This window comes from Stenella coeruleoalba (assembly GCF_951394435.1).
Source record: "Stenella coeruleoalba genome assembly, chromosome: 7".
Taxonomy (NCBI): domain Eukaryota; kingdom Metazoa; phylum Chordata; class Mammalia; order Artiodactyla; family Delphinidae; genus Stenella; species Stenella coeruleoalba.
In genome coordinates this window covers 109,465,735-109,609,913 of record NC_137153.1, presented here as the reverse complement: position 1 = coordinate 109,609,913, position 144,179 = coordinate 109,465,735, and the positions used below count along the sequence as shown (strand labels likewise).

The 144,179-nt window shown below is 39.7% G+C and overlaps 2 protein-coding genes across 12 annotated transcripts; one reads left to right on the top strand and one right to left on the bottom strand.

Annotated features, from left to right (window-relative positions):
- The first annotated feature begins 30,775 nt into the window (after positions 1-30,775).
- RAB14 (RAB14, member RAS oncogene family) lies at positions 30,776-56,031 on the top strand. Of its 3 annotated transcripts, XM_079928049.1 has the most exons (9): positions 30,776-31,177; positions 33,607-33,701; positions 40,280-40,338; positions 41,450-41,503; positions 43,006-43,183; positions 48,325-48,391; positions 51,803-51,890; positions 52,240-52,270; positions 53,269-56,031. In XM_079928049.1, the coding sequence occupies exons 3-9, from the start codon at positions 40,287-40,289 to the stop codon at positions 53,444-53,446; spliced, it is 648 nt and encodes a 215-aa protein (XP_079784175.1). In that variant the 5' UTR covers positions 30,776-31,177; positions 33,607-33,701; positions 40,280-40,286; the 3' UTR covers positions 53,447-56,031. The 3 variants fall into 3 exon arrangements, with proteins under 3 accessions (XP_079784175.1, XP_079784173.1, XP_079784174.1); XM_079928047.1 differs by lacking the exon at positions 33,607-33,701; XM_079928048.1 differs by lacking the exon at positions 30,776-31,177 and having other exon boundaries at positions 31,196-33,701.
- Positions 56,032-56,149: 118 nt separating this feature from the next.
- CNTRL (centriolin) lies at positions 56,150-142,265 on the bottom strand. 9 transcript variants are annotated; one of them, XM_079928038.1, is made up of 44 exons: positions 142,156-142,265; positions 135,223-135,470; positions 131,853-131,983; positions 128,295-128,425; positions 126,776-126,917; positions 124,632-124,818; positions 119,899-120,095; positions 113,716-113,835; positions 112,521-112,749; positions 111,071-111,180; positions 108,823-109,017; positions 103,868-104,021; positions 102,443-102,663; positions 99,226-99,402; positions 95,977-96,111; positions 92,482-92,627; positions 91,667-91,874; positions 90,738-90,917; positions 88,987-89,166; positions 88,098-88,214; positions 87,660-87,804; positions 87,046-87,194; positions 85,223-85,403; positions 83,491-83,804; positions 81,786-81,991; positions 79,662-79,875; positions 76,940-77,070; positions 76,663-76,803; positions 76,433-76,559; positions 75,505-75,669; positions 74,575-74,734; positions 73,056-73,171; positions 72,760-72,977; positions 70,206-70,363; positions 68,983-69,056; positions 66,708-66,896; positions 66,043-66,268; positions 64,514-64,719; positions 63,405-63,545; positions 61,495-61,767; positions 61,256-61,318; positions 59,907-60,113; positions 58,190-58,273; positions 56,150-57,923 (listed from the first exon to the last, which is right to left on the bottom strand). In XM_079928038.1, the coding sequence occupies exons 2-43, from the start codon at positions 135,437-135,439 to the stop codon at positions 58,217-58,219; spliced, it is 7,038 nt and encodes a 2,345-aa protein (XP_079784164.1). In that variant the 5' UTR covers positions 135,440-135,470; positions 142,156-142,265; the 3' UTR covers positions 56,150-57,923; positions 58,190-58,216. The 9 variants fall into 9 exon arrangements, with proteins under 9 accessions (XP_079784164.1, XP_079784170.1, XP_079784167.1 ...); XM_079928044.1 differs by having other exon boundaries at positions 66,762-66,896; XM_079928041.1 differs by having other exon boundaries at positions 79,683-79,875.
- Between the last annotated feature and the right edge of the window lie 1,914 nt (positions 142,266-144,179).

The window sequence follows — 144,179 nt, the reverse complement described above, 5'->3', positions numbered from 1 at the left end:
GCCCAAGAGTTGATTGCAGACAATACATCTTGTTATGGATTGCATTGTGTCTCCCCCCAAAAAAGAGATGTTGAAGTCCTAACCCCTAATACTTCTGAATGTGACCTTATTTGTAAATAGGATCTTCACAAAGATAATCAAGTTAAAAGGAGGTCATTAGGGTGAACCCTAATCCAATATGATTAGTGTCCTTAAAAAGAAGAAATTTGGACACAGAGACAGATATATACAAAGGGAGGACAATGTGGAGACACACAGGGAGAAGGCCATATTAAGATGGAGAATTGGAATCACACATCTACAAACCTGGAATGCAAGACATGTCTGGAACAACCAAAAGCTAGAAAAGAAACATGGAGAACAGTTCATTCCCTAGAGAGTTCAGAGAGACCATGGCCCTGATGACACCTTAATTTCAGTTCTTGCTGCCAGAATGTGAGACAATAAAGTTCTGCTGTGTTAAGCCACGCAGTGTGTGGTACTTTGTTATGGCAGCCCTAGGAAGCTAATACAGACCCTCAAGGAAATGTGGGCCGTTGGAATGATGTATGGAAGAGATTGCTAGATGTTCACCAAAACCCCTCTCCCCTTTTTTGCCTATGAGTGAACTTGTAGCCAGTGATGAAACAAAATTTGTATTTTATGGCAAGACAAGAAAAAATTAAACACAAAATTTTTCTCTGCTTGTTTGGGCCTTGTCCCTCCCCTTTAGAGTGTATTGCATCTGCATTAACCAGACCTACTTAGGAAATAATCTTCTTTCTTAATTTTGTAAGGGGTTGTGATGACCCACTACTCATTTTGTACATGCAGATCTGGATTGTGTAAACTGTTAATACATCATTTGACATATGACACTTTGTCTCAAAATCTTAAATAACTGCGCTTTGACCTCTAACATGTGGAACAGTCCTCAGCACTTTCTGAAAGACTGTCTCCCAGGTTATAATCCTCAGGTTGGCTCGAATACAACTTTCCATTTCTTTCTTAGATAAACTATTGATTAATTTTTTCATCAACATACGAATGGTGTAGTCAGCAGGATATCAGAGATACCCACCAGAGGGCACCTGGAGTCTACCCTGAACCAGCACTTGGTACCAGCAGAGGCCCACTGAGCCCCACCAGCTTCTCGGTACTCCTCAGGTATTCCAGTGAGTTCTCCTGATATCTGGATTTCATTGCTTTTAAGTGATGATCCTAAAAATTTTATTTTTAAAAAAATATTTATTTATTTATTTATTTTGGCTGCACCAGGTCTTAGTTGTAGCATCTGGGATCTTTGTTGCAGCTTGTGGGATCTTTCATTGTGGCATGGAGACTCCTTAGTTGCAGCATGCATGCAGGATCTAGCTCCCCGATCAAACCTGGGCCCCCTGCATTGGGGTCGCAGAGTCTTACTCACTGGACCACCAGGGAAGTCCCTGATGATCCTAAAAATTTTATTTGAGCTGTTTTTACTTAAGACTCACAGTCTTAAAGGGCACCAGTGCATTTCCTAGGCAGAGACCTGGGGGCATATGGGCAGGAGGCCCAGGGAAACATGGGTGGCTGGGTTTTTGTTAAATTTGGTTTAAATGGAAAAAAACAAGTTGATATATGGTCTGAATAAAACTTTTGCTAGTGAATGACAGTTTGAATTATTCAACTCCACAAAACAAGGGACATTTGCTCCTTCTGGCCACAAGGTGTCCTCAGGCAACTGAGGACCTAGTGGAAGTATCTGAGGATTAATCCTTGTGATGTGTAGCGGTTCTACAGGGAAACCCCACTACAGCCATTAAGTAAATAGTGCTCTTCTGGGGATGCACGAGATAAGGACTGATCATCCAGTGCTCTGAGTACCCATGGTGGCTTTACACTGTCAGAGGGAGAAATCGAGATATGTAAAGGAGTTGAATGTACTCAAGGGTAACGCCTTGGGGAGCTAGATCCAGAAGCAGTACATATTCGATCCACCACACTGTCCTCAGAAAGTTGTTCATGGGTTCAATCCCTGGTCGGGGAACTAAGATCCCACAGGCTGTGCGGCGGGGCAAAAAAAAAAAAAAATTGTTCAGATCATATCTCATATCTGAATTAGACTACCAAATTAATAATGGGAAATTGTGCCTCAGAGGCCAAACAGCCCCCCAGTGGAGAGTCACCTATGGGAATACCAGCAGGGCTTATGTATGCTTGCAAGTGCTTACTTAATTGGAAATTAAAGGAAATCCTGCCCTGAAATGGCAAGGATGATGGGACTCTTTTCTGACATTGCATTTTGAAGCCCCAGAAGGCTTCAAAATTCCAAAACAGCTTCATTGAAGGATTGGTTGTAGAAGGCTAATGAAAGATTAATGATATAAAAGGTACTAAAACAAACAAACAGACAAATAAACAACAACAACAACAAAAACCCCTTAAGACTGATGTAATTACTGCTTCCCTCTATCTTCCTTTATTTGAGTACTCACTGTAGTAATCCTCTGTCTGAATTGCCTTTCCACTCTGAAGAGATTATTAAGTGGTTACTTTTAGAAATGGGACTGCATGAGGCTCTAAGCGAGCCTCTTCAGATCAAAGGCTGAACTGAGGGCCACAGTTAAAGAATTTCTTAAGCCCAGGGGGGATCCTTAAAATTTTTTGTAAATGAATAATCAAGATGGCAGGCCACCTGTCTGACTAAACTGACCATAACTGATATTCAGAGCCTGATAGGAATTTTTTTTTTTTTTGCCTTCTTCTTTAAGCTGAATGAGGGAAAGGAAAACATTCCAACATAGGTGTATGGGTATGTCACTCCTTTGATATCATTGAGGTGGCCATCCAATTCTTTGAGGAATTAAAAATAGTTGTCCTTGTTTTACAAATCTAGTCTTAACAGGACCAGAGGTGTGGCTCCAGAAACAATTCAAAGCCAATAATAGGTTTTATACTCTCCAAACTTCCCCTATTCATCTTAAAAGACTTGTAAGTAAAACATTCTGGCCTTAAGGGAACAAAGTCCTCCTAGGAGGAACTGGCATTTCTCCTCTTATGCCTTTGAGGTATAAATGTTCTACCTGGTCTTCTCCAGAAACTCTCATCTAGGCCGTCTTTCTAAAATGCAAATTTCAGGAAGGTAACTTTTATCTAAAGAAAAAACAAAAGGGGGTAGGTAATTTGGAACTTGACTTGTCAAGGTCAAATACAAATCTTAAGTGTCTTCTCCATAAATAATAATAAAGAGTTTAGTTGTGTAACCAGGTGACCTCGATTTGTTCCATCTGCCAGAAACACAACTTGAATCCAACTTCCTTTGTAACAGATGGGTTTTGCATTATTGTACCTGATTCGTGGCTAAAATTTGAGAATGGGCACTATGGAGTCTCTGTATGTGTTTGCATGTTTGTATGTATCTATATACGTGTGTTCTAGAATTGTTGTATTGCTGAAATCAATTGTAAAAGAACTCTAATTGACTTAAAGGAAATTAAGCACTTATATAAATATTTAGAAATATAAAAGAAACTAACACGAATGAATTTCAGGATCACATGATATAGGATTAATTTTTAATGAATTAAAACAAGTTTAAGTTTATTGGTTTAATGATTACAGTCATATCTTTTAGGTCATCAACATTAAATATATTTTTATTGTACCTAGGTTTACTAGAAGTCAAATACAATCTTATTATTCCTGTTATAAAATCTGTCAGCATGAAAAGAACTTGATATGGTCAAACTTAAAAAAAAATTTATTTTATGTTGGAGTATAGTTGATTTACAATGTTGTGTTCATTTCAGGTGTACAGCAAAGTGATTTAGTGATATGGTCAAACTTTTAAGTAAATTAAATGTAAATGAGTTAAGAATTTTTAGGTGAACTCTTTAGAAATAATTATGTTTTAGGACTTTTTACTTTAAAATAGTTTCTCCATATTTTGGTAACTTGAAACTGCTAAATTAAGTTAAATGACAGGAATTGACTGAATATCCTGATCATTTCCAAATAAGATACTGGAAAATTAATTGCTAAACAAGTCTAAGTTTACCTACTTTTGCCTTTTTATTAGAGAAAAACTAAAGATGTTTGGGTATATTGTTCATGTCTTAAAACTGAGGTTTTAAGGTTATGAATTCTGATTAAATATGTAATTAAAATATATAAAAATATGTACTAAATATTAATAAGGAAAACCTCTTGGTATGCAAGGAAAAAGAAGATATAAAGGATGGAAGTGTGTTTTGTTAAGGGAAAAGGAAGTAATTTTGTCCAAAAGCTGTTTATTTCTAAATGGCAAAGAAAATAAAAGACAAATTAACTTGGATATAGGAAGTTATAGAAGGTTTGTGAGGGGAAAAAAAGAATCTTTAGAAAAGAATTCTATGTGTGGTCAGGACTAAGAGTAGAATAAATTTAACTGAATAAATAAATTTTAATATTAAAGGCAAAGTGGTGCAAAACCTGAATTTGGTTTTCTCTCTGTTAAGAGAACAAAGTTTTCTTAGAATATTACTGCTTTTGATAACAGATTGTAAAGTTTCTTTACCTTTTAAGTAATCTGTTGTTACTTTCTGTATTTGCTTTTGAACTCTTTTTATCGCCACTTTAATTAAATGAGTAAGTATTATTTCCAAGTGCCATATGATTCTATTTGACCTCAAGTGTTTAAAACTTTTTTGATAGTTTTGACAAACTTAACCAAATATCAAATTCTAATTGAAGTTCTTTTGACCTCTAGCTAACTGTGGGATGCTTCAGAGAGGGCCCTGGAAGCACCTCAGAGAAAGAAATATTAAACTAATTAGGTTTATTTGGTATGTTTTTTTTTTTTTAACATCTTTATTGGGGTATAATTGCTTTACAATGGTGTGTTAGTTTCTGCTTTATAACAAAGTGAATCAGTTATACATATACATATGTTCCCATATGTCTTCCCTCTTGCGTCTCCCTCCCTCCCACCCTCCCTATCCCACCCCTCCAGGCTGTCACAAAGCACCAAGCCAATATCGGTTTATTTGGTATGTTAAATTACATGGAAAGCATTCTCAAATGAGTGGTAATAAGCCTTCTTAGGTTATATTGTATGAGTAAATGTCATTAATATTAATGTCTAGAAATTATTTAAAATTTCTAAAAGTTGAATATGTCCTGATAAAACGTTATCAGTCATAATTCTTGTTATTATCTTAAAATGTTGTATGTCACAGCAGTAACCACATTTCTTTGTCAACTGCATTGTAATCAGATCTTTGACCATGATTTTAAGTCTTTTGTCATCTATAAACAGTTACTGTTTGATGCTTTTGCAAAAAATGCTTCATCTTCAAGAAGATTCACAAAAAGGACTTTTTGACAAGTACAGATGTCTGATACCTTTCAGATAATACCGCTGGATTGGGTAATAAATTAAAGAATTCTAATGGAAACCCTGATGGCTTCATAAAACTATTAACAGAAGATTAAAATCAAGGATTGGTGACATAGGACTGAGTGGTGAACTAGTGAATATGGTTATACTTTTTATGTTTTTTGTCTGAAATATTATTGGCTTTTCATTCCTTTTTTTTGGCTGTGCCACACCGGCTTGCAGTATCTTAGTTCCCTGACCAGGGACAGAACGTGGGCCAGGGCAGTGAAAGCAAGGAGTCCTAACCACTGGACCACCAGGGAATTCCCATTACTGGCTTTTAATCTGTTTTCCAAGTAATTCTCTGCAACACCAGCTGAGTGTTCTACAATTTAACTCCATTCCGACACTATCTACCTGGAGATAATGTCAGATACCACAGGTTAAGGGCTCAGTCCCACAAGACTGCTTTCACCCTACTTCAGATGCCAATCACAATTACTAGGTCTCCAGGTTTCCCACAGTCCTGTCCGACTTTGGCTACAAATCAGAGGTTCCCATGACCCCCTCCTAGGGTTTGAGTAATTTGCTAGAGGGGCTCACAGTACTCAGGGAAACACATTTACCACTCTATTAAAGGATAGATAAAGAATACCACTGAACAGCCAGATGAAGAGATATATAGGGTGAGGTCTGGGAGGGTCCTGAGCCCAGGAACTTCTGTCCACGTGGAGTTGGGGTATGCCACCTTTCCGGTAGATGTGTTCACCTGTCCAGAATTTTCCCAAGTTCTGGAGATTTTATGGAGGCTTCACCCTGTAGGCATGATTGATCATTAACTCCATTTTTAGCCCTTCTCCCTACTCAAGAGAATGAGAGGCAGGGCTGAAAATTCCAATCTTCTAATCTTTGTATTGACCAACCCTCAACCAGGAGCCACCCAGGAGCCCACCCAGAGTTGCCTTGTTAGAACAAAACATTCCTAACACCCACAAAATTACCTGCCTCTCTCATATTCATACTGGTTTCCCGAGAACTGCACTGGTGCCCAGCATGCATAAATGCAAAATAAACATTGTTGAATGAATTAATTGGAGAGTCCAAGAAATCTGTGAGTTCTCAGAGAAAAGAATGGAAAGAAAACACACATTTAAAAAATTGGCTAATGGGACTTCCCTGGTGATCCAGTGGTTAAGACTCTGTGCTCTCAGTGCAGGGGGCCCGTGGTTCAGTCTCTGGTCAGGAAACTTAAGATCCCACATGCCGATCGGCACGGTCAAAAAAAAAAAATTGGCTAATAAAATTGGCTAATAAGTGTCAGGCAGACCACATACATCATCTTGTTAATTCCTCAAAGACATTCTAAGCTGTGGGTATCATTAGCCCCATTTTATAAATGAGGAGATAAGGATTTGAGCGTTACACAGCTTGTCAACGGACTGGCAAATGCCAGCAGATCCAGGATTCAAATCCGGTGTGGTTAGCTTCAAAGGCTGGGCACTGAGGAAAAGTGACTGATTACTGCCCCCGCGGCCCCCTTCATACCTGCACCTGTGTCTGAGATTTTCCACACAGATTTTGGCTGCATCACTGGAAATCAGAAGGATCATGATAACAGCCATGACAGCCAACAACCATGCCTACATTAATGAAAAATGCTTTTGAGTAAGCCACATTCACAGGCATTATCTTTTTTTTTTTTTTTTAAGCATTATCTTTTTTAATCCAGTAATTGATCTAACAATTGGGGAATGCCTAAGTAATTTTTTTTTTTTTTTTTTTTTTTTTTGCGGTACGGCGGCCTCTCACTGCTGTGGCCTCTCCCGTCGCGGAGCACAGGCTCCGGACGTGCAGGCTCAGCGGCCATGGCTCCGCGGCATGTAGGATCCTCCCGGACCGGGGCACGAACCCGCGTCCCCCGCATCGGCAGGCGGACTCCCAACCACTGCGCCACCAGGGAAGCCCCCTAAGTAATTTGTGATATGTGTTTTTGTTTGTTTGTTTAAAAGAGTTAGATCTTCTGTAAATTCTCCTTTTGTCTTTTAAACTCATTTGTAGTAGTTTGTTGTTGTTGCCAGTAGATGGTTTAGCCAAATTTGTCAAACTTGTTAAACTCATCTTTATGATTTGTCTTATAAATTGCAGAACTAATTTACTCATATTTTTCTTATAATCTATTTTTTAACATCAATTTCTTTACATTTAAGTGTTTGGTACATTGGTGATGAGGTGGGAATTCAATTTTTTTTTTTAATGGCCTAGCTAATTATCTATTCATCTCCATTGATTGACTAATCCAAAGAAAACTTACTTCTGATGGGTCCCCATCACCCCACTGGTATTCAGACTAAAAGCAACACTAGTGGCAGGGTCATTGGAAAGACTCTATTCCAGAAAGAAGTCAGAACTTTGAGGAGAGTCCCAGGTCTACCCTTAGCTCACAGGATGGCCTTAGACAGGTCCCTTTCCCTCTAGGCACCTTCTTCTAAGTTTACAGCTCTACCATGGTGGGGGGGTGGACAGCAGGGGGTAAGTGAGGCAAGGTGATCTCTGGCAATTGTCCTTCTAAAAGCGTTCTGAAGAATTCTTGAAATAAAAAGAAATGTAAATTTAAATAACACCAAGAGGGAACCTGTTGTTTGTTCTTGCTCCCCCCTACTTCAGCAGGGGCCCCAATAAAGCCTTGCCTGGAAAAAAAAAACCACACCAAGAGGGGCTTCCCTGGTGGTCCAGTGGTTAAGAATCCACCTTCCAATGCAGGGGACGTGGGTTTGATCCCTGGTCGGGGAGCTAAGGTCCCACATGCCATGGGACAACTTAGTACGCGCGCCACAACTACTGAGCTCGCGAGCCTCAACGAGAGAGCCCACATGCCGCAAACTACAGAGCCCAGGCACCCTGGAGCCCACGTGCCACAACTAGAGAGAAAACCCGCATGCCACAGCTAGAGAGAAGCCTGGGTGCCACAAGGAAAGATCCCACATGCCTCAACGAAGATCCCGTGTGCCACAACTGAGACCCGATGCAGCCAAAAAAATAAATAAATAAATAAATGACACCAAGAAACTTTTTTCCACCTGTCAGGCTGGCAAATATTGAAAAGGTTGATAATACTTATTGTTGGCAAAAATGTAGGGAAATAAATTCTCTTAAGCTCGCTGCTGATGGGAATATCAATTGATTCTGCTTTTTGAAGGGCAATTTGGTCACAACCATCAAATGTAAAATGCATACATTTTTGGACCCAGCCATTCCACTCTGAGGAATTCTGAGATGTGAAGAATGATATAATATCTTTGATATAATGATAAAATAATATTGACTGTAACGTTTATCGTAGAAAAAACTGGAAACAACCCAAATGTCCACCAATCAAAAGTTGGATATACAATGTACTAGTCAGGGGTTTGAATTCCTAGCTTCCCACCTCCTATGTGACATCGGGCAAGTTACTTAACCGCTTTGTATCTGAGTTTTCTCATCGGTAAAAATGGAATGATAACAGGGTCTACCTCACAGGCTTGCTGTGAGGATTAAATAAGATAATACTCATAAAGTATTGTACCTACAACAGTTCCTGGCACACAGTAACCACCCTCATAATATTAGCTGTCATAACCACAGTATACGTTCAGATGAAAAACTGTGAAAGTTTATGGACTGTCCTTTCTATGGAGTGTTGGGTGTTATTGCTGGGAGTTCCCTGATTCTATAGGGGCCTGAGTCTTTCACTGTCTATTTCACAACCCTGTAAATTATAGAAAAATGATAAGAATGCAAATTATTCTTGCTCATAGAAATGCAAATTGATTTTGCCCTGTAAATGTATAAATTAAGAGATAATGCAAAACATCACTCTATGCGCTAAAAATAATATAACCAACTTTGCATCATTAGCAAATTTATTTCTACATTACTGATTGCCTATATACACATTAGCTATATCCTATATATAATACTATACTATATAATATATGGTATATATACTATGTATTAATACATATACTAATTAATATATATTTAATCTATATATTAAAACCACTTCAAAGGAGAATCTGATTAGCATATATATGTGTGTGTGTATATATATGTATGTTCCTTCATTAATTACTGAGTTAAATAAAAATCTTTGACAAGTGTTCATTTTATATTTACATGAGAGTCACAATTTTACCTTTAAAAAATTATAACAGTATTTCTAGTATGATCTTATTTTCATTATAAAGATATATATATATGTTAGAGAAAGCCGAGAAGGATGAACACAAAAATGTTTTTGAAGGATGTCTCAGGCAGGGTTAGGTAGAGAACATTTCAGCTGACTTTTACTCTCTTCTTTATATATTACTATATTGTCCAAACATTTTTATGCTGAACATCTGTTTTATGGAAAGTTAAAAAAACAAAAAACAACCACAACCTATTTTCCTTTTTAAAAGACAAAACTGAAAACTCTCCTGCTGGAACCAGTCATTTGGGATGGGAGGAGAGAGTGCTTATGAGGGGTCAAGTGTAAACAGCTTCCTTACTCTACAGGGCTTTGAGATTGGGTATTTAGGTAAGGAGACCCCAGGAACGGGGAGGCCAGCTTAATTCCCAGAAGACCTATTCTTGCTGACATAGGGCACTAAGGCATAAAATGATCCAAAGTGGTCAAGTGGCTGATCTGGGGGTGGTCAAAGCTGAGAGTTGGGGACTTCTCTGGTGGCACAGTGGTTAAGAATCCTCCTGCCAATGCAGCGACACGGGTTTGAGCCCTGGTCCGGGAAGATCCTACATGCCATGGAGCAACTAAGCCCGTGCGCCACAACTACTGAGCCTGCGTTCTAGAGCCCGCGAGCCACAACTACTGAGTCCACATGCCACAACTACTGAAGCCTGCGCACCTAGAGCCCGTGCTCCGCAACGAGAAGCCACCGCAATGAGAAGCCCGCGCACTGCGACGAAGACCCAGTGCAGCCATAAATAAATAAATGTATTTTTTTAAAAAGCTGAGAGTTGGACCTGAGCTCTGGCTCTTTCAGCCTCTTTGATCTTGAGCTGGTCAACTAATTCAGCCTCAGGCCATCACCCATAGAAGGTCAGCTCAGGAAAAGACTCACCTAATCCAATCCCTTCTTTCTATCCATGGGAAAACTGAGGCCTGGAGATGGGAGGGAACCCACAGAGGTCACCCAGCAAATTAGGGGTCACCCTAGCACTAGAACCCAGATATCCAGAGTCCTGGCCCAAAGCACTTTTACCAGTAATATTGGGCTGTGTGAAGGGCTTCAAGCGGCAAGTCAAAAAGATTGGCCCGAGAGAAAAAGGCATGTTTGAACGGAACACGCCAGGGCCAAGGTCAGAGCTGTGTTTAGGAAGAATTTTCACTCAGAGTGGAGAGGAGCAAAACCACCCCCCGGTCTGGGAACTGGGCCGGGAAAGGGGTCTATTTCAGGACCTAACGCTCTACCAGGCCTTTAACAGACTGCCACTGCCATTTAATTGCTTTGGAGGGGAAAACTGGCTGCTCTCTTTTGTTTGAGGAAAAACAGTGTCAGGGGACTTTTGTTATGCAAACAGAGCTGGAAATCCCCCTCAAAATGGAGCAGATACTAAGGCAGAATAAAGGGAAGGCTGAACTTCAGGTGTGTCTGGGGGTATTATGATGTTAACTGGCTTTTCTTGGGGCTGGAGCTGGGCTGGGTAGAGGGTCCTCTTCTCGGGGGTCCCTGCCAGAAACGGAAGAGAAAGGTGGCCCCTTGGGACTGAAAAGGGCAGGCCGGTCTTAAGTTCCTCCTTATTAAGTGCGCTGTTCCCCAGCCTTGAGGCCGCAAATCTCACAATTTTTGCCGTTTCCATGAACTAACCACACTATGGTTAACTTAATATTTTTCTGTAAATCTACTCACTTTTAATCATTTAAATATATACTTAAAGAGCATTTATATCCCTACCTCAGTGAGAAATCAGTATTATTTTCCTAAAAATAAATATAAGGAAAGCAAAACAGTGTCATAAAATTCCAGCTAGATACTGTTGCCCAAGCTCTGTTATAAAGGGAGATTGGCACGTGTTAGAGAACTTTTGAAAGGATATTAGAAGCAACCCGAGGCTTTCCTCGATTTAATCAGAAGGAATGAAAGGTAAGTGAAAATAGAATAACTATCTCACTACGAGGTTCATTTACTCAATGTCTTTGTGCGAAACGGTGCAAATGTGCTATGGTTCTACCAGTGATCCCTGCCAAACTTTGGAGAATGCTTTGGGCCCTGCTCCCCCACCCATTAGCTGAATAACCTTGGGAAAGTTCCTCAACCTCTCTGAACCTCGGAGTCCTCACTTACAAACGGAACCTACCCTTAGGCTCCTCTGAGAGGTAATAATGGTGATAAAGATGAGGATGATAGTGATGCTATTAGGAAGGCTTTGGTCGAAGTCTTTAAGCTGAACCTTCAGGTATTAGGTGTACTATGGGGAACTGAATGAAGAGTCTCGGTCTTGAGTTAAGAGGGGGAGAGAGACGAGCAGAAGGCTGCATGGTCAACAGAAGTTAGCGTTCACCAGGGTGGATTTGTGGAAAGCGGAAGCATTCCCTGGAAGGAAGTGAAACTGAATAAAGATATAGAACTTCCACGGTCATGCAAAATGGATGCTCAGATAGGACTGGTTGAGCATTAAAGTGAAAGGTGACCTCTAAATGACAGACCGGGTGTGCAACAAACAACCTGCCTCATCCAGCAGTACTGCCACGAAGCAATAGAGATCCATAAACTTCTACCATCCCCACAAAGAGATGCCCTCACACAACTTTCAGAAATTGTGCTCACAAGAGATAAATGACAACTCTTTCTGTTATTTCTGGCAGCCGTCTTATCAGACTGTGCCTAAAGAATTTTGTGGAATATACTTTGCTTCATGGGCAGATAACCAAAAGTTATTTTAAAAAATCGTTTCAATCTTATTAGTGGGGAATTTTTTTTGTTGGAAAAGTTTTTCAGAAAACTTTAAAAAGTGTAAGTGAGTGATCTGAACCTGTCATTCTAGTCCTATAAACTCTAACCGAGGTATCTTGCTGGTTATACGTGGTATTGTGGGCCTGAGGAAATGAGTATTATAATTACTGTTTTCCATTTTATATGCAAGGAAAATGAGACTATAATATCAGATACCTGCCAGAACACTCAAAGCAGACCTATTCTCCATGGCTTCATTCTTTCCAGTATTTCAACAAATGTTCCAAACATGCTTAACCATAGCTAAGCTCTGGGTCTGGGTGGGTGCGGGGTAGCTATGTACATTTAAAAAAATAAGATGAAGCTTTGCAAAACAATGTGGACAATATGATCTTATTTACGTGAAAGAAAAAAACAGCAAAGCTATATCTTTATGTACGTGCACCATATTTATTAAAGCTTACAAACAGATCTGGTAGCCGTGTTCACAGTTGCGTGGAGTGGGTAGGGAGGGGAGGACTTTAACTTTACCTGTATTGTTTGAGAGAATAATAATAAATTTCTATATTCTTTAGGTTTTTAAAATTTTAAATAAATGATTGTTACAGGCTGAACTGTATCTCCCACAAATTCATATGTTGAAGTCCTAACCCCCAGTATCTCAGAGAGTGACCATATTTGGAAATAGAGTCTTTAAAGAAGTAATTAAATTAAAATGAGGTCATGAGGGTGGGCCTTAATCCAACATGACTGGTGTCATTATAGGAAGAGGAAACTGAGGACACAGACAGACACTGAGAGAAGACCATGTGAAGACATACATCTACAAGCCAAGGGGAGAGTCCTCAGAAGAAATCAACCCTTGATTTCAGACTTCTAGCCTCTAGAATTTTGAGGAAATTAATTTCTGTTGTTTAAGCTACCAAGTCTGTGATATTTGTTGTGAAAGATGTTAAAGAAAAAAAAATCCAATGATACTTGTTGAAGATAGAAAGGCAGACTTTATTCAGGACCACGCTGATAGGTATAGGGACTGCAAAGGGATTTTCCAATGTGGGAGAGAGATGGGGCTAAGCTCCAAATACAGCATGGGCAAGTGGGAATTTGTAGCCAGGGAGGAGGGTGGGGTCAGTGGATGGAAAATTACTGGGAGGAAACGTCAGGGGTAAGAAGAATTCTGGCTAAATCAACCTAATAGGATTTTTGCTGAAGGCAGGCCAGGATAATCAGACATCATTGGGGAGATGGTAGAGGGGATAAGGAACCTGATCAGATATCGAGGGTCAGGGGTTTGGGTTAAACTGACTTAGCAGGGTTCTTGCTAAAACTAGATGTTACAAGGAAGTGCAGAGATGTGCCTAGGAGAAGGCTCATCAGGCTGACTACAGTGTGCTCAAGCAAAGAACCTTTGACACAGCCCTGGTAAACTAATACAACGACCAAGGTGATGTTTCTGACTTCTGGGAGCTCTTAACTTAGTGGGAGAAGCAGTTAATAGTACAACCTCACTATGATACCAGGAAAAGTGGGAGAAGTGCTGCAAAATGCAGAAGCAAGATACTATGGAACTGGGGGTGGGAGACACTGTTGTGCCTGGCAGCTTTCATGGAGGAAGTGGCCTTTGAGCTGGGCCTTGACTGTTGAGTAGCAGAGAAAATGGGGGGGGTTGGGGGTAGGGGGGTGCATGGGGGGAGGGGAGTGGAGGAGACGGGGACTGTTCCTGGAAGAAACACAGAAGCTGGCAGTGAAGGTCTGTTTTCAGCCAGACTGGGGAGCTACACGTGAGCACAGGCTTCACCAGGGGATGCAGGGGAGATGTACCTAAAAGTGTTTGTTGAAGTATCCATTTGTCAGCTATTGCTGACAGCTATCGGCCATCATGGAAAGAGTAACATCATCGTATTTGCTTAGTAGGAAGACCACCCTGAAGTCCATGAGGCCAGGGTTGAACAGTGATGGCCCAAGGGACTTTCATGTCCACAGAAATATTTTATTTGACTCATCTAGCTATTTTTAAAAAATTAACTGTCCTAACATTTCATAAATTATAAATAATTTAGATACATAATTTATTTAAGAATTTACTGATATAATTTGAATCTAGGTAATATTGTTTATAATATATTTTTACATCAATTTTACATAAATTAATAAAATAAAACCAATATATTATAATTATGTTGATGTACTTTATATATAAATAAAAATTTTTTTTCCTTGATCACATTTTTGTTTTCTTTTTTATAACATCTTTATTGGAGTATAATTGCTTTACAATGGTGTGTTAGTTTCTGCTTTATAACAAAGTGAATCAGCTATACATATACATATATCCCCATATCTCCTCCCTCTTGCATCTCCCTCCCACGCTCCCTATCCCACCCCTCTAGGTGGTCACAAAGCACGGAGCTGATCTCCCTGTGCTATGCAGCTGCTTCCCACTAGCTATCTATTTTCCATTTGGTAGTGTATATACGTCCATGTCACTCTCTCACTTCGTCCCAGCTTACCCTTCCCCCTCCCTGTGTCCTCAAGTCCATTCTCTATGTCTGCATCTTTATTCCTATCCTGCCCCTAGGTTTTTTATAACCTTTTTTTTTTTTTTTAGATTCCATATATATGTGTTAGCATACGGTATTTGTTTTGCTCTGATTTACTTCACTCTGTATGACAGACTCTAGGTCAATCCACCTCACTACAAATAACTCAGTTTCGTTTCTTTTTATGGCTGAGTAATGTTTCATTGTATATATGTACCACATCTTCTTTATCCATTCAACTGTTGATGGACACTTAGGTTGCTTCCATGTCCTGGCTATTGTAAATAGAGCTGCAATGAACACTGTGGTACATGACTCTTTTTTTTTTTTTTTTTACATGACTCTTTTTGAATTATGGTTTTCTCAGGGTATATGCCCAGTAGTGGGATTGCTGGGTCATATGGTAGTTCTATTTTTAGTTTTTAAGGAACCTCCATACTGTTCTCCATAGTGGCTGTATCAATTTACATTCCCACCAACAGTGCAAGAGGGTTCCCTTTTCTCCACACCCTCTCCAGCATTTATTGTTTGTAGATTTTTTGATGATGGCCATTCTGACTGGTGAGGTGATACCTCATTGTAGTTTCGATTTGCATTTCTCTAATGATTAATGATGCTGAACATTCTTTCATGTGTTTGTTGGCAATCCGTGTATCTTCTTTGGAGAAATGTCTATTTAGGTCTTCTGCCCATTGTTGCATTGGGTTGTTTGTTTTTTTAATATTGAGCTTCATGAGCTGCTTGTAAATTTTGGAGATTAATTCTTTGTCAGTTGCTTCATTTGCAAATATTTTCTCCCATTCTGAGGGTTGTCTTTTCGTCTTTTTTATGGTTTTCTTTGCTGTGCAAAAGCTTTTAAGTTTCATTAGGCCCCATTTGTTTATTTTTGTTTTTATTTCCATTTCTCTAGGAGGTGGGTTGAAAAGGATCTTGCTGTGATTTATGTCATAGAGTGTTCTGCCTATGTTTTCCTCTAAGAGTTTGATAGTGTCTGGCCTTACATTTAGGTCTTTAATCCATTTTGAGCTTATTTTTGTGTACGGTGTTAGGGAATGTTCTAATTTCATTCTTTTACATGTAGCTGTCCAGTTTTCCCAGCACCACTTATTGAAGAGGCTGTCTTTTCTCCATTGTATATTCTTGCCTCCTTTATCAAGGATAAGGTGACCATATGTGCATGGGTTTATCTCTGGGCTTTCTATCCTGTTCCATTGATCTATAGTTCTGTTTTTGTGCCAGTACCATGCTGTATTGATTACTGTAGCTTTGTAGTATAGTCTGAAGTCCAGGCGTCTGATTCCTCCAGCTCCGTTTTTCTTTCTCAAGATTGCTTTGGCTATTCGGGGTCTTTTGTGTTTCCATACAAATTGTGAACTTTTTGGTTCTAGTTCTGTGAAAAATGCCATTGGTAGTTTGATAGGGATTGCATTGAATCTGTAATAAGTCAGAAGAGCTCATAAAATTTCAAATTTTTTGAAAAATCTTTTAACAAGTGCTGTGGGCTGAATTGCACCCCCCTGCAAGATATGTTGAAGTCCTAACCCTTGGTGCCTGTGACTTCTACTTATTTGGAAATAGGGTCTTCATGGACGCAATTAAGATGTAAATTAAGATGAGGTCTTAGTGGAATAGGATGGACCCTTAGTCAAATATGACTGGTGTCCTTCTCTAGAAGGGACGCAGATACACAAGAGGGAGAATGCCATGTGGCTGGTAATGGAGGCAGAGATTGGGGTGATGCAGCTGTCAGCCAAAGGATCAGCAAGGATTGACTGCCAGAAGCCAGAGAGGCAGGGAAGGATTCGATCCAACCTCAGCCCCTTGATCTCAGATTTCTAACTTCCAACACTGTGGGAGAATACAATGGTTTTAACTACCAGCAGGTGGTACTTTGTTACAGCAGCTGTAGGAAACTAATACGACAAGGAACCTATATATTCTCCCAGCAACATTTGGCTGGAGCTAAGGAAGGGAGCCCCCTAGAGGTGAGCCACCAGCCAGGTAGCATCACTCATTCCTCCCAAGGTGCAGGCTCTGTAGCAATAGTCCAGGGGAGAAAAGAGGTCTCAACTAAGGCAGTAACAAGGGTGTGTGTGTGTGTGTGTGTGTGTGTGTGTAAAGCTTTGTTCTTAGAAACAATCATTCTTTACTTCACGGACAGGGATAAAGTAATACTTATCATTATAAACTGTATTTTATATCACTACCATGAGCCAGGTCCTATGTTGTGAGTTTTTTTGTGTTGTGCCATTTAATCCTCCCTACAACGCTATGTAAAATCCCCACTCTATAGATGAGAACACTGAGGCTCGGAAAGGTTACATGACCTAGACCTAGATTATAAATAAGATACGATATCTACTAGGTGCCAAGCACCTAGCTGAGCACTTTATGTCTGAGCTCATTGAATTCTCACAACACCCTATGAAGTAGGTACCATTATTATCCCTGAGTATATTTCCCCTCCCCCACTGAGACGAGGAAACTGAGGCACAAGAGGTCAAGCAACTTGATCGTTAGACACCAGCAAAGCTGGATGATGAATACAAGAGTTTGTGTTTTTGTCTGGATCCAAAGTCCTTGCTGGCTTATCTTTTCATTCATTTGTTCATTGATGAATGCTCTTACGTCTTATGCATTTTTAAAATTATTTATTTATTTATTTGGCTGCGTTGGGTCTTAGCTGAGGCGTGCGGGATCTTTCATTGTGGAGCACAGGCTCTTCACTGCGGCGCATGGGCTCTTCATTGCAGCACGCAGGCTTCTCTCTAGTTGTGGCGTGCAGGATCTAGAGTGCGTGGGCTCAGTAGTCATGGCACACAGGCTTCAGAGCACGTGGGCTCGGTAGTTGTGCTGCACAGGCTTAGTTACCCCGTGGCATGTGGGATCTTAGTTCCCTGACCAGGGATCAAACCTGCGTCCCCTGCGTTGGAAGGCAGACTCTTAACCACTGGACCACCAGAGAAGTCCCTGTCTTACGTATTTTTGAAGGAGGCAGCTGGGTTTTGGTGTAGCCTGGGCCTCAGTGTCCCCATCTGTGAAACGTGGTGGGTCTGCTGGCCAATCTTGAAGGTCTCTTCTTGCTCTATAAATCAGTGATTCCCTGGCCTTGGGAATTTAGCAATTATTAATAATACAACAGCTCAGAATATTAACTCATTTGCCAACGTCTCACCAAATGACAGAGCCAGGATTTTAATTCAAGTCCACCTGACTCCAAAAGCTTCTCCACTTCCTCCTGGGCCAGGAAAAGAGAAGAACCAAAAAAGAGACTGAGGAAGTACTGCCGAACCAGATTTGTGTGAGCTACACAAGTGGGACCAAAGGCCAGGAGTTCCAACCATGGAGCTGGCCTGGCACGGGCCTGTGACACCCTCTTGTGGACCGCATCTGAAATGCTCTGCTTTGCCATCTTTTTCATTTTGATACCAGAATAGACGTAGGGCTTGGGGGAAGCAGGATGTGGTTTTCCCAGTAGTTTTTGAAAACCAGTGACCCCAGCTACTGTCCTAAAACGGAGACTGCTTGAAGGCATGGGTCACTTAGACAAGCCCAGCTGCCCTGCGTTCATTTACTGATGAAACAAGTTACTTTTTGTTTCTGTCTTCACATCTTGTACATGCTTGTACCAGGTATAAAGCAGTGAACCCAGTAAAAATGGCCCCTTTCCTCCTTTGCGCTCAGAGTGGGGGAGGTCAGACATTAAGCCTGTAAAACCCAGAATAAATATATAGGCAGGAAAGAATTCTTCCTTCACGCTCCCTTTCCTCCTTAGCTTTCTCTCCAGAATCTGGAGGGGAAAAGTGTAAGGTCCATTGGCCCGGGTGAAAGGAGGCCCGGGGGGTAAGAGAAAACATCGGCCAGTATGAGGTAGGAGAGGCATTGGGACATAACGACCTCACCTGTTCAACAAGAGACTCTAACTTCCTGCCCAGAAAACAATGGGGCTGACGGGAAGGGAAAATGGGCTTACGCCCCACAACACACCAACCAACACCTGGTCTTGCTGTATTCTCACCAAATAAGGAATTACCCTGTATAGCAAACCACCCCCTCCCCTTGCAAACCGCCTTCTGCTTTTACCCCAATAAAAATTCCCCTCATCCAGTACTGGACGCGACTTCTCTGGCCCCTTTCTCTCGGACCAGTGAACCTCGCCCGGAGCGCTCCCTAATAAAGCTCACTTGAAGCTTTCCTTTGTTTCGCGGTGTCGTTTTGTTAAGATCCCACCTTACATTTGGTGCCGAAACCCGGGAGGGGTACCAAGCCCCGCGGGCAGCCGCACGGGCCGCTCCTCCCCTCCCCCAGGAGACAACCAGGGAACCTCTGCTCAGACACCCGATCCGGCAGAAAACGGGGTAAGTCCCTCTCCGTTGTTCCCTCCGACCCTCAGAGTCCCTGCCCTCCGGACTCCCTGTCCTTAAGCGCGGCCGCGTCAGGGATTCCTCCGTCCTCCCTCCGGTCCTCGGGCAACTGTGGAGACGTCCCAATCGCCTGACCGCCCTCCGACCTGCCGTGAATTGGAGAATGAGACCAGGGACGCCTCTCTCCCTCTCCATTCACTCAGGGACAGACTGGGGTCATGGGAACCTCACAATCGAAACCAGATCCTAAGACGCCCCTGGGGTGTCTCTTAGCCAATTTTACAGCCCTCGATTTCTCCCAAGATCACCGCTGTCAGACGGCTTATTTTCTCTTCCACTGTGGCCTGGCCACAATATCCTCTGGACAATCAATTCTGAAGGGACTTTCGATTTTAACATCCTCCGTGATTTAAATAATTACTGCCACAGGACGGGCAAATGGTCCGAGGTGCCCTATGTTCAGGCCTTCTGGTATTTGCGCTCCCGCCCCTATTGCTCTACCTCCCAGATTCTCCTCGCAAAACAAACTTCTCCAACTCCCTCCGACGAAAACTCCTCTCCTTTAACCGACCCCCCCGAATCTCTTGCTGCCCCCCTTTCACACCTCCCCCACCCTACCCCGAAGCGGTTCCCCCTTCCCCTGAAGCCGCTCCTCCCGCTGCTCCCCCGCCACCGCCGTCAGCTCCTTTGCCCACATCCCTCCCCCCACCAATCAGCGCACACACGCGTTCGCATGATTCTCAGGATCCTAACCTCCTCTGTCCACTGAGGGAGGTAGCAGGGGCAGAAGGACTGGTCCGAGTCCACGTCCCCTTCTCCCTCCAAGATCTCTCTCAAATAGAAAAACGACTGGGTTCCTCCTCTGCTGACTCTTCCCGCTACATTAAGGAGTTCCGCTCTCTCTCTCAAGCTTATGATTTAACCTGGCATGATATCTTCGTGGTTCTGTCCTCTACCTTAACCCCAGACGAAAGGGAAAGAATTCAAACTGCTGCCCGAAACCATGCAGATCAGGTCCACCTTACTGATAATTCTATGTCAGTCGGCGTAACCGCTGTACCGGGCACCGACCCAGGCTGGTATCAGGACAGCCAAGATGGTCGCCGTAAACGTGATCTCATGATTCAATGCCTCCTAGCTGGCATGCAGGCTGCTGCCCATAAGGTGGTCAATTTTGAAAAACTAAAAGAGATAACCCAAGAACCTAACGAAAATCCAGCTGTGTTTCTCAATCGCCTTACAGAGGCCTTAACTCTCTACACCCGGCTGGATCCCGACACACCGGCAGGGGCAGCGGTCCTAGCCACCCATTTTATTACCCAATCAGCCCCAGACATTCGGAAAAAATTAAAACGGGCAGAGGACGGCCCTCAAACCCCTATTCGAGACCTGGTAAAAATGGCCTTTAAAGTCTATAATGGCCGTGAGGATTTGGCAGAATCCAGCCGACAGGCTCGGATGCACCAGAAGGTGGCCCTCCAAACCCAAGCTCTTGTGGCCGCCCTAAGGCCGGCCATCTCCCATGGATCACAGCATCCACGGGGTCTGCAGAAGGCAACCCCGCCAGGGGCCTGCTTCAAATGTGGAAAAGAAGGCCACTGGGCTCGCCAATGTCCCAATCCCCAACCTCCTTCTAAGCCCTGTCCCAGCTGCGGGCTAACGGGCCACTGGAAGAGTGACTGCCCTACGACTGGCCCTCCCTCAGCGTCTCCACGCGGGGGTTAGGCCAACCCTGCGGCATTGCCACTCGAACTGCTGGGATTGGCTGACGACTGACGGCGCCCGGACTCGAAGAACCCCATCACCCTCGCCGAGCCCAGGGTAACGCTACAGGTGGCGGGTAAGTCCATCTCATTTTTGGTGGACACGGGGGCCACCTAATCGGTTCTGCCTACCTATTCCAGGCCAGTTTCTCCTTCCCAGATCTCGGTTATGGGTATTGACGGCAAATCCTTCTCCCCATTTCAAACCGGTTTACTCCCATGTAATCTTGACGGGATGCCATTTACTCATTCCTTTTTAATCATGCCATTCTGCCCGGTTCCCCTCTTAGGCCGAGATATCCTCTCTTACTTAGGGGCCTCCCTCCAGCTGGTCAGACTTGACCCTAAAGTCCCCTCCTCCCAGCTTCTGCTTCCTCTTCTCGGTCTATCTCTAGAACCCTCTCCCTCCTGCCCTCCTCTTTTAACCACACCATACCCAATCAATCCCCAAGTTTGGGATACTTCTAAGCCCATAATAGCAACACACCATTCCCCTGTTCTCATCCGCCTAAAGGACCCCTCCAAGTTTCCGTCAAGGCCCCAATTTCCCATCTCTGAGACTCACCTTAGGGGCCTACAACCTATTATCACCAGACTCCTAAATCAGGGACTTCTTATCCCCACTGACTCTCCCTGCAACACCCCCATCCTGCCTGTCCGCAAAGCCTCTGGAGATTATCGCCTGGTCCAGGATCTCCGAATAATCAATGAGGCCATAATTCCTCTCCACCTGGTAATACCGAACCCAAACACCTTGCTCTCCCATATTCCCCCATCCACAACCCACTTTACGGTTTTGGATCTCAAGGATGCCTTCTTCATTATCCCCCTACATCCCGACTCCTATTTCCTCTTTGCCTTTACCCGGACGAATCCGGACACTCATACTTCTAGCCAGCTCACCTGGACAGTTCTTCCCCAGGGCTTCCGCGATAGCCCTCATCTCTTTGGTCAGGCGCTGGCACGGGACCTCACTTCCTGCTCCCTTACCCGCAGCATACTCCTCCAATATGTAGATGACCTCCTCCTTTGCAGCCCATCTCTTAACCTCTCTAGACAACATACCACAGATCTCCTTAATTACCTTGGCTCTCGCGGTTATCGGGTCTCCCCAGCCAAGGCTCAGTTATCTGTATCTTCTGTAACCTACCTGGGGCTCCACCTTACCCCTACCACAAAAAGTCTAACAACCGACCGCACCCGGATTATCCGTGAACTCCAACGCAAACACCAACAGTCCACCTCCCCAATTCCCGATTGGTGGCAATCCACCCTTTTTACCTGGCTAACACCAATCTTGGGCCCGCTACTTCTTATTTGTATCCTGTTTATGTTTGCTCCCTGTTTTCTTAGGTTCCTTCGCAGGTGCATGGAAGAAGTCTCTCGAGTAGCCACAAACCAGATGCTTCTCGGCCCTTACACCCTGTTTCCTACAGAACCCCCCACTGGCTCTCCTTAAATCCAGGCCCCCGACCGCCCGACCCCAACGACGCCCCCACTCATGCAGGAAGTAGCCAGAGACAAAACGTCGCCCCAATCCATCAAAGATGTTGGGATGTAAGGTCCATTGGCCCGGGTGAAAGGAGGCCCGGGGTGGGTAAGAGAAAACATCGACCAGTATGAGGTAGGAGAGGCATTGGGACATAACAACCTCACCTGTTCTGGGAATCAACAAGAGACTCTAACTTCCTGCCCACAAAACAATGCGGCTGACGGGGAGGGAAAATGGGCTTACGCCCCACAACAGACCAACCAACACCTGGCCCTGCTGTATTCTCACCAAATAAGGAATTACCCTGTATAGCAAACCACCCCCTCCCCTTGCAAGCCGCCTCTGCTTTTACCCCAATAAAAATTCCCCTCATCCAGTACTGGACGCGACTTCTCTGGTCCCCTTTCTCTCGGACCAGTGAACCTCGCCCGGGAGCGCTCCCTAATAAAGCTCACTTGAAGCTTTCCTCTGTTTCGCGGTGCCGTTTTGTTAAGATCCGACCTTACAAAAAGGATCTTTGGCAAGACCAAAGAAGAGAGAGAAAGACGTTTTTTTAAGAATAATGATTCATTAAAATGTCTATCTGCTCTTGAAACTTTCATCTGTTTCACAGATACTGTGCTCTGGGAATTCTAAAATAACTAAATCCTCATAGGTACTGAGGCACCACGGGGAAGGGAATACCCCCCTTACCCCCAGTGAAGCCCAGGAGCAGTACTCAGAACCAACCTTGAAGGCTGCAGGGGCCTCTTCCAGGAGGGAGCTGACACCTGGCAGGGAGAGCAGAGGGGTGTAAATGGGGGGTGGGGTTGGGGGTTTTGGTGAAGAAGAATTTTATATGAATGTCTAACCTTCATAACAATCCAATAAAGTCAGGGCCACCATACCTATTTTACAGATGAGGAAACTGAGGTTCAGAGAGCTTAATAAGCTTGCCCAAATCTCAGCATTAACGGCTGTAGTGTTGGAATCTAAGTTTTAGAAAAGCAATAGATTAGGAATCCAAAGTCTGATTTCTAGTCCTAGCTCTGAACACACTTGCTGAGTTGGGCAGGTCAGTTAACATCTTGGATCTCTATTATCTCTTCTGCATAATAGGGGCTTGGTTAGAAAGGCATCCATTTTCTGCCTGAGCAGAAAAATAGGAAGGGGGCACTGAGGAGCTCCAGTGGTCAGAAGGAGACAGGAGCCCAAGTCCAAGCAAAAACATCAGTTACTGATGAGTGAATCACTGATGCATGAATGCCGGGTTGCCTGTGATGTGTGGTCACCTGGCAGCCTCTCCTGAGTGGATCCCACAGCTTTCTCAGTAAGAGAACACTGAATATCAGAGACCTCAGAGATCCCCTTATCCAGTTGGTTTTTAAAAAGCTTTATTATCTCTCCTGTTAGACTCATACTAGTAATAAAACCCTCTCATGGGAGTGCAGGACTTTACAGTTTACAAATCACATTCATATCTGTGGTCTCATTTGAATTCTTACCCCTTTTCTGTGAGGTTGACAGGACAAGTGTTGCTATCTCCATTTCACAGAGGATAAAATGGAGGCCCAGAGAAGGTCCAGGGTCAGCTAATAAACAGCTGTCAGTGGCTGTCTGTCCCTCTGACACTTGAGTATGTTTGGATGGGGAGGTAGTCCACTGTGGAAGAGTGGATTACGCTTCCCCTCTATAACCTCCCTGGAGCAGAATTATGTGCCCCAACTCTGTCATCATGAAGCCATAAGACTTGCTCTGGCCAATGAAATGTGAGAAGAAGTGATGTATGTCACTTTGGAACAGAAGGCTGAAGACCCAGCATGTTGTTCACCATGTCTCTTTTCCTTCTGCCATGAAATCTGGCAATGTTCCAGAGAGAGAGAGAGAGGAGCTCCCTCAGCCTGGGTCCTGGAGTAAAGATAACATGGAACAGGGAAGTAGTTGACCCATCATGGACATAGGGGTGAGCAAGATATAAACCTTTGGGGTTGTACACCACTGAGATTTGGGGGTTATTTGTTACACAGCAAAACCTAGCTAATATATCTATAAAGACAGTACCCTCTCCTGGGAATAGTGATGTCAGACCCTGGATAAGTATCAGCTGGTCTATGATTGTGTGTGTGTGTGTGTGTGTGTGTGTGTGTGTGTGTGTGTCTGGGGTGGCAAAGTGGGTACAGGGAAGGGAAGGCTTAGCGGAGTTTGCCCTGTATCCTATTCCAGTCAGTCTTTCAAACCAGCTACACATACAGGGGCCTGCTTCCCATCCTTCTCCTCTCTTCTCTCTGTCCCTATTTTTATTATTTGGCACAGAACTTCGGATCTCTGTTGAATTCCATGATAGCAGATAAAGTTTTTTTTCTTTCCCAAATTATATGGAGAAACTGCTTCAGGAGCTATTGATTGACTCTCAGAAATGATAATTGTAGCTACTGTTTCCTGAGGATTTGCTGACGATCAGGCACTCGTTAAGAGCTTTTCATGCTTTACCTCATTTTCTCTTCACAACTACCTGAGGAATTTGATCCTACTATTTCCTCATGTTAGAGGCAAGAAAATGAAGCCTTAGAGACGTTAAGAAACTTTTTTTTTTTTTGGCTGCGTTGGGTCTCCATTGCTGCGCAAGGGCTTTTCTCTAGTTCTGGCAAGTGGGGATTACTCTTCATTGCAGTGCACGGGCTTCTCATTGCGGTGGCTTCTCTTGCTGCAGAGCACGGGCTCTACGAACGTGGACTTCAGTAGTTATGGCACGCGGGCTCTAGAGCACAGGCTCAGTAGTTGTGGCACAAAGTTGTTCCAGTCTTTGTGGCTTCAGTGTGTAAATCCAGCTTCCCTAGGCCTTTGAGCTCTAATGCTTGCCCCCTCCTAAGCAAAGGAGGGTGGTGTGGCAGAAATGGCCAGTTGCTGCTCAATTTGGGGGAGGGATTTAGGGCTCTGGCAGAGGCCTAATTGTGCATCCGATTCACACAAATGAGGAAATCAGTGAATGAGGGAAGGATAGAAGGATTGGGCATCTGTTGAATGCTTAGAATATTCTAGATACTGTGAATGATCCTTTCTATTACACTTTCTTAGTTGATCTAAACAACCATTCTATGGGAGAAGATCTATTACCCCATTATGTCACTGAGGCTCAGAGAAGTTAACCGCTTTGACTAAGGTCATTTAGCTTATAAAAACTTATGCTAGAAATGGAGCTAGGGTCAGTGTGACTGTGAAAACCATATTCTTTCCTCCATAGCAAACCATTTACTCACTGTGCCCTTCCACCAAATATAATACAACATAATAAAATCTTGTCCTCTTGTGTTTCTGCACATCTTGTGAGCAGAGGCACTATCATTTGTCCCAGACCATCTTCACAAGGATGTTTGTAGAGCAAACGGCCTTCAAAGATAGAGTATTTCCCTCCAGAGCAAAAGACAGAAATGCTTGCTTCCCACTATAAAAGATTTGGTTTCCCTAAGCTCAGGGTTCCTGACATCCAGGAACTGATGTAAACATGCCAATGCTCATGCTGCATGTGGTGCTGTGGATAATAAAGTTCTTTGTCTCTGACCCGGAAGTCTCATGTCCTCCGCTCATATCCATGAAACCACGTTACACTAAGTTGTTGGCTTACAACTAGGGTGAGATCTTAGTTCCTGACAGCACCTGCCATATTTGGGCCATGGAAAGAGTTACCATGTTTAATCCAGTTGTGTCACATCACCCATGCTCTTCACTTACATTATTTCAACTAAATGTATAAGGTCAACAAAGCAATAAAGAAAATTTAAATACCACTCTGCCTTCCCTTTTTCTAAATAAGTGCATGCCATGGAGGAAGCATGTGACAAAAGAGTTAAATCTGCTATTTTCTCAGTAGATCTTAGTTTTCATGTGGCTTTCATGGCATGGTCATTTTGCCACACTGAGTGTGATTCAAAGATGCACGTTTTTTCATGTAGCATTGCCTCTAAATCTAAACCACCCACTTTGGATGGTCAGCCAAAGAGAAGGCTATCAGATCAAATGCTGGAGGAAAATTCAGAGATGATAAATCAGTCTCCAGTTCGAAGCTCTCCTAAGAAATTTTCAAGTACATCTTCTTTTGTTTGTTTTGGCTGCACCATGTGGCTTGTGGGATCTTAGTTCCCCGACCAGGGATTGAATCCAGGGAGGAATGAAATCACAGAGTCCTAACCACTGGATCGCCAGGAAATTCCCTCAAGTACATCTTTCACCTCATGTGATTTTTGTTGTTCTTACAGATCAACTTTAGAATGTTCCACCCTCATAAGCTATGACTCCAGACGATTATATAAGGTGGAGGGGGGATATGCTAATGGTCACAAAATTTCTTTTACAATTGAATATAGCATGTACTTATCCTTACATTTATATATCACTTTCTTCTTTAGTACCATAAATTTGAATCTAATCCTTTTCCATCTCCAGAGACAAAAGAGTCCCATGGACTTAATTTTGACTTCTTAGTCTGCTAAATTTTGAAGTACAGTATATCAATTGCCATTTCTTTTTTGATTAAACTAGTATTATTTATTTATAATTTATTTTTTTTCTTATTAGTTATCTATTTTATACGCATCAGTGTATATATGTCAATCCCAATCTCCCAATTCATCACACCACCACCCTCAACCCCCGCCGCTTTCCCCCCTTGGTGTCCATATGTTTTTCCTCTACTTCTGTGTCTCAATTTCTGCTCAGCTGAAACAATCTCTAAACTAGTATTTTTTATTACTGTTTGTTTTTCCTCAATTGAATTATGTATCACTGGAAGTTAATCAACTACATTTGAACATATATTAGTTTTTAAAATTAGGTAGTAGTACATGGTAATAAATACCAGAGTACAAATTGTATTAGTTCTGCTATATCTTCAATATTACCTCAGGGATTGGGACATCAATATTTTAATGTCTGGTTCTGGATTGATGGCAACTCCAAAACTACTACATAAAAAAAGGGTGAGCATAGAGAGAGATAGAGGAAAAAGAATGTACAGTCCAAGATAAGTCTATGAACCAAAATTCTAAAACATATGAGTAAACTTAACAAATTTAAGCCTATAAAACCAATAAGGAGATGAATCATTTTGGTTTAAATAAACACAATAGAGAGATCTGAAAATGAATTTCAAGTTTGGGCTCTGGAAAAAGATAAAGAATAGAATAACATCTATTTTTACAAAAGAAATTATAAAAATATAAACAGGTGTAAATGAAACAAGAACAAGTAGATATGAAAAAGAATCAGTACTGGAGTGATCAATCTCATGAATCTCCTCTAGGAATGGGTGACCCCTCATACATTTGCTGTATCTTCCAGCTGAGTGCCAGCTTGTGTTATTCAATCTAAGACTGCGAAGTTAAGCTGTGTGTGAGCATGGTGGGGGCAGTTCCAGTCCCCTTCCATCTAAAGCCCTCTACCATGCCATCCAAAGTCCCCTTCCATGTGGTCTTTCTCCATTTGTGTTTTCCTTTGCTGAAGAAGCAACGGGCAGAACAGATTAGTAAGTAACAGATATCCGGGGGTTGCCAGTGTCCTCTTCCTGCAGGCACGCCCAGTCTTCACTAGTGATTCTCTGGGAGCCCTTCTCCCTTGCCTCTAAGAGGGACTACAACCCCCCATGGAGGGAGAGGAAGGGATGGGTCTCTTTTCAGAAAACTGCATTTGTCCTCAAGGCTGGCTTCCCTCCCTTCTCTCCATTCTTTCTTTGCACTGATTAGTGGTGATGGTTTGTCTGTGGGAGAAGGGTGGGAATGGGGAATAGGTGGAGTAGTGGAGTAGGAACTGATGGAAGGGCTGGTAGAATAACAATAATGGCTCTTCAAATGCCCTGCTGGAAGGTAGCTGGTTCCAACCACTGGCAGTTCTTTAAATATAGAATGTGGGCTCCTTATGGACTTTTTGGTTCGGATTTGGGTTTCAGCAGCAGTTTCAGGACAATAGGAAAAAGCTCTCTTAATGTCCAATTACACAAGAATATATGTCTATTATCCTTTCCTTTTATAATTTAATAAATGTTGGCATACTATTTACTTTTCCATATCTTGTTTTTTTCACTTGAAGTATTTCCTAGAGATTGTTCCATATCAGGATATGTACATGTGCCTCATTCTTTTTTATTGCTTCATATATTCCACAATATGGATGTACTAAAATTTATTACAACAGGTCTCTAGTGAGTTAGTCTCTAGTCTTTTGCTATTACAAACAGTGCTACAATGAACATTTTGCATATACTCTTTTCATGTAAATAGCTTTTTTTAAAAAAAAAAACAACTAGAAACCCTGACGGATGTTTGTCATCCAAAGGACAGTCCAGTTTAAGTATGCTGCAGTTAGTGTCACACAACCTCTTCCTACTTTGAAAATTCTGTGAATTATTATAAGAATTGCCAATTTCTACTCTTTAATTGCACTGCTTAGCATGTGATAGGCATTCTGCATTCACAACGTTTCTTTTCAATGCAGCTTCAAAGTGTAATGACTTTGACACAGATTTAAGCAAATTTAGAGATCTACATTTAAGCTGCTAAATGCAAATAAAGCATGAACTACAAAGTAATGCTTAGGATGGGAGATCTGAAGTTATATGTGTTTGAATTCAAATCCCAGTACCAGTTTTTACCTATATGACTTTAGCCCTGTATGACACTCAGTTTTCTCATTCATAAAATGGGGTGAATAGAGTAGTGACTTCATGGGGATGTTGTAGGGATTAAATAAGAAAATATGCATGATTCTTAGGACATTTCCTGGAACACAATAAGTGTTCAGTAAGCATTAGCTATACATAAAGGTTTCAGTTCAGGTGACAATTGTATATATACAAACTTTCTAGCCAGACATAAGTTCATAGCTGGACCAGTAGTGTCAGTTGGTTCATAGCTTTCTCCTTTATTTGGTACAGGCAAACTTCCTGATTTCAGAGATGTTAAATTGTGAAACAAACAAACTATACTTATTGGAGTTAAAGAATATAGAAATAGGGGCTTCCCTGGTGGCGCAGTGGTTGAGAGTCCGCCTGCCAATGCAGGGGACGCGGGTTCGTGCCCGGGTCCGGGAGGATCCCACATGCCACAGAACGGCTGGGCCCGTGAGCCATGGCCGCTGAGCCTGCGTGTCTGGAGCCTGATGGATTACCTTATAGATTAGTATTACCTTATATTAGGTTATCATGTAATAACCATCCCATGTATTAAATTCTCATATGCCAAGCATTTTGCATATATTATCTCATTTAATTTTCACAAGGACTCATGTGAGATAGATATTATTATTCTTATTCTGAAGAGACTGAAGATCTGACAAATCAAGTGACATGCCCAAAGATATCATTAGTAAGTTGTAGAGCAGGGATTCATTCTCAGATTGTTCTGAAAAAAAGATATTTGTAAATTCCCATACATTTTTCCAATGAAATTTCACTTACGCATGGCAGAACCAGCTTATGAAAGGTCTTGAATGCTAAAAGCAGGCTTGAACTTCATTTTGGTGGATTGAGGCAGGGCTGTCTTATCCATTAGGTACAGCAGGCACAGTGCCTAGGGTCCACAATACTTTTAGGGGTCTATAAAAATGTTTAAGTTCAAAATCAGAAGAGAAAAATGGACTTTTAGATTGAAGAAAATGACTTGCTATATAACATTAATATATTTATCTGTATATTAATGCATTTGTAAAATATGAAATATATATTAAATAAATATTATCTACTACATAAATATATATATTATATATCCACAAGCGCAAAGCAAAAGTGCCCGGGGCCATGAAAGTCAGAATGCGGCCTTGTACCGGGGTGCGCTAAACTTTCTGGGGAGGTGATATAGCAGACTAAGTTGGAAGAGGGTGGTAGGTGGTGGCCAGATTCTGAAAAATGTCACAATTTCTCTCCTCCCATCAAAGTGACCCCCCCAAAGGGAGGTTGTAAGGGACAGAGGTGAAACATAGGGCAGAAAGTGCCACTTCCTAGCTGCATGATTTTGGACAAGTGACTTGATCAATCTGAGCCTCAGTTTCACCATCAATAAAATGGAGATATGTATCTCCTGAGGTTGTTGGACAGGGACCTAGGTGCCGTGTTCACCGTTAGGTACGAATCGCTTGATACATACATGTTGAATGAATTCAGTAAATGTGTGCTTTGCACAGTGGTCGGTGTAAGGTAAGCCTCCAGTAAGTGGTAGCTGCTAGCATTAAAAATAGTAAAAAGTCCCCATAGTTACAACCCTAGCGCTGCAGAACCCAGACGTACCTCAGCAGGTCCTACGGAAACCTGCGCAGTAACTTCCCACAGGAGGCGAAGACGCGCGACTGCGCTTGCGCACAAGCGCTTTCCTCCGCCCCTTCGGGCGCGAGGACCAGAGGGGCGGGTTCGGCAGCGTTGCGACGAGTCCAGAGGGGAGGACTGAGGAAGGGGCGTGGTCAGCAGGCCGGGCCACGGCCACACTCTTCCGGGCTTCTCCAGCTGCGTGCGCATCCTCCTCCCCCCTTCTTTTGTGGTCCGGCCCATTGCGAGGGTGACAGGAAACCCTGTGCAGGGAGCGCCGCCATCTTGGACGTGCCCGAGGAAGACCCTGAGGGAGCTGCAGGAACGTCGCCGCTGCCACCGCCACTGCTGCCAGTGCGTCTGCAGCTTCTCGGCCTGCCCGCTGCTTGCCGGCGCCTCGGCCGACCGCCCCCGCCCCTCTCCTGCTGCGCCCGCCCGCCTCTTCCTCGTCCTGACGCCCCCCTCACTCCCGGAAAGCTGCCCAGCCACCAGCAACCCCCCAGGTAACCCAGGCCTTCCGCAGTGTCCGGGGGCCCGGGGCTTCCTCGCCGGGCTCTCCCCGGGCCGGGGGTGGGGACGACGGCGGGCCCGGGGCGCGGGCGAGGGGCGTTGCAGGGTGGGCCGTGTCAGGCCGCGGCGAGCCCGGGGTCGGCGGTGGGCGCCGCGGCGGCCTGACAGGAGTCCATGCGGGGGCGAGGGTGTCCCCACGCGGCGCCCGCCGAAGCTCCGGTCCTCCCCGCCCAGTCGAGGGCTCCGGGGCGCGGCGTGGGCAAGGGTGTGTTCGGCCTCGTCTTCCCCGCCTCCTCAGCCGGCCTGGGCCGACTCGCACCTCCCGCGGGCCCCGTCTCCTTGCCGCCACTCTCGGCGGCCGCCGACCTCCCCCGCCGGGTTTGTCCACGCGGGCCGCGCCGCTCTGCAGCTCACGAGCCCCGGACGTGGCGTTCCCCGGCCCATAGGCCGCGTCCGGCCCCGAGCACAAAAGGCAGCAGCCCGCAGCCCCGCTGGCCTCTTGGACCGTCTGCGACGTCCTTGTCGATGTGGGTAGGCTCTCTTGGACTCGGGCTGGGCAGGGGTCTGGGCGTCCGAGGTTCTGGTTTGGGTGAAGCCCTGTAAGGTCTGTGACATCCTCTAAGACCCCGATGCTAGCTAGCATCTAGAAATAACGAAGACAAAAAGTTTTGGCTTTTCTAGAATTTAAGAAAAGAAGGCGGAAGAAGCGTGTTTTGGTGGTTTGCACTTTACCGTGTGCCAGACCCGGATTTAGGTGTCTTCCAACAGGTTTATCTTGCTTCACGGGGCCCTGGGGGGTAAGTGTCTCCATCTCCCAAGTGAGGAAACTGAGGCGTGAAGGTGTGATGTGGCTGGTTAATGATGGTATAGGCAAACTCAGGTTAGGCCAGGGTTACACACAGGACCATTTAAAATGTAGCTACGGCTTAATTCCTTTTTTGCTATGTTTGCATTTGGGTAACAGCTGATTACTCCTTTAGAACCCAGAGTCTGTCGTGTGGGCCACTACACTGCCAGTCCTCATTTTCACCACCCCAGAGGAGAGATGGCAAGATTTCCATTTTATATTTGAAGGAGAAGCTGGGTTTCGCAGAGAGCAAATGCTTTCCTGGTGGTCCCACAGCAAGTGTCAGTGTCCAGATTTGGACTCTTGCAAAGTTTACTGCTCGGTTCCATTACTGTCACAACTGCCTTTTATTTAGGGGTGGTTATTGAGGACAAATGTGACCTTGCGATAACCCAGCTCCCACTCGCCCACCCCCCAAGAGTTCCCCAAATGTTTCTTCAGATTTCTGCTTACACCCATTTACTTGGTCATGCCTTTGAGACATGTAGTTGTTAGGAATTTGGAGGGTTCCCACGCCCGTATTGCCACTTCCTAGTTAAGTGACGTTAAGCAAGTCACTTAACTTCTCAGACTAAGTGTCCTTATCTGTTCACGGGATAACTGTACGTACAATTTAGAGTTGTTGTGAAGATTAAATGGGGTTTAAAACCCTTAGCACATTGCTTGGAATATGGTAAGTGCCCCGTTGTCTCTTAACAGTGCCAAGCATGTAGTGGGTGTTTAGTATTTGTTGATTGAGAGGAGCATGGCTTTAGAGAGCTGTAGAGTTAGACCTGGGCCTTAATCTTAGCTTTCCCTTTAGTAGTATATGACCATTGGTATATCTCCTCTCTGAGCTGGTTTCCTTATCTGTAAAATGAGTTAGTTTTTAGAATTAGAGATTGCTTATAAAGTAGCTGGCATATAATAGTCACTCAGTAAATGGCCGTTATTGTAAAGAAGTAAAACCTTTAGATATTAATAACCTAAAAAATTCCTTGGAATTAAAGCTACATTTTAAAAAGATTTTGTTTTTTATATTTCATGTTACACTTTATAGTTGTTGCATACCTCAGCTATGCAACAGAATGTGGAGTGTTTTTACAACTGATTATTAGTCTTAAATATCTTTGCATAATCTCAGTAAGATATTGTACAATTAGAGGAAACTTTGGGTTAAGGCAAATAAGATATTTTAAAACTAGAGCTATTGAGAGATGTTTCATTTTTTAAAAAAAGCTTGAAACATTTTTATGTGATTAAAAATGCTGGGCATGCCGGGAGTCAGCAATGCACATATAGAGGTATCAAAGATACTATTATTTTAAGAAACTATTGTTTCTAGACAATTTTAAACATATACAAAGTAGAGTAGTATGTTGAGCCTTCATATATCCATCAGCCAGTGTCATCAGTGATCAGTGTCCTTTCATCTATATACACCTGTACCTCTCCACCAAATTACATTTTTTGTTGTTGTTTTTTCTTGTTGTTTTGATTTTTATTGGGGTATAGTTGATTTACAGTGTTGTGTTAGTTTTCTCTGTACAGCGAAGTGAATCATTTATACATATACATATATCCACTCTTTTTTAGATTCTTTTCCATCTACCAAATTATTTTGAAGGAAATCTCAGACACCATTTCATCAGTAAATTTTTCACTTATTGCTAATCCTTTTAACTCTAACGGTAAGTGCAGGGTTTTAGTTTTGTTTTGTTTTCCTCCTAAGTACTTTCCTTCTGTGGACAGAGGTACAACAGTAAAGTACTTTATTTCCTATTCACAGCGTGCTGTCATAATTAGGTGGAAACTTTTGTCTGTCTCGTGATACAAGAGAAATCTGTTTTTTTCTTATCACATTATTAATTTATATAAAAGTGTGACTTTAAATATCTTGTCAAAAGTCAGGTGATTTTTAAAGTGCGTCTCAGAAATGAGCGGGTTATTTTCAGAGGTTGCATTAGTGTTGAGGAAAGGAAATTGAGCATACATTTTGATTAGATTAGTTTAGTAGATTAACTCCCAAAGTTCTGTGTCCACTTAACTGACAAATCAAGTAGCATTCGACTTTAGTGGGCTTGTAAGCACACCAAAATGCTTCTCTTCTTGAGTTCCCTGAAGGGAGGGACCCCTTTATTTCATTACTATGTTGTAATGTATTTCATTACTGTATTGTATAATTTCATTACTGTATTGTCAAAGCCTAGCATAAGGCTTTGTTCCTAGTAGATAATTTAAAAATTTTTTTATATTGGAATCACAAATGCAGTTTATCCTGGCTCAGGTGTTTTTAACAGTGTTCTTCATGTAAAAAAAAAAACCACTTAATTCTAACAATAAGGATAAGAATTTAAATCACCTGGAATATTTTTATTCGGGGGTAGCTTTTTTCCTGTGTTGTCTTGAATCAGTTACGTAAAAATTACACAGTAACATCTTATGTTCTAAGAGTGGAATAAAATAGCTGTGTAACAGTTGTGAAAGGATTAGTCAGACAAATGCATAAGGTAACACAGCAAGGAGTCAAACCATAAGAAAATGAAAAAATGCCCTCCATTATTGGGGTGTTTTCTGTTTGTGTGTTTGTTTTTTTTTGTTTGTTTGTTTATTTTTTTTTGTCTGCGCCCCAGAGCTTGTGGGATCTTAGTACCTGAACTAGGGATTGAACCTGGACTCTCGGCTGTGAAAGCACAGAGTCCTAACCACTAGACTGCCAGGGAATTATCCTGTTTGTTTTTTGAGTCTAATCACGAGTCACTTCATATGATGTTCCCCATATTATTGGTAAATGTGGAAGTAATGTTGGAAGTATTATGACTGGGATTTTTTGTTTGTTTGTTCTTGTTTTGTATTAGAATTATATATAAAAATGCTTAAAAAATATTTGTCTTTTTTTCCTCTACTTTTAATATTTTAGAATATTACTAATGAATATAGTACATGCTTATAGTGTCCTCACAGGGATATATAAAGAAAGTTAATAATTTTCCCCCTTTTTTCTCTCAATCTGTGTATTAATTTTTCACAGCTTGGTGTGTATCCTTCCATAGTATATGCATATAGGATTGAGTGTGTATGTGTTCAAAAATGGGATGTGCTATCATAAAACTCTGCAGCATGCTCTTTTTCACTTAAAATCATGGATATATTTCCAGGTTAATACTTACATCTAAATGGTTTTTAAACTAGATTTATATTATTTCATAGTACAGATGTACTTTAGTCATTTCCCTGTTGACGTGTAGATTGTTTCCAATTTTTTGCTGTAAAAATGCTGCATTAAATGCACTTGCACCTGTAAATTATGGACTGATGCTTTTGTTTCTGTAGACTACTTTTTAAAAAATAAATTTATTTATTTATTTTTATTTTTGGCTGTGTTGGGTCTTCGTTGCTGTGCGCGGGCTTTCTCTAGTTGCGGTGAGCGGGGGCTACTCTTTGTTGCAATGCTCAGGCTTCTCATTGTCGTGGCTCCTCTTGTGGAGCACGGACTCTAGGCGAGCAAGCTTCAGTAGTTGTGGCATGTGGGCTCAGTAGCTGTGGCCTGTAGGCTCTAGAGCTCAGGCTCAGTAGTTGTGGCACATGGGCTTAGTTGTTCCGCGGCATGTCTGATCTTCCTGAGCCAGGGCTCGAACCTGTGTTCCTTGCATTGGCAGGCAGATTCTTAACCACTGCACCAACAGGGAAGCTCTGTAGACTACTTCTAAGTGGGTTTCTTGGCCAAAGGGTGATTTGGGTTGTTTTTAAGATATTAAAATATACTGATTACTTCCCCAAAATATTGTGACACTTCAGATTCCCACAAGCAGAGTAAATGAAAGTGCCTACCTTCACATCTGTATCTGCACATTTCAAAACTAGTCGTTTATATGTATAGTTTTATTTGGAAAGGTGTCTGATTCAGTATATGGAGACTATGTGATACTATTTTGGCCCAACAATGATTAGTGTTTAATGTGCATTTAGTAACCATTTAGATCTATATGTATTGGCCTGGAAATAGATCCATGATACTGTTAAGTGAAAAAAAGCACGCTGCAGTTTCATTCAATAGCATACCCCATTTTAAATATATTTCTCACCTTAACAGTGGTATGTGTTTCATGTTCACGAGATGAGGTTGAGAAATCCTTTGTTACAGCATCATTAGGCAAAGTTAATATTTAAATGGGGCCACAGAATAATTATTAGTGTTTAATATGCATTTAGTAAACATTCTTCTTGACAACCAAGAAGTTTAGGACTAAATTTTACATGGACTGATAGTAAAACTATTACCTTAACTTTGAGTATTAATTAACCTCCATCTTTCTCTGATTTTGATTTTTTGCTTTTATTTTATCAACCTACATATATATGTTTTTAATGAGCTACTTTAGATAGAGAAAATCATGTTCTTTGGAGTCAGGTTTGGGTTCAGGTTCCAACTCTGCTATTTGCTAACTTTGTAAACCAAGCAAATCAGTGAATTTCCCCAAACCTCAGTTCCTTCAGTTTTTACGCGGACATAATGGTAATGACTCTGCAGAGTTGTAAGACTTGAGTAAGAATTATACAAGACAACATAGGGAAAAGTAGTGCACATCCTCACATGGTTTACTCTCAACAAATGTTAGTTCCCTTCAGAAACTTTTTTGTAAATAGATATAATATGAATCGTTGTTACTAGTATTATCACTTATCCATATCTACAAATCCTGATCATAGTGCATCCTCTGAATGTAGTTATTTAATAACGCCTATTCAGAATATTAAGTTAGAACCAAGTGAGTGAACTGAGAAAGATTTGTGTCCCAAAGTACCACTGTCGGGTTTTGTGGTGCATCTCAACTGTGGAGGAGGCCAAATAATATAGTGATTAAGAGAGGGTTTTCTGCAGTCAGAACAATTGTAGGTTCAGTATAGACTTGACCACTTAGCTCTATGACGTGAGCATATTACTTACCTGTTGAGTCTTACCTGTGAAATGAGGATAATAGTCACCATTTTATATAAAGGTAGTAGTGAGGATTAAATGAAATAGCAGCATGTAAAGTATTCAGCACATTGCCTGGCATATGTTAAATGCCCAATAAATGGTAACTATAACAATTGTGTTTGTTATTAGTTTACAGATTGTTCATCACATGTTTAATGACTTCTCTGCTTCTTGTCTTTAAGAAAAAGGTGTTAAAGGAGATCTTATTTATATGTGAATTTTATTCAAATGATTTTTGTAGAACATGTAAGAAGGTGCATTTTAACCACACCAATCACACATTTGCTGTGCACAAATTACAGGATATTACCAAGATTTTAAAATTAGTGGATATTGTAGTGTTGAGTGGACTCATGTTTTCAGAGTGTTTGAACTCGACCAATATTTCTTGCTCTCCCAATACCACTTTTTTTTTTTTTTTTCACTTTTTGAGTTCTCAAAGTAAGTAAAGCAGAAGCACACTTAAGTAATAGGGGAAAAACTTTTTTCTCCCTTCCAAAGCTAGTTAAAAATATATTCCTCACCTTAACATTGGTATGTTTCATGTTCAAGAAATGAGGTTGAGAAATCCTTAAAGCAGTATTAAGCATAATTAATAGTTAAAAGGTGCCACTTGAACATGGTTCTACTGCAAATACGTAGTTTTGAGTGAATGCTATCAATAAACTATGGGAGTCTATTTAAACCTAACTAGTATCTTACCTTAGAATAATAAAAAGAGGACTTGTGTTAGTGGCTACAGTGCTAGATATTTTTGCTTTCCTATCTACTGAAATTAGTAAATTTTAGTAGTTCTCCTTTAACTCTGCTTTTAGGATTTTTATTGTAATTTTTAAGAAACTTGACCAGAAAATTGTGTACTGAGGTGGAGACAGGGTGCTGGTATTCAGTCTGAAATAGGGATCATTCTCTTCTATTTGGAAATAGTTTATACTAATTAATGCTTGGAAATTAAAAAAAATTCAAAATTAGTCGTCTCAGTAGATATTTAATTAATTAATGCTTGTGTGATAATTAGCAAGTACACAAATTAGTACAACTAGAATTGGTTTATAATTTCATGATTAACCTTTAGAGCATTTCAAGTAGAAACTGGGATTGTTAGAGGCCATAGTTTTAACATAAAATGAAGGGAAGCAAAGTATGTACAGCTACAATGTTCAGTTAGAAGAGAGAAAAGAAATAGGAAAATCAGAAGAGGGAGAGCTTGAGAGTAACAGTAATTTAAAGGTGACTAATTACCTTCCCCCAAGTTTGAATAGGGAAAAAGAAGTTAAAAGAGGAGTTAAAAATGAATTGGATGAGAAGAACCTGAGAGAAATGCAGCCCAAGAAGAAATTAATAACCTTTAAATATCATTTTTATTGTGAGAGATTATTTTTTTCCTTGTCTTTAGGATCTGGTTCAGAGATGTAGTAAATAATACAGACCAGTTTGAGCCTCAGGACCAAGTTCATTCTTGTTTCTGGAAAAAGGGAATCAAATTAGTATGATGTTCAGAATCAGAGTTACTTTAACTAGAAACTCTTTCCTGAAGGAACTGGTTAAGGGAGTTTTCTGTGATGTGACTGATTATAAATGTGTTACATCATGTCCCACTTTTGTTGAATGTAGTTCATACAGCTAAGTGGGAAGACTATACTGTGTGAAATTATCTAATAATTTACTGTAATTGACAACTTCCTCTTCCCTGGTAACAATAATTCACTTATTCTAAATATATACTTTTTCTACAGGTTAAATTTTATTAGTTACTTAGAAATTTTATTTGAAATATGACTTACAGTAAGGTGTTAATTTCAGTAAATGAGTTTCCCCAATCATACTAAATGTCTGGCTTGTGTATGCGACAGTTGGCCAAAACAGTAAAATCCAGGTTAAAATAATACTGGAAATAAATTTTTTAAAAAATAGGGTTAAACCTTCATATTTATAAAGAATTTTTATCTTAAGCTTTTTGGCTACACCGTGTGGCTTGTGGGATCTAAGTTCCCCAACCACGGATCGAATCCCGACCCTTGGCAGTGAAAGCGTGCAGTCCTAACCACTGGACCACCAGGGAATTCCCTGAAAACTGCTTTGAGAATAAATTTTTTTCTTTCAATTTTATTGGGGAATAAAATTTATTGTAAGTTATTACCAGCATTAAAATTCACCTCTTATTTCTCTAGCACCTAGCACAGTGTCTGACATATTCAAGGCATTTGTTTGAATAAATTGGAGAGGTTTTTTTTAAGTTATTAAAAGTAGAAGAGGGGCTTCCCTGGCGGCACAGTGGTTTGGAGTCCGCCTTCCGATGCAGGGGACACAGGTTCGTGCCCCTGTCAGGGAGGATCCCACATGCCACGGGGTGGCTGGGCCCGTGGGCCATGGCCGCTGGCCCTGCGCGTCCGGAGCCTGTGCTCTGTGATGGGGGGGGGCCCATTGGTGAGAGGCCCGCGTGTCGCAAAAAAAAAAAAAAAGAGAAATTAGAATTCTTTAGGTTAAGTCTTCTCTGAGGGTAAGAAATGGGCTGTGATCTTTAAGAATACCTTCTAATAAACAAACTTTCAAATTTTAGAACCACAATATGCTATTATTTCTCTTAGCTCCTAGAATAATATATAGCAGGCATTTGGTATAATTGTTAATCTTCAAATCCTATATTAGGTTGAGCTATATGAAATTGTCAATAATTGACTTTTTTTAAAAAATCTATAAGAACAGATTCATGTGGTTCTAATTCTGACATTTATTTGGTTTAGAAATAATATGATTACTCTTTCTTTGGATGCTATGCTAATTGATAATTTCAGGTAGAGTAAAAAGGTTATTTTGTGTTTATAAGTTGGTGGTTACTTTTTATAACATTCTGTTGTAAAATCAAAGAGTTCCAAACAAATAGGTCATCAGTATTCACTTGATCAGTTAACAGGGATGGGGACCTTAATAGGGGAGGAGGATTATTTATAATGATGATACTGTTTAACTTAAATTTATAAAGATTTTCTTGTTTGAAAATTTTCAGAGTAGCATTTCTTATTGGGTATTTCCTAAAGTGAAATATTGGAATTGTTTTTATATATGTTCTTATATTTCTGGGGATAATACATGAGAATGTTAAAGCGTGTTCATCTAAGTGAGTTTGTGCATTTGATCATTTTGGAAAATGCAGTTTTGCTCTGATATTGTAACCAACATTTTGTTTATAATCACTGTGCTTTATTTTATATATCTTTAAAGGATACACAGCTTGGGTGACTTGTGTATACTTTTTTTCTGAAGTAACACAGTTTTCTTTGTTTTTAGTGCCACAATGGCAACTGCACCATACAACTACTCTTACATCTTTAAATATATTATTATTGGTAAGTTTATTTAACTTATACTGTTGTTCTCCAAAGAAGGTTAAAATGCAAAATATTTATATGCTAATACTTAATGTAGTACTCCAGAAGAAGTGAAGGATTTTCTTTCTCACTGCAAAATTAAAGCTCCTTTGATAAGGTTTATTTTTGTACCAGTGATGTACCTTTTGCTTTGTGACCCTGGGTACTTCTGTAGTACAAAGCTGGGTACATTTGAAGTGATGTTGGTTTTTCTTGAGGGCTACCTGAAAGTTTGTTAATACTGGGAATGAGATTAACTTCGTAGGAGTGCTGATACATCCAGAAATATCATGAAAGCCCTCAGAGCTCCCTGGATTCCAACAGTTGATAAAGATTCAGAGTAATTGTGTAAGATACATAAAATATAATGATGGTTTTTCTCTTAATAAGTTTTGAGATTTAGCTCAAATTAAGACAATGCTGTTTATCCAGATACAGTTTTAAGAGCACAGTTGAAAGTATACATATTATTCTGTTAATTCATATTAGAACAGTTTGGTTTAATGTTGAGCTTATGTGACTGTATTGTAATGCTTCCTTCATCAAAGGTTAAATTGCTGTTAGTACAGTTAGAGATGATATCTCTTCTGTTATGATTTTCATGTGATGTACATTCTTTTGTGGAATTCTACAAGAAATACGAGATAAGATGGGATCTAGTGAATCAAGCTTCCCAAACTTATTATTTCTACTTGTTATATGCTGCCCTTTTGGTCACTCCTAGGAGTTTCTGACTTTTTTGCATGGGTTAAGGGAAAAGAACAAAAAAAGTTGAAATAGTTCAAAGTAAAAAATACTATGTTTCTCTGTTAAAAAGCTTTTGCCAGCTGGTGTCTATTTATTAACATAATTCATAACCAAATTCTGTCACTGGTGAAGGTTGGGAATATTCAATTTATATATCACAGTGAAAACTGACCTTTAGGATCTTTTGAACTCGTTATAAATTATGGAAATAAAACTTTTTTAAGTGCCCCAGAAGTTTGTGATGTGATATGGTAGAAGGGGTATAGCAATCATTGAAGAGTATAAAATTATAAGTATAAAATTGAGAAATATAATTACCACTTGAAACTTTTTTTTTAAACAGGGGACATGGGAGTAGGAAAATCTTGCTTGCTTCATCAATTTACAGAAAAAAAGTGTAAGTTCAATATATAAGATAAAACATTAGTAAATTCTTTATTGTCACATGACACTTATTTTCAGTGTATTCTATGCAGTTAAATATAACCTTTCCCTATATATGCACTTTTGTCTTTAGAAAGTGATTTTTTTTTTTAATAGGTGCAGACAAAATGAAATATACCTGTATGTATAGAGTGTTGGCTTTTTATGCCATAAATAACTTGATTGACTTGTTTAGATTTCTTTGATGATATAAACTTAAATTTTAAAAATGTATACTATAAAAAATTTTTAAAAATTACAGTGTCAAACTTAAGTAATCTTTCTCTTGTTCTCTGACTTTCCATTATAGAAATTATCTTATTGGGGGAAATTTGCTCATATATCATTTGCTAATAACTAAATAATAATAGATTGGAAATATTTGAGGTGGAATTCTTTCTACATTCATGACTGGTTGATTAAGATTCAAAGTGTACTACTCTATCTTGGGTGGTAGGGGAAGGGGGCATTGTATTTTATGTAACCGATAGGCTAAATATAGTTGAAATTGTTTCCAGTAGTTGAAATCATTTCTATGGCATTTTTTTTTCCTATGGCATTTTTTGGCTTAATGTAACATTTTATGAAGTGTCCAGCAGTCTGTGTGTACTATAGAAGAGAATAATAGTGGGTTCGGGTTTTCAGTGGCCTATTTATAAGGAAAGGACTAATAAAATTGTTCTGTTGGATTAGACGTATATAACTTGACAATACATAATTATAAATATATATTAAACATGGTGACTTTGAGATATTGATAACATTTTGCAAGATAAATATTTGTTTGACCAAAAACTAGAGTCCTAAAACCATTGATTGATTTGTTATATGTAAGAATTGTCAGAAGGCTAAATAGTATAATGTTGGTATTATGAAGAGTTTATGAAAATCTTTATTTTTCATTAGCAGATTCTTTTAGTCCAAAGGTCAGCAAACAGTAACCTGTGGGCCAAATCCAGTCACTGGCTGTTTTTAGAAATAAAGATTTTTGGAATGCAACCATGCCCATTTTTTACGTATTGTCTATGGCTGCTCTTGTGCTTCAGCAGAATGCGGTCTTGTGACAGAGATTTTTTGGTCTACAGAACTTAAAATATTTATTATTTGGTTCTTTTTTTTTTTTTGGCCGCACAGCGCGGCATGCGGATCTTCCCTGGCATGTAGGATCTTCTCCGACCAGGGATCGAACCCTCACCCCCTGCGGTGGAAGCACGGAGTCTTAACCAGTGGACTTCCAGGAAAGTCTTATTATTTGGTTCTTTACAGAAGTTTGCTGACCCTTGTTCCAGTCACATCTCTGTGACTCACTTCTGGGTTTTTGCTAATTTTTTTTTTTTTTTTAGTGCAAGCTTTAGTCTGTTTATAGCCTACAAGCATTAGTAAGTCATTTGATTTACTAGTGGATTATTTTCCCACTGGTCTTAATTTGAAGATTTCTGCAAGTTGGAATGTTATATTTCTTTTCCTCCCTAACAGTTATGGCTGACTGTCCTCATACAATTGGTGTTGAATTTGGTACAAGAATAATTGAAGTTAGTGGCCAAAAAATCAAACTGCAGATTTGGGATACAGCAGGACAGGAGAGGTTTAGGGCTGTCACACGAAGCTACTACAGAGGAGCTGCGGGAGCACTTATGGTGTATGATATCACTAGGTAAGCGATTAATAATTTTCAACCTTCATCCTTGAAAAAAGAAATCTATTTTAGGAGTGTGGTTTCTTTTTTTATTGATTTAGGCATTCTATAGTTTGTAATTGCGTGTCTGTAAATGAGCTTATTTGGGTTTTATGGATTTTTCTCTAAATTGCTGTGTGTAATACTTGATATAACATGTTGATTTCCCTTTCTGAAAGTGAGTATGACTGAAGGAAAACTTCAGGAGATGCCGGTGGAGCGAGTGAAAGGATACTGTTCTGAAAAGCAGTATCAGTTGAATTATTTGAGGTGAAATAATATTTTACACCACATATTTTCACTTCAGTAGAAAGCAAGCAGATCTTGAGGAGTTCCTCTGTTCAGCCTCTAGTTATTTATTTTTGGCTGCATTGGGTCTTTGTTGCTGCACACGGGCTTCCTCTAGTTGCGGCGAGCAGGGGCTACTCTTCGTTGCATTGCGCGGGCTTCTCATTGCAGAGGCTTATCTTCTTGTGGAGCATGGGCTCTAGGCGTGCGGGCTTCAGTAGTTGTGGCTTGCAGGCTCTAGAGTGCAGGCTCAGTAGTTGTGGCGCACAGGCTTAGTTGCTCTGCGGCATGTGGGTCTTCCCGGACCAGGGCGAATCCATGTCCCCTGCATTGGCAGGCGGATTCTTAACCACTGTACCACCAGGGAAGTCCCCACACCTTTTCAAAATAAGGTCAAGCAAGGAATTAAGTAGTTTTGCTAACCCACCATGGTAGATTATAAAAAGTTCTCATACTTGCATCTGAAGTATTTTATTGTTTATTTACTTAAATTCTTTTTTGTCCTAAAATGGATTGAAGTAGCTCATGATACTTCATGTAGCAAGATTAAATTTATTTCAACTGTTTCTGGAAACTCAAAGCAATTGATAGAAACTAACGAAACTGGATCCTAAATGTTTGACTTTGGAATACTGTGCCACTTCATTAAACTCTGTACTGTTTATCTACTACTGTAAGCTAGAAAATGAACTGGATCACCTTTCATGTTAATGCAAAGTGCCAGTCTAAATCAGTGTGACTCTTGTCTCACTTTTTGAGGGGGTAGGAATTGGTGAGTGGGACCAAGTGATAGACTTTCAACCTTATTTCCTTTTGGGAAATGATTTATACTGTTTCCTCTTGAAGAGTCACATTAGCATATTATAGGACCTTGAGAAGTTCTGTAGTAAAGGAACTCTTTAAGTTTGTTTAATTTGGTGTTTTCTAAGGTTATTTTATTGAGGAACACCCTTTGGAAAATGCTGCCTTAGAATAAAAATAGTGGATGATTATAATTATAGTGCTTGAAGTCTTACTAAATTCTAGAATTTGGTGGTGTCGGGGCAAAACAGAGTGAAACAGCCTTAATGCTCTTCACTAGAGCCAGACAGTTGGTAAATAGTTTTGTGAGAAGACTGTTAAAGAACCTGGCCATCTGTACAGACATCCTTTTATGAGGGATGCATTCCTGAAGACTTCGCATAATTGAAAGCTGCATTCATTATTATAATTTTTAAAAATTTATTTATTTATTTATTTTTGGCTGCATTGGGTCTTCGTTGCTGCACGTGGACTTTCTCTAGTTGGGGCGAGCAGGGGCTACTCTTCATTGCGGTGTGCAGGCTTCTGTTCGTGGTGGCTTCTCTTTTTGCAGAGCATGGGCTCTAGGCACATGGGCTTCAGTAATTGTGGTGCACGGGGGATCTTCCTGGACCAGGGCTCTAACCTGTGTCCCCTGTGTTGGCAGGAGGATTCTTAACCACTGTGCCACCAGGGAAGCCCTGCGTTCATTATTAATAAAATTTAAATATGGTGATGTGTGCTTAAGTGTATCTATCTATAGTGTTGTAGTTTGTTTTGCTTTCTCTATGTGCTCTTTTTTTAATTCCAGCCTATTGAGATACAGTCAACGTAGAAGATTGTATAAGTTTAAGATCATTTGATACGTGTATATATTTTGCTTTTAAACATAACTTTTAAGCATAGTAACTACTTTTGAGAAAATTTGTGTCTATTCAAGTCATTAAAAGTACTTTGCTGGAAACAGCCCAGATGCCCATCATCTGACAAATGGATAAACAAATGTGGTATATCCATATAGTGGAATATAATTCAGCCATTAAAAGGAAGGAAACACTGATACATACTATAAAGTGGATGAACCTAGAAAACATTTTACTAAGTGAAAGAAGCCAGACACATACAGTCACATGTTGTATGATTCCATTTATATGAAATACCTGGAATAGGCCATTTCATAAAGACAGAAAGTGGATTGCCAGGGGATGAGGAGTAAGTGCCAGTGGGTACAGAGTTTCTTTTTAGGAGTGATGAAATGTTATAGAATTAGAGTGATGATCATGCCACAAATTTGTGAATATATTAAAAACCACTACATTGTATACTTTAACAGGATGAGCTTTGTGATGTTTGTTATATCCCAATAAAACTGTTACTGAAAAAAAACAGTACTTCAGGTTTTAGATGGGTACTTTTTCTTGGTAAAGTGATACTTCATAGCAACATTGATGTGGCAGCTATGACACTGATTTTTTTCCCTTTTTTTTTCTATTATTAATCATTGACATTTTGCAAACTTAAAAGTCTCTGCTTTAGAGTAATACTTTTTATTCTTAGCATTAACACTTTTTAAAAAATTTATTTATTTATTTTTGGCTGCGTTGGGTGTTCGTTGCTGCACGGGGGCTTTCTCTAGTTGCGGCGAGCAGGGGCTACTCTTCGTTGCAGTGCACGGGCGTCTCATTGTGGTGGCTTCTCGTTGTAGAGCACGGGCTCTAGGCGCGTGGGTTTCAGTAGTTGCAGCACATGGGCTCAGTAGTTGTGGCTCACGGGCTCTAGAGCACAGGCCCAGAAGTTGTGGCGCACGGGCTTAGTTGCTCCGCGGCTTGTGGGATCTTCCCAGACCAGGGCTCGAACCCATGTCCCCTGCATTGGCAGTCACATTCTTAACCACTGCACCACCAGGCAAGTCCACTAGCATTAACTCTTTTTTTTTTTTTGCGGTACGTGGGCCTCTCACTGTTGTGGCCTCTCCCGTTGCGGAGCACAGGCTCCGGACGTGCAGGCTCAGTGGCCATGGCTCACGGGCCTAGCTGCTCCGCGGCATGTGGGATCTTCCTGGACCGAGGCACGAACCCGTGTCCCCTGCATTGGCAGGCGGACTCTCAACCACTGCGCCACCAGGGAAGCCCAGCATTAACTTGATTGTCACAGGGTACTTGCCTAAATTGACATCATAGTTTATCATGGTAGTTTGTTTGATATATCACATCTAACATCACACCAAATTTAGGGATCTTTTTGCACCTTTTTGTTTTTTTAGCAGTAGTAACACCAGTTAATGCATATTTGGGTCAATATATAGAGAGATATTATATCTATAGATTTGAAAGTATGTTGGTGAATTTTAAATTAGTAATGAGACAGTTACCAAAAGCATTAGCAGAAGTTATGTACATGTAAATAATTCAGTATACATGATCTTGATACTACTTACAAAGGATGTGTAGATTTTTCTGTTTACCAAAGTGTTGGCAGTTTGTAATTCACTCTTGCTGCCAGCTTTGACGTTTTAAAATTGATCTAAATCAGTATAAATATTTTTGGACTTGTGTTGTATCAGGTTTTGTGCACAAAGCAAGATTGCTGTGTTGGGTAAAAGCAAGGTATGCTAGTACTACAAGTATTAAAGAGTGATAAGGCTTGTGCTTTTTAAAAGAAAATTTATTTATTTATTTATTTTTGGCTGCGTTGGGTGTTCGTTGCTGCACACGGGCTTTCTCTAGTTGCAGCAAGCAGGGGCTACTCTTAGTTGCGGCACGCAGGATTCTCACTGCGGTGGCTTCTGTTGTTGTGGAGCACAGGCTCTAGGCACATGGGCTTCAATAGTTGTGGCATGTGGGCTCAGTAGTTGTGGCCCACGGGCTTAGTTGCTCTGCGGCATGTGGGATCTTCCCGGACCAGGGCTCGAACCCGTGTCCCCTGCATTGGCAGGCAGATTCTTAAAACCGCTGCACCACCAGGGAAGTCCCAAGCCTTGTGCTTTTTAAGAATTATATTTGACCATTGTTTGCTTAGAAAATTTTAAAGCATTGGGAAAAAAGTTTTTATGTGACTTTTTTTTGACATTTATGTGGTGATTTGTGTATAATGTAATACAGCACAGAAAAAAGAGAGTCTGAGTAAGAAATTCTTTTCACTTCTCACTGGGAAAGGATTAAATGTTTGGAATATCACATTTTATATGAGCACTGGCAGCTGGAGATCGTGCAGTATATTCACAAGGCTGAACTCGAAACACTTCAAGGACACAGTGTGTGTACAGGGTTCTACACCCGGCTCTGAAATCATTAAAATCTTTATGGGCTTCTGTTTCCTCACCTGATAAATGAGTAAGATAGATTAATGTTCTGTGAGTCTGTAGAAGTCAGAAATATTTTTAAGCTACAAAATTTTTTAAAATTTTGACCTTTTTGGTAAAGTCTAATTAATAGTAATAGTATATACTCTGTATATTATTGTAAATTATTTGGATTTGTTTGTTATCTTAGATCCTACTTGGCTAGTGCAAAGGAGCCTATGAGTTTTTAAACTCTTGGGTTAGAGAAAATGGAGAAATAAGGCAGTCTGTATCCCCAAATGAATTAGCTGCTGGTTAATAAGAGTACAGAGTTAGGATAAACTCACTGTCTGATATACCTGGGGATTTCAGTTTCCAGTCAAATGTATTAAATGTCTTTTTAAAGCCAATTTTTAAAACTCTGAGTTTAGAATTGTTTTCCATCAGTTTTTTTAAGTTGTTCCTTGCTTGCTTATTGGTCTGTTTATGGATGTTCTTTTAAATGTAAAAAATTTACTCCTGACGTGTAAGTAATTAGCAAAGTTGCTGGCTATTGAGTTATTTATTTAAAAATAATAAGTTTTCCTAGATTTTTGAAAAGTATATGTTTGCATTCCACAGTTGTACTTTAGTGTAACAATCTAGTCAAATCAAAAATACTTCTTTAGGATCTGTTGATTAAAGTGTATATTTAAAATATTTGTTGAAGTTTCTTTTTTTCTGTTGAAATGGCATCTGTGGCAGTCACAAATGTAAACTTTAATTTTTGCAGAAGAAGTACATATAATCACTTAAGCAGCTGGTTGACAGATGCAAGGAATCTCACCAATCCAAATACTGTAAGTTAAATGACATCTATTATACAGAAAACTTAAGATCTAAGTTGACTCAGAAAGGAAAGCCATTTGCTAAGTGGGCTTTTTTTGTATTTGGGTACTAAGAATGAGAGAATCTTTATTCTGAAATTAATTGAAGAAAAACGTTCTTTTCAAATATGGATTATGCCAGGTTTTGCGTCTTATACTTGGGTTTTGTTCATGTTAGTGGTTAAAAGAAAAAGTTAGTTATGAGTGGGGTAGTCTCATGTCAAGTGGAGACTCTGAAATCTGAAACTATCACTTTAATCTGCATTAGTTTCATAAAATGTTACCATTAGAGGAAGCTAGGCAAAATGTACTAGGGAATCTCTGTATTTCTTACAACTGCATGTAAGTCTCAATAAAATTTCAATTAAAAATAAAAAGAGTTCTGCATGCGTTAAAAAATTAGCCAGTCTGAGAAGATATTTATTTATGGAGATTTTCATAGCCACCATGCTAGACTCTGCAATATACAAAAATCAATGTGGGTCCTTAGCCCATAAAAGGTTATAGTCTAGCAGGGAGATTACCTGTGGGTATACAGATAGCTATACTGAAAAGCAGAGTGGAATATGGGTTAGAAATAGAGTTACTGGTGTAGTGCTTGGTGGTGGTGGTGAGGACCCAGTATGAGCAGTGCCATCTGGAGAAACCAGCTTTATAGAGGAGGTGTTGTTTGAGCTGGGACTTGAAGGGTAAAAAGGTTTCAGTAGATTCTGTTGAGGGTATTCCAGGAACAAGTGAGGAAAAGCACAGATCTGTGACAGACTCTGAGCTTTTTGAGAGTAAGGCCTGTGTCTCACTTAGCTTTGTACCCCAGCACCTGGCAGTGGCCTGGTTTAGTAAATATGTAATCAGTGGTAAGATTGGCTTTCATCAGGGAACAGCAATTTAATTATATTGATAGTCAGTTAATATGGTTTGCCTGTTATGCCAGGGACTGTGTCTGGAACTTTCCATTATCACATTAAACCCTCTGTAGGTATACATACAAATCTATAGATGAATGTTCATCAGCAGCTTTATTTGCAATAACCAAAACTGGAAAACAACCTAGATGGCCATCAGCATGTAAATGGTGAAACAATCTGGTACGTCCATACTATGGAACACTCCCCAGCCATACAAAGGAATGAACTGTAGATAAATGCAACACATTAGATAGATCTCGGGCATTGTGCTGAATGAAAAAAAGTCAGTCTCAAAAGATGACATACTGTATGATTCCATTTATATAAAACATTCTCAAAAAGACAAAATTATTGAGATGGAGAACAGATTTGTGGTTGTCAGGGGTTAGCGATGGGGGTGAAAGGTGTTAGTGTGAGTTGACTATAAAGAGGGCAGCACAAAGCAGTTTCTTTGAAGTGATGGAACAGGTCTGTATCCTGATGGTGATGACACAAATCTATACCTGCAATAAAATTGCATAGAACTATACACACTCCAGAACCTGTAAAACTGGTGAAATCTGAATAAGGACTCTAGATTATACCAATGTCAGTTTTCCTCGTTTTGAGAGTGTACCGTAAGTATGTAAGATGCTACTATTGGGGAAGCTTGGTGAAGGGTATATAGGACCCCTCTACTCTTGTGTAAGCTTTTGTGGTTCTATAGTTACGTTCAGGTATTGGTAAAATATTAAAAACAGCAAGGAAACAACTTATTGTACAGGGTCCTTAGAGGAGTGTAATAAAAAAATTAGCCGTGTCCTTCCTGCCTCATTTATGCCTCTTAAAATCTTTAGAAAAAAGAAAATCTCTTTAAGGTCCAGTGCAAATGTTACATTTTCGGTAACGCTGCCTTTGATTTCTGTGTGGAAGTTAAATACTTCCTCATTTTGTTGGTGGTATATTTTGTACCTCTGTCTTGTTAGCATGCCACTTTATGCCTCCCCTTTCATGATGATGAGAAGCATTTTGGAAATTCTTAAGGAATGGAGAGCAGGCAGTGTTTCCATTAAGCAAACATTTCTTGCTTTGAGCACCTGTGTTGTAACGGCCCTGTACTACTAAGCCATCGTGACTTGACCAACTTTGATATTTTTTGAAAAATTGATTTCCTTTAAGTGTTATTGCCTTATTCTTTAGAAGACTAGTGGACTATATATGAAAACTTCTTTCTCTCCTCAGTGGGCGCTTGTCCACACTGACTGAAGAATGCTCACTTGCTGAAGGTTTACATTCGGGTTAAAATGGCTATACTTCATGGACAGCATTTTTTGAAAGTAGGACAGCCAGGGCCTGAAATTTCACGTGAAAAAAAGTTAATGGTGGAAATCCCTTTTAGTTGAAACCGTCCATTTCTGAAGTATCTGTATCTGGATTACCACATCTGTTCTGAAGGGGAAAAGCGAGGATGGGGGGAGTTGCCAGTTGGTGTCAAAAAATACATTGGTAGAGACAGTTTATCCCCCAGCTCATTCCAGTAAAGGCTGAAGCCCTGTTTCCCAAGGCTGCACACGTTTTTCTTAGAGCTTTTCAGAGCAGCCTTTAACTTCAGCCTAACTTCACTGGTATAAATGACTCCAGAGTGGGTATAGGTGTATATAATATTTTGCCTTGAATTTGAAGCCACTGCATATACGTCCTCCCACCCCCAATGTCCTCTATCATGGATACACAGTCATTTGTTATCAGTTGCTACAAACTTAGTCCAGCCTAGGGATAGTGTAGGGGAGGACAGTATTTGATGGTCACAGTTTGCGTTTTCTACCTGACTTCTAATGTCCGCCTACCACTGACTGAGTGACCTTTGACAAGTCCTTATTTGAGTATTAATTTCCTTACTTGTAGCCTGAGAAGTTGAACTGGTAGTTGTAAAGTTTTTTGAGGGTCCCAGGAACTTTTGAAAATCTGATGAAAGCCACAAACCTTCTCTTCCAGGGAATGTCCTTGTTTACAGCATTTTGTGCTTAATTTCAGTATATTCACAGATACCCTGGAGCTTGTCCATGGACCCTTAGTAGTCTTACTCAAATAAATCATAATCTTTGGCCTAGACCAGATGTGTTTCAGGCACACAAAAACAAAACAGGACTGTTTTGTTTTTAAATGGCTTGAGAGCTGAGACTGGTTTTTACGTGTTTATAGGGTTGTTTTTAAAAAAGTCAAGAAAGAAGTATATGCAAAGCGACCACAAACCTGAAATACATACTTTTTGCCCTTCACAGAAAGTTTGTCAACCCCTGGCCTAGGTAATTGCTGACATCCCTCTTCATACTAATACCTTCATGATTCTGTAGTTCTGTCTGATGGATAATTGCTAGTATTTCGTTTCCTTTTTAGACCCACTTGTTTTTTCTTCAAGATTTTTAGATTTCAGAATTTTCATGTTTGATTTAAATGGTTTCTTTTGTTTTAAGATGTTTTTCTTTTGGTCACAAACTAGGTAATAATTCTCATAGGAAATAAAGCAGATTTGGAGGCACAGAGAGATGTTACATATGAAGAAGCCAAACAGTTTGCTGAAGAAAATGGTGGGTTTCTTTTAAGACTTTTAATGGCTTTTTTGGGTCACACATGGGAGAATTTCTAGGGATAGGTGGGATTTTGACAATGCAGATTATTTGACAGTTTTTTAAAAATGCAAACTGCTCAAATCTAAGAATGAGGAAATAACAAAATGTGTTTCTATTTGAGGGCAGTAGAGTTATTTAATGACAAATGTAAAGATTCCCTCCATCTCAAACTCATATAGTCTTTCATAAAATACTATAGAAGGAGTACTGAAAGCTGTTGGGAAACTTTTATTCAGATGTTACTGAAGAGAGTGTCCTTGTGAAAGTTAATTCGAAATATCCTTCATAGTCTGAATTTTATTTTTAGGCTTATTGTTCCTTGAAGCAAGTGCAAAAACGTAAGTATGGCTAAAGTTAGTAGATCATTTTTAATTACATTCAAATTTCTCAAAGTAGAACCATATGTTTAAAAATGTATAATGTATATACATGTAATGTATAATATATAAATGTGTAATGCTTATGGCAGGGAAAACAGTCAGCAAACATCCCTTTGCTTCCTGTTTCACTTTTCAAAATAATGTTTTTTGTTACTTTCCCTAACATATTATACCTTGCTTATACCCGTTGGTAAGCCAGGTTAATAAATGAAATTGTGTTAACATTTCAGAAGTGTTTGACTTTTACAACCAAGGTTGAATTTGGCATCTTGGACTCAAGGTTGGTCAACCTGTTGATTTAATGCTGCTGCTTATAGTAAAAAGCATGACTTAAGGAAATATTCAATGTCTAAGAATAATTAGAAGCATAATTAACATTTTCTAATTGTTATTCCATGTTCATTATTGAACCCCAGGACTGCTGTCATAGTTCTTCATTTATTAAGCCAAAAATTCCTTGCAGTGGTGAGAAGCTAGCTCCTTTTTGTTTAGCCTCATCTGTACTGTTAGTCCTAAGGGAGATGAACTCAAGTGTGAACATGGCTAAGCATGATAAGAACAGTACAGTTCATGCTTGGCTAATCAGACCATACAAATCCTGGAATACTGTTCTGCATGTGTTTGGAGATGACTTCATTTCTATTTGAAATACCCACTGTAATGGCCTGTCTTAATTATTGTTATATATTAATATACAGCATTTTAATGATTAGAGCACATAGTTTCAAATAGGGTTTGTAGAAAGAGCTGTTAGTATTGTTTATATGCTTTCCACAGAAAATACCTTCCCATGTTGTTCTCTTAGCTCAGTCTTCTGGTAGTCCCTTATTAGATGATACTGGCTGAGTTGAAGACATCATGCCAGTTGACTAAAGGTTAGCAAAAGGTCAGTGTATAATGTCCTGTCTGTCGTAGAAAGCTGTGGTTCGCCAATAAAGTTGTCGATTGCCTCTTAGGGGAGAGAACGTAGAAGATGCTTTCCTTGAGGCTGCCAAGAAAATCTATCAGAACATTCAGGATGGAAGCTTGGATCTGAATGCTGCCGAGTCTGGTGTACAACACAAACCTTCAGCCCCACAGGGAGGCCGGCTAACCAGTGAACCCCAACCCCAGAGAGAAGGCTGTGGCTGCTAGTGACCTCTTTGCCGTGGCTCTCATTTGACCTTTCACCTCTGTCTGTTGGAAGCAGTACTTTTTACTTGCTGCCTCATTGTCTTCTGTACATCTTACTGGGTTTAATTAAAAAGAAAAAACAACTCTGTTGTAAAAACAGTTTAACACAATACTAAACTGCTAAACAACTAGATGTAATCAGGTTATCAAAGGCAAGTAGAGTAATAAATCTCTTCTGCATGGTAAATCTAGACTTTTTTTCCCCCTTGATTGTCCTCGTGATAGGTATGTCACCAATACATGATTTAAACTGAGCACTGATGCTGGACTTGAGTTTTACCCCTCCCTCTTTTTGGCAAGGCTTTGTCTCATTGTACGGTTTAATTTCATGATATCTTAAGTCTTTCTTCCCATTTTTAACTGTTCAGGTATGTCTGTTATAACCCATAAGTTTATTGCTGTGAAATGACTTCTGATGATAGAGAAGGGGTCCTTTAAAGCCTTTTGTTTTTGTTGGATAAATTCCCTGTTGTGTGGGTGGCATTTTTCTTGAGGCGGTTTGCTTCTGTCTTAGCCTTGCACAGGGAAAATATCCATTTATCTTTTCTCTTGTGCTTAATTAATAGCTTTATCCTTTTTTTTTTTACACCATTTTATCTTTTTCTCTTTAGCAGAAAGTAAATATGTATAAAATTTGAAGGAACCGAACTAACAATACATTCTGTGTATATTATTTTAATGAAGAAAATAAATTGATTACTGGCATTGGAACAGTATAAAATACCAGTTTGTACAGTATGACCTATATGTGACTATGTTACTCCCTTCCATTTCACATAAGGAAATAGACACAACTGCAGTTCACAGAATGTACTGGCTCCACCCTTTGGTGCTGGCAGTGTTTGGGGACATTATGCTGGAAGGAGCTCCTGGCATGAGAGGATTAACACTAGTAGATTCTGTTCCATCTTTGCACTGTGGCTTACCTGCTGATTTTCTTAACTGTTCTTGTGCAATCAATAATGTGCTAACCTGCTTTTCTCTTTTTGTAACGTTTTGCATTACAGGCTGCATTTCTTGCCTTACTATATAGAAAAAGAAAAAAGGCTGGGTTTATTATTGCACATTTTAAGCTTTTATACCTGTATCTTCTTGGAATGGTGAGATTCTAAACGAGACAGCCAGAACTGCAGGTCTGCTGTTAAGGGATTTTAAATTGTGCATTTTTAACACTACAGTGAAATAATCTAAGATATCCCATGTTCTTAGTATGAGGGGCTATTTTATGTCATGTTGGCATAAATTGTTTTGTAAAGGGGAAAGTGTTTCTAACGGTGTTCCAGTATTTGTGCTGATACAAAGTAAGTTATTGCTTTGCACTAGGTGGTTTGGCCACTGACAGAATACTGTATTGCAAGGGAAATAATCTTTTATTTCTTTAGAAAGCAAACTTACATTTTACCAAGTTCTTTACTTCTGTTGATTGATTTCTAATTGAGTTTATGGTTCAGGCTGGGAACTGAGAAGTTATTTGAAGTAGGATAGGCAAACCTCAGTATATTATATACAACGCACTCTCAGCTCAACTGTTGTGTTTAAAATACACATTCTAAATCCCTATTTACAGACACTAACGTAAAAAATACAGCTTTCTGGGTTGTAAACATGTGGTAGTACCAGAGTATTGTATAGTCAGTGTTAAATAAAAGCCAAAACTGGAATGTGCAGAAAATAGGATTTGGTTAATTTGTGGACTCACCTTTCTGTCTTTGTTTAACTTTTTAAAAAGATACCTGGAGTAGATCAGTGTATTCTGTTAAAGACTTAACAGTGATCCATTTTGCTTACACTGTTGCATCACAAGGGACTTGCCCAGGGACCATGACCTGCTGGTGTGTGTATATATTTACAAAAACAAAACAAACCAACCACCCATTGGGATATAAGGTAGCAATCACAAATGAAAGACTGCGGCTTGTTTAGGTGCAGTACCCTGATTTCCCAAAGTTAGTTACAGTGGGTCTTAATTGTTTTTGTGACAGGAGTTATTCAGACTGCTGTACTCTTCATTTGATGTAACAAAATGCTATTAATCTAAATATTTGTAAATAAAGTACCTGTATCTAGATTAAATTAAAATTGTTTGCATTATTTTCTGAATTATAACAGGATTTCATATTTTCTTCAGGCAGTTATTTGGCATAAGTCGCCAGTGTTTATTTCAGAATTGTCCTTTTTGTTTAAAAAGAAAAGTCTACATAAGTAGCATATAAATCCACATCACCCAGTAATTGAGCTAGTCTTATCCTTGTGTTCAGATCACACTTGCAGTGTTTTTCAACCTTTTTCAGTGTGAGATCAGCACATTTGGTGGCTGATAGTGTTCTCCCTTGACTGTACTTGGGGCCAAATTCTGTTATTTGCATGTGTAATCCCCTATAATAAACTTGGGTGCTCAAAAATAGAGAAGCAAATTGTCATATTGTAATATCTGTGTGCCAGACACTGGGCAAGTACACTTTGGAGAGAATGTGAAATTCTTTTAATTTTTAATCCATGGAGAGCTTACTACGTGTGTGGTCACCTGCTTTTCTGGGTTACTCGTTGCCCTTTTGCACCTACGAGGCCCTCCTGATTAGTAATTGGTGCTCAGTACTCTACGCGTTAGACATTCCAGTATGATGTTCAAGTATTTTTCATGGACAAAGTGTTTGATGCGGTAACTTTGATTTTTTTTTTTTTTTTTTTTGGTGGGGGTGGGGGTTGGTGGTGTTTTCATAATACTAGTTAGAGGTAGCAAAGTTTCTTTGGCAAGATGTCTTTTGGAACCGGGTGTTTGTTTGGCGTTACACGTTAATTACCTCACCTCTAATTCCAGAAGACTATAGTTTTGGGAACTTTTTTGCCCGCTTTTTTTTTTTTGTGGTATGCAGGCCTCTCACTATTGTGGCCTCTCCCATTGCGGAGCACAGGCTCCGGACGCGCAGGCTCAGCGGCCATGGCTCACGGGCCCAGCCGCTCCACGGCACGTGGGATCCTCCCAGACCGGGGCACGAACCTGTGTCCCCTGCATCGGCAGGCGGACTCTCAACCACTGTGCCACCAGGGAAGCCCCGCCTACACATGTTTTAAGTGTTCTCTTTTCTTATAAACGTGTGGCTCAATTCACTCCCCTTAACAGAAGACCAAATGATTCCTGTTCATGTGGGAATATAGAGAGGGTTCATGTGGCAGTTTAGAAAGAAAATATTTTACCCTCATTCAGCACATGGACAGACCAGGAAACTGCGTCCTTGAAGGATTTCAGTAATTGTGGATAGGCCAGGATTTTAAGCATTTTGCTAAGACTTGTGGAAATGAAACAAAGAATATAACTACCAAATCAGTTTTATTTTGGAAGTAGATGTTTTCTGGAACTTAATGTGTTAATAAATTTTATGCCATTTTCATTGTCTTTAATCGTATTTATCCCGTATCTGTTTTTTTTTTCTTTTGGCTGTGCCACGTGGCATGAGGGATCTTAGTTCCCCCACCAGTGATCGAACCTGTGCGACCCCTACAGTGGAAGCGTGGAGTCTTAACCACTGGACCACCAGGGAAGTCCCTATCCCATATCTCCATATCTTAATGGTCCAGCTCTAGCCAAACAACTTATTAGGAATATAAACCTCAGTAGGTGGTGAGAGATTACTCACTGTGCTATACTGTGTATAGTAACATGGTATATAATACCCGTTATGGTTCAAAAGCTGTATAGGGGCCTAGAAGAGTCCTTGGGGATATTTTAAAACAAGTCTGACTGAACACAATTTGAATTTACCACTGGGTCAGATTCTCCAAAGTCCAAAGTTCTAATTTTCTACCACAGAATATTTTTGGTTAAGGAAAAGCACCTGAAGTATATATATAATAGTTTTATAACAGATATTTTCAAGTGATAAAATATATTCATTGATAGGTACAACATATTTCAACCTGCAGGCAGAGATGGAAAATCACTTGAAAGACTGAAATTTAGGTAAAAATTTTATGGTTTAACTGTAGATATGTGAAGTGTAAAGTCAGAATCTGTCAGACCCAAATTTACTTTATCTTTTATTTTTATATGAATACAGATTTTAAACAAAATCCAAAAATAACTTGGCACTGTTAATGAAGAGGGGCTTAAGTACATTTTTTTTAACCTTCCTAACTATGGATTTTACCAGTTTATAGATTCAAATCAGTATTGGTTTTATAATAATGCATTTCAAAGTGAAAAAACCCTTAGCCATCTAGGACCCTGGTTTAAATTGTATACAGTTGTTCCCATATGTACAGGTGACTTACAAAAACCCTGACGGTAATTGTCCAAGTGGAGTTTCAGCATTTGAATTCACTGGTTCATGGTAAAAAGCAAGTGGCATTCTAATTATGAAGTTGGTGAGGTAGTGGAAAAGGTATTTCCTCATATTTTCTGCAAGACAGTTTTCCTCCATCTGGCTGAGCCACTCTTTTCCTACAACAAGATGAGAAAGTCAGGATGAACTCTTGCAACAGTAAAAACAGGTTTTAACTAGGTTAACAATTAAATGATAGCATCATGGCTAACAGGTAAAATATATACTGAGTACCTCTTCGGAAAAATGTTTTAAGATGAACCACCATACGATATTATCCAAGAGAAAAGTCAGAAAGTTACTTTTCTTAAGACTGTATGATAAACTAGAATTCAAGATCTTGCAATTGAAAGTGCAGGTTAAAAGAACTCTTTGTAACATGTACCCTGTGAGCAGGAGGCTGGGAATGGCATCAGTGTCGGTAACCGTCTAGTGATTGTGACGGACCTTGTAGAACTTGGAAGGAGCTCTGAAATGAAGGAAGAGAAAACATTAGGCTCAGAAGGCAGTCTCTTAATTCCAACCTAGTTCAGACTTTTATCCCACGTAGACCTAGATTATGACTCCAGAGTCCAAAATAATTCTAACAAACTCACCTCTACTCCTTGTGCCTCAAACATTCCTCTGTTACTCCTGGATTTAGAGCACCTGAACTCTTCTGGCTGCCACCATGAGCTAAGAGTTTAACCTGGCCCTCAAACCCCTGTCTACTCATCTCCCACTATTCTGGGCTCTCTTACCTCCAGAGTCATCTACTCTTCAATGCTCTGTGCCTCTGACACACTGTTCCTCAAGGCCTGCCCTGAGGCCCATGATGGTTTTGGCCTGTATCTGACTTGGATCCTACCATGGAAGGTTTTAAGGTAATCATTCAAATCTTGGCGCTGCTGCTAATGAGCGAGCTGTGTGTCTATTAAAGATGCAACTGGCCTTGAATGTTCTCATGGCTCAACCATACAATATACCACTCTGGTAAAGAAAGATGAGCCTCTAAGTCCTGGTTTTGTCTTTTGCTGTGACCTTGACATTTTTCATTTTATACAATTTCCTTATCTATATAGAGGGATAAATCCTATTTCCCAGGATGTAAATGCGATAATATATGTAAAGTGTTTAGTACACACACACAGTAGGCACACAAGATGGTAGCTATTATCCATCTCTGACAGTAATACTGTGTTACTGATTCCATGAGTATATTTTATGTTCCTCTAAATAATTATTAACCTTACGTAAGTCATAGAAAACTTGTGAAATCCAGGGTTTCCTAGTAGACTCTCAGTTAAGAGTTCACACTCTGTTCAAACTTTGCTGAGGATTAATAGTTGGCACAGTCATCTTCCCAAATGGACAGACTAAACTGGGACCCAAGTTGGTTTCAGAGGTCTAAACTTTTTTTTTGGCTGTGCCGCACAGCTTATGGGATTTTATAACTTTGTTGTTGTTGTTGTTAATTTATTTTATTTTTGGCTGCGTTGGGTCTTTGTTGCGGTATGCGGGCTTCTCTTGCTGTGGAGCACGGGCTCTAGGCGCGCAGGCTTTAGTAGTTGTGGCACGTGGGCTCAGTAGTTGTGGTGCACGGGCTTAGTTGCTTCGCGGCATGTGGGGTCTTCCCAGACCAGGGCTCGAACCCGTGTCCCCTGCAGGCGGATTCTTAACCACTGCACCACCAGGGAAGTCCCAGCTTATGGGATTTTAGTTCCCCAACCAGGGATCGAACCGGGCCCGCAGCACTGAGAGTACAGAGTCCTCACCACTGGACCACCAGGGAATTCCCTAAACTCTTTATATTGACCAAGTAGACGATAAGGACATCCAGAAATGGAAGGCATTTATAGAAGAATTAACTATATCCCTGACAGGTCACCCAGTTTCCTAGGCTATTTCCTAAATCATCAGCTTATCCTTTTTATTCATCTACCAACCAGTTGATTCCAGTCTCCCCAGGGACCATGAAAAAGCAAGTCTTTCCTAAGACAAGTTTTTCAGAGATTTGAAGGTGGCATTCATATCCTTCTGAGTCTCCTCAAGATTATGGACCCCAAAGCTTTCAGGTACTTTCCATGTATAAGTCAGACCCCTTGTGAAGAACTTCCTCCTACCTGGCTTGGTCCAAGATGGGAGTCCTCTGCAAGGGAAGACTCCAGCTGAGACACACTGGGTGATGACGTGGAATCTACAGATGTGCTGGTGACCAATTCCCCTAAGGCATCCACTTGTCTCCTCAAGCTGTGTAAAGTGCCCTCTGTCTGCCGCTTCCCTTTGCTTAACACTTCTGCCTGCTTGGACATACAGCGTCGAAGCTGGGCCTGAAAGTGTTATGGTAGAACATATTAGAACTAACACTGGGTACCTTCCTCATGTTTAACTTTTTTTTTTTTTTTTGCGGTACGCGGGCCTCTCACTGTTGTGGCCTCTCCCGTTGCGGAGATGCGCAGGCTCAGCGGCCATGGCTCACGGGCCCAGCCGCTCCGCGGCATGTGGGATCTTCCCGGACCGGGGCACGAACCCATGTCCCCTGCATTGGCAGGCGGACTCTCAACCACTGCGCCACCAGGAAAGCCCATGTTTAATATTTGATAGGCAAACCTGACTATAATAAAATAGGAATGGCTGCTGAAAATCCTCTTCTTGTCCTTTAAAAAAAAAAAAAAGGAGGTGCCAGATGGCTACTCTCTGTGTTGTCATTAACTGGGCCTTCAACTCAGCCTGTTCTCTCTGCTGTCACAACACTTAGGATTTCAGCATCCCTGGCCTCCCCATTAAATGACTGCCTCATCTCTCTCTCCTTACTGCCCAGACTTAGAAGATTGGTTTATACTGGATATCTTCAGAGTCTCTCACAATGTATGTAATCCTCAACCCCATACTACGTTCTGGCTTCCCCACCGTACCTCTGAAATGATTCTCTTATTAAAGTCAACAGCAAGCGCTGTCCCATAGAACTTTCTGTGATGACGGGAATGTTCTATATCTGTGCTGCCCACTGTAGTAGCCACTGGTCATGTGTGGCCTTTGAGCACGTGAAATGTGGTAACTGAAGAACTGAATTTTTAACCTGATTTAATTAAAGTGAATTTACATTTAAACAGTCACATGTGGCTGGAGGCTATTTGATGTCAAGGGCCTCCACTCACTTGGTACCGCCCATGGCTCCTTCTCAGCCCTCGCTGTAAGTGGCCGTTCTCCAAAGATGCATTCTGTCCTCTCTTGTTCTATCTAACTCACTCTCATTTTCCAACTCCCACCTAAACTCTTAACCCCCAGATTTTTAGGTCAACAATGACCTATTCTAGACACCTGTTTTCAGCTGCCTATAGAAAGAGATCCTTCTCTGAGCTTCGAACGTGTAATCTATAAAACTGCCGTGAGAGCTGCAACAGAGCAATTCCCCCCACTCTCCTCAATATGCCAAGTATCTTATACTGTATTTTTCTTTTAAAAGGGCAACCTTGAGTCGATCTTCACGGTGACGCAGTTTCTCTCGGAGTGCTTCTCCACGCCAGTGTTCATCCTTTTTCAGAGGGAAAGGGAAACAGAGAGTCTCTAAGCACCACCATCAGTAACCGACCCACCTTTCCCCCCTCTAACCCTCTTCCATCCTCAACTCTGTGTTTGAGCTTATCTAGGGTAGGTGGGAACCAAATTATCTTTTGATGAAGTCCACAGAATAGCAGGATAAACCCTTACCATTATGTGAACATGAGAAAAATTCAGTTTTTCTTCAAAAGGTGATGGTCTGTCACTCACGGGGAATGGAAAGTTCTCTTTCAAGCTTTCCAGCCCTCCTTCTAGGTTTTTGTTCCTTTCCAAAACAGCTTCCAGATCTGCTGGTTGTTCTGGAAGAAACTGGTTAAGATTCTTCAGGCTGGTTCGGATTTCATCTTTCACTTCAGACTTAAGTGTCCTCATTGCTTCACTGATTTCCATTTGTCTTCTTTCCAAATCTTTTTGGTTTTCCATCTAAGGAGTGAGTGAGAGTCAAATAACTACTAGGTAAAGTTTGGGACTTACCTGGAATTGAACTGTTATTGTTAATGATTTAAATTTAATGTTTTAAATACATGTGTCATGTATTTACAGACCTACAAATGTTAATTACTATGATTAGAATGGTAAAAACTTGTGATTTTTCAGCTATTCCAAGTATCTACAAGCTACCAAGTAAACGATTTTACTGACATTTGACTGAAGCAACTTCCATTTAGAAAAGCATGGGTGCCATGTTCCTTGAAGGTGCATTACTCTATAGAAGTCGGTCTCTCTGGAGCTAGACAGAGCTGGATTCCAATCTCGTTTCCAGTAAACATTACCAGTATGACTTAGGGCAAGTTAGCTAACTTCTGAACCTGTCTTACCTCATTTAACATGAAGATAATACCTTGCATCCCGAAATGCAAGAACTAGGTGAGAATTTATACAAAGCACCTTAGTGGTACCCAAATGAGAAAAGGGCCATTTACCTAAACAAGCCGTAAGTGATCTAGATTATAAATGTTAATGCTGGAAGGGGCCTTAGAAAAGATCTGGTCCAACGTTTTCATTTTATGGGTGAAGAATCTGGTGGTTTCGGCAGTCTGGAGGTTTCCTCAGGTTTTACAGTTTGTGTTTAAGACCTGAGACTACCCTATGTGGCTCTCTCCATAATAGAGAGCTTAGTGAAGATATTACAGTCATACCCACTTCTAACTGCCCTTCCAAGTTTGCAGAGGCTGGGGGGGCCTTTAAATAAAAGTTATTTGTGTGTGTGTGTGTGTGTGTGTGTCAGGGCTGGGGGTGGGTGGCTATAGGCACAGATGAAACTGAATGGCCACATAGGGTTATCCAAAGGACAAGGTGTAGCAGGGTCAACCGAGTGGCCCCAGCAGCCTGACTAGACTAGAGCTCTGGGGTGGCCCAGCTGCTGCCAATGGCTGAGGGACACCAGGGGGGGTCTAGGGTTAGACTCTCCATCTAGCGTGAACTGCTTTCCCACCCTCAGCTTGGCAACGTTACAGGTTATCAAAGGTTTTCCCGGGGGTCATTTTTTCCTTCCCCAGGGATTTGGCTCTTATAGACTTGTTTCTGACATAAAATCTAACATTTCAATACAGCGCTTTGGGACATGATAAAATTTTATGCTGAAGAGCTGCTATTTTTCTTTCAAAAACTAACATAAAAAAAAAAACTAACATAAAAACCTTGTTGAACTTAAGGGCATTTTAAAAGTATATTTTGACACTATTGATACTATGTATATAATAGATAACTAATGAGAACCTACTGTATAGCACAGCGAACTCTAATGCACTGTGGTGACCTAAATGGGAAGGAAATCCAAAAAAGAGGGGATATATGTATATGTATGGCTGATTCACTTTGCTGTACAGTAGAAACTAACACAACATTGTAAAGCAACTCTACTCCAATAAAAATTAATTTTAAAAAAGTATATTTTGAACAAATACTTTTTTGCTTGTGGAGGTACATTTCTACATTTCAAAACTAGAAAAACAGATTTGATTAATTAGCTTTTCACGACTTTCCCAAAGAAATACTCCTTTTAAAAGAGCTACTGAAGAAATATAGCTCTGCCTGAGTCCCGTGGGGTGTGGGCGCACCTGCTTCTTGAGCTCTGCGTACTCCTGCTGCATCTGGCTGAGCTCCTTCATCAGGCGCCTGGCCCGCTCGTGGTTGTCCTGGGCCACCTGCTCGATGGTTGCCATTTCCTTCTGCATGCAGCTGTTCTCCTGCTTTTGCTCCTAGCACCAGAGGAGGAGGATGGCTCTGGAGGTGTGCGTTGCTGGCTTACGCACTCACTAGCTCTGTGACTTCATTTCTCGTCTAGGCTTCAGCTATAAAATGGGGATAATCTACCTGCCTTCTTTAGCAGCTGTGGTAGAGCTGGGAGTAAACATGTGGTCGGTCAGTCTGTCAGCCCAGAGTCTGAATCCTAGATCTGCAACATTACCATTGATACTAGGTTACTTTCCCTTGTCTGTAAGATGTTAACTATAGCCACCATCATAGGGTTCCTGGGAGGATTAAAATCTAGACATCTACATACTATCTTTACAATCATGTTGCCCATCACTGGTTGTAAGTGTGTCACCCTTAGGGAAACACACCTGGTTGGAAAGTACCATTCAACAGGGCTACATTAATTCCTCCAAAGGGTGTTAGAAAAATCCATTCCTGTGACAGCCCCCGTTGCTGCCCACTGGCCTCCACCCACCATACGCTGTTTTGAACTCATCTGAGTGTCACCTCCCACAGTTTATCTCCAGGGATAAAACCATGGTAGGTTGAGCTTCCCGGTTTCAGGATAATGATTAATTAAAGCTAACGTTGACCGAAAAGGGCGTGACGAGAAAAACGTGTGAGCACAGACTGCAGCTGGGTAAGAATGTCTTTAGAGGCTTTCCTTCCCCAGCTCCCTCCTCGACCCTGCTGGGGAGGCTGGACCGCTGAGCTCTGCTCAGTGCTGACATTGTCTGTGCACACGACCATCGTTCCAGCCAGCCAGACAGCTCCTCTAGGGCTGAGCCCAGACTCTGGCAAAATCTACCATCAGCTTCAGGAACAAATTACACGTAAATGCACCACAAATCACAGTTGGGTTAGGGACTTGGTTGACAGGTAATTTATTTTCTCTACCTTGAAGAAGTATTTTAGTTAAAAACGTAAAGGCGTCATCTCCTCATAAACTGCCTGGGCAGCGGATACTCACGAGAAGGTTCTTCTCCAGCTGACTCCGCTGGATCTTAAGTGCTTCCTTGAGGCCGGCGACCTGCTTCTCGGCTTGCTTTCTCTCTGTCAGGAACTGGTTCCGCAAGAGGCTGAAGTCCGCCCTCACAGAGTCCGTCTCCTTCTGCAGAGCCAGAAGCTCGCCTGACTTCTCCAGTAACTGCTGTTCCCGTTCTGAAAGCTGTCGTTCTGAAATGAGCATTTTAGGTAGTTTAGCCCGAGGCTCTGGGCTGGCCGTGGGCAGACTCCACAACGACATGCCACCCACTCAGGCACTTTGCTCTGTCACTCAGTCGTCCAGATCTCCCCTGACCCACACCAGAGGCCCAGAAAAAGGCCCAGAGAAGGGTGCCTCTTGATGTAATTTGTTCCCAGAGGCCTGATCCCAAAGTGACAGACAGCAACTGTCTTCCCTTTTGAGTCTTTGAGACCAGAGAGCACCAACCCTGAGGTGCAGGGAACATGGAACAGACTACTGAAATGTTTTTTATAAACCTAATTTTAATAAAGGGGGGCACACAGTATTTCTTCCTTCATGGGAGGCAGCGCAGAGGAAAGAACACAGGATTTGGAATGGCACACATCTTATTTTCTACAGAAGAAACGTATTTCCTGGTGTTTAATGGGAATCGTGTATGCAAACACCTAGTACACAGTGAGTACTCAATAAATAACGCTTATGCACAACAGTGATACTTAACACAGATTTTTCTAATCACCCTCTGTAAAGCAACACGCCGCCCAGATTTCACTTCTCACACCTCTGGCATGGTCAGACTCGGCATATTTGTTAGGTTTCAGTTTCCTAATGAAATGGTTGGGTCTGGATGCATCAAGAGTTCCCAGGGAAAAAAGGAATAATAACCCTTTCAGGTCCCAAGTCCACTGAGTTCACTCAAGGTAGAACAACATTTTCTGAGCATTATTAAAACCTAAAGCCTAAGAAAAAGAAAACTCATTTATTGATGTGAGAACGATCATTTACCCTGGATTCCCATGTCAACTTCATTTATGTATGGCTCGAGAGAGTAAACAAACCCAAAGGCCAACATCTGTATCTTGGTACCATTCGCTATGTCAAATTTAGACAGAAGTAGAATTGTTAATATTGTGGGTTTTTTACTAGATTGAGATGAAATGGATCATTGTTCCAAAGCTCAGAAGTAATGTCCTTTACAGAAAGCCTCTAGAGCACCTTTTGGCACTTCTCTGCCTTAATGTTCCACTCCCTTGAGACAGCACTCTCGAAGAAAGCAATACAGTAAAAGTAAAAAGACCTGACAGTCTTGGAACCAAATCCTATCTCCATAAAGACAAATTCCCTCTGTCCCTCTGAGCCTGTTTCCTCTTCTCTCACAGGGCTGGGAGGATCAAATGAGGGACCATTCTTCCTACTGTGCTTGTCCTGTGCCTCCCATCTGGGCTATAGCTGGGGCCTGGGACTCCTTCACACATTTTACTCGACAATCAGCAGATTTCCCCGCCCTCAGTGCAATGTTCCAGAATACATACGGGTTTGGGAGAGCGTCTTCTCCAGGGTCTCACCCCACCTTTCCTCTTCCTGCAGAGTCCTGATGCGCTCTTCAGCCACCAACACCTTGGTCAGCACCTGCTCCAGTCTGCTTTGCTGGTCTGCTATCTCCTTTTCCAGCTGGTGCCGCTGCTCCTTCAGTGTCACTCTACTGGCTTCTAATTTTTCTTCTTCACTTTCTCTCTCTTTCTGGAGTCTCTGAAACATCTTAATAGAGAACAACCTTAGTTAGTTATAAAATAACAAATACCCAGTGCCCTGAGGGAATCTTCATGGACACTAGATAGATTCCAGTTCAACAGAAAGTAGAAAACAGCCCATGGGGACAGAGAGTGAGTTCTCTTTACAAAGGTGATCAAGTAGGGACTGGAAAACTGTTTGGCCAGCATGTGAGGAGGGGATTCAAGCAGGAACTGGCACGTGGCCTTCAAGATTCCTTACCGGGCCTGTTCTATGGTCTTAATGGCCCGTAATATTAATACCAAGGGAGTTAAAGAGTTGGTGTAAACTCCCCTCTGGTCACACAGGGCAGGTAAGGGAAGCTAGTCCCAAGGGGGATACTTCTCAGCAGCTTTGTGCCAGGGGAAAAAAGCTCACACAAGTGATAAAATGTTTCCTCTTATATAACGTCATAGATGTGCGGTACCATTTCCTGTTGGGCTAGTTTGGCCTTGTTTTCTTCAACTTCATTCTGAAACACCTGCAGTTGTTGTTGTTTTGTTTCCTCTTCTTTTCGGCAGACTTCCAACTTCTTTACTTGTTCTCTGATGTCCTCCTGGAGCCTGGTCTGCTCACTGAGCAGTACATCCTGACGCTTGGTGGTGTGGAGCAGGTCCTTCAGGTGAAAGAACAAATTGAAACTACGGACAAAGCCACCTTCATTACAGGTGGCTAGTGTCACAGCTACATCTATCTACTAAGTCTGACAAAATTAAAGCGTAAAAGTTCCATATCCTTTATTATTTCAACAAACATACAAAGGTACCTGGAACTCAACTTAATCACTGGCTTCCCTCTTTTTAGTACCTAGGATGACAGAGATGTCAGAACCTCAGCAAGAGACTCAGTTCCTCCGAGCTTTAGCTGCCTTGTCACTGAGATGGGAGTAAACAACACCCACCTCACAGGATTGCTAAGATTAAGAAAAGCTGTGAATAAGGCTTAACTCTGAAAATGAACCTAAAGTCATGGTTTTGTTACTATTTGAAATATTTATACAGGTTAAAAAACTCAGACAACAGGACTTCCCTGGTGGTGCAGTGGTTAAGAATCTGCCTGCCAATGCAGGGGACACGGGTTTGAGCCCTGGTCCGGGAAGATCCCACATGCCGTGGAGCGACTAAGCCCCTGCGCCACAACTACTAAGCCTGTGCTCTAGAGCCTGCAAGCCACAACTACTGAGCCCACACAACACAACTACTGAAGCCCGAGCGTGCCTAGAGCCCATGTTCCACAACAAGAGAAGCCACCACAATGAGAAGCCCACGCACCGCAGCGAAGAGTAGCCCCCGCTCGCCACAACTAGAGAAAGCCCACGCGCAGCAACAAAGACCCAACACAGCCAAAAAAAAAACCTCAGACAACAATAAATACTTCTTTCTTCAAGGAACCCAAATTAAGCACTTTAGAAAAAGTTACCATATTTCTAACAACACAGAAAATATTCCTACGAACCTGTATAAGACTTCTTAAAAAAAATAGAATAATTTAAGTTTTTTTTTTTTTTTTTTGCGGTACGCGGGCCTCTCACTGTTGTGGCCTCTCCTGTTGCGGAGCACAGGCTCTGGACGCGCAGGCCCAGTGGCCATGGCTCACGGGCCTAGCCGCTCCGTGGCATGTGGGATCTTCCCGGACCAGGGCACAAACCCGTGTTCCCTGCATCAGCAGGTGGACTCTCAACCACTGTGCCACCAGGGAAGCCCTAATTTCAGTTTTATATATCTTAGAAACACAGAATCTTAAAGGTAGAAGGAGGAGAATTTAGATGTCTAATCTAACCTGTAATTTACAGAGTGGAAACTGAGGCGCAAAACTTGCTTGAGTTTCTCTGAAATTCAAATTTTGGCAATACTCTCACAGGACAACACTGAATTACCTCAAGAAGATGATCAGAAGTACAAGGGTAAAAAGAATCTGCTCTAGGGGCTTCCCTGGTGGTGCAGTGGTTGAGAATCTGCCTGCCAATGCAGGGGACAAGGGTTCGAGCCCTGCTCTGGGAAGATCCCACACGCCGCGGAGCAACTAAGCCTGTGTGCTGCAACTACTGAGCCTGCGCTGTAGAGCCCACGAGCCACAACTACTGAGCCCGTGTGCCACAACTACTGAAGCCCGTGCGCCTAGAGCCCATGCTCCGCAACAAGGGAAGCCACCACAATGAGAAGCCCGTGCACCACAATGAAGAGCAGCCCCTGCTCACCGCAACTAGAGAAAGCCCGTGCTCAGCAACAAAGATCCAATGCAGCCAAATAAATAAATAATTAAAAAAAAAAAAAAAAAGAATCTGCTCTATTCAACACCTGACAAGATGAAGGCCCAGATTTGGCCATGATTCTGCAGCTCAACGAGTGATCAAATCTAAGCCCAGCCTTTGCAGGCCTCATCTGTGCCATGGGTAAGAGATGATCCATCTGGTCCCTGAAGCCCCCAGAGTGGCTGCTGAGGGACTGTTGGGCTCTTTTAGCCATGACCTTACTTATTAGCTTCGAGTAAAACGTTGTTTGAATAAAGAATTCTAGGGATAAAATAAACTGGAAAATCACTGCTCTGCATCAAAATTTTTGTATATCTTATACTTGTGTTTGATAAATGGTTCTAAGGGACCTGCTCATGTGAAAAGGAACCAGCCTACTTGATTTGTTATTTCAACCAATTATCTGCATGCCTTCAGGACACTACTAGAAGATTACCTTTGTGAGGCTTACCTGTTTTGCTAGGTTCAAGTGGTCTTGGACATCAGCTAGTTCCTCCTGTAATGAGTTTACTGCTTCCCGTTTCTCTACAGAAATAACATTTACATAAAATAAGAAATACTTATGTATACATGTTCCAGATTCCTATCAGTCCACTCAGAGAAGTAGAGTAGAAGTGAATTTATACTTTCTTCTGTTAAATGTATGACTATGCCACCCTATCTTATTAAAGGCCAAAAGAGAGGTACATGATGCGCAATCCAGATCTGGACTTGGAGCCCACGTTTTTAAAGACTTGCATGTTCAAAAAAAAAAAAAAAAAAGACATGTTACATGTTCAAAACCTCACGATGAAAATTTACACATAATAATACCTCATGTTGATGAGGTGCATGGTTTAAAAACAGGTATCTTCCACATTGCTGATAAAAATATAAATTTGGTACAACCTTTCAGGAAGACAGTTTGGGAATAAATTTTATATCTGTACTGGTTTTGTCACTTACTAGCTGTGTAAGCTTGAGCAAGTCACTTCTCGCTTAGGCAAGTCGCAAGGAAACTAGGCTTAAGTTGCTTTATCTGTAAATGGGTGAAATAATAGTTTCTACCTCATAAAAATGTTATAAGGATTAAGTGATAAAATGCATATGAAACACCTGCATCATGTCCAGGACACAGTAAGTGCTCAACAGTATACTGCTGGCTAGGATTACTTAGTAACTTATAAATAAACAATCATGAGGCTTTATAAAGAGTTGGTAATTAAGATGTTATTTGCATCTTTGTTTTTAAATCTACACACACACACACACACACACACACACACACACACACACGCCCCAAGGAAAAATCTGGAGGGATATTTACTAAATTGATAATAGAAATTATCTCTGAGGAGTGAGGTGAATAGTAATTTTTATTTTGTCATTTTGCTATGTTTTTAAATTGTTCTCTAAAGAATATGAATTAGTTTTTTTAAAAAATAGCTTTACTGAGATGTAATTCTCATACCATGCATTTTCCACCCATTTAAAGTATACAATTTCATGGCTTTCCGTAAGTTCACAGAGTTGTACAACCACCACCATACCTAATTTTAGAACATTTTTCTCACTTCTAAAAGAAGCCCCATGCCCTGTAGCATGAATTATTTCTGTAATACGACAGCAAACAATTAAATAAAGAATCTAGCAAAAGGAAGAAAGTCCCATCTCTCCTGTTGTGCTGCCTCATACCCTGGAGCTGCTGCTGCATGGCTGCGACGTCTTTCTGCAGTGAGAGTTTGTTTCTGTTTAGTTGGTCTAGCTCCTGCTGCAGTTTTCTGACATCCACTTCCAACTTTTCTAAGTCTGATTGCTTTGTTCTGCTATTCTCCTCTGTAGCTGCTAAAACCCTACAATACAAATGGAGAATAAGTTAGACTGTCAAATACAAAATGTCTAAGCACACACAAGCGACAACTAAGGAATAGTGTTATATTTCACAATGTAGTTGTGGAGTCTGGATGATATTAATAAATAAATATTAATAATTTACCAAATTATTAAATGTTATTAAATATTAACAAAATGTAAGGCTCTTCAACTCATTTTCAAAAGAAATCTTATTTTCAGCTTTCCAAATAGAACATTTGGAAATGTTTATCATTTCAAAAAGTGACTTGCTAAACCGAGGTTTTATAAAAATCAGGGATAACATGGATAGCACTTGTAATTCCAAAAATGTGATTAAGGACTTCCCTGGTGGCACAGTGGTTAAGAATCCACCTGCCAATGCAGGGGACACGGGTTCGAGCCCTGGTCTGGGAAGATCCCACATGCTGCGGAGCAGCTAAGCCCGTGCGCCACAACTACCGAGCCTGTGCTCTACAGCCCTTGAGCCACAGCTACTGAGCCCATGTGGCTAAAGCCCGTGCTCTGCAACAAGAGGAGTAACTGCAATGAGAAGCCCGTGCACCACAACGAAGAGTAGCCCCCACTTGCCACAACTAGAGAAAGCCTGCGTGCAGCAATGAAGACCCAACGCAGCCAAAAAATAAATTAATTAAAAAAAACGTGATTAAAATGGATCACTAACTTCTGACAAGTGAAAATGCAGGAAACACACTGTATGTATAATAGGATTTACCCAAAAAAGATATGTATGAGCATGCATTCCTTTACACGAATGGAATCATATACTATGGACTGGTTTTTGTCTGGCTTCTTTCAGTAAGCATAGTTACTTTGAGATTCATCCTTGAATTTGTCTGTATCAATCCTCCATTGCTTTTTATTGCTGAGTAGTATTCTGTGGTATGGCTATACTATAATTTGCTAATCCATTCACCAGCTGATGGGCATTTAGGTTGTTTCCAGTTTTGGCTACTGCAAATAAAGCCGCTATGAACATCAGTGTACAGTTTTGGTATGGACACATGCTTTCACCTCTAGGTGTGAGAAAGCTAGATCTTCTGCTAGGTGTATGCTTGCATTTTTAAGTAACTGCCAAACTATTTTCCAAAGAGGTCTTACTAACATTTTATACTCCCATCAATTGTGTATGAAAGTTCCTCGCTAGCATTTGATATGGTCAGTGTTTAATCTTAGCTATTCTATTAGGTGTGTAATGATATCTAATTGTGGTTTTAATTTGCATTTCCCTAATGGTTAATGATACCAAGCATCTTTTCATGTGCTTATCTGCCATCCATATATTTTCTTAAATAAAATTTCAAATCTCTTGCCCATTTGAAAAATTGGGTTCTTCATTTTCTAATTACTGAGTTTTGAGAGTTCATTATATCCTGGGTACACGTCCTTTATCGGATACATGGTTGCCAGGATTTCTCTCGCAGTCTGTGACATGTCTGTTCATTATCTCAACAGTGTCTTTTGAGAAACAGAAGTTTTAAATTTTGATGAGGTCCAATTTTATCAACTTACTCTTTTATGGATCATGCTTTCAGCGTCTTATCTAAGGAATTTTTGCCTAACCCACGGCCACAAAGATTTTTTTCCCCCTATGTTTTCTCTACAAGTTTTATATTTTGGTTTACATTTATGTTTGTTAATTTTTATATGTAGTGTGAGGTATAGATCAAGGTTCATTTATTTGGTTTTGGATACGTAGTGCTTTTAGCAACAGTTTTGAAAACACCATCTTTTCTCTACTTTGCATCTTTGTCAAAATCAGTTGTGCATATATTTGTGAGTTTACTTGCAGACTTCTGTTCTGTTCCTTTGACCTTTTTGTCTATCTTTATACCAACACCACAGTGTTTTGATTACCATAGCTGTATACTGTCTTGAAATCACATAGTATTAGCCCTAAACTTTTGTTCTTCTTTTTCAAAGTTGTTTTGGTGTCATATCTAAAAAGTTTTAGATTCTATTCTAGGTCCTCTGCATTTCAGTATGAATTTTAGAATCAGATGGCCAATTTCTATTTAAAAAACCTGTTGGGATTTTGACTGTGATTGTTTTGAATCTATAGATGAAATTTGAGGAGAACTGAATCTTAACAATGGGTTAAGATTGGGTCTGCCTACACACGAACAAGCATATATTCTTTTATTAAAAAAAGAAATCACAACAATTTATTTTAAAAAATGCTTTTGGGGAAAAAAAAAAAACCTAAAAGGAGAATTCACCCAAAAATGCTATTGGTGTATTGCATTGTGATACTGAGTTTGTGGCGTATTTTGTATTTTTTTGCCTTTTCTCAATTTTCCAATTTTTTGAATAGTGTGTTAATAATGCTTTAGCCTTCCAGATGGGATCTTACAAGCTTACTTGTTCCTGCTCTCACCGTTTGGTTTGTGCCAACTTCTTCTCCCAGCCATCACATTTCTCTTCGAGATCTTCCTTTTGTTTGCACAAAGACTCAACACACAACTGCAGTGCTCGGGTCTCAGCAGTTATTCGCTCAATTTCTCGTTTGTCCCTCTCCAAGAGCTGCTTCTGCCACTCCATTTCCCCTTTCTGTCGCAGGGCTGTCTGCTGCAAACTGTCCAACTCCAGTTTCTCCTAAAGCAGATAAAAGAGAAGTCAGCCATGCAAACTGAGAAAGACCGCGGTTCACTACTGGTAAAACAGCTTTATTACCTCTAGCACTTCAACCTGAGCCTTCTCTAACTCAGACACCTTTTGGTCATGTTGTAGCTTCAAACCTTGCAGCTCATTGTTTTCAAGTTGCAACATGTCCAGAATATTCTTTAGTTCTAACAGAAACAAAGCATGGTCCAGGCTATTAAATGAATGTGGAAACATTTACAAAATGAAACAGAAAATAATGTTACTGGCTGATACAAGAAACAAAAGATAATAAAAATATATTTGTTGTGCTGAATTAATGGAGCTAATTAATTATATTCTGAATGTAAAAAGCCTTTAAAAGTATTGCTAAACACTAATTTGTTATAAACATTTAAACAAAAACATTCAACAGAGACCTAGTTCTAAAAAGTACTTACCCTACCTAAAAGAATTTAAATCAAAATAGGAAAAACTTTAAAATATATCAGCTGACATTTATATAACAATTCTTTTGTCCTTTGAAATATAGACTTTTAAATATTAACTACTTTTATCTGATTATAAAAATATTTGTTCATTATAGAAAATTTGAAAAAAGTATAAAAGAAAAAAATGAAAACCCATCATTATCCTACCATCCAAAGACAATCACTACTGCAATAGCATTTTGATGTATTCCCTACCAGGACTGCACGCACACGAATAGACACACACACATATATATATTTTAAAATAAATTGGGACTACAATCAATATTCAGTTTTTATCTATTTTTTCACTCTTCTTTCATCAGCATTTTTACATGTCATTAAATGTTAAAATATGTTTTTAAAACAAATTTATTTATTTTATTTATTTATTTTTGGCTGCATTGGGTCTTTGTTGCTGTGCGTGGGCTTTCACTAGTTGCAGTGAGCGGGGGCTACTCTTGGTTGCGGTGTGCGGGCTTCTCATTGCGGTGGCTTCTCTTGCTGCAGAGCACGGGCTCTAGGCACCCGGGCTTCAGGAGTTGTGGCTCGCGGGCTCTGGAGTGCAGGCCCAGTAGTTGTGGCGCACGGGCTTAGTTGCTGCGCGGCATGGGGGATCTTCCTGGACCAGGGCTCGAACCCGTGTCCCCTGCATTGGCAGGTGCATTCTTAACTACTATGCCACCAGGGAAGCCCAAAATATGGTTTTTAAATTAGTCATTTGTTTCCAAATTTTGTCATTACAATTTCTGTTGCAAGTAACTGACTCAGTCAACTTAATTTGTAAAACTAGGAAATAAAGGCTTACTTCTTAAAAAAAAAAAAAAGAGAGAGAAATAAAATAAATATTGCTGCGATGTACATAAACGCTTGCCCTCTCTAGATAACTGGAAATGGGCTACCCGGTTTAACAGGTGTGAGTTTAATAGTCTTAAGACACTGGGAGGTTGTTCCATTTTATACTTCAATCAACAGCCTGTAAGTGCTCTTCTTTCATCACACCCTGGTCAGCAATGAAGATGATTATTTTGCTTTTAGTCAATTTGAGTGGCAGAAAATATCATATTCCTTTTATAATCTGCTTTTCTTTGATTAGAAATAAGGTTAAACTTTAAACTTACCAGTTTTATGTTTAGACATTTGCCCTAAAACTACCTGGAGATTTTCTTCCTCTTTTTCAATTTCCTGCTTTATAAGTGAAAGTTGATCTTTTTTCTCACTAATCTGGACATTCAGTTCTCCCTTCTGAAAACTCAGTTCTTCCAGAAGAGATTTTAGTTCCTGTGCAAAGAAAAAGAAAAGAAAAGAAAAGAAAAAAGTCAACCCACCTTCACCAAGTTATGAATAGAAATTACTTTAAAATCAGTTCTGTTATTAACTGTCTCATTTCATAGAAATTCTCATTTGGAAACAAGCTCATGTCTGAGTTTTACGTCAAGAACAGCACTATATTTTATACTAACATATTTTAGTATAATAGAAGTAAAAAAGTAACACGTTATCTTCATTTAAAATTTATATGCACTATTTACTATGAGCAAAGCAATGTGTTGCAGAGAAAAAAGGCTGACTCGGACACATCTCCTGCCCTCAAGGGGTTTAGCACCTGGTGGGGAAATAAGGCAGGGAACAGAAACATGATCACGAAAGGCTACGGTGCCCTAGGAAATGTGCAGAGTGCTACCAAACTCAGAATCGAGAGAAACTGCTTCCAGGGTAAAGGAAAAGTTGGGGACGTCTTCTTAGTGGCATGAAGCTGGACCATGGAAGCTGGGTCAGATCTGGACATTCCCAGAAAGGGAATTCCTAGAGAAGAAATAGAATGAGAAAGGCACAGAGGCATAAAACCTTGGGCATGTCCAGAAAACAACACAGGGGGAGAGCTATGCACGGCAGCCGCAGCATGGATAGATAGCACAACACCAAGCTCGTTACAGAGGCAAGATGCAGGAATTTAAATTTGCATTTTAGGGGGAAACCAATGAAAATATCTCAAAATAAATCTACAGGACTATACTAGGACTCTTAAGAAAAACTATTGAAAAATGTACCCTGATGTGACTGCACTTCTCAGCTACTTCAGTTTCTCCCAGTCTCAGCGCTTCCTGGAGGTCAGCTCTGGCCTGGACCATGCTTCCCTGGAGTAGATGCAGCTCCTCCTTTTTATGCCCCAACTGTCTGTCCAAGACAGCCATCTCCTGCTGCTGACCTGTTACCTGCATTAAAGAAAAGTAAAGAATGCAAAGCCTGACAAAGTGCTGAGATGGAGAATATTTAGTCCAGCTAAAGGTTGTGTGGGGAAATAAGGAGGTAGTCTAATTCTCACAATCCTAGCTGCAAGAGTCAGGAAGGCCAGGCTGGGGGGCTGCAGGCATAAAATGCCTAATAAAGGCCTTGAGCTCACATAGGTAAAAACACTTAAATCACAGCAAAAACAACAATATGATAATAATGATTGTCCTTCAGGATATGGTTTTCAAAGAACTTTCATATCTATATTTTATTCCAATTGGCAACCACCTTGGCAATGGAAGTTAGGCAAGGATTTAAAAAATTTATTCATTTTGTAAATTTAAAACTTATAATTTTAAGGGCAATACATATTTAGTTACAGAAAAGCAGAAAATGCAGACATGCAAAAGGAATAGAAAATATTCACAATCCCCCCCTTATCAGATGACCATGTTTGTACTTTGGTATAGACTAAAAATTCAAACACAAGTATACATAAACACATTTAACATAAATGTTCTCAGAGCATATTGTGTTTTGAGACTCACTTATTCAATAATATATCGTACTGAGTTGAGATTCAAATTTGGGTTGGACTCTATTCTTAAGCACTAAGATATATAGCCTCATTTATGCTTTATACTTTATTATGTATTTTCCAGTCTTTTCTACAATCAAACATGTATTACTTTTTATAATAGGTTTCCAAGCAGCATGAACTGGTTTTCGAGGTGTCTGCTGCCCTACCTGGCTTCTCAGCTTTTCCAGCTCTGCTCTGCGGGCCTGCAGGAGGGTCTCCGACTCTTTAAGCACCTGCAGGTGATGATCCTCAGTGCGTTCTGCGGTCTCGATGTCTTTTTGCAGCTTCTGCAGCCTACAAAGCACCAGCAGTACTGGAGCAAATTGGAAGGGAGACAGAGCCCCAAGAGCCGCCTTCCAGCACAAGCCCCTTGCAGGCCTGCAGAGGCCGTACTTACTCTTCAGTCAGTTTTTCCTTCTTCTTGTTTAGACACTGGAAGTCTGAGTCTTTTGCTGCAACAACTTTGTTTATCTCTTTCAAGATTTCTTCTTGCTGAATTTTGCGCTGCTCCAAATCCTTTGTGTCAGCCTGGAGCAATCTAAAACACACCTCTTTATTTCCCCCAGACTCCTTAGGCTTGACGTGCATTTATCATAGAGCAATTATTGTCCACTTAGAATCAAACTTCTCATTCATCTCACCGAGTACATCAGTGGCTGAGGGAGTCCACCTACCTGAGCTGCTGATCGGCTTTGACAAGGTTAACAGCAGTTTCCTGAGCTCTCCTTTCTAACTCCTCAGCATCTTTCTCAGTTTGCAATAAATTTCTTTTGGCATCAGTGAACTTTTCAACAGCATCTTTTGTCTAGAAAAGAAACTGTCATTAAAACCAATTCAGTTACAATACTCTCTCACGGCTACTGGTATCGTAAATTGGCTCAGCTCTTGGAAAACAAGACAATACAGAAAGACTGATAAAAATGTTCACTCACTTAGACTCTCCAATTCTCAAAAAAGAATTCAGAAGAACTATTACACAAAAATGCTCATTGTATACTGAAATAATATAAGACTTGACAAACAATCGATTCAGTAAGTGATAATGCATCAGCACAATGGAATACTGTGCAGTCTTTAAAATAATGACAATGTGGTAACATAGAAGACTGTTAATGATAAAATGTTGGCTGAAAATAAAATTTTAAATGGTTTAAGCACTGTAAGAGCAACTATAGAAAACTATCTTGTCAACAAAGACAGAAAGGCTATGCAAAAACAAAAATAGTCATCTGAGGGTGGTGAGATGGTGGATGATATTTTATTTAAAAATAATCTGTAATATTATTATATGCTATTTTTTTCACTTAAAAATATCTACCCCAAAACAACCACCAAAAAAACAGGAAAAGAAGAAATTAGGGCTTCCCTGGTGGCGCAGTGGTTGAGAGTCCGCCTGCCGATGCAGGGGACATGGGTTCGTGCCCCGGTCCGAGAAGATCCCACATGCCGTGGAGTGGCTGGGCCCGTGTGCATGGCCGCTAGGCCTGCGCGTCCAGAGCCTGTGCTCCGCAACGGGAGAGGCCACAACAGTGAGAGGCCCACGTACCGCCAAAAAAAAAAAAGAAATTAAAGGAAAACAAGAAATTTAAAAAAGAGAAGAAAAAAGTGAAAAAACAAATATCTACCCAATTAAGTGGCAAGGAAGTGATGCTACCAATAATCCCTCCACATAAAGATTCTTCCTTTACTCTAGATATTATCTTGTTAAGTAAAACCCCATTAATCTAAGGATGATTTAATTATGGCTAAGAAACACAAATATTTAATACTTTTGAAGTATTTCAAAATCTTCCTATATATGATTTGGCAAAAACATCATTTTTTTTTTTTGTCACCTTGGTTTCTTTTTCTGTCTCAAATAAGAGGCTTAACATAATGTCACGAGAGGTCCAAAAACAGAGTATGGTTTGTACTTGGTTGAGCAGTGACTCACTCTTCTGCCAAAACACTCCGTGTTGCAGTTGCACTCAAGTCAGAGGCATCTGTATGTGAAGCTCGTCTAGTAAATACCCCGTGTGGATGCAAGAGGGTTTGGCCAGTTCCCAGAGAGCAAGATATTTCACCACACTTCTTTCCACTTCGGATAGCTGGTTTCTACTAGATTCATCAGCAAAGCATTGGACAGAACTCACTATACACTACAGAAAGCCAGCCACGTCTCTAAGTAGTTTTTTATCCCTTGTATGTCAGGTTTTAACAAGTCTGGCACATTCCTTACAAAATGTAGCACTTTCTCCTTTCCTCTTCCCTTTTAGCAAGCTGCTTCCCTGAGTCATTTTGGGAGGATGAAGGAGGAAGAGCTTATTAGTCTCGGTTCACTTACTATCTCTGCCAACTACTAGTCTCAGCAATTTTCTTTTATACACCAGTGATACATTTTTCTCTGGTCCTGCTCACACCTATTCTCTCACAGTAATCTAACATGTGACAGAAGAGGGAACTGATCACCTGGAAAGAGATAAGGAAACTTTTCCATTCTTATCAAAGCCATCACTCACAGAATTTCTTTAATAAATCCTTCATTTCAGTCCCTGGGTAATAGATTTCTATTCATTTAAATTGATCCATGTTGAAATAACAATATAAAAATAGTAGTTCCTGATGTGCCCCATATGGATTCGGGACCTTTGATTTTAATCCTGGAATTCCCATCTAAAGCTCTCTTGGTGAGTCAGAACTTTAGCTGTATGACCCTGGGCTAGACCAGCCTCTGAGCTACATGTGCGAACTGGGCTAATGACCATCTTACAACGCTGCCAGGAAGGTTAAATGAAGTGGTATTTATAAAATAGCCAATGTGTGGCCATAGCAGGGGCTCATAAAAGGCAGTTCCTTTTCTTCCCCAACTTTCTCTGTGTTTCAGTCTTAAGAATACTACCTCAGGCCCAAAAATATTTGATTTTATATTACTATCAACTTGGAGAACAAAGTAAGAATAAGAGTCTTGTGAGGTCCATTGTTATAAGAATATAAGATTGGGCTATTTAATAAACACAGATATCACAGCCCGAATAATTTTCAAAAGACACAGATAGGATACGGAGGTGGGGTGTGATAGGAACTAAATGACTTTCAGGAGCTTTAAATATGCTATTGCATTTAATTCATACTGAATTATACTAGGTTAATTCTAGCATAATTAGTATAGTCTAGGTTAATTAGTACAATCTAGGTTAATTATACTTCATTTAATTCATACCGAACAGCCTAGGTTTTCTTAGCCTGAATTTACACAGGAGGAAAGCAAAGCTCGGGGACTTAAGCAACTTGCCCAAATCCTCACAGCTCCTTAACTAGCAGAGCACAGACTGGCTTGGACCACTGTGCTCTTCACGTTTTCTTTCTAACCCTTCCTGCCGCCGCCGCCGCCGCCAGCAAGCCAGCAAGCCGTCTCACCCCAAGCACAGCAGCACATACTTTCTCGGTTGTGTGTGAAAGTTCACTCTCAGCTTCCGCCAGCAGTCGGTCAGCCTCCCTGAGCTCTGCTCGACGTTTCAGGAGGGTCTTCTCGATGCACTCAATTTCATCTACAATATCTTCATGGTGCCTGAGTGATTTTTCTATTTCTAGTTCATTCATAAGACTCTCAACATTTCCATCAATGAAGTCTCTAAAAAAATCATATATACACACTCATCAAGAGATTTTAAATGTGACAATATAGATACTTGTAGCCTAATGATAAAAAGATGCACAATGATTTTCTAATTTTATATGAGAAGGAACTGGACAGACAGCTACATCTGATTAAGTTCAATATCTATGCTTACCTTTTTACTCAACATGGCATACTGTTGACAATAAGTGGATAATATGTAAAATATATGAGGCAGTTGTTTTGTCCTTTTAAATATAAAGATTATTTTTTCATCAGCACTTGGTCAAGACAATGCTGATACTTCAATTCTTCTGTGGTATAAAAATAAAACAAACCACTGCCTCAATAATCATCCATTCCCTCAAAACTATCCTAAGTTTCTACTAGAGTAAAATTATGGTGACGATATTTGACAAATCAGAAAGCGTAACACAGGACTTGGTAACTCAAGGTTAAAGTCAAAATTATTTGAAAACGGGACTATCATTGACAGAAAAACATGAAAATAAATTCAACCACATATTAACAGATTAATTCTTCTTTGGACATTTTTGTGTTATCCAAATTCCCTAGAATGATCATTTATTATACATTTATAACTAGGAAAAGAAGTGGTTCTCCCACTGCACTACACCCCCCTCAAAAAAACTTCACCTCCCCCATATACACCTACAAAAATGAAATAACCATCCCCCAAGCCTTCAAACATCTAGTCCCAACCTTCTCTCGGTATGACCCTTGGTTTTCCCTGCCAGGTCTATCAGTCACTCTTGCGTTTGCTCCTAGAAGGCAGAGACCATATCTCACTCACCTCTATGTACTCCACAGGTCTCCCCGCAACCCTGGTACCTGGGCCAGTCTGGCTTAAGGGACAAAAACTGGGGAACTGTCATAATTCATGGTCTAGTGCAGAAGATGGGCTTCTACATAACTGACCCATGCAGCAGATACAAGCATTAGCTAACGGACCCTATGCCAGATGCTGGGGCACAGAGAGGGAGGCCCCGCTACTGCCCTTCTGGGTATCTTACAACATGGTCTGAACAACACTACGCCCAAGGTTGCCAACTCCAAACTGTGGGAGCCTGAGATGAGAAAGCTTTTCTGTCAGAGGGGATCCCTAACCTTCATCTGGAAAGACACTGGAGTTAGGTGGAGGGCAGGTCGGGAAGCCATTTCAGGCAAAGGACAGCATGTGCAGAGGTGGGGAGGCAGGAGAAAATGTGGTGCTCGGGGAAACCACAGCAAAGTGTAGGGCCAGAGTAAGTACCGTGTGGGAGAGAAGGATAAAAAAGAGAGGTAGGGTTCAGATTTGCAGGGCAGTATGTATGCTGGTGGGAACGAGAGACACAGGGCAGCGTGCACAGTTAGGTCTGCAGCCATGTCGAGGGTGGGATGGAGAGAAAGACACTAGACCTGGAAGGCCTGACCTAGGATGAGGATGACTAAAGGCCAGGGCAGTGGAGACGAAAGAAGGGGACCAGTTTGAGAGCTCTTTGTGTACAGAGTCAGTAGGACTTGGAGAGCAGCTGGATCCCTGGGGGAGTGAGGGAAAGGCAGGTGTTGAGGACACCCAGCATGTTTTCAGCCAGGGTAACTGGGGAGGGGTGGTGGTTGTGCCATTCTCCAAGAGGGACTACAAGAGGAGCTGATATGGATTACTGGCCAAAAGAACTTAGACTTCTACTGTCCCATATGCTAATCTCCACGTGGCTATTAAATTAACTCTGTTCCTCAGTTCTATTAGCTACATTTCAAGTACTCAATAGCCACATGTGGCTAAGGCTACTGTTTTGGATAATACTGATCTAGAACATTCCCAAGATCACAGAAAGTTCTACTGGACAACACTGATTTAGGTTACCTTAATGAACTAATATCATATTCATCTGAGTTATAAAGATAAAATGGCTAATAATTACTTTCGCTGTTGATGTTTCTGAATGGTTCTATGCAATTCTTCTACTTCGTGCTCTAAGTCTCTCTTCTCTTGCAAAAGATCATCAATATTATGATGCAGTTCTTCTATTTCTTTCTCACACTGCCGCTTGGATACTCTCATCCACTGTTCCTGTTTCTTTGATTTTAAATGCTGTATTATGTCTTCCAATCTGGAAACTTCATTCTCCTGAGCAAAGAAAGAAATGCAATACTGAAATATCACATGATGTTTCCCCTTCCTCCTGCCCAAAACTGAAATTAACAGTGATTAAAGTGGTATCTTTTTTTTTTTTTTTTTAAAGTGGTATCTTTGACCTGATAATAGTGGTAGCTTCTAAGACTTCAGTATGAAAAGAAAAATTAAGTCAAGCCAATTTCTTCACGTGCCATAGATGAAATTGATGGACCAACAGATCTTATGACTCTTCCATCAGTCCAGCTATGGCTGATAAATAGTCACCAAGCACCTCCTGTGGATAATGTCTGGCTCCAGAGTTCAGCATCTAGCAGAAGACACAGACAGAGGTCTCTCCCTCCTCTGCGCACATGGGAGAGGAGTTGGCTGAGAAGGATGCCTAGAGGAAGTGGTGTTCTGCCTGGTTTTGAAGAATAAATGAAATAGGAAACGACTACGCTGAAGAAATAATGTGCAAATGTAGGGAGGTATAAAGGCACACCCGGGAAACTACAGGAACAGCCGGGTACTGGTGGAGGGTAAAAGAACCAACAGAATTGCTATAAAAACAGTGTGCACTGAAAAAACTGCAGAATGACACGAGTAACTACCATTTTTAACCATGTAAACATCCACAGTCCCTCTGAAACTAGTCTGACCTACTAAAATGGGGCTGGTGGCTTGGCACCCAGGTATCCTAGTCCTTTATCTTCCTCTCAATCCGCTGAGAGGAAAAGGAAAAAATAAAGAGCTCCAGGTGCCTTAAGTTTGAAGGAGGCCCTTGTAATGCATTTTATTTCTTTAAAACAGAAAAGTTATAAAGGAAGCTAGTGATTAGGAAGTAATCATTTCTTAGAATTTAGCCTAGAGGAAAATATGAAATACAGTAAAAATTTATACACAGTTAAATGAACTACACAGCCTACAAATAAAGAAATGTTATGCAGTCATTAAAATACTGCTTAAAAACGCTTGTAAAACCATGGGGAAAATGCTTGTAACATTAAGTGGGAAAAACAGGACACAAAATTATGCACACAATAAGAACTATGAAAAGAAAGAAAGAATAATCATTAATTTCACCACCCAGAGATAACCCCCACCAAAACCTTACTGTACGCTGCTCTTACATGTGTTTGTACACAAGCACACATAATATGTGTATGCACAGGTACCGGCACTAGTATGTGAATATGCCTATACATACACATTAACATAGTACTGGTCAACAGAAAAATATATAAAAAGCTTGCTAAAAATGGCTATTTTCTGTACTGAAAGCATTTTTGTTATAAAATGGTTAAACGAGGTTCGTAGAATGGCCTGGTACCCTAACTCCTGTCCAGAACAGTGTTTTAATAAGAGGATGCTTGCTCAGTTCTAAACATCAGCCTTACAAACACACTTTTGGGGTATAATCCATGCATAAGTAGGTCGACTCATTAAGTATATAACCTACTCAGTCTCCCATGGAAGCAGTGTGGACAGGGGTCTTGTGTCTTTCCACTTACTAAGTTATGGTGCTCCGGGACATTGCAGTGCAGCACGCCCACTGGGATGAGGGGGATGGAGAAGTTGGGGGGTGGAGGCCCATATACGATGGGGGCCCCAGCGGGAGGCGGGCCATAAACAACAGTGCCAGGGGTGAGAGGTTGGCTGTTGTTGGGCAAGGGAGGAGGTGGTGCATACAGGGCCATGCCCTGGGGTACAGGAGAACCATCGGGAAACACGGTATACATCATGTATCCAGGAGGAGGCACAAATGGGCGGTCCTCTTGGTCATCCAGCTCACTCTCTTCCTGGCTATCTCCTCCACTGTCTGCATCTTGAAACAAAAAAACAGAAGAGCGTTTTATTCCCATGGCTCACTAGGTAAACATGTCAGTAGAGAACAGCAGTGTTTAGGCCAAGATACCAGAGATGTGAAAATAAAATTCTGTAAAAAAGGTCAAAAGCAGTTTTGAAAAGTGGATCAAACAGGGATGCAAATTATTTTCACCAGGTGAACTTGAGTTTTTCTTTTTTTTTTAAATGAATGAACTTTATTTTTTTTAATTTAAAATTTATTTTTGGTTGCATTGGGTCTTCGTTGCTGTGAGCGGGCTTTCTCTAGTTGCAGTGAGTGGGGGCTACTCTGCGTTGTGGTGCGTGGGCTTCTCACTGCGGTGGCTTCTCTTGCTGTGGAGCACGGGCTCTAGGTGCACGGGCTTCAGTAGTTGCAGCATGCGGGCTCAGTAGTTGCGGCACTCAGGCCCTAGGGCCCGCAGGCTTCAGTAGTTGTGGCACATGGGCTTAACAGTAGTTGTGGCACATGGGCTTGACTGCTCCGTGGCATGTGGGTCTTTCTGGACCAGGGATCGAACCCATGTCCCCTGCACTGGAAGGTGGATTCCTAACCACTGTGCCACCGGGGAAGTCCCCTGAGTTTTTCTTATACCTATCTGTTGGTTTTTTCCATCTTCATTCATTCAGCAACATTTGCGTGCCTGCTTCGTGCTACGTAAAACACCAACAGAGAAGTGCTGTGAGATACCACAGCCTCTCTCAGTTGTTGGTTCTCTTACTTATCTCCCCTATAAGCAGGAACTAGTTTTTTTTTTTTCCACTGATGAAGAAAGCCTAGCACACAGCAGGCCCTCAATAAATAGTTCCTGAATGAACAAATTCTCAGAAGGTAATATTCCCATTTTACAGATTAGCAGTCTCAGAGTGGCTAAATAATTCCCCTAGGATAACACAGTGAAAGTGCCAGGATTTACCCCAGGTCTGACTCTTCCCCCTGGAGCTCTGGAAGACAGACCTGTAACACTTCATTTCAGTCGAGCTAATTAGTGCCATAACATGAGGATGTAAACTGCCACGTTCCAGGAGTGGAGGTGAAGATGTCGCTCAGTCTGCCGGGAAAGGCAGGGAGAAGGAAGGGTCCAGAAAAGGAGTGTTGTTTGAGGACCTGGGTCTTGCTGAAGGATGAGTAGGAATAGGTTTGGGAGAGAAAGGAGGAAGCAGGATATTCTGAACAGAGGGTTCAAAACATGGAGGTGTGAGAAACGTGGCATGCAGTGGGTATGGCTGACATGTGGGAGAGTGATGGAAGGTGAGACAAGAGGTCGTTGGCCAAGACCAGGTCACAGAGGGCCCTGCAGAGCAAGGTAAGGAGTCTGGACTGTGTCTTATGGATTTCAGGGAACCAATAAAAGGTCATTAAACAGGCAAGAGAAATGCAACTTCCCTGATGTAACTTACCTCTATTTGAACATGATTTATGTAACCCACTCCTGATGGGAGAATAAACCCAGTATCCTGAAGCAGGTGGAGGTGCACTGTGTTCCTTCCCATCCTGCCATGGTTTTCTAACAGGAGTTGAGGCTGCATACTTTAGGCCGACACCAGAGTCCTTGGTGGCCTGGGAACTGTGGCTGGAAACCTAAAATAAATGACAGCAGAGCATACTATCTCTTAACAAATAAAAAGGCCGATGTGGAGAAATGTCAAAGTCTAGAGCGAAGTTGAGAAAGAACTGGTTTCTTTTCATATATCGTAATCTCATTTTTCACAGGCAGAAACGAGACGTGATTACGTGGTCATATAACCTGCATGGGTGTCAGCCTCCCGTCTCCCGTACTCATCTTTCCTGGTGGTTTCTCTTCTTTTGCCTAGTCCTTGATGGCCCAGCAACTAAGATCAAGGAAACAGGAGCTTGCAAGGCAAGCTGGGATATTAGTCTCCTGTTGTGCCAGGAGCTTGGAGTGGCTTTAGAGCTCTACTCTGTTACTCTCCCTCTCCTTTCAGTTATAAGTCGACCCTCTAACCTACACTGCTTCCACCTGCAGCCCTGGCTGTGACACGGATGTCTGGCTTCCTTTAGATTTCTGGGAGGAGGATTTCAGATTCTGCTTTTCGGGGTTCTGATTAAGTCTGAACGACCTGGGGATCCTAGCATGTGGGAGCTGCTTCTCCTGACTGCTGTTGTCAGCTGATTCTAGCAGCATGTTGCCCAGCCCCTCTGCTTTGGATAAGAGCCACTTACAGTCCTCTCCTTCCTTCCCACATTCAGGCTGCAAGCCCTGACATTTTGCTCCCTGAACACCCCTCAGTCCATCTCTGCTCTAGCTCCACTGCTCTGGCTCTGGCTTCTTCCATCCTTCACCCGAACAAGTTCAAACAGCCCCACACAGAGTTCACCCACTACAAGTTTAGCCTCCACACTCCGCCTGATTATTCTTCCTAAACTACAGCTCTGATCATAGCACACTCAACTGCAGTTTCCCAAGGCCTACATAATTAAGTGCAAGGGATTTTGAGGCCCTTTTTTTTTTTTAAAAAACAGCATGACCCCAATCTACGTTTCCTGTTTCACCTTTCATTGTTCCCATCCAGCCCTCCAGCCCCACAAGGGGCTAAGCCAACTCTCCTTTTCCTCACAAGCTGTTCCCTCCCTCCTGAAAGCCCGTCCTTTGAGGGTTGCTAAGTGCTGACTTCAAGCTCCTGTTTGTGAAGCCTTCTTCCCTAAACATCCCCATGAGATAAATCTTTAACATTTCTCTGCAACTGGGGCACGGAAGTCCAGTCTGTTGTCACATGCGTGTCACTGTTTTGTAATTACATTGGTGTGCTTGTCTTCCCCACCAGCCCATGAGCTCTTTGAGAGCAGGGGCTATATGATTCATCATGGTTCCCCACCAAAGCCTTGTACTTGACCTAGACCTAAGTACTGAATGAATGTGTTAAAAGGAAATGCAATCCAGGTGCTACTTTTCTGTCTGAGACTCTATAATTCTACTGCCATTTTCAAAAGGCTCTCTGGGCTCAAGTCACTTTATCTACCCTTATAGGATCCTTGTTCAGGGATCCCACACATACCACCTGAGCATGAGTGGGCAATTGCCACATTCCTTGGGAATGCCCCATTTCCATCTCACACAGCACAAAGTACTTAAGAACCTCAATGCATGGCTTAGCCTAGATATGTTGTTCTTGAGACCTGATCACAGATTTAGGGAAGGCAACACAGTCACACTTTCTTAAAGAAAAGTTAGTATATATTCCCAGCACCACAGACTTCCTACTTTTGATGATGATGGTGGTGGCATAAAGTACCAATAGCCTCGTCTTTTGAAAGGATCTGCCATGCTGCTGATGTAATCATTCTGATAAGAAACTTCACGTCGGAGTTCAGCAATTTCTTCCAAAACATTTTCAAAGCCTCCTCTGTTATCTGTAAAAGGAAAGCCATTCTGTGAAGCTGGGTATGAAATCATCTACTTCCTCTCTCTCTCAAAATACAAAAGTGATTCCACGAGAGCCAATGACTTTTATCAGTTCCTCAAAGCTGCCGTTCAGCCTGTCCTTTGGTAATAAATTTTTGTTGACACTTAAAGAGGATAGACATATCCTACTGCTGTTCACTTATAAAGTGAGCCAGAGAAAGAACAGATTTGTAAACAGTATTTCTTTTGAAAATACAAACATAAATCTCTCTTTGTAATCAAATCCCTTGATACTGCACTTACTTACATTTAAAAAAGTGCTTTATTTATTAAGCTAATTATCACAGCTCTATAAATCGAGCATGGAATTAGTCTGTAACCGTTAAATAAATTTGCTAAAGGTAAAAAACAAACACGATGATTTAATTTTAGAACTACAAAACCACTACCAAAATCAAAGCCCAATACCTTACCAGCCCCAGTGAGGTCTAGTAAATTCCGCAGTCTTGCGATCTCTTTCCTTTGTCTCTCCATGGTCTCATTCAGTTTTTCGATTTCTAGCACCTGTGAGTTTGCTCCTCTGGTGCCTACCTCGACTTTCTCCATCTCAATTCGAAACTATTAAAAAATCACATATACAAAGTTGCCAATGAATATTCTTTCCCAGATGCATGTCTCCTTGCAGTAAGATTCTAATTCTATAATTTTTTACTTACACTTTACTAACGAGGAACTGCATTACTCCTTACATTTAAACCATGCAATGCCTGGCACACGGCAGAGAATCAAGTACCGATTGGCTATTGGCTGCACCTCAAAATTCTTTGAGATGTCGCCTACACTAATTCAATCTTTTAGGAACTGATAAGTACCCAGTAAGGAGGCGGTCTCATGGGGGTACCAGCACTGACCTGCTCCTCTTTATCCCTGAGGAGATTCTGCAGGAGTTCGATCTCCGCTTCTGCTCGGGTCAGATCCCTGGCGGCTTGAGCTGCCTTTCTGCTGAACCTCTCTGTTTCCTGCAGCTCCTACAGGGACAGAGGTGTGAGAAAGGCACCACTGCTATTGCAGGCTGCCCTCTTTATTTCTTTCTTCCTCTGAATGAGTCTTCTGCTTTCATCAGATCGCCCGCCTGGCTACTCCATGCACACGTAGTGCCAAGTCCCAGCTTATCTGTGCTGTTCCTATGATTTGGCAGCTCACTCTGGCACTCTCTGGGGGCCAAGTGGGCAGGGTTCTGCATCAGAAAGAGCAAGGACTAATTTTTTCTTCTCTGTTCTACAGTCTTCCATGACTGGTGTCTCTGTGGACCCCCATGGTTAGATTTTCCCTCCTATGATTTACTGTCTTAATCTCATAAGCATTTGCATCTTATAAAGACTATAACAGACTTATCTCAGTCAGGAGTCATAATAACCCTGTGAAGTGACATATTGTCATCAGACTGCACGAGATGACAAGGACAAAAAGTTGAGGTTCAGAAGGGTTATACAGCAAGTCTTGAAGACCTCTGTTCAGATGTGTATTGACAGGTGCCTCCCTAAGCAGAGACCCCTACACTTTGAGATTAGGATAGTATATTTCATTTGATGTCTCCTTTGGGACTCAATAATAGAGTACAGGACCCATAGCAGGGTTGTGACGGGGGAAATATAATCTTCAGGTCTGAAGAGGAACAGACAACTTTATGGTGGTTTATAAAAGAGCCAAAGTCTATAACAAGAGATCAATAATACAAGTTGCTATGTTTTCTGACAGGGGCAGCCCTGCTGGAAACTTGTTCTGTACGTGGGGAGTCACCTCTGCGCGCTCCTGGTTAATTTTCATAACGGTTCCATGAAGGGACTTGAGCTGGTCTTTGGCAGTGGTGAGCTCAGCTGTGGCCAGCTTATCAGAGGCGGCCACGGCTTTCTTTAGTTTCTTCAGTTCTTTATCTAAACCAAGAAACTGTGCCTGAGATTTGGCATCTTCAAGTTTCTTCTAAAATAAAAGAAACACTAATTAAAGAGATGAATCATTTGGTAGCAATGAATTAAGACAAAAGCCCCATGAGGGCAGGGACTCTGTTCACACACCCCATGCCTAGAACCATACCTGGTACTCAGCAGGTGCTCCTGAGTGAATAAATAAATAACAACATCTCAAAGCTGTATGATAACTTAGAATGAAATCAGTATACTTAGTCAAGAATCTTCGTGATCATAATCCATTCATTTGTTGTAGAAACATTTCTTGGCACCATCACCAAGCAATGGGCCCGCCCCTTGTGATCACGGAGTCAGGCACTGGGCATATGGTGGTAAACAAAACAGACTTGGCTGCTGCCCTCAAGGAGCTTATGAGAGACATGTATTAAACAAACACTCAGACAAATGTGTAACTAACACTGTGCTCACTGCTATCAAGGGACAGAACAAGGTACTATGTGAGAGGCCAGCAGGGGAGACCTAGATTGGTGGGGGGAGGGCTTTCCGGAAGAAGAACGGTGGAGGGACATGGTCCAGGAGAAGGAACGGCCAGGAGGGAAGACAGAGCTTGGGAAGAGTCAGGAACTGAAAGAAGCAGCACGGTAAGAAAAGGAGAGAGCTCAACAGAGGCGAATCATGCAAGGGCTCAGAGGCTGAAGAATTTTTGTCTTTACCCTAAAGACAACAGAAGCTGCTGGAGAGAAGGGGAGACGGGGAGGGGCTGACAAGAGCCTATTCATGTTTTTGGAAGAGCGTGTTGGCTGCTCTGTGGAGCAGGTCATGAGTGGAAGTGGGGGACTGTCAGGTGGCCACAGCAGTTGTCCAGAAGTGAGATGATGGCTGGATGAGGGTGGTGGCACTGGAGAAGGACAAAGTGCAAATATTCCAGAGAGATTTTGGAGGCAGACTCAATAATACTTGGGAACTGATGGGTTCTCAGTGAAGCATGAAGCAACTCATTCACTGGGGCTGGGAGAAGGGAGAGGGTAGGTGTGAGACATGAGAAGGTATGAAACAGTGCAGCAAGGGAGTGGCAAACATCTATAGTGTTACTGCTATGCCTGGATGGGTGACTTTTTCTTCAGGAATACTTAGCCATGGGTGCAGGTCTACAGAAAGCAGATGGCTGCAGTTCTGTCATAGAAGATAGGAGAAAAGAGCAAGGGATTTGAGGATACTTGCAAAAAACAGCGAGAGTGGGAGACCATGGAATTTAAGTTGGACAAGGAAGAAAGTAAAGACAGGAAAGCCTAACACACAGAAAAGGTGGGGGTAATGCACTGGGATTATCAAGAAGGTTGAAAACCTGTCAGCATGACTCATCCCAATAGCATTTAAGCCCCACCTCACTGACTCTCAAGTCACTCCTTACATCCCAATTCTCTTGCTTCCATCTAGCATGGCACCCTTGTCTCAGGCTCTTGATTCGATGACATGCATCTAGGTCTCTCTAGGTCAGGTCCACCTCTGGGCCAGCAATGCAGCCAGAGGTGACCGCGGATCACACCCCTCTCAGCTGCCCCATTGCTGGGTGCAGGACCCTGGCAGTGGGGACTCATATGTCTCTTTCCTAGTCTTGCCCACCTTCTTCTCTAACTCTTGGAGTTGGGCCAGAATTCTCTCCTTCTCTTCATCAGCTTCCTGAAGTTGGAGATCTGTAAGGCCTTGGATTTCCTCCATACTTTTTAGATTTTCTTGTAAATAGTGAATTTCATTCTCTAATTGCTGAATTCTTACTTTGTGTTGCCTCTTGTCAAAATTAATCTGTGAAGAAATCAAGTTTCAAAGATGATTTTTAAGCAAAGTATGTTTTGAGCAAAACAAAAACCTTCTAGAGGATTATGTTTCATTTTACTAAAGAGTAAAATGAAATACTGTGCTAATGAGTTACTGCGGATGTGGCTTTATCACAACTGCTCTCTAGGATCCATTTTAATGTTTGCCTCATCATGAAAATAATTACATCAAAAACTCAGATTCTGGCACTATACTACACTCTAGCGATGTTGGATTATCCACTTGCACGTTAAGAAACATCTCTCACTTGCTTCCAAAACAAGGAAAACACAGTGTCACAAAGAAGCCTGACTTTGACATCAGTAACCACATTTAGAGTTGAATTTTAGTCACACCTAGTTTGACTTATTAGGAGTGAAACTAACAACAATTACACTGTATTTAAAAAAATTATACCTTTATTAATTATACCTTAATAAAGGTATACCTTATAAAGGTATACCTTTATTAAGGTATAATCTACATAACAGACACTATTTTCTTTCTTTCTTTCTTTCTTTTTTTTTTTTGGCTGTGCCACGCAGCTTGTGGGATCTTAGTTCCCCATCAGGGATCGAACCCTGGCCCTGGGCAGTGAAAGCAAGGAATCTTAACCACTGGACCACCCGGGAATTCCCTACACTGTATTTACATGAGAAAGGAAGCACTGTAATTTGCTGAAAAATATGAATGTTTTCTGAACACTTCCCTCTAGCTGCCTCTTGCCCTTCTCTTACTCTTGCTTCAAGGTCTCTCTCACAGGCCTGCCTGAACTCTTCTTGTCCGCTGGCCAGCTTCTCCTGATGCAGAGCCACTTCTTCTTGGAGTTTTCTCTCTCTCACTTGAGCTTCCTCTTTTTCCCACTGGGAACGTGTAAGGATTTCACTGAACTGTTTCTGCAAATCAGCGAGACTTTTCCCTAAGACATCTGAAGGACTATGGATTCTGGTAAGGGGGGGAAAAAAAAGATGGTATAAGTGTGACATTTTATTTTTGATGCTGGATGCTGGGTGCAAACATGCCGGTAAAATTAGTGCAGAAGTAAAAAGAGTTGTGAGGAATGGGACTGGTGTCAATCCGTAGCAAATTACTGTGCACCTCCTGAGTGCAGATCATTGTTTTATTAAATGACTGTTGCCACTCTGAAAGCACAGGCTCCTGTCAGGCTAACAATGTGTGTTCAAAGAATAAATGTCCATTTCGTATATTCAAATTAGCCTCAGTTTTCTTTCGATATTTGTTTTCTATTTAAAATGCATAATGTGACTCTACTTCCTGACCATCTGCAGTAAGCTTTCAAGAATGAGTTACTCGTAAAACCTTTGTGTTTTTTAAATTAAATAATACCAAAAAGTACGAAAGATCAAAAAAATCAGTGACAGACACTTGAATTAAGCAATCTGTGTCTCAATCATGGTAATATGATAAGGGAAAACGGAAACCTTACAAAAGAACTCAGCCATTAACAGTAGTTGGAAAGGTGATTTCATCATTGAACCCCACATTCACAACTCAGCCCACTCTCTACCTGGAGGTCTCGAGTTTCCATTACCTCATCTCCCCAGCTCCTGATTTCAGTTTTCTCCTTAGCTCATCTACACGAGCTGCCACTTCTTCTGGACGGATCAAACCATCAACTACATGGTTAAGGTGATTCTGGAAATCTTTAAGTTGCTGTTTTAACAGGTTATTGTCATGCTGTGGAGGGGGTAAAATGGAGAGGGGTAAAAATTACCAAAACAGAATAAAAAATACACCCAAATACACACACACACAGCCCATGTTATTTACCATATAACAGTTCCAGTCAACTCCCTTTACCAATTTTTTAAAAACCCTTTGCACTATGGCCGACAATATCTGAATCTTTTGATTAATCCGAAGTCACAAAAGACACAAACAGGCATTACGATGTGTCCTGACGTGATGCAAAAAAGTACGTATGAACACTACCTAAGACTGTCTTCTTGCCAAAGAGTAAATAACTTGAATCTAAATAAGCCTCCATATGTGACATAAGAACATGTTAATCAATGCCATGGGGATGCAACCACCAAAATCTAGACTATGGGAAACTCTACAGGACAAAGACCTGGTTTTCTTTAGTATGTAACAAAGAGAAAAAAAAGGAGCAAAACTATAGATTACAGGAGACAAGAGTCAAGTCATCCAAATGCAATGTGTGCACCTTATTTGGATTCTGATTCCAACATAACACTTCTAAAAAATTTATAATTTGAACATTTTGTATACTTAAGGTATTTGACGATATTAGGGAGTTATTGTAATTTTTTTTTTTTTTTGTGGTACGCGGGCCTCTCAGTGTTGTGGCCTCTCCCGTTGCGGAGCACAGGCTCCAGACGCGCAGGCTCAGCGGCCATGGCTCACGGGCCCAGCCGCTCTGCAGCATGTGGGATCTTCCCGGACTGGGGCACGAACCTGTGTCCCCTGCATCGGCAGGCAGACTCTCAACCACTGCGCCACCAGGGAAGCCCAGGAGTTATTGTAATTTTAAGGTGTAATGATAGTATCCATGTTTATGCCTCTTTTTTTTTTCTGGCCATGCTGCGTAGCTTGCGGGATCACAGTTCCCTGACCAGAGATTGAAGCCGGGCCATAGCAGTGAAAGCTCGGAATCCTAATAACCACTAGGCCACCAGGGAACTACCCTATGCTTCTTTTTTAAAGCCTTATTTTTTAGAGATACATACAATAGTACAGTATTTACAGATAAAATCAGATGTTTTGGATTTACTTCAAAATAATTCAGTGTGTGAACAAGTGTGAGGGGTGAGGTGTGGAGGGTATTATAGATGAAATAAGACTGGCCATGTGTTATAGATGAAGTAAGGTAGTCCATGTGTTGAAACTGTTGAAGATGAGTGATATATACATAAGGATTCATTTTAGTATTCTATTTTTGAATATGCTTGAGAATATACATAATTCAAACTTAGAAAAAACAAAAAACACCTTCCCATAATACTCAGCTTTATCTGCCAATCAACTGAAAAGTGGAACATCTAATACTGAAGTTCTCTAATAGCTTACAATTCTCTATGGGAGTATCTGTTATATGCTAGGATATTTTCACTAAGAAACTAATGAACATAACTAGACCCCAGAATTAAATCCAGACAGTACCACTTTCAAGTAAAAAGAAACTGCTAAAATTTCCCTAAATTGTACAGAAAAATAGTTCTATGTCCTAAACTATTAACTATATTCCCCTGAATACCTATATTCTACTTAATTGATTTTCTTCAAACTTGGTATAACATTAGGTTTTTTGGGTTTTTTTTTTAACACTGTTAACTAAGTTGGAGAATTAGCATTGCAATGAACGTGCCTGTCCACCATATTTGCACTACTTTCTAATCCTGGCCACAGGTGATCTGACCCAAGGACAGCCAATCCACTGACTAGCCAGAAAACAAGTTCTCTCCCTCTCCAAAATATGAACCAAGATCCAGTCCAGCAAGTCTGTATGAGAGCTAGACCTGTAAGGTTATGTCAGCTTGGGGCTGGGGTTGATGCTGGGCCAAATGCAATGCCCAGGGAGACAGAGGAGAAATGAGAGCCACACAGGCCCTGGAAGGTTATCAGAGCAGCTCTGGTCACCAGCAAGCTGCCTGTCTCCTGCCTTGAGCTAGTGTTAGTAGGTTTTGGTTCACTGCAACTAAATGATTTCTGACAAAGATAAACGTAGGGTGAGTTTAACTTGTACTCCGCATCAGGAGGTCAGTAGGCCAAGTAACCAAAGGACCTAGTTCCAACTAAGAGAGTCTTACAGCATGGACCAGCATTCTGGAAAGCTGACCTCAATTTCTACCTTGGAGAGAGACCCCTGAAGTCCTGTTCTTTAACAGATGTGTACTGAAGTATTTATGGTTGAAATAAAGATGTATGAGATTTTCTTTAAAATATTCCAGCAAAAAAAAAAAATGTGGATTAATTGAAATAAGAACAGCAGAATGTTGACAATTCTTTAAGCTGAGTAAACGAAAGGGCATAAGGCTATCTTCTCTCCGATTCTGTGATTATTTGAAAATTTCCAAGGTAAAAATAAAAAATAATAATCCAGTGAACACCCAATACACACACACAACACACACAAGAATGGAAAACATGTATATCTTTTATGATATTTACTTCAGAAGCTGAAATGATAGCAGTAAAAATTAAATTCTAGGTAACTAGATTTTCTTAAACTTTGAGAAAAAAATATTCAAGGCATTGGAAGAAGAGAGAGAGAATTTGGGTGAGTTTAGTCTTATTTGTCACAAATCCCCCTAGATGAATATTTGGAGCCTTCCCCCAAACCACAATAACTCTGCCCCTTGATTTCTGGTGAAGTATAACAGCTGCCACCTACGTCAGCTAAGTGACCCCTGACCTCACAGATCTGGAAACCTGCGTGTTGATCCAGGTACTTGTTTGTTCAGACGTATGTCCTCTTTGAGAGCGTTTAATTACCTAGAAAATCCTGTCCACTTGCTTCTCGGGCAGTTTGTCGGGCAGATTATTGTGACAATAGCTATAAAAATAGTCTGCCAAAGAAAACTCTCAAAAATGTAAAATGACTGCATTTTTAATGACATTCCTTCTGAGAAGGAGACTGAAAACTTTACAATTAAGAAGTTCTACTGCAACTCATTCTAGTTAAATTCCTGGATAATTACAAAGATATTTCAGTGGAAGAAGAATGCATCAATCTGATAATTTTAGCTCAGTCTGGTAACAAAGCCGCTTCTAGCGGAAATGCAAGGTACTGCTGTCCTCCATGAGTTTACCTAGTGTTCTCTGTTTACTATCGACACTGCCTCTATCTCTTAGCACCATAATAACAACACAAAGGATATGCATATTAGTAATCTTAAAATAATCGCAACAGAGGTTATGGTACTATCCCATCCAGAAGTCCTTTTTTCTAATAACTCAAGTAGCTTACTACATGTAAGAGCAGGTTGTGAAGTGTCTGACATAAAGATGGCAACATCTTTGGGTGTCCCATATAAGAATGTATTGGGAGCTAATAAGTCTCTACCTGCAGCTGTTTAAGTTGGGTGCGGAGCTCACTATTTTCTTGTTCCTTTTCTTCTGAGAGCTGGGCTTTTCCGAGTGCGTTCTTGAGGGCTTGCTTTTCTTTCTCAAGTTCTGTTTGAACAGCTGATTGTTCTAACTATTGCCATAGGAAGCGATGATACAAAAAAAGTAAAATAGCAATAATTTATGATCTAATAAGGCATAAATAAATTTACATACACATGCAATCCCTTGGGAGCTTTGGTTTTATAACAACTCAGTTTTACATTTGTACCCCCAAGTTTAAAAGCCCAAGGTAAGTTTTTCACATGCCTCCTTAAACTATTAATACATAAGGAAGAGCAAGCATCAGAATCAGCTCAGCCCAGATACACCAATTCAGAATCTCCAGGAGTGAGCCTTTAAAAGCTCTGTGAGTGACTCAACAGTTACTGCTCTCTTTTTCCTTAGACCAATATTTCTGACACTGTGGTCCTCAAATACCTGCATCAAAATCACTTGCTGCACCTGTTAAAAATACAGATGCCTGGACTCCCTCTCAGACTTGATGGGCAGAATTTCTAGGGCAAGTCCCAGGAATCTGCATTTAACAAGCATCACAAGTGATTTCATATAACTAAAGGGTACCAATCATAGATCTGTAAAGCAGAGAGAGAAGATCTGTTATGCTCCACAATCTCGATGTGTGGTTTGAAGACCAATCTTGGTAGTCCTGATGCAAGGAAAGGAATGTCCCTTTCAATACCATATGAATTTGTGAAAAGGCCAGGCTGCTGTAATATTTTTGTCAAGACTTATAAGAAAAAAAAATAAAGGACAATGGAAGTACAAAAGACAATGGATTTTAAGCCAGTAAGGGCTTGCTTAAAAACTTTTGAAAATTTATTTCAAAGAAGATGCTATCCAGAAATTGTATTTACTATTATTTAAAAATATGTATTTACTGTTATTTTAATTGTTTCCTTCCCAACCTCTTGTTTTCCACACTCTGATCAGGTCAACTATAGTTTTATAAAGCTTGGTACTCTTAAGAAATATAACACTGACAACTGGCAAATGGTCATTTGATATCATTTGGTATCTAGTAAGTAAAGGAACACAAAGTAATTACAATTATTATAATAAGCCTATTTTTATATCCTTTTCTAATCATATGAATGCCATTTTACATGAATTCCTGGGATTCAAACTATCTTATTTTTTTTAATGATTAATTAATTTTAAATTATAGTTGATTTACAATGTTTCAGTATACAGCAAAGTGATTCAGTTATACAAATATATATCTATTCTTTTTCAGATTCTTTTCCATTATAGGTTATTATCAATACAAGATATTGCATATAGTTCCCTGTGCTATATAGTAGGTCCTTGTTGTTTCCCTATTTTATATACAGTAGTGTGTATATGTTAATCCCAAATTCCCAATTTATCCCTCCTCCCCCCTTTCCCCTTTGGTAACCATAAGTTTGTTTTCTATGTCTGTGAGTCTATTTCTGTTTTGTAAATAAGTTCATTTGTATCATTTTTTTAGATTCCACATATAAGTGATATCATATGATAGTTGTCTTTCTCTGTCTGATTTACTTCACTTAGTATGATAATCTCTGGGCCCATCTATGTTGCTGCAAATGGCACTATTTCATTTTTTTTTTTTTACAGCTGAGTAATATTCCATTGTGTATAAATACCACATCTTTATCCATACATATGTCGATGGACATTTAGGTTGCTCCCATGTCTTGGCTATTGTAAATAGTGCTGCTATGAACACTGGGGTCCATGTATCTTTTCGAATTAGTTTTCATCTTTTCCAGATATATGTCCAGGAGTGGGATTGCTGGATGATACAGTAACTCTATTTTTAGTTTTTTAAGGAACCTCCACTTCTCCATAGTGACTGCACCAATTTACATTCCCCCAACAGTGTAGGAGGGTTTCCTTTTCTCCACACCCTCTCCAGCATTTATTATTTGTAGATGATGGCCATTCTGACCAGTGTGAAGTGGTACCTCATTGTAGTTTTGATTTGCATTTCTCTAATAATTAGCGATGTTGAGCATCTTTTCATGTGCCTGTTTTGAACGATCTTATTTTATTTAACTTTCATCCAGTTAGAAACTATTGACCCTCCTCATGTGCCAGGCACTGAAACAGGCATCTACAATCTGGGCATTCACTGTGCTCTGAGTCTAGCAGGAGAGACAGACAATCTAAACAGATGATTTCATACACAAGCTAAAATGCTTTGACTGAGCACAGGTTAAAGGAAAATCAAAGTAGAGTCCCGAATCCAGATTTTCAGCAGGCATAACAGAAGGTGAGGGTGGGCTTCCTGGAGGAAGATGCAACCCATTTGGCTAATAGCTAAACAAAACTGTATTTTAATGTGATCAAGAATATATTATAACTGGCCTCTGTCTTCCTCTCTGCCCTTATCTCTCACTCTCATTCCCTACTCCTCTTCTCGCTCCTGGCATATTGGAGGCATACTTTCAGCACTTCAAATGCATTAAGCTCTCTCTCCTTGCCTCTCTGCCTAGAACACATCCCTTACCTCTACCCTTTCACCTCTGCTCCCTCTGCACAGCCAAATCCTAGTTCCCCTTGAAGTCTCGGCTGAAACACCATTTCCATAGGGCAGTCTTCCCTGACCACCACCCCCCTAGCACAGAACCCTATCGTTTTCTTTGTCCGACACCTGTTTCACCTACCAGACTGTCAGCTTCACAAGGACATAACCATGTCTGTGCTACTCCCTACAGCATCCATGGCACCTGGCCCTTAATGGCCAATCGATAAGTATTTATTGGATGAATAAATATTTCACTAATTTTCAAGTATAATTAAACTAGTGGGTATTTCATCCAACCAGAACAGGAAGTAGCAAAGTAAAATTTAATATCAACTTAAAAGAGGTCTCTTAAAGCTGTTTTGAGAAAAAACAACTAGAATTTATTGATTACCAACTGCTAGGTGCTTTCAGGCCCATTGTCTCACTTACCCTCACCATAACCCGCTTTACAGATGATGAGGCATTTGTCAGAGGCTCAGAGCCATGAAGTGAGTTGCCCATGTTCACACATGGGTCATATTTAAGCTCAGAATGTCTGACTCCAAAAATGTGCTCTTCCCATCACTCCACATACATTATATTAAAAAGCGTTTAATCTTCGATTAAATTAAAGGAAAGTTGTTATGTTAAGGCCCAGCCTACTTGGTTTCTAGATGGCTTTGTGCTCTTACTTACCTGGCTGAGCCTTGTTAGTTTTTCCAACTCTTCTTTGAGCTGGTTGGCTTCGGCATCCTTTATTTTTAACTGAGCCTCTAGCTCAGCCTCGTAGGCACTGAGATCTCCTTGGGTCTGCTGCAGGGATGCATTCACCTCATGCTGCTCCTGAAGGGCGCTTTCTAGCTCTGCAAGCTCCTGCAAGGATTCAGTGTTTTAAGTACAGAACCCTCAGTGTGCTGCTTAAGCATCTGCAAGTCATTACAAGTAACGTGAGCACTTAAAGTAAATGCTGGCCAGCCAGTGCTGGCCAGGCACAGAGTATTCAATGGCAATACGATGAAGCTGCAGGCTGTGTGAATCCAGGCTGGAAAACAAAAACACTGACTAAATGTAATAAGAAAAATCAGTAAGCTACAACATGTTTTCCAAAGTAACCAGTTGTGTGATACTTTAAATGAGTCTTATGTATTCGTAAGAAGAAAGAAGAGAGGAGGATAAAATTTAAGGCCTATTTTCCTTCAGACACTGGAATAAATGTTTTCACATTCATTATTTAATTACATCCTCACAGTAACTGTGTAAGGTAAAGTATTATCCCCGTTTTATAGATGAGGAAATGGAGAATGAAGATCTAAGTAAACAGCACAGAGCTGTGCAGCTAAAAAAAGGACAGAGTCAGAATATGAACTGAGATTTCTGACTCCAAAGCTCACACTCTTCCTGTTAAACCACAGTATGTTCACTTATCAGAAGAACAAAATGGGACTAGCACTCTCTAATATTAAGGATGAGAGAGAAGCTTAAACGAGTGTTAACAAGAATATAAGTACCTGTTGATTAGCATACCACAGTTCTGATTCATTTTAGCCTATTTTTTTATGATTACACATTATAGCTTTCACCTGTTTATTTGGAATCTTGAAGAATTAAACTATTCTGATTAAAGAGGAGAATCCTGTGATAAGAACTTCTATAGAAGAGTTTCTCAGTAAGGGATCAAAAGACCACCTGGCATCTGAATCATATGGGTTGCTTGTCCAAAATGCAGACACTACTTATAACCAACAGAGGATTAATATCCAGAATATATAAAAAGTTCCTATAAATCATTAAGAAACAGAAAATCCAATAGAAAAAATGGGCAAAGAATATGAATAGGGATTTCACTGAAGAGAAAAACTGAATGGCAAATAAACAGATGAAAAGTACTTAACATCTCCAGTAATCAAGTGAAAATGCAGTTAAAACAAGACACAATTTTGCACAGAGCATAGAGAAACAAGTTAAACAAACCATGAGGAAACAATCAGATAAATCCAGAACGTGGGACACGCTACAGAACTACCAGCTGGATTCTACACACACACACGCGCGCGCGTGCGCGCACCATGAAAGACATTCTTGGCACAATTGGGAAAATGTGAATATGGCTCAGATATTAGATAATATTAGGGAATTGCTGTTAATTTTCCTAGGTATAATAATGGTATTGCACTGATGTAGGAAAATGTCCTCATTTTTAAGAGATATGTACTGAAGGGATGATGTCATAATATCTGCAATTTTCAAATGACCCAGCAAAAAAAAAAGATATAGAAAAATATTTGTTGAATCTAAGAGAGCACACAGATGCTCAATGAATTATTCTTTCAACTTTCCTGTAAATGTAAAAATTTTCATAAAAAAGACATCATTTCAAACTCAGCACATTGGCAAACACTAAGTCTGACAAAATGTTAAATTTCCTGAATTTGATCTTTATTCTGTGTTTATCTTAGAAAATGTCCTTGTTCTCAGGAAACATACTGAAATATTTAGAAGCTAAAGAGCATGATGTCTACCGCTAATTCTAAAATGATTAAGAAAAAAATTTATATAACAATGTATATAAAATCATGTAAAATTTTATATGAGACAGAAAGCAAATGTGGCAAAATAAATTGGTGACTCTGAATGGAAGGTATAGTAAGCTATTCTTGCAACTCTCCTGTAAGCTTGAAATTATTTCAAAATTAAGGCTTACAAAATAAAAGTTAGATAACATTAAGGTGATGTCAAGGATGTGGTGTAATGGTAGCCCTTCACACTGCTGGGGGGAACAGAAATTCACAAAATCACTATGGACAGTAATTTGACAATATCTAGTGAAGCTGAGAAGGCACGTACACTCTGACTCACAGTTCCACTGTGAACACAGTCCCCATGCTCAGGATGTGTGTAAGAATGTCACTCTCAATATTGTAATAGCAAAAGAATGGAAACCACCTCAATATCCCCCAAGAGGAGAATGAATAAGCAATAAATTTGTGGTAGGCACATACAATGGGATGCTATATACATCAATAAAAATAGAGCTACATGTATCAACTTGCATAATTCTCAAAAACATAAACATGAAGGAAGAAAGGAAGTAGCCAAAGAATACATTATGTACTTTTTATATAAATCCTAAAATTATGCAAAACTATAATACGTATTGTTTATAGATGGATACACATATAATAAAAGAAGACAGATAGAGGGAAATGATAACCATATTCAGGATTTTGCTACCTCTGGGAGGGGTACACAGAGGGTTTCAAATATATCTGTATGTTTTAGTTTTTAAGCTGTGAGTACATAGTGTTAAATATTTTTGATATTCTTATATGTCTGATAAATTTCATAACATTAAAACAAATTAATTCAAATTTCCAAAGCCAGCCCTACTGAGGATGAGGTTTGGGAATCTGGGTTCTCCTGCAATGTAAAGTTTACCAAACAACTAAAACAGAGCAAGTGAAATCTCCAAATGAATGTCAACAAATCAAGCATGGAAGGGTATAATTTACAATGCTGTGTCTGTTATCTGTAAAATAATACTACAATTATGAAGTAACAGCAACAAGAATAAGAAAAATTATGTTATGCTTAATTTTGCTACACAAATAACAAAATATGAACATCTAATACAGTATTTGTAATAGCTATAATTTCTTATTCTTTAGAGTTATTTGATCACAATACTTTTCAGGGATAGCAATTCAGCTAAAATAATCTTCCTTTTCTTAGTAAGGGAAAAATAATGCTTCCAAGTGTATCACAACTAAAGGGAAAAAAAACCCCAAAACACTAAATAGCCCCTAACACTTTTGCCACTTATAATTGCACTGTGGCTAACTTCCTTAACTAACTTAACTTGGACATCATCCACTTCTGAAGGTAAGGAAAACAGACAAGAAGAAACAAATCATACCTTCCTCATATTTTCTGCATCTAAGGCAACTATTTCCAGTTGGTCCCTTTCCTGCTTGACCTCAGTCAATCTCTGCAGCAATGTCTCTTTCTCATCCTGTAGCCTTCTGCACTCATTCTGGGCCTGAGTAGCCTGGCCTTTGACAGTCCCCAGGTATTCTTGCAACCCACTGATGACACCTTCTAAGTCTTTCTTCAGGGCTTCATTTGCTGCTATCTGGCCTAAGCAAGACGAAGAAAGGGAAGACGATAATATATATAAGAAAATGCTTTCAAGATACATAATTACTGCATTTAGTCTCCTTAGCTATTGTTACTAGCTAAGAATGAAATTTTAAGCTTTCAATTATTTCCTACTATCTTAGATTTCATTTTCAAGATATAGTAATAGCTTTCCCCCCTATTATCCATGGTACAGGAGTATTAAGCAGGTACACAATAAAAATAGTATATTCATTGGCATTGCTTATGAAATGCTTAATACATGCTATAAAAAGTTTAAAGTAGTGATTTCCAAATAAAATAACGAAAAGTGTGCAACAAAACAGTTCTTGCTGCTAGACACACAAAACAAAACCAAGTCAAATCCCAGACTAGCAGCATTAACCTGTAACCTGAAGACTTATAAAAACAAACAAACCATATATTGGGTTTACTATGTCCAGGCACTTCATGAACACTATTTCATTTAATCTTCCCCAAACTAATGATCGTGACAGAAATAATTTATCCCAGGTAACACAGCTGATAATGGCAAAACAAGGACTGGGGTCTTCTTACCACAAGCCAAGGCTCTCATCACTTACAGTCTATTATCTTCCTCTTCCACTATTATGGCAATGTCACATTTTTTTTAAATGATTTTTTTAAATGGGTGGAAGATCTATTTTTATTATTTATTTAAAAAATTTTCTTTTTTGGCCACACTGTGCAGCTTGTGGGATCTTAGTTCCCCAACTAGGGATTGAACCTGGGCCCATGGCAGTAAAAGCAAAAGAGTCCTAACCACTGGACCACCTGGGAATTCCCAGCAATGTCACAATTGAAATTTGCACTGCAAAAATAGATCCTAAAATTCTTTCTGCAGTCTCCTTATAACCAGACACCGAATGCCTGATATCAACGGACTCTTTGCTCCTGAAAAGATTTTAGGCCTTAGAAGAAGACAATCACATGCCAGAGTTTATCATGATAATGTACGGATTTCTTGCCATAGTGACCTGACTCACTAGGACATCAACCCAAGAAAACTAAAATAAAAATTTTTAATTTTATTAAACATTTTTGAGTACTCTGCAAATATTTCCCTATCAAATACTAGTACTAACAGCTGAAGCATATTCAGCTAATATCTGGATTAATGCCTGTTATTTGTCTTTTATTAACACTGAATCTGATTTACCTTAAATCATACTTAAATTCTCACCTTCAGTAAGCTGTTGTTCAAGGTCCTTAATCTCTTCAGTTTCTTTAGCAATTCTAGAAAGTATCTCATCCAAACGACTTTCAAGTTGTTTGTACTGCTTGTTCATAATGTCAAGCTGTTGTTCTTTACCCCTCTTCTGAGCCTTCATATGGCACTGAATTGAAAAAAAAAAATAAAATCCCTAATTCTTTAAACTCTTATAAAAATAATAATCCTTAATAACATTTCTAGGGAAGAGTGGAAAAGAAAATGTAACAATTTGCATCTGTTTTGTGTCAGACACTGTTGTTTTCACATGAAGTTTTCATTTAAACCTCATGATAACTTGATGTGGAAATCATCTCCATTTTACAGATGAGCAAACTGAGGCTCAGGAAGGTTAAGTGATTTTTCCCAGGTAACAGCTAGTAGGTAATGCAGCCAATTTCAGTGTTCTTTGCACTGCACTAAAATGTATCTTTCCAAAAGGTTTCCCAAAAGTTAATTGATTATATATACATATATCCATAGGAAAAGGCTATATTCTAAAATGTTAACAAAGGTTATATCTGGGTGGAAAGATTACAAGAGATTTTTAATAAGTTTTTTTAGCTAAAAAATTTATAATAGACAAGTAATAACTTTTTATTAAAAAACATTAAGTATAATTTTTAAAAAGGTTTTTTTGGGGAAATACAGACATGAAATAAATACTTCCTTAGAATTCAAGTTTATTTTCTTTTTTTTTTAACTTCTTTATTATTGGAGTATAATTGCTTTACAATGGTGTTAGTTTCTGCTTTATAACAAAGTGAATCAGCTATACATATACATATATTCCCATATCTCCTCCCTCTTGCATCTCCCTCCCACCCTCCCTATCCCACCCCTCTAGGTGGTCACAAAGCACTGAGCTGATCTCCCTGTGCTATGCGGCTCCTTCCCACTAGCTGTCTATTTTACATTTGGTAGTGTATATAGTGTCCATTCCACTCTCTCACTTTGTCCCAGCTTACCCTTCCCCCTCCCCGTGTCCTCAACGAGTTTATTTTCAATTCCTTATACAAAGAAACATTTTGCTTTTAAGTTCCATAAACTGGGAGTTGAGAGGGACCTCGAAGACCATTTAGCCCAGTGATTCTCAAGATGGAGGGCCCTATGGAGGCACACCCCTGCAACCACTACATACAGCTGCAACCACTACATATGCCCCTGGTGGAAAAGAGCTTCCACACACCCACACACACCCTGACAGTCATCGCTTTAGGGAGCTACTGTTAACTGAAAGGATTGGATTGTATTTCTCAGGTGTGCTGGGGGAAAAACTGAAAACTGATGACCTAGTCTAACTCTTCCTTTTACATGTGAGAAAACTGAATCTCAGATCCATCAAATGACTTGCCCAGGTCTCCTTAAGCAACTGTTCATATGGAGACAAAATAATTCCCCAGAGAACCTGTGCCCTCCCACTCACATCACACCCTCGCAGCCCACTCACATCACACCCTCGCAGCTCTAGTTTGCCCCCACAGGATCAGAGGAACAGAACAATAATAAATCAAGAGAAAGTTACCAGGAGAAAGAACTATATTAGTCTGAACAACGAACTCCATGCGTCTCAAGTCTAAGACTACAATTTGATTATAAAAGAACATTTCTCAATTTTACAAGTCTGCTGCCTCCAAAGACAAGAAAGAAAGTCTCTTCATTTCTGAAGAATAAATGAGAGGCAGCTTGATTGGAAGGTTTTTATTTTACTACTGGTAAAACGTGATGGATGTTCAAAACTCTTCTCCTACTCTCCCAAAATACCCATCTGAAGTCTTTCTGAAAAGATAACTGCAGATAAAACCTTAAATTCTAAGTAAATTTAGGATTTTTATAGCTCAAGAAAGAATTTTCAAAAAGATCTACACTCATATCTGTATCAATAAATCTTAAAAATTCACCATTAAAACTTCCACTGAAATCTCTACATGCAGGACAAAAAATTAGTTCAATACACCAATGATTTGCATTAAACACATGGGAGCAAAAGTAGATTCAGCGATTTTCACTACCATGGAGCTCACAATAGAGGTACTGTAAAAACAGGAACTTACATCTCTCACTCCTCCTCCTTTTTAAATCCTTTGTACACAGAGAGAGAAAATGATCATACCTTAATTTAGAATTTGTCCTGTTAAAACTGAGACGTTGAGAACAGAGGAACTGTGGGCGGAACGCTTTCTAATGCTGTCTTGAAATTCATGTGCACTTCCCTCTCTGACAGCCACAATTTTGTAAACGCCTCTGAGCCTCTAACCTCCCAGCGCTTCAAACCACATTCCTGGCAGAGATTGAGCGGCAGCCCAGCCCGTCCAATCACAAGCAGCCTCTGAAGGCAGGCCACACCCTCCGTGCTTTAAATCACAACACAGGAAGCTTCCACAGGCCAATCACGCACAATCTTTGCAACAGATTACTACAGATTAATTGCCTTTAGCATACAGTTTGCTCCCATAGAGCATTGCTAGACAGGGAACAGGGATACAAATCTTCCTTTATTATGTTTGCTCCTGTGGTATTTCTGCTTCTGCGAATGTTTTCTAGAACTAAAATGGGATTTGATTTTTATATAGTACCTTTTCCTTTTGAAAACTAGTTAAATGCTTATGTCTGTTGAAAACTTGGCTTAGCTCTGAGCTAATTTTAAAAATAATTAATCTCTTTAGACCTGTAACTCCTTTGTGAGGCTCTGCCTCTTCCTAAAAGGGGGTACTTTGGGAAATCATTTAATCTTTCTAAATCATATTTTCATTTTATGCAAATTTAAAAAGTCACCAGTCTCATTTGGATGCTGTAATAAAATAAAGTTCCACACCATATGTGCCTAAAACCAAGTGCAATGCAAGACACGTCACTGGCACTTAACATACTTGTTTTCCATCATATCTCAGTCATTTACTGTTTCCTAATCTCTCAAGCTTTTACTTTAAATTCTATTTGCTATTCAGAAAGATACTTCATCTGATTAGATAATAAAAGTTAAATAAAAGCCTGAATCTGCAGAAAAATATGCAGAATACCATTCTTGATTCTTTCCCTCTTGCTAAAATGTTCACATTTTGCAGCCTAAAATGGGGTGCCTAACACTAGGCATTAAGGTGACTTTGTGCAAATTAGAAAAAGATGCTCCTTCCAGGTGAACAAATTAAAAAGAGACATCCTCTGGTGCTCAGACTAAGACTGTAACCCTAAGAAGTAACCTTCACAAGTTTTAACAATACCAAAAAGGAACTTCAAAATCTGGCTTGTATGTTTCATCTCCACTATTACAGATTGATTTTGACTACCTTCAAAACTTGGATGCCTTTCCTACTTCTCATTTAACTCCTTTCTATATGTAATTCTTTACAGATATCCAGTGTGTATTAGACTCCCGGTATGCCAAGACTATCACAGTCCTAAGTTGAAAGCAAACAGACAATCTAGGTTCTGATTACACTCATAGATCACAGAACTACAAGAGGGAGTAAAGGAGCTTTGGGTAGTGCCTATAGGCCAGTTCTTCCCTACTTTCCTTAATGCAAGCATTCATAAACATAGCACTGGCCCCTGGGGATTCAGTTCCTGTCCTCAGGGGCCTTACATGGGGTGGTAGACTTCTGAACAAATAAATATGATACAGGAAGATATCACAGACCACATTATATATTATTTAAAATCTCTAATTTTTCATGTAATGAAAATTCTTCAAGATAATCAAGACTACTTTTGGTTTCTTTTTTTTTTTGCGGTACGCAGGCCTCTCACTGCTGTGGCCTCTCCCATTGCGCAGCACAGGCTCCGGACGTGCAGGCCCAGCGGCCATGGCTCACGGGCCCAGCCGCTCCGCGGCATGTGGTATCTTCCCGGACCAGGGCACAAACCCGGGTCCCCTGCATCGGCAGGCGGACTCTCAACCACCGTGCCACCAGAGAAGCCCTGGTTTCAATTTTAATACTAAGTCTTAGGCTTTTGTTATAAAAGACCTTATGTCTGTGATGATATGGTCACCCTTTGTCAAAATTAGCTGGCCTCCAAAAAATATCTATGATATTTTACTAAAATGCTTAAAGGGATAACTAAATAACTTGTCAAGTACATAAAGCAATTATAGTGCATTGTCTTTACCATGTTAAATTCTATGGTTTCTCATAATCCAGAGATTTTAAAGTTTTTTTTAAATAACCTTATTATTCAAAGTATACCAGTAAAATATGCAGGAAATATTCTTACTTCTATTTTACAAATATTGGCTAAAATATAAACCATTAGTAAGACTTTTCAGAGTAGAGACAGAAAGAGACAAGAACCTAACTCCATCATCCAGCCACCTGACCACCTCTGGCCACATTTTAGGAAGACATACTCTAGAGAAATGTTTTCTTTTTAAGGACAAAACAAAACAATATGAAACAACAAATAGCTTTAGTGGAATATTTGCATAAAGGATTAAAGAAGAGGTAGAAAAAGGACTCCGAACCCCCTCAGCTCTCCCATCTTGCCACCTTGCTGTTAAGAAAGAAGAAAATAAAACAAGGAGAGAGAAAGAGTAAGAGGTTTGGAGAGCACCTTAGAGCAGGTTACTCTTGATTTGAAATATAATGAAATTTAATTACTTAAAAAAATATGTATATCATTCATCAATTGTTCTACTGAAAGCTACTACCTCCATCAAGCCCTAGGTTGTCTTGTTTTAAACACACACACACACTTCATATATATGTGTGTGTGTGTATGTATATACACACATATGTATATATATATAATACACATACATACACTCATATTATATATACACACATATAAACATATGTATTGCTCAGATTTGTGCATCAAACTAAAAGATTTTCAGAAAGGACTCTGAGGCTAAAAACGATGAGACATAATACCTAGAAAGAATGATATGCTCATCCCCATAGAACAAGCCAAAGATCTCTTCATTTACTTACATGTTTTGGGTCTTTGGAATCCAGACTATCAATACCTATTTGCAGGTCCTTGATCTCCTTCTGCTTTTCAGCAATTTCTCCTCTTTGCTTTTCCATCTGCATTTCTAGATCCAGAGCTTCTTGGCGTAATTTATTTAGAAGTTGTATCCTACCACTCAACTGCTTGTAAAGAAAGTCTTTCTCCGCTTCTGAAATCTAATTCCCCCCCCACCCCAACATACAATTAACAGAGGACAGCAACACTGATTTACAAATTTACAGAAAACAACTAGTACAATTTAAAAAGGTATTCCATGCTCTATCAGGTTTTTTTTAATAATAAAAGTAAAATGCAGGAGATACCTAGGCACTCCATTCATATCTTATACTTTTATCCTTATTATATGTAAGAAAATTTTATTTTATAAAAGCTTATGAAAACAATAGCAGTAGAAATGAAGTTGTCATATTAGTATAAATAATTTATAAATTATTATTAATAATAACCATAGTATTAATGGTAGCTGACTTTATATAGCACTTACCCTTGTATTAGAATATCAAGCCAACTGACAATGTAATGAAAAATTTAGGCTATATTATACTTACTCATTTAAAATAACTATTTTTTCCAAGCACATTTTGTAAGCATCCATTTACTTAAAAATTATGTACATTATTTACTTCTACCAATTTATCTATATAAAGCTTTCGCCAGTACTGTTATAAAACATTCTTATTTAATTATTAAAATCATTCTTAATAGCTCCATCCACCTCATCTCCCATTTTCAATCCATCTTTAAGTCCTGTCTATTCTACTGCCAGATTTTACCTAGTCTTCTTTCTCTCCATGTCCACCATCACCTTTGTAGTCCAAGCCATTATCATGTCTTGCCTGTACTAAACACCAGCCTCCTAACCGATATACACATCTCCATTTTTTCCATCTCTCTCAACCCATTTCACTCTCATCAAGTAGCCAGAGTGACCTTATAAAAATACAAATAGGATCAGCCATGCTACCACCTAAAGTCCTTCAAAGGTTTCCCATTACATTCAGAATAAAATTCAAACCCCTTAAAATGGCCTATGATGCCTGGCATGAGCTTTAACCTCATCTTCCACTATACTCTCCCTCATCCTGCAGAGGAATCTTTAGTCTGAAGTCTTTTGCACACACTGTCACCTCTGCCTGGAATATGCTTGCCCTTAATTCTGCCTTACTGGCTCTTTTTCATCCTTTGGGTCTCAGCCTAAATGTCACTTCCTCAGTGAGGCCTTTGTGGGTTGCAGCAATCTACATCCTCTTTACTGTCTCTCCTAATTTTCTTTCCCCCCTAGAACTTATGTTGTTTAACTATACATTTCTTTTAAACTTATTTTTACTTATTTTTTGCCTACTTCCTGCCCAAGAGAGAGGAACACATCCGTTTTTTTCTTTTAAACTTATTTTTACTTATTTTTTGCCTACTTCCTGCCCAAGAGAGAGGAACACATCCGTTTTTTTCATTACTCAGGGCCCAGCTCAGTCAGCAACTGCCACATAAACTTGAATCAATTTCTAGTTACTAAATAATTTGAAACTAATGACACAGGGTTATCTTTTTAAAAGAATATATAATTTGGACTTCACCTTCTTTTCTTCCTACTATGGTATGAATACATTACCATCACAATTTTCAAATACTGATTTTTAAAATTTGCAAATAACTAAAACCTTTTACTTACTTAAAAACTAAAATGTCAAAATACTTCCTTTTTTGAACTTTCTCCCTATGCAACTACATCATGGGTTTGAGCTGCTTGCTTCTTCATGACATCATTTTTATGTATACCATATTTTATATCATTTATATTTTTGCTACTCATGTTTAATAATGTTCATTGTAGAGGTGTTTTCTGGCTCTTAATCTAGGTTCCAGGATCTTAAAGGTGGTGAGTGCTTAATTAAATTAGGAGAGATATATTAGGAAGCAGCTTCCCTGGATAAATTGACACTTTCATAATACAGTAGACTGAATATATCTTTTTACATAAATGGTTAAGTAATGTGTATCTATACACTCTATTAAATGCTAATAGGATGTCATCCTGAATGGAAGGAAATGAAATTGGAAAACGCTAGAACCATATCTGACTCTGAAATTTGTTATTCCGTAATTAATTAGGCAGCACTGATATAAAGATTTTTTTACACGGTTATGAAGAGGGAAACACATTTCATTTTTGGCATTTTCTCTTAGCAATGCAGCTTTACTTTTACTTACTTTTTTAAGTTGTACAGCTTCTTCCAGTTGTTTAAATTCTTCAGTAGCTCTTAAAATTTGTTGTTCTGCCTTTTCTATTTCATCATGCAGTTCTGATAGTCGAGCTTGTGCTGCAAATTTAAAAACCATGCATACAGGCACACAAGAAAAATCTTGAATTCTCAAATTTCTACCTTTTTCTTAGCAATAACTTCCTCCAATTAAATTCTGCAATTATACAACACAGGAATAAAAAAGAAGTAATTTCTTATGATTGTTTTCCTCTCTATTAGTTAATCTCTAGAATAGTTTCATGATATGCCATAGAGCTATAATTGATCCATTTATTTGTAAAATCCTAACATAAAAGGGGCTCTACTTGATGCTCCCAACATTAAAGAACTCTTTTGAAAGAATAAGGATTTTATTTGTAAATATGTGCTTACATGTCACCAAGTTATAATTAGGTTTAGAGTATTAAACAAAAACCTGTGTTAGAGACAAATGCTTTATGATGGGATTCAATATCAAGAAATTCACTACTGATTTGGTAATCCCAAATCAGTGACTTTCCACCTCAAATTCCTGATTTCTTTCTCCCTCCCTGCCTCCTATAAAACTTGAGGCTGGTGTGATTTAGTTTCGCTTTCCCCTTCCAGAGCCTTGCATATAGTATACGCAGGCACGGACAATTCGGCCTCTTTTCTCCCCTCTCTAAGTCAACCGCTATTGGCCTTCCATGTATTCCATTTAGCTGCCAACCAAGGGAAGATGGGCTACTAATCTCATTGCTTGAGATCCCCACAATGGGTCATGATTACTAGTGAGATGAATGAACTCAGGTCTGCTTTCTCCTTCCGCCATATGCATACAGCTAAGTGAGGAAGTGGGTCCAAAGTTTGCCATTTGGAAGGTCTCTAAGTGTCCCCTTGGATTGATTTCTTCCTCTTTGTGACTTGCCAGGAAGTGATAAGATTCCTTGAATTAGATGGCTGAGGGCGGGGTGCAGTTGACGAAGTGGAGTGTGGGGCAGGTCAAGAAGAGTCAGAGGCCAGCCTTAGGCCTAAGCCTAAGGAGAGTGCACTGATCCAGTTTATCCAAAGCACTACTTTAGGTTTTGGCGATATGTATAGGAATCAATAACTTTACTTGCTTCAATTATTACTAATTATGTCTTTGAATGTGTAAGTCCAATGGTGAGGAGCACCTGTTGGCAGGATGAAATTTAAGCATTCTTGGAGCCCCTGGACATGCTGCTATCAAATAACGGTCAAAAACCCCATTCTTCATAACAGGAATCATTAAAAAATAATCTGCTCAATGAATCACTGCTTTTGTTTTAGATGTCTCATGTAAACAACAATATAATAAATAACTTCAGCATGTTTAACTAGAAGAATTAAAAAACAAAATTTGCTTATATATTCAATTCTTTTGTATTTTTAAAGAATTTAAAGTAACTTTTTTTAACCTGCACTTATTTTGTTTTCTTTGTCTTCCAGTCGTGTGTCCAGTGGCGTATGGGCTCTCAAGTTCACATGTTCATTTCTAAGTTGTTCCCCTTCATCTGGATCCATCCTCTTGATCTCTACTAGCTGGGCATTATCGGTAATATAACTCTCTGTGGCAAACATATTTCTCTTGTATCTGGATTTGCCAATGTAAGGGCTTTCGTCTGGGGCTTTATCAATGTCAACATACTAAAAACAAAATAAATAAATCTTATGACTTAATAAGTAACTGCTATGCAGTCGAGTGACATTATTCATTTTATTAATGAAGAATATATCACAGAATTGCCTAAATAGTAATCCTACACACATAGAAGTTTAAAAAAATATATAATTCTTTTATCTTATTCTTAATATACTAAAAAGGAACTAGAACAAAAAATGGTCTCAAAAGGATTACTCCTCCTATCCCCAAACAGTGAGCTGGATTGACTAAGAAAGTGCCTACAGTTATGTGGTTTTTGTTGTTGTTTTTAGCACTGCTGTATCTCTCAGATCAGAAATCTACATGTTTTATTTTGGTTTCTTGGCTGATATATAAGTAAAATATCAGTCTAATAAATTTTAAATGTTGAATTTTTACTAAAATAATTTTTCATAAAAATTTAGTATTTACTAAATACTAAATTTTTACTAAATCATATTTGATATGACATTTTATTATCATATATTATTTTATATGATACTGACTGGAGCTTGGAAGTTAAACAGTTCCCTGTTGCAGTGGCATTTATGGTATTTGTACAAATAATGGTTGACTAATAGTGAACCCACTGATTATTGAAAAAACAATGTAGGGAGATGTCTATTCCATGGTCACTGAAGCAGGCAGTGCACTTTTCCTGGAGGTTTGGATTTAAGGAAGCTGATCAACCACACTCTTGAGTGAGGTAACAGGATTAGAAGGGCTGCTTATGGTTACGAATATGGATGTGGGCAAATATCCTCTTGGGGCTTTTAACCTCTTTTGGACACTGCTCTACCTCACTGAGCCAAATAATTCACAGATTCAACCAAAATACTCTGCTGGTATCTTAAGAAAAACATGGAGTGGTTATTGATAAAATCATTTGAACATCTCCACCACCCTGCCCTCCCCTGCCCCATTCTATGCTGGCTTTAACTGTGGATTACTACAAAATCAAAATAACTCACCTCTGATGGATAATAATTCAGTGGCTCAAATTTAGCATCAATTTTATAAAAAGCCAATTCCTGTTCCAGTTCATACTGTTTCTGACATGCTCGAGTTAGTTCCATGGTCTTCTGCCTTAGCTATTGGCCCAATTTGATATGAAACAACACATAGATTCAGTAAGTTAGTATAAAGGTACAGTGGTGTGGCAAGCTCTAATTATAACTGATAATTAGATTTTTTAAAATCTCACAGCAAATAGAATAACATTAAGAGCATTTTATCTTAATTCTAAAATATTACAAAGAATGAAATACAAAATTATCATTTCATAAGAGATCACATAAAAGACCTTTGAAGTTTATATGTTATTTCAGGATACAATGAGTAAAAGTTTTAAAAATCATTTAAATTTGCCTTATCCAAACATGAAAATAACTCTGTATCAATTATTTTTAAGTAACTAGTCTACTAAGTACCTGCTTCCTGATTTCCCAATAACTGGTACTAATTTATTTAACTGACTCATGATAGTTTCAAATCATGGATAGAAATAATATTTGACATTTACTAAGAAATTAGAAGGAGCGAGAAGGATGAAAATAGGAGATTGGTTTTAATTGTTGTACTGATGTTGCTGTAGTATTTTGGCTAATGGCATCTCAGTTTTAAGTGTTCAGAACATTATTCTTTGTAATGGAGGATAAGGGATGTGAATAAGCTCAATCAGATCCAAATATAGGATATTAAATTTTTAATAAAGTAATCCTACTGTAATTACAACTTTTCAGTTATTCTTAGAAATTTTAGGAGCTAGAAGAAAAATCATCTAATCTAACCCTCTGAATTTATAAATAAAGAAACTGAGTCCCAGATTGGTGAACTGACTTGTCAAAAGTTACATCATTAGATTAGTGGCAGAAGTTAAATATTTTATTAACTACCAGTACCAGTCCCCTTTCTACTAAAGCAATCCTTGAGTTCATTTCAAAGGTCCACTAAGTGATTTCTGCTTTTTCATTCCCCCCAGCATCTGACAGTAGATACCAGACAAAAAAAGGCATGCAGAAACACTTCTTTAATATAAAAATGCAAGCTGAAGAAAATAAAACATAAACGAACATGAACATTTTACAAGGCCCGTGAAATCAAAGTCGTGCATGATTTAGCTTTCAGTCACCTCCTGATTATCCAACTGAGTGGAAGTAAGGCTAACCTGGATAACAGGTAATTCTGACTGAGTACTCACTGTATGCCAGACACCATGCTAAGCATTTGACATATGCCATCTCACTGAATCTTCATAACTACCCTATGAGATGATAAAAGCTGTACAGAGAGGTTAAATAACTTGTCCAATTGCACAGCTGGTAGTGGAAGAGGCAGAGTTCAGTTCCAAGTTTCCCGATTTCAAATCCGACACTCTATTATACTACACTGCCTTCGATGTCCTGCTGCAGGGTGTCAAGCACATTACCCACATTGATGCTTTCACTGAATGCTCACAAGTCCCTGAGTCCCTAGAAGGCAACTCACAACCAACAATGTCAACTAATCTTGCGCTTCTCTCCCTAAAGATCAGTGGCAGTGGGGACAAACAAAGGCAAATGTGACTGAACGGTGGAGGCTATAGGGACTGGTCTCCACAGGCAAATACAGTTGACCCTTGAACAATGTCGGTTCGAACTGAGCAGGTTCACTTACACATACATTTCAATAGTAAATACTATAGTACTAGACGGTGGTTGTTTGAATCTGTGGATGCTGAGGAACTAAGGATATTGAGGACCAACTATAAGTTATACGTGGACTAACCCCTGTGTTGTTCAAGGCTCAACTTTAATAATGAATACTCTGTGCATCTTAAAGTACTTTTGTGTCTTTTACAGCAGTAGGCTTAGCATATAGTAAGCATTCAATAAATGTCCTTTGAAGAAATGCATAAATGGGAGCAAAGTGGGAGTCAAAGCCCGGGAAAGTATTAGCTGTGGATAATCAAGAGCTGACTGCAGTTAACATATTTACCAATAGGAAAAATGATACAAATTCTTTCCCCCACATTCAAATTCACTCTCCTATGTAAACAATCATTAAAAAAAATTATACATACACACAAGCACATTTCTCAAAAGGCAAGCCAGTTTCAAAACTTAAAATGTACATAAGGATATTAATACAAGTTTTCATGCAAACCATGAAAAACATAGTATACAATTCAGTCCTGAACAAACTACCTTTAAGGAAGAATAAAGAATCAGCAGAAAAGGGTCTGCAAGAAACCAAAACAAGGGCTAAAAGGAGAAAGAAGCAAACAGATACCATCACCTGGAGAATTCTAGAGAGTGAGGCTATAACAACATAAGCTGCTCTTTACTGACAACTTACCTTAGGAAGATATGGTTATTAATACCTGCATTATTCTCACATGGACACATTTTATCATCATTCTAATGGAGTTTTATATTTACCACCTTCCATTACTTAGCTTGATTCATTTCAAATCATTTTCATATTCATAACCTCACTTAGTCCTCACAACTCTGTGGGGCTGGCAGGACAGGTAAATCATCCTCATTTTAAAAATGAGGAAACAAGTACAGGAGTTTAAATAACTTGCAAAAAGACAATGAGTAACATTAATATTAAAGTTAACATTTGTTGGTGGCAGGAGAGGGGGACTACTACAGGTTAAATGGCCACCAGAAGTTTTCCTTCAATGTTACAATGCTTCATTTATAAGTTAATTGACTTACTATATGAGGAATTATTATATGAAACTAGAAAACATTATACAACTATAGGTGATATTATCACCAGATATTCTGCATAAGATAATGGAAAATGTTTTTCAAATGTAGGCTCTTGGAATAAGACACAGAATTTTTTTTTTTAACATAGAATAGTCCTTTGGAATAATAAAAGAACTGGCAAAACAATATGAATTTGAAGAATACAAAATAGCTAAGAAATACATATGCAGTACTCAGCTCTCCAATACCTAAAGAAATGCGAAATTAAAGCAATGAGATTCCATTTTTTTCTATCCTATTTACAAGTTCAAAATAATACTATCAAGTGGGGGTGGGCTCTTTCACCCACTGCTATAGAAGTGTGAAGCAGTTATAAGCTTTTTGAGGGGTAACATTAATAGCTATCAAAATTTAAAACTTATAGTGATTCTGCTAAGGAAGTACTAGTATGAATGCGTAAGGTATATATATATATATAAAGATTTTCTCTATAGTATTGTTTCTAATAACAAAAAAGTGGAAGCAACTTAAATATTCATCAATAAGAGAAGATTAAATAAATCATGGAAAATCCGTATAGTGGAACACAATATACACTTTGAAAAGAATTTATGTGTGTGTGTATATATGTGTGCACATATATTCACGTGTATGTATTTTTTTAACTTGGACAGCTGTCCAATGATATACTGTTTTGTAAAAAATAAGATGGCAGAATTTTTAAAAATATACAGTAAAATTTTTTTAAATCACAAAACATTCAAAAATATATATAATTACATATACACTATGTAGTTATATATATATTGTAGAAGCATAGAAAACAAAAAGGATACATATTAACCTCCAAGGAATGTGGCAGGGGAAGAGTGAAACCTTCATTTTCTAGTGTATACATTTGTGTTGTCTGAATTTGTTATAATAAACATATAGTAACTTTGTATATAAAGTGTTTTTAAATAGTTAATGATAAAAGTAACATAATGACTCAAAAAGAGCACAGTCTGTCTTCTAACTGAAAACAATTACAGGAAAAAAAAAAACGAACAAAAACTGTTGACAATTTACAAAACATTTATTTACAGCATAAACATATCAACATAATAAACGAACAAAAGAGAAAACTAGACAACTATAATAATCCATAATTTTGGGATAGCACACAAATATAAAATAAAATATTTTGCCATGATTTTCAATGGGTTGACTTAACGTGCACCAGGGAGTCAGCATATGGAAATCATAATGTTTTTTTGTCTTAATAATACAAGATGAATTCTACACTATGAAAAAGATCAATAACTCAGGAAAATTTATTAAATGTTCACAAATATCAAGTGATACCAAAGTAAGTACTGTGCTTATTTTAAGTACTGTTTTATTTTTGTATTTAAAATACAACTGTTAAGTGATGGCACAAAGAGTTCACTGCTAAAATAAAACTGATTGTAATATGTCTTCAATGATTTAATTACTCATCATTCCACTCTTATGGAATGGAGTGCAAAAGATCTATGCATATTATAAGACCATTGATAATCACTGGTTTATTAACATCATATATAATATGCCTTCAGAATACAGCAGACATATTTGAAAACTACCTTCAAATAAGAGGCATATGAAGGAAGCCACAAATGCTCCGAATGTTTGACTAACAGAGCTGGGAAAGCTGCCCTGTCTTTTATCATGTCCCCCTGACAAAGAAGAGCTCAAGAAAGAGGTAATTAAGTAGTATTTGGATTTCAAGTAACAATTTCCCTCTCTATACAGAGGAGGGAACGCTTTTTTTTCTTGCTTAAAAATGTAAGTGCTTAGGCAGAATTCTTGTCAATAAATCAAGTAACTAAGCCAGAATGCCAATCTTGAAAGGGGGATGCAAAAAAAAAAGATAACTGTATCAAGGATTCTGCTAATTATATGAGAAATACAATTCTCTAAGTTATGCACAGAGATCAGAAAAAGAACTGTCAAAAGAAAAAGAGAGTACCAATAGCTATTTTTTTCTTCAAGGAAAGTAGACTAATAATTTTACAGAATCAAATTATCAAGGTTGAAAAGGGCTTTTAGGGTGATTTAGTCCATCTCCCTGACCAATGTTTTTTTTTATCTTTTCCCTAAACCCTGAGCACATGGCCTGTTTCAGTGATAGCACACACATTCCAGAGTTATCACATTTTATCTCAAGACAGCTATTATATAGATTTCTTCTTCATTACTAAATGAAAAACTGTTTTCCTATAATTCTTTTTGCCATTTCTTAATTTTAACTCTTGGTACCTTCATCAATAACTCCAGTCCCTCTTCCATGAAACAGTCCTTTGACTATCTGAAAGCAATTGTCACAGCTCACTGGGTCTCCTCTTCTCCAGCCTGGACACCCCTGTTGCTTTGGCCACTTCTCAGACATGGTCTCAAGACCTTTGAAGCCTCTGGGTCAGGTACCTTCTGAAGATATGCTATCTAGTCTGTCTAAATCTTTCTCTTTTAAGATATCTTTTCTACCTATTTTAACCGTAAAGCCAAATTATTTAAAATTTAAACATTAAAGATATGCATATATGGCAATTTGAAAGTGCTCTATAATTCTACTCCCCTAAAATAACTGCTGTCAAGAATTTGGTATACATTCTACCATTTGACTTACACATACTTATACCATTATATACTTCCTTTATATATAGGACCATACTTGATATACAGCTTGCTTTTTTTCATATAGCAATATATGTTAGACGTCTTTCCATATGAGGATATACAGCTCTGCCTTCCTTTGATAAGAACACTATTATTCTACCACATGGATATCTACTGAGGGACATTTTAGTTATTCTCAATATTTTGCTAATATAGACAATAATGTAGTCAATGTCCTTGTATATATATGTGTATATGTATATTTATATACATACACACATGTATCTACATGTATCTCTTTATACATTCTTGTACCATTTCTACAGACTATATTATTAGAAATATATATTATATTATACTATAACTTACATAATAACCAATAAATAATATAAATATTATATACAATATTTCCAATATACAGGACATAGGGTACATCCATTTAAATTTGGATAATTTTGCTAAATTGCTTTCTAAAAGTTTTTGCCAACGTACAGCCTCACCAACGGTGTTGTTGTTTAAAAAAATACAGACATCTAAGGGCAGTCTGACCAACTCCCCACGGTGTGGGGCTTCATCTTCCTCATTTGTTCTGGATATCATACTTTCACATAACACAGCTCAAGACAGTATGCATCTTTTGGGCAACCATACCATAGAGTGTGCAGTCAACTACAACCTGTCAAACCAGTTGCACATATTTCTGTTAAACCACATCTTCCCCATTTTATAGTCAGGAAGCTGTGTTTTTAGACCTAAGAACAAAGAATTTTCTATTTCAAGAGAATATAGTCAAGGCAATGTAAAATACGGACTTACCAGTTCATTTTTCGTGTTTAGGTTACTCTCTAGCTCCTCACAGCTCTGTTTTTGTAACATGGCCTCCTCTTTTAATGATTTGTTCAACTTATCTTGATTTTTAATTTCCTCGAGGAACCTTGTTTGTTTGCTTTTAAGCTCTTCAGTTTCCATCACCTTCTTCTCCAGGTCTCTTTCCAGTCTTTCTACCTCTTCTGCTAGTACAAATTTAATAGTTTATTGATCATTATATTTTCTATTTGAAGAAACATAAGACTATTTCTCAAATAATAACAAAAGAAGTCTTAGAATAGTATATATACAATTCTACTTTTAAAATTATTCACTATGGTTTTCGAAAAAAAGATTATTTTGAGCTAGAAAGTGATTTCTATTAAGAGGTAAGAAGGTATTACCATGTGGATAACAATTTTAAAAGATAACACAAAAATAAGGTGACTATAGGTGCGTGGGTTTATCTCTGGTATTTCTATCCTGTTCCGTTGATCTATATTTCTGTTTTTGTGCCAGTACCATAATGTCTTGATTACTGTAGCTTTGTAGTATAGTCTGAAGTCTGGGAGCCTGATTCCTCCAGCTCCATTTTTCTTTCTCAAGATTGCTTTGGGGCTTCCCTGGTGGCGCAGTGGTTAAGAATCTGCCTGCCAATGAAGGTGACAGGGGTTTGGGCCCTGGCCCGGGAAGATCCCACACGCCGTGGAGCAACTAAGCCTGTGCACCACAACTACTGAGCCTGCGCTCTAGAGCCCGTGAGCCACAACTACTGAGCCTGCGTGCCACAACTACTGAAGCCTGCATGCCTAGACCCCATGCTCCGCAACAAGAGAAGCCACTGCAATGAGAAGCCCGTGCACCGCAACAAAGGGTAGCCCCCGCTCGCTGCAACTAGAGAAAGGCTGCGCGCAGCAACAAAGACCCAATGCAGCCAAAAATAAATAAATAAAAAATAAATTTAAAATTAGAAAAAGGGCTTCCCTGGTGGCGCAGTGGTTGAGAGTCTGCCTGCCAGTGCAGGGGACATGGGTTCGAGCCCTGGTCTGGGAGGATCCCACATGCCACGGAGCAACTGTGCCCATGAGCCACAACTACTGAGCCTGCGCGTCTGGAGCCTGTGCTCCGCAACAAGAGAGGCCGCGATAGTGAGAGGCCTGCGCACCGCGATGAAGAGTGGCCCCCACTCGCCGCAACTAGAGAAAGCCCTCACACAGAAATGAAGACCCAACACAGCAGAAATAAATAAATAAATTAATTAATTAAAAAAAAAGAAAATTAAAAAAAACTTCTTAAAAAAAAAGATTGCTTTGGCTATTTGGGGGTCTTTTGTGTTTCCATACAAATTGTGAAATTTTTTGTTCTAGTTCTGTGAAAAATGCCAGTGGTAGGTTGATAGGGATTGCATTGAATCTGTAGATTGCTTTGGGTACTATAGTCATTTTCACAATGTTGATTCTTCTAATCCAAGAACATGGTATATCTCTCCATCTGTTTGTACCACCTTTAATTTCTTTCATCAGTGTCTTATAGTTTTCTGCATACAGGTCTTTTGTCTCCTTAGGTAGGTTTATTCCTAGGTATTTTATTCTTTTTGTTGCAGTGGTAAATGGGAGTGTTTCCTTAATTTCTCTTTCAGATTTTTCATCATTAGTGTATAGGAATGCAAGAGATTTCTGTGCATTAATTTTGTATCCTGCTACTTTACCAAATTCATTGATTAGCTCTAATAGTTTTCTGGTAGCATCTTTAGGATTCTCTATGTATAGTATCATGTCATCTGCAAACAGTGACAGCTTTACTTCATCTTTTCCAATTTGGATTCCTTTTATTTCTTTTTCTTCTCTGATTGCTGTGGCTAAAACTTCCAAAACTATGTTGAATAACAGTGGTGAGAGTGGACAACCTTGTCTTGTTCCTGATCTTAGAGGAAATGGTTTCAGTTTTTCACCATTGAGAATGATGTTGGCTGTGGGTTTGTCATATATGGCCTTTATTATGTTGAGGTAAGCTCCCTCTATGCCTACTTTCTAGAGGGTTTTTATCATAAATGGGTGTTGAATTTTGTCGAAAACTTTTTCCACCTGCATGCTTTTATTCACACCTTCTCCCTGGAACTGTCTTCCTCTATCTCCTACTGGCGTATTTTGCATCCTCCAGGTCTTAGTTTTAAAAACTATTCTGAGAAGCCTGCCCTGACTCTACCCTCCCCAGGTTGGACACTTCTCAGGGATGCTATGATGCCACCCTGCACCTCTGAAGCAGTCCTCATCACAGAGAGAGTTGGAAAATGTGATCAAATAGCTTGGCTGTCTGCCTTCTCCACTAAAGTTTTGTGAAAGCAGAAACCGCATCTATCTGTATTACCACTGGATCCCAAGAGCTCAGCATCACTAAAAGCTCTTAATTAACATCCAAAGTTGTGAATGAATTATAAGTACTTTAAACATTTCCCCAAACAGTATATTTATATAATGACTTCCCCTTGCATTATTTATATTTTTTAATGATTCCAAAACATCAACTTCTGGGTAACAAATGTTGAGTTAGGGGGATCCGAAACAAATAAAAATCTACCATTTCTCAAGTATTGGATCAAACCATATGAAACTGTTGTTTTTATAAGTCAAAATGGATTAACTTGAACATACAGGCTCATGCCCTAACATTATCATGTTAGGCTATTTCATACCTTCCTCTTCCCTTCAAACCTCCCATACTCCTTCTATTTTCTTTTTCTTTCCAATCTTTTTTTTTAAATTAATTTTTATTGGAGTATAGTTGCTTTGCAATGTTGTACTCCTCCTATTTTCGTTCTCAGCTGATGACCTCTTATTTTATTGAGAAAACAGACCCCACCAGTGGGAACTTCCTCATCTTCCTACCACCAAGGCAACAAAACTACCCATACCTACACACATCTTCTCTCCCTTCTGATGGAGAAAGTGTCCCATCCCTCTTATCAATAGACAATCTTTCCTTTTTTTTTCTAATCTCATCTCCTGTCTTCTCAAGGACCAAAAGAACTAAGCCACGATTTGTCTCTCCACTCCGCTCTTGAATATTTTCTGTTGCTTTGATTACTAGCTTTGAGGTTTATTGCACTTGCTTCTCCATTTCCTGGTTGGAAGCTACTGGTGAAATTTTTTTAAACTTACTTTAAAAAATTCATTTATTAGGTACTAGGGGAGGAAACTGTGGGAGGCAATTTCAAATCTTTACCCAAATGTCTCCCTCCCATTCAGTCTTCAATCTATAATCTAGCATTTGTCCCAGCCACTCCTTAACTGCTCTTGTCAAGCTCATCATCATGTTGTCAATCTAAAGCACTTCTCTGTGCTCATTTTTCTTCTTCATGTCTCAGCAACAGTCAGCATAGCTGACCACTTTCTCTTTTGAAATCTTCTCTGGGCTTCTGCAACCTACTATTTCCTGGTTTTCTCCTACCTTGCTGGCCTCTCTTTCTCAGTTTTCTTACCTGGCTCCTCTTCATGCTCTTCCAAACCCCTGCCTGAGTGAGCTAGTTGATTCCGGTGGAATTAAATATTATTTTTATGCTGATGAATCCCAAATTTATATCTCTAGGACAGATCTCTTGAACTCCAGACTCATATTTCTGATTCTCTTCTTGGTTGTCTCACAGACATTCAAACTCAACATTCTGAGTTCTCCCATTTTCCAAAACAATACTACGATCCAACCACTTACTCAAGCCAGAAGCTTGGGGATTATCCAATTCATTAGAAAGTGCTGCTGATGCTACTTCCAAAGCTGATCCATCTATTCCACATCTACCACCTAAATACAGGCCACCAACATTTCTAAGCCAATAGCCTTCTAACATGTCCCTTTATCTCTATTTTGCCCTGCTTCAAATCATTCTCCATCCAGCATCAAAAATAATCTTAATATACAAACCCCCGCTTAAAAGTTGTCAGTGGCTTTCCACTGCACCTGGAATAAAATCCAAACCCCAAGGCCCTGTGCCATCTCTCCCCTCCCCATCTCTCCAAACTTTCACCTGGGCTATCCTCCAGTCATACTGATCTTCTTTCTGTCTCTTAACTCACCAGGGTCTTTCCAATCTCAAAGTACAAGCTGCTCCCTCTCCCTCAGGCCTTTCTTCACATGACTAATCCTCTCCTGCCTTTGCCTTCAGCTTATATGTCACTTCCTCAGAGAGCCATTCCTTTACACCACTTTCCAAAAAGGGGGTTCTCTTCTGTTACTTTATCTGGGTTTACTTGTTTTTTTGTCTATCTTCTCCACTAAAACACAAGCTGCACGAAGGCCAGTACCTTACGTCTTGATCACCATTATATCTTTAGTGCCAGATACAGTGCCTGGCTCACAGTACATGCCTAATGAATATTTGCTGAGTTCATTGATTTATGATGCCATTGTCTATGCAAATTTTTTTTTTTTTTTTTTTTCCCGGTACGCGGGCCTCTCACTGTTGTGGCCTCTCCCGTTGCGGAGCACAGGCTCCAGACGCTCAGGCTCAGCAGCCATGGCTCATGGGCCCAGCCACTCCACGGCATGTGGGATCCTCCCAGACCGGGGCACGAACCCGCGTCCCCTGCATCGGCAGGTGGACTCTCAACCACTGCGCCACCAGGGAGGCCCATATGCAAATTTTAATAGCATTATAAAGTTCATAATAAATATTTTTTTTCTGGATAATTTCTGAAATAAATTCCTCTCCCACCCAAATTTAGTTTTTTAAAAATATGTTACCTCACCTAAACTGAATCTCTCAAAAGCTTCCTGTCTGTCCTGAGTGGTTACTGGCTGACCTTCCAAACTTTCCAGTGAACGGAGGTGAAAAATTGTGAACTGGAGGTAATGAGGAAGGGTCACAACTGGATTTTCAGCTAGGATCACAGAAGTCAAATCTTGAAGGGGTTTCAATTTGCTTACATCTTGGAGCTGAAATGATAGGTAACATTATAATTGGTATAATTGAATTTAAAAATCATAAACATCAAGATGTTAAAAAAATAAATAAATAAAATAAAAATCATAAACATACCTAAGGGAAGTAATAAATCAAGGAAATTGCTATTAACATGGCAAGGAACCTATTCATGAAACCTATTATCCAAAAGTAGTGATTTGAAGGGCGGAAAAGAAAGGAGTATTTGAGAATCTAAAATGTATCAAGGGCAGTATTAGGCATTTTCCATATACCATTTTATCTGTGACTCCTCACAAAAACCTATGATATAAGAACCATCTTAATTTTCTAGATGGTGAAACTGAGGTTCAAAGAATTTAGGTGACTTGCTCAAAGCTCAGAGGTTATATGTTAATGAAATAGGATTTGAATTCAAGACTGTGAAACTCTAATCCTATTATCTTTTCAGTATGCTGATTGAACAAATCAAAAATATAAATGGCTATAAAAAAGGAGTTTGGTAAATCTTCAGGTAACAGTTATACTTGATAGTTAAAAGAAATAAGGATATGTAGAGACACTCACAGTTCTGAAGTAAGATTTTTACATTTACCCAAAGAGGGATTTTAAAAGGTTGAGAAACACTACTATCAATAGCTAGTATAAATAAATCTCTCCCAAGTGGATGTGCACTCTTACTGAAGCCAATGTCAAATATGAACTGGGATGAGAAGGTCTTACAAAATTAGAAATAATAATAAATATTTATTAAATGATTTTCCTGTTAACAGTCCTATCTAGGGATCAACTACTTTTGGAACATGTGTGGCAAATTTTAAATAGATTCATGGCTACCTCCTCCCATCACCCCATAAGCTCCAAGAGCTCCAAGGTGATGCTGTGTAACATGGCATGGGGCTTGGGCTGTGAGGCTCTTGGGCTGTCACAGTGAAATGGTAGAGTCACCTTACCAGATCTTTATAAAGATGAAATGAGAAAGCATAAACATTGCACAGCATTTAAACAAATGTTATTTATTATTATTGGCTTCTACTGGTGAAAGTTTAAAATACTAAATAACTCTAATGCTGTATTCCTTATAGTTTTTAAAGTATTTTCACATCTATCATTTCATCTGAGCCCCATACCACTTCTGAAAGAAGGCAGGGCAGGGACTGTTTTCTCTAATTTAAATAGTGAGTTTTAGAGAGATGAAAGATTCTCCAAAGGTCACAGAAGCAAAGTCTAGACCCATATTGGAAGTCACATCTTTTATTTTCTATTCTAAGACTTAAGTTCTTTAAATTATAGCAGGATTGTACCAATTTTAATACAGATTTAAGTAAATTAATGTTTTTACTTTTCAATGCTTATTGAATATCTAACTGTATAAATATCACAAGGAAATCATAAAATATACTCCAGAGAAAAATACACATCATTATTAGCTTATGTGAACCACGAAAACAAAGTTGCCCTACTATAAAAAGCTAGTGATTAACACTTCTTGTAACACCTAACACTATAATCAAGATTAATTCAGATTAATTCACAAGTTTGAAAAAAAAGAACTCTGCTCTAGCCATTCAGTGACATGGATTCGGGCACAAGTTGAATGACTTTGGGTAAGAGAGTTACCCTCTCTGAGACTTTACTTGAAAATGGGATAAGACAATGGTACCTAACTCACAGAATTATAAAAATAATCCCTGCACTGTCTCCTTAACAAGAGTATTTTGAGGCTCAAATGAAATGAAAGATGGGAAAATGCTAAGAGGTCAACTTTTAGCTACCATGGAACCATGCAAAACCAGGACTGCCTATATTTAATTACCATAGAGAATACTAGCTTATGTCTGAATTTGATGTTTTGTCAAAGAACCAAAGACATTAGAAGAAGTCCCATTTTAAAAAAAACTTAGATTTTAATTTTTTGCTTCAACAAATCCAAAAATTTTTTAAATATTCTTGCTACTTTGAATAACTTACCGATGATATCTTGTTGCCTTTCAGATTGAGGACTCGCAAACATTTTAACTTCTTCCCTAACCATACTGGAATATGTTCAATTTCATTTCCCGCAAGGTTTAGCTTTTGCAGATTATGCATATTTTCTATACCTTCAATTTTGCTGGAAACCAAAGGGTAAAATCAAACTTAGTAATAAGTACAATGATAGTGCCCCTCCATTGTATTTTAAGAATAAACAGGCTTGGTTTTATGTGGAGTTACTTTCCATAATTATAATTTATAAATGAGAATTTAAAAAGAGTGGCTAAAAACAAATTTACCAGAACAGCTCTAGTAAACTCTTCATTACTGTCTGTGCCCAGGAATCCTACCTATCTTACTATCAGACTTTAAGATCCCACAACACAGAAGAGTCTGTCTGTAGCATTCTCACTAACCACTGTGAAGACTACTAGTGGACAGCAAGGGGAGAGCTAGAAAGTTCAACAGCACACACTGTGCTATGTGCTACAGCCCTGCATAAGAACAAGATGTCCTTAACTATTACCTTAAATCATCAACAAAAGATTAGCTATGCCAGCAGGATATGGCTGCTACTTTGAGCTGGTGGACCCCCAGAATGATACTGTATTTATGAACAAAAATATTTTAATCAGAATATTTAAATTAATAAAACATTATCACCCATATTCAGGAATTTTCATTGATGAAATACTTTCCCAAGTTGATTCCAGTTTAATTCCTTGGTCAATTCTCTATACTGGGCAAATATTTCCAAGCTTCTTTATTTTCAGTTTTATTTTGCTGAAATTATTTTCATCAGGATCAATTTTTTTATACACACTTTACATTAAGGATTTGATTCATTAATCACTTTTTTTCCCATTTCATTTTTGCCATATTAGAGGTTCTGCTACTGTTAGTTGTTTTGTTCTCTGGCCATTATATATACCAAGTCTTATGTGGAGGGAAAATACATAGATATAAAGATATTCAAGATTTGATAATTGTATCATTTTGCCTATAACAAGTTTTCTATGTGCATTTTTAGCAACTGTCAGTTTTATTATGTTTATTTCTCAGAGTAATATATATTATGAAGTGGAAACAAGATAGTGTGTATTTATTACAGCAATGAGCAAAGAACATTAGGATAAATACATAGGCTCAAAACAGGTTGAAATATCTTTAGGATCAAAATGACAGGGTTAAAACATTCTGCTTCATGCCACCTTTTTTAATGAAATAAGGCAGTTAATCAGACTACATCTGGGAAAACTTCCTGTCAAAAATGGAATTAAGATAAAATTTGGTACTCAAAAAATGTATCTCCTTCTTTGTTAATGACAGACGTTATTCTGTACTTTAGTAATGCCAAAATATGGCAGCTATCATATGTGAAGGGCTAGACTACAAATGAATAAGAATCAAAGTGCCTGATCTTTCAAAGGATTCTTTCAGTAACACAGCAGCATTAATCTACCTCTTTAACAAAGATGACGACCCTGCAGTGCCACCCAAAGAAGTATTTACTTACCAGATTTTGTTATATGATAAGTTGAGCTCACGTAATTTCAACAGCTTGTCTACCTTCTCAATCTTCCCTATTAGATTATGGCTGAGATTCAGTATTTCAAGTTTAACACATTTTTCCAAATTTTCGATATACTAATTGGAAACAAATGAATAAATACTTTATATAACAGATGCCTCGACATAAGCACGACATATAAGCATGTGCTGATCAGTCACCGGAGACTAAGCCTTTACTGCTTCCCCGGAAAATCCTCTGGTGTGGCTCTCCTCGGCCAGGAGTGGCCACTCTCTCCAGGTCGCCAAACTCTCCTTGCCCCTCAGCGGACAACACTTCCTACGCACTAAGAAACTGAAGACTATCCAATGAGAATTTCCCCATCAATCCTTTTCTCCACCTCGTCTTTTCTATGCCTCTCCCTTTCTCCCCTCTTCAAAGTTCAACTAGGTACTTACGCTCTTGCATAACCTTACCCATCTCTTCTCCTTGTGTTCCTGTATCTCCAATCTCTTTCTCTCTCCTGGATCTTCCCCTCAAGTTTAAAAACAGTCACTTTTCAACAGATATTCATTTCCCACTCACTACATGTCAGATGTGGCGCCGGGCAATGGCGGTATACTGGTGAACCAGACTATTTCCCTGCTGCAGGAGCCTATGTTCAACATGCTCAGTCTCCTCTATATAATACAAATCACCTCACTCCCAACTTGCTTCCTACCAAGCTTTCATTTTATCACTCTTATTTGCCACCATGTTCTCATAAAAGTTGTGAATATTTGCTCACTCTGAGGCCTTCCATTCACTATTATTCTATTGGCAAGGCAATATATCTTCCACCCTTACTATGTATTCGAAAAGTTCTCTCCAAGATCACCATTCATTCATCCATTGCAACAAATATTTATCAAACATGGATTGATTATGTGTCAGGAGCTGTTCTAGGTACTGGAAATATGGAAAAACAGTGGTGAATAAGGAAAACAAGGTTCTTGATTTCATTCACAGGGGAAGCCAATAAACAAATAAAGAAACAAAATTTTTAGGCACTCAAGCATACTAACAAGAAAATAAAGGTAACGTGATGTGACAGAGTGCAAGGCACCAAGAGGGCAGATTTTGTCTGCTGTGTTCACTACTATAGTACTAGTGCCTGGCACATGGTAGGTGCTAAATAAATATCTATTGAGTGAAAGAATGAGAGGGAGTGACTGAGGAGAAGGTGGCTAACTGCAATTGGGTTAAGAGAAGGCTTCAGAGAGAGAGGAAGTGCATGGAGTTGAGACCCTAATAATAAGCCAGTTGTGTGAACATCTGGGGACAGAGAATACCAGGCAGAGAAAAAAATGCAAAGACCCTAAAAGAATGAACCTGGTTGGTTTAAGAAATAGAAGGAAGGGCTTTTTAAACTGCCAGATCAAATAACTTCTTCCAACTTTTCATCCTATTTGCTGATTCGGTGACATTTTATAGCATATCCTTTCTGCCTGACGTTCTCTCAACTTTGGCCCCCGTTCATCATACTCTGGGATCTTCTATTCCAACAGCCCCTTCGGACTTTTTCACTGGGTCTGTCTCTCCCACGTGCTCACTCTCTTTCTCTGATTCCCTCTCACTATTTCTCCTCTTAATCCTAGGCATTCTTCACACTAAGCTCTAAATTCCCAGAGATCAGAAACTAAGCTTATTGACTTCTGTATCTATTCCCACAGCCTAACATAATGCCTGGCATATAATAACCACACAGTAAAGATTTACTAACTTGATATTTCATTTTCACACCCTTTAAACTCCAGCATGTCTCCTTTTTTCCTTTTTAATTACACAAGACATAAATATATTCTAATAAAAATTTCAAACAAAACATAAAAAGCTCTCTTCATCAGGTCTGCAGGCCCCCATAAAAAATCTCACTGCTCAAAAGTAACCATTGTTAAGAGGCTGGTGTATATACACATACATATACATATGTATACATATAGGCCTTTCTATTCATTTACATCTATATATACATAGATAGAAAAACAATTTTAAAAAATATATTTTGAGACCTTGCTATACAAAATATTTTAGAATTTGTTTGTTGCATTTAAATATACTGGAACATTTCCCCACATTAATACATAGAGTTCTGGGGTTTTTTGGGTTTTGTTCTTGTCTTTTAAGAAACTTGATAGTATTTCATGGTATATTGCACCATAATTTTTTTAAGCAATCCCCTATTGACAGACATTTGGTTATTTCCAATTTTTCCATCTTAAATAATGCTTAATAAACATAACTATTCAGACAATTTTGGATACGTGTGCAAATATTAATAGATATCAAGGAGTAGAACTGCTGTGTTGGTGAGTATAAACTCAGTAAGTATAAATTCGATTGCTGGATCAAACAAATACATTTGAAATTTTGATAAATACTATCAAACTGTTTTCCTAAAATGCTGTACTAATCTATACATCCACTAAGACCATATGAGAATACCCATTTCTCACACCTTTCTGAACACTGAAATAATCTTTTTAATTATTGTCCATCAGACATACAAGACGGAAAATGGCATCAAACTATTGTTCTATTTCACACCTCTTTGATACGAATGAAATTGAACATATTTTCATGTTAACATTAGCCATTTATAATATTTTTGTGAACAAACTGTTCATATCCTTTGCACATTTTCCATTTAGCTGTCTCTTTCTACTGAACTGTAGGTGCTCTATATATTATGTGGATATTGTTACATATGCTGGAAACACTATCTGCCAGCTTGTTGTTTTGCTTTAACTTTTTAAAAGATATCGTTCATTAAACACAACTTTTTAAGTTTTTTAAGTAAGCTAAATCTGTCAATATTTTTCTTTGTGGTATTAGGGTTGGTGTTTGCTTAGAAAGGCCTTCCCAACTCTAAGATTTAAAAATATATTCTCCTATATTCTTTCCTATAATTTTATAGCACTTTTGTTGGTTGATTTTTGTTTCATTTTCATTAATATTTTCAATCTTCTGGAATTAATTTTTGTGACTAATGTAGTAGGCATCTACGTTTATATTATTTCCAATTAAAAAATTAAGTTGTCTATTACAATGTGCTCATGTTGTAGTTCATGAATAAAGTAGTGAACAGTCTAGAGCAAGGATCCGCAAACTTCTGTAAAAGGCCAAATAGTAAGTATTTTTGGCTTTGTGAGACAGTCTCTTTGACAGCCGCTTACCTCTGCCATTGTAGTGCAAAAACAGCCACAGACAATATGTAAACAAAGGAGTGTAGCTCTGCTCCAATAAAACTTTATTAACAAAAATAGGCAGTAGGCCCAATGTGGCCTACAGGCTGTAGTTTGCGGACTCATTCTAGAGAGAATCAATAATGTGTAGAATAATAGGAGCTTATGAATTTGAAGATGTCACACTTCTGATGGAGAACTTTCACTAGAAACAATAAAAGATCTGCAACAAATTCGGTGACATTAGGGTGCTGTAAATCTAATATAATCTTTTAAAAAAAATTTTAAAGCACATAAAAATTAAAAACAATGTGTGTATTCAGAAATGTTGGTAACCTACCCTAAATTTCTTGCCACCATCTTTAGAAAGTGAAAGATTCAGAGATTTTACCAAGGCCAAATTGTCCTGTTTAGTAAGTTTTTTAACCAGGGCCTCGGTAATATATCGAACTCCTTCACGTGAATCAGCTTCTGAAATTACACAAACAGATCATTATCAGTAGAGGAAGACATGAATACTTTGAAAAACAAATCGTCTTGATGTTATATAACAAAAAAAATTTTTAAAGCAATGCAAATGTAAAAACAGCTGGCTAGTTCTATTTGCAATGTTTTAATAATAATATTTTACTTTATGTAGCATTTCATAATAATGACAATAACAGTTAAACTCTATAAATATTAATTGTGTGCAAACTTTGTGCTGAATACTTTACATATAATCTGGGGACTTCCCTGCTGGCGCAGTGGTTAAGAATCTGCCTGCCAATGTAGGGAACACAGGTTTGAGCCCTGGTCTGGGAAGATCCCACATGCTGCAGAGCAACTAAGCCCGTGCGCCACTACTGAGCCTGTGCTCTAGAGCTCGCGCTCCACAGCTACTGAGCCCGCGTGCTACAACTACTGAAGCCCGCGCGCTGCAACTACTGAAGCCCGCGCGCCTAGAGCCCATGCTGTGCAACAAGAGAAGCCACCGCAATGAGAAGCCCGTGCACCGCAACGAAGAGTAGCCCCTGCTCCCCGCAACTAGAGAAAGCCTGCGCGCAGCAATGAAGACCCAACGCAGCCAAAAATAAAATTAATTAATTTAAAAATTTTAATTTGTACAACAAACTTTTGGGATAGAAATTACTGTTCCCCTTTATAAAAGAAATTATAATAATTTATTCAAGATCTTGCAGCTAGAAATGTGCAAATCTAGGACTTGAACCTAGGCAGATGAATCTAAAATTTATACTTTTAATTATATGCAGCACTGAGGTTTTTAGCAGTATTTTAATGTTAGCTATTTTTAAAAATATATATATTGGCATTATTTAGTTGTTTGTTTTTTAAAATTCTAATCTGAAGTTCAAAAACACTGGAATTCTTAAAAATCCTCTTGTGGTGCTCCAAGGACAAAGAATGACCCTCCTTCAAAAAGTTTCAGCGTTATACCCCCTACCGACTCTTTTTGCGGTACGCGGGCCTCTCACTGCCGTGGCCTCCCCCGTCGCGGAGCACAGCGGAGCACAGGACTCGCGGAGCACAGGACGCGCAGACTCAGCGGCCACGGCTCATGGGCCCAGCCGCTCCGCGGCATGTGGGACCCTCCCGGACCGGAGCACGAACCCATGTCCCCTGCATCAGCAGGCAGACTCTCCACCACTGCGCCACCAGGGAAGCCCCCCTTACCGACTCTTAATCGCCTTCCCTACCATGTTGCCATGGTTACGAAATTCCTGAGCCCACCTGGGCAACGCCCGCCTGGGCTACCGGGCCTGTCCCAAATAAGGAAAGGCATCTGCCCTTTCCCACTCCCACCCTATAGAAGGAAGGTATATGTGCCTCGACCAATCAGTAAATGAAATTTTCACCTCGGACCATTCCTTTGTTTTCTGGCTATAAAAGCTGATCAATAACACATGTTTGGGCCCGACTCTCCCAGACTACTAGGAAGTCGGCCCGCTGTTCTGGCAGCAACCCTTCCCTCTAATAAATTCTATCTTCTTTACATTCTGCCTTGAGTCTGGAAATTCTTTTCCAACCCACGTTCAGATGACACCTCTTTTCCTATTTCTTTTTTATGGTAGGAAACTCAAATTTGTTGCTCTTTTAAATATAGAGGATCATAACACAGTTTATAGAGATAAAGTACTAACTTAATGGATAGCACACCCTATCTTAAGACCTTCCTGGATATTGCAGTCACAGCTTGTTAAAGCCATGTTAGTATAGCACAGGGAACCCTACTCAATACTCTGTAATGGCCTATATGGGAAAAGAATCTAAAAAAGAGTGGATATATGTATATGAATAACTGATTCATTTTGCTGTACACATGAAACTAACACAACATTGTAAATCAACTATACTCCAATTTAAAAAAATATTTTTAAAAAAGCTATGTTAAATTCTGCAAAACCATCCAAAAAAAAGAGAAAATTGCCTCTTGGTTCTTTATGAATCAAAGATAATTAATCCTGGGTTCAGATCCAGGCTGTGGGCCAAAGTTTCCCGATGATTACTCATAATAAGTTAATATTACATTTATTTTGGTTCAAAATAAAATAATTTTTAAAATTTGGGCCATTCTAGGAAAGAACATATTCTAAAATATTAATCAAATTAGAAATAACAGGGCTTCCCTGGTGGCGCATTGGTTGTGAGTCCGCCTGCCAATGCAGGGGACACGGGTTCGTGCCCCGGTTCAGGAGGATCCCACATGCCGTGAAGCGACTGGGCCCGTGAGTCATGGCTGCTGAGCCTGCGCTTTCGGAGCCTGTGCTCCGCAATGGGAGAGGCCACAGCAGTGAGAGGCCCGCGTACCACAAAAAAAAAAAAAAAAAAAAAAAAAAAAAAAAAAAATTAGAAATAACAATGTACCAACGGGCAGCAAGGGTACAGTCAACTCAAGGCTGATAATGTTTATTAATAAACACTGGTCAATATTCATGTCAACAGAGTTTGATGACTGTGATTTCATGACTTAGCAAAGAAATCACATAGTTTTCTTTCACACTTAATCACATTATAGATTCCCAGACTAACAGAATGCTTTTAAGAAAAAATAAAAACCTTGGTGGAAGAGGGAAGAGATATGGGAACATATGTATATGTATAACTGATTCACTTTTTTATAAAGCAGAAACTAACATAATGTATATAAATGTCAAACCACTATGTTGTACACCTGAAACCAATACTGTACTATACTTCAATTACAAAAAGAAAAATAAAAACTCTGCTATATACTAATTAAAAAAAAAAAAAAAAACCTTGGTGGAACATTTATATGTCCCTTATGTGGAAATTAGTCCATTCACAGATTGCTAATAAGCAAGATGCTAATAAGCAGACTGGAATAGCCCAGGGGTGGATAGCATTTTTATACTGAATTAAGGCACTCCATTCTGAAGTGAACAGATATGCCCTCCCCACAGCCAAGGATTATGGTAAATTTGGCATATGAGCTTTAAGGCACTCTCCCACCACAGGAAATAAAGCTTCCTCTTTCAGGAAACTCCCTTCTCCTACCGCTTTTAGACATCTTCACCCTCACCCAGAAGCCTCCATCCCCCCACTGTCCCTACACAATTTCTGTCAATAAAAAACAATGGTTCAAGTTAGTAGTTGGATATATGTTACATTTGGACCAAAAATGTAAGTTGAATATTTTCCATCTGTACTTAAAAGAGTATTTGGTGAAATTCTTAGATTAAAAGCAATACCTTGATGGTCTTGGTAGTCCAAAAGCATAGGGTTTTCACCTATAATCTCAACTTGCTCATACCACTGTCTTCCAGAATGAAAAGGTAGAGTCTCAGATCCACTTAAAGGTGAAAGTGACCTAGATCTCATATTGGACGTAACAGATGATGGACTAGGAGAGTGAGATGATGGTGGCGTCTTTGCTTTGGAAATTTTTTGCTGAGGACCTTTCTTCATTGCAAGAATAAAGCCAGGTATCCATCAAAACCTGTAAGAGTTTCCAGTATATTTAACAAGGTTAATTTTTAGAGCTATCAAAACTATTTATTTCTAGAATTTTCAAGACTACAGAAGTTATAGATGCTAGAACCCAAACTACTCCAAGCTGATGGGAGCAGACACTATTTCAGACATTGCTGATTACTTTACCAGAGGGAAGAGACCTCTAGAGGGTCTGTACTGACACATACTCCAGCCAGAAGCCTTACCTGTCATGACGGTTCTCAATTTATTGGACCAAACTTGTCACAATGTCTCTTCTACCCATAAGGGGTCCTAGATTGAAGGAAGGTGGAAATACTTGGCAACCAGCAGTATTTCATACTGATGAGCAGTCTCTCCTTCCTGAAACAGTTTCTTCCTTTGGCTTCTGGGACGCCATCCTCTCCTATCCTTCCGTCTCCCTGGCCACTCCTTGGCCTCCTTTGCTGGCCAAGGCTCTCCTATTCAATCTTTAAATGTCAGAGCTCCTCAAGTCTCTTCTGGTCTTTCTAATCTTAATTTAGACAATCTAATGAACACCCATGGTTCCCAACGCCACCTGTATACTAATATTTATATTTTCAATCCAACCTTTCTCCGAGTTCCAGACTCCTATTCCCAACTGCTACCTGACATCTCATTGGCATCCTGAATCAACATGTCCAAATTGAATTTATCATTTCTCTCATTCCTCCCTCATTTTCCTCCCACCCTGTTCCTCCTCCAGTGTTCCCTAACTATGAACAATGCTCTTGGGAATAAGACAGAAACCTGGGAGTCATTCTTGATGCTTCCCTTTCCCTTTTCCCCATACGATCACCAAGGTTTGTCAATTCTACCTCCTAAATATCTCTCAAAATAGTCCATTCTTTCCATCTCCACTGTCGTCTACTCTAATCCACGCCCTCATCAAACTACTAATAATAGCTTCTAACTGATCTGTCTACAAGCTCTCTTGCCTTCCTCCTCCATCACTACATTGCAGCCAGACTGATCTATTTTAAAAGTTAATCTGTCTGTAATAAATGAAATATTTACCATGACCTATGAGGTCCCCCATAATACAGCCTTGTCTCTAGCCTCACATCTGTCACTGGTTCCCTCAACTCTGTGGCTCCAGCCACACGGACCTCTACATCTAATTTCTTCTGCTATAAATGCTTGCCCTCAGTCTTGTCTTTTCGTTTTTTAAAACTCTTCAGAAATTCTCTCCATATAATCTGGATATTAACCCTAATCAGATATATGATTTGCAAAAATTTTCTCCCATTCTGTGGTTTCCTTTTTACTCTGTGATACTGTCTTTTGATGCTCATTTAAAACTTTTTAAGAAGTCCTATTTGTCTATGTTTTCTTTTGTTGCCTGTGCCTTTGGTGTCATATCCAGGAAATCACTGCCAAATCCAATGCCATGAAGCTGTTGCCCTATGCTTTCTTCTAAGAGATTTATAATTGTAGCTCTTACATTTAGGTCTTTGATCCATTTTGAGTTAATTTTTGTATATGGTGTTAGGTAAAGGTCCAAATTCATTCTTTTGCATGTGGATATCCAGTTTTCCCAGCATGATTTTTGAAGACTTCCCTTTCCCCATTGAATGATCTTGGTACCCTTGTCAAAAATCATCTGACCAAATTCCTTTACTTTTTATGTAAGAAAATTAAGGCCCAGAATGGTAAATGACTTGGTCAGACACAATGCTAGCTGGCATTAGTTCTCCTCTCAAATTAATTTGTAAGTCAAATCACATAATTAATCCAGTAGAATATAAGTTCCATGAAAGTAGGGATATTGTTCACTGATGTATTCCAGGCCTAGAACAGAGCCTAAAAGATAGTAGATAATTACTACTTATGGAATGAATTATTCATAAAGAACCTGCAACCAATAAAATGCTATTTAGTACTTCAGCCATAGGATATCTTCATGAGTAGTATTAGTTCTCAATACCAAGAGCCCTAACTTACAAGTTAGGTTTATGAAAAAAAGATTTTCATGTTATACAATTGCTCTTATAAGTACATTGCATAAACTATAAATGTGACAAACTTTTAGACCAAAAAATCTTATAAGAAGCATAGGTCTTGAACAAGGCTGCATTAACAATGATTCTACTTTTGCTCAATATCCACAATCTCCCCTACTCTCACTACTTAAAATGTGAAGATAAAACACAAATTCTTTTTTAGAAAAGTAGTTTGCAATCCAAAGTTTTTGGATAGCTCCAATCTTAATGCCAGGGACTCCCCTGGTGGTCCAGTGGTTAAGACTCCGTGCTTCCACTGCAGGGGTCGCAGGTTTGATCTCTGATTGGGAAACTAAGATCTCACATGTTGTGTACAGCATGGCCAAAAAAAAAGAAATAATAATAATAAATCGTAGCTTTAAAAAAAAAACTTATTTTATTTTTTTGGCTGTGCCACGCAGCGTGGCAGCGTGTGGATCTTAGTTCCCCAACCAGGGATCGAACCCGCGCCCACTGCATTGGAAGCATGGAGTCTTAACCACTGGACCACCACGAAAGTCTAAAAAAAAATCTTAATGCCATATAAGTTGGTATTAGAAAGAGATATTATAGTGATTTGATGTGTGAACATCTTCATGTATAATAAATACACCTTCACAGGTATGTACATGGGTATAATTATACAGGCTGGGATTTTAAAGAAACTTATTTTTTAAATGCTTAGAACACATACAATATATGTAAAGGAGAGCTGCCATTAATATATCGAATCAATTAACCAACATTTAACAGATGTTAATACCTTTCAATGACTAGTCATTCTAGGAATGCTGATCTTGCCCAAAACATTTCTGGAATTCCTCTTTGGGTCCTGCTTTCAGAATTAATTTATAAGTCTCACAAGAAAACTAGATCTATCACTTCAACTACATTTTGTTTTTATTTTCCCAGTTTGATTATTAACTTTACCATGTGCCAAATATTGTGATAAGCTCTTGTATGTATCATCACATTAGAAGGATTAAACACAACTCTATGAAATAGGTGTTATTATCTCCCATTTTAAAGATTAAGAGGTTAAATAATTTGTTCAAAGTCCCATAACTAATTGGTTAAGCCAAGACTTGAATCCTGATCTGATTCCAAAGCCCATGACTTCATTACCATGTCATACTGCTGACTGAGTTTTCTGGAGGCCAGATCATGTTTGACTCACTTTGTAGGGCCTAGGATAGTGCCTTAGACAAAACAGATCATAAACAAGTGCCACTAAACAACCTTGATTAATGGACGACATACACTATAAAAACTATTCCTGAAGGAAAAACAGAAAATTTAATATAGTAATAGCATCACGGAACTCATGATCTAGCTTCTTAAGGTGACTAGTTTGAAGGTAACAAAAACCTGCGAAATTTTTACAAAGTGACTATTATTTCACAGGTATACAGTACAACATGGCCAACTACCTTGTTCCAATAGTCTAGGTCACTTTAAACTGCAAATCTATGTCTTTACTTTCTCTTTCATTTTTTCATGTCATATCATCCACATGGGTCAGAAAATCTTTCCCCCAATTCACATAACTGCTATTTATGCCATAGCCACATGGTTTTAGGTCTTAATTTCAGAAGCGTGGTAAACAATTTTTGTCTCACCATTCTGCCAAGGCAAAAAGTCTCTAAGTAATACTCCTCATTCTGTGTTAAGTTGCACTGGTGCTCTCTTTCTAAATAATAATATACTCAAGCTTGAGAAGAGCTAAGAGGCATGTGCTTTAATAGTATAATTTTATTCATTCCTGAATTAAATATAGTTTTCATAAAGGCAAGAGATTTAAAAGATAAAAGAGGAGAGGCACAGGGCCCAGTTCCCGCTTGTATATGTCTTTCTCTATCCCATAGCATGATAGAAAATTATAAAATTAGAATGATAGTATGCTACATGTTACAGAGATATGGCTTATATATTTTTTTAGTTTCTTGGTTTAAAAAATGCACATCCTATATTTTTATGCAATGCAATTATTTTGTATCCTGCACCTTAGTCTTATCTCTAAATTCTTAAAATATTGAACCATGCTGAATGCCTCTCAGAACATCCTAATAACCAAGACTCTTTGGGCCTCACTAGAATATCATGCAGTCCTTTGTTACCTCACCTGATGAGAAAAACTCTGCCTTACTCATTTATAGAGTTAAAGAAATATATTAGAATGGATTCCAGAAATTGAAATCAACTCTTTCCTTTAATGAATTGTAACCTGAAAGATTAAATGATGGTTCCAAAGTCACAGTGCATTGCCAGACCCCCCTCCCTTGGTTGCCATAGCTCCTGTAAAACCTGGACGTAGGATCTCATAGAACAGCTAACTCAGTGAAATGAGGTTAGGGATTTACTGTGCTTGAGAAAGGCTGGCATTATTTCAGAGACTATCACCTGGGGGTAGTAACACCTTGAACCACAATTTAAAGAGACAGATATGGCTGTTGTTTGACCTAGGCTGTAGTTTGCAATAATATAAACAAAGACTAAGCAATAGAAAAGAGAAGATAGAGCTGAGACATAGGGCTAGAGTGTGTGAAGGGCAGGATAAAGAGAAAACAAAACAAGCAAAACAAGTCCAGAGCTGGAGACACACTTTGAAGGCCCAGAAGGTAGTCTGCTGAGTAAGGAAAGCTGTTGGATGATGTTATCATCAGAATCATATGACCGGGCATCCAGTCATTCTCAGACTCAGATACTTGCCTTGATCTAACAATCCCCTCCGTCACAGTTTAGTAGAGACCACACCTCCACCTCTATCCAGCCTTTCCTAACATTCCTAACTTTCCACCTTCTTCTCTGATCTTTTCCAATGAGGCAGACCTCAATAATCCTCAAACCTTCCTTCTCTCTTTCCAGCCACTCCAATATGCAAATATCCATCCCCATTTCTTGACCTCCGTATCTTCTCCACTGCATCCCTTAGCCCTTTAATCACATCTCAGTACTTTCCCTACAATTCGACTTCATCCCATACCCTCACCCATTTAAACACTATTACCCTCTAACTAGTCCTTTCAAATATCCTGACTCCTATTCCTCTCCAATGGCAATTCTCCATCCTGTGCTCGTCAACCTCTGCCTCCCGTCCTTCATCCTATCCTGATTGCCAAGTTCTCCCACAAATTCTGTTCCAATTCCCTAACACTGTATTAGTTTCCTCCATTTCTCTATAGTTGTTTCCAGTACCCTGACTCAACACTTCTATATCCATCTTGATTTCCCAAACTGCTCATCACAGCAAATATTCTAACATCCTAATCCATTCCAATACTCTGACTTCTAATTAACCCCTCTTCAAACAAAATAATCAAACTTCCACCCATTCCTCTTCATCTCAACCCAACTGCCTATCTACTTGCCTTTCCCTTCCAACACCCTGACATCTGTGTCCTTCTGCATCCTATTAACATCCTGAACTCTCCTCTCACATCTCTCTCCATTCTACTCAGGTACCCAAAAAACCAAGCTCCCCATCCCTTTCCAGTATTTTATTTATTCAGCCATCCAATTTTATTTGGCAACTTTTATGCACCAAGAACTGTGTTAGGCTCTAAGAATACAGGGCTGAGAAGGCAGGGTTTCTACACTCAAACGCACAACAGGATTAGGTCTCTGCACCAAATAGCATCCTTTACAACACCTTACAATTAGAATTAAATGATTATTTGTGAAACGACTTGTTTCTCCTTCTAGAGTTTATGCTACAAGACAGTAGGGACTCTATTTGTTTATTGTTTGGTGCACAATAAATATTTGTTGAATGAGTGAAGAAAGGACTGTGCTAAGCACTCTAAAGACATTACCAAATTTAAGTTCTTGCAGATGGTGTGTAAGGTCAAAATTATTAACCTCATTGATAAGCGACAGGGTATCATTAAGAATTAAGAGCTTGGATTCTGGAACTAAGCAACCTGAGTTCAAATGTTAATTTTCCACTTTCTGTGTGACATAAGGCAAATTATTTAACCTCTCTGATCCACAGTTTCATCACTTTTGAAATGGGGATGAAAACCTCACACAAGTTATTTTAAATTCTAAATCAGTTAACGCAAAGGACTAAAGGACTCAGAACTGAATCTGGCACACAGCGTACACTCGAAAGTAATTAGCGATTATTTTTTACAAACAAGAAAACATTTGCTCGGGAAGGTTAAGGACCACGCCCAAATCGCAGAGCCGGTAACACAGGTGGCCGAATCAAGAGGTGAAGCCAAGTTTTGACTTCAAAATGCACCTGTCCCTTAACGGTTATACAACAAAGTATTTGCTCTTCCCCTCCTTCAAATATTTCTTCCCAATATCCTAACTCTCATTATTCTCCATGTACCGTATTCCGCCCGATCCCAGGACGCCCGTCAGGATACCCAAACCATCCTGTACCCGTCATTCCCCGCATACACCTGGCACACCTCCTCCCTCCTCCGCTCGGTGGCGGGACCCCATCTTCCTCCACGCCGCACCCCACCCCTGACCTCCTCATTTCCCATCCAAACCTCCCTCCATCCTCCTCCTCCCCACGCCCGTTCCGGGCCCTCCCCTCCTTCCCATCCAATCCCAATTCCCCGGCACACGCCCCCGCCCCGAATCCATCCCACGCTCGGTTCAGGCCTTCCCGCTTTCGCCCCTCACCCCACCGCTCCGTCTGGATGCCGGAGAACGGCCTCCACCAGGGCCACTCACCACGGAGGAGCCGGGCCGAGCGAGCTCGCGGGCCGACGCCGGGCGGAGAGGCGCTGGTCGCTCCCTTCAGGCGCTCAGCGGTGCGGCGGCCATTTTGTTGTGTTGTGCCGGTTGCCGAGGGGCAGTGCGTGCGGCGTGGGCGGGGCCTGCTGCGGTCGAGCCCCTCCCCGGAGCATGGGGGCGGGGCCGGGCTTCCCGCCGCCTAGGACGCCAGGGCCGCGGGCGCGCAAAGGCGCGCGGGAGTCGGCGGGAGGGGAGGTTCCCTGTAGCAGCTGGCTAGAGGCCTAGCGCTTTTCTCTGAAGCGGAGCGGCCGACTCACGACCAGGCTTCGACTCGCTCCGTGGGGGCTGGGCCTGAGGACGACCTAAGGGACCGATGTGGCGCTGTCGCCAAGCTCCTGAACTTCCAATGCCGGCCAGACGTGGATAAACCGCTCAGGGAACGCAGCTTGGGCTGCAGCTGCACCCGAGGTTAAGGGAGTGAGAGCAGCCTGGGAGTCCTGGCAGAGACTAGTGCTCTGGTTGTGAGAGGGAAGCCAAAGCCAGAAGCGGTTGAAGAAACTTCGGTTGGCGCTTGCCTGGAAGGCCTGCATTTCACCACGTATATTCAACAGATAGTTTAAGAGAATTTAGAACATACTGTGCTGGATGCCAGGGAAATACAGTGAATTCTTTTAGAAAACGTTGTCGCCGAGGACACCATTCCTCCACTCCAGCCTCCCATTTCCAAGTTGGTACCCTGGACAGTGTCACCATCAGAGGCTGCACCATCTCCAGAAATCGCCAATGCAGGCACCACCTCTCCCTTACCGTAGTTCTCCAATCTTAACAGCGTGCTTGCTCGGAAGACCCCCGTCCTAGCACAATTCACTTCATTGTGACTTCCAATCCCTTGTTCTTACCGTTTTCTCACAGTTCATGGCCCATCTGTGTAACACTATTTTAGGAATTTCCTTTGTCTGTGCCTCAGTTTCCTCATCTGTGAAATGGGATAATCCTACCTACTTCCCACAGTTATCCTGGTAGTTATAAATGTTAATGTATGTGAAGGAACTTAGAACAGTCCTAAGTTCTCTCACATGCCCTATAATATGTTCTCAATATGTTTTAGTTATTTTAGCATTAGGCAAAGGTTTCCCAGAAGAAGTGACGCCTCATCCTAAGTCCTGGAAGAAGCAAATAACTTAGTTCAAGGAGTATGGGAGTGGGGAAGAATTTGCTTGGCAAAGGGAACAACTTCTGCAAACCCCAGGAGGAGGGGGAAAAAAGAGCTTGGCAGTGAGCTGGAGGTTAAGCAGATCAGGATACAGCCAAAAATCTGGAGTGTAGAAGCTAAAGCAGGAAGAGGGACCTTATGAACCATATTAGGCACTTGTAATTTTTCCTGAAGGCAGAGATGGATTCAGGAATAGGAAGTTCAGGTGGCTACCAACAGGGGGCGCCATTCACACTCACATTTATGTGAATGATGCTCTCCTCTCCCCCACTATTTATGCAACACGGAAGGAGGCCCTTGGAGTTGTAGAAAAGTCAAAATTCATTAAAAGCTCCACGTTTTAAATTGAAAGGAAGATGTATCCTTTTTTAAAAAAATCTAAGTTCTGATGATATTTATTAGTTTGGAATGTGTACATTGCTGAATTTCAGTTCTATTATTTTTTGTCTTTTTGTTTTGACACTCGTTTCTTTTTCTCTTTTCCAACAGAGAATTGGACTTATGGTGTCACCTCACTGCTATGTCCCTCAAAGTCTGTAATGATATTTAGGTGGAATCCATTATCGAATCATGGTATGCTGGTGTAGTTCATTATCAATCTGATAAGTAGCTGGTAAAAATATACACAAAATCCAGAGGATGGTGCAAAACACTTATTTATCCCTTGGGTAGTCTCTCACTCCCTATCCAGTTAACCTTGGGTGGGTACTTGCCAGTTCGTTATTGGCCAGTTCTCCTCCTTCAACCAGACCCTCTGCTGGTGTCTAGCATGATGAAGGCCTTGGATAGACCTCAGGCCTTAGAGCAG

Coding starts and splice junctions, on each gene's coding strand:
- RAB14 (XM_079928047.1), top strand. CDS start 40,287: ATGGCAACTGCACCATACAACTACTCTTACATCTTTAAATATATTATT. Junction 43,184..48,324: donor ATGGTGTATGATATCACTAG/GTAAGCGATTAA, acceptor TAATTTTTGCAG/AAGAAGTACATATAATCACT. Junction 52,271..53,268: donor CTTGAAGCAAGTGCAAAAAC/GTAAGTATGGCT, acceptor ATTGCCTCTTAG/GGGAGAGAACGTAGAAGATG.
- CNTRL (XM_079928038.1), bottom strand. CDS start 135,439: ATGAAGAAAGGTCCTCAGCAAAAAATTTCCAAAGCAAAGACGCCACCA. Junction 96,112..99,225: donor AACTAACAAGGCTCAGCCAG/GTAAGTAAGAGC, acceptor CTATGGCAATAG/TTAGAACAATCAGCTGTTCA. Junction 77,071..79,661: donor TATGTGCTGCTGTGCTTGGG/GTGAGACGGCTT, acceptor TTTCTTTTCTAG/ACAAAAGATGCTGTTGAAAA.